Genomic DNA, 144,179 nt, shown 5'->3' with positions numbered 1-144,179 from the left:
TTGGAAATTTTAAAGTTTGGGGATTTCTAAAGTTCCTTGTAATAGCCATTGACATTCTAAATTGCCTTAATTAGGTCAGTCCATTTAGTTAGAAATGCATATAAGGAAGGACAGTGGTTTTCAAACACAGAATTGGCCAGGGTCCCTCCATAGAATATGAAAATATTTAGATAGGTGGGATCCCTGAGAGCAAGAGAATAATTTTCAAATAGTCTTAACAGTTTAAATATCTCAAACTGCCTAATATCAGCCAGTTCCAAGGGACAATCTGGTTCTAGAGAAGCCAGACTGAGAGCTTAACAGCACAATTCCAAGAGAACAGCCCTTACTTAAAGGGAATTGGGTTGAAAACAAAACCAACACAGTTCCAATGAAACGGTCTCTGTTCCTGAAGGAATGGGCTGAAGATTAGCCAGTTACAGTACTGTCTGATTTCATAATCATGCAGAAGTGCCAAACAAGTACTTGCATACAGAACAAGGCCTTAACCCGAAAGGATGAAACTTTATTTATTATTTTTTATTTTTTGTCTTTTTAGGGTGTGGCATATGGAGGCTCCCAGGCTAGGGGTCTAATTGGAGCTGAAGCTGCCAGTCTACACCAGAGCCACAGCAATGCCAGATCTGTCTTTTTAGGGTGTGGCATATGGAGGCTCGCAGGCTAGGGGTCTAATTGGAGCTGAAGCTGCCAGTCTATACCAGAGCCACAGCAATGCCAGATCTGAGCCGTGTCTGTGACCTACACCACAGCTCATGGCAATGCTGGATCCTTAACCCACTGAGGAAGGCCAGAGATCGAACATGCATTCTCAGGGATGCTAGTCAGATTTGTTTCTGCTGAGCCACGATGGGAACTCCCAGAAATGATGAAACTTTAAACAGACCCCAAATAAAACCTGGGGAGCTTCAAAATGCAAAGAAGGCAGAAGCTGGAATCCAGGAAAAAGACTTATCCTCAAACTCCAGATTCGGCAAGAAAAGCAGTGAGCAACTGTGGGTTCATTGTGGGCACTGCACCTGTTCACTCCATAGCCTTAGAGTCACTGAGGGTCTTCTCTGGTCCCTGTATAGGCCACCAAAATGCTGACTAAAACCAAACAGACAGCTTGTTGTTTCTCCAGCAAAAATGGGTTTATTTGGGCTCAACAAAGAAGTGTAATTTTGAGTCTGCATCTGTAACCAGCCACATGCAAGTCCCCTATGGTAAGGAGAGGACAACTCTTTTTTTTTTTTCTTTTGGTCACAGCATGCAGCAGCTTAATGTGGGATTTCAGTTCCCAGACCTGGGATTGAACCCTGGCCACAGCAATGAAAGTGCTGAATCCTAACCACCAGACCACCAGGGAATTCCTGAGAACAACTCTTTTAAAGAGCAGAAAATGGAGTTTGGAGCACTATAGTAAATAAAAAAGTCCATTGGAGGAATATGAATATAGTAAACAAAAAGTCCATTGAAGTTCGAAGTATAGAGGCTTTTCATTGGCTGAGTTGTGAGAGTCTCTTATTGGCTGAGCTCTTGCCAGGCCACAGGAAGAAGTCTTTCTTCCTGCTCAGCTCTGCTATTATTGTACGTACGACACCAGAGTGCCTGCTTCTGACCTCCCAACACTATCAATTGCTGTTTCTGTTTATTAATTTTTTCCATTTAAAGTCCAAATAACTCTGAAAATAAAACCCGTTTGGTGGAGAAACTGCCCAGCCTGACCTAATTTGACTACACAACCACGCTTAAGTAGATGGAAGGCTATACACATGCCTTACCACTTAGTGTGGACCACAATATAATTTGTGGCAGAAGTTTTAAGGTGTTTGATTATGAGACATGGCTACAGATCCCACTGGGTGTGTTCTACCGTACTTGGGTTTTCACTGTATTCTTTTTCAAAATCTGAAACATTCTGAATCTGAAACACAACTGTTTTCAAATAAGACATTGTGGATTTATATTTGCAGACAATTCTTAGCCTTGACATCTGCAAATATCAACATTTAATTTAGGAATTGAATCTTTAGCTCAGTTTTACCCATCCTCCTAGAGTAGGAGTTCAGAGGTTTACCCTATCATATTCGTGATGGTGTCAATTTCCAAAACGGGGGGGGGGGTCTAATAAAAATGTAAATATTGACAACTATAAGAAAGGAGGACTTGGAAATCTGGTTTGAAAGAGAGTATTAGTGCTTCAAATAAAATATTGCATCATTGGTGACTTCGTTTAGCATTAGACTTCATTAAAAATATATTTCTAATTAAATAATTTCAAGCTGAAGCCATGCTGGTTAATTCTACCTAAATTTTGCATGTTAGTTTAGTTGCTTTGATTATACAGATTGCTCATTTTTGGCAGGGTATTACATTGTTTTCTGTAATTAAAATGCCATGTAACATGTAATATTGATTAAAAATACCATGCAATGTCAGCTCTCTAAATTTTTCACTGTTTTGAAATAAATTTAGAAAGGAAACTTTGATCCAAATACTTACCCACTAAATATTATTGTGGGCCTATTATGTGACAGGCCTCCTACTGGAAGCTGCAAAGGTGAACATACTGATCAGGGGAAGGGCTATGTTAAAAGCTCTTATGAGGAGTTGCCTTGTGGCAAGGCAGGTGAAGGATTCAGTGTTATCACTGCAATGGCCTGGGTTGCTACTGTGTTGAGGGTCCAATCCCTGGCCTGGGAACTTCTACATGCCATGGGTGCAGCCCCGCCCCACCCCAAACCCCAACTCATATGATTAACACTAAAATTGGGGTATTTTGTGTAAGATACTAAAACCTATAGGGGAGGGAAGGTGGTTTCTGCATTTGACCATTGGGTTTGCCCCATGCAGAGCTCAAGCATGAGTTTCATTCAGAATCAAAATCAGTGTCTATTACTGAAGATGCACTTCCAATTAAGAGACCAACAACTTAAAACACTCTCATATATATATATACTCTTATATCAAAACTTCAGAATAACTGCAAACCAAAAATCTACAATTGATACACAAACAAGAAAAACCAAAACAAATACAACACTAAAGATAGTCATCAAACCACAAGAGGAGAAAACAAGAGAAGGGAAGAAAAAACAGCAACAAAAACAAATCCAGAGCAATTAATAAAATGGCAATAAGAACATACATATCAATAATTACCTTAAATGTTAATGAATGCCCCAACCAAAACACAAAGACTGGCTGAACGGATATAAAAACAAGATCCATGTATATGCTGTCTTCAAGAGACCCACTTCACTTCTAGGGACACATACAAATTGAAAGTGAGAGGATGGAAGAAAATATTCCATGCAAACAAGAATCAAAAGAAAGCTGGAGTAGCAATACTCATATCAGACAAAATAGACTTTAAAATGAAGAATATTTTAAGGGACAAGGAAGGTCACTACATAAGGATCAAAGGATCAATCCAAGAAGAAGATATAACAATTTTAAATGCCTACACATCCAACATAGGTTCACCGCAATATATAAGGCAACTGCTAACAACCTTAAAAGGACAAATTGACAATAACACAATCATAGCGGGGGACTTTAAATAACACCCCACTTACAGCAATGGACAGATCATCCAGACAGAAAATCAGTAAGGAAACACAGGCCCTGAATGAAGCTTTAGACCAAATGGACTTAATAGATATTTGCAAGACATTCCATCCAAAAGCAACAGAATACACATTCTTCTCAAGTGCACATGGAACATTCTCTAAGATTGATCATATTCTGGGCTACAAATCCAACCTTGGTAACTTTAAGAAAATTGAAATCATATCAAGCATCTTTTCCGACCACAATGCTATATGAATGGAAATCAACAAGAAAAAAAACTGCAAAAAACACAAACAGGTGGAGACTCAACAACATGCTACTAATCAACCAATGGATCACTGAAGAAATCAAAGAGGAAATTAAAAAATACCTAGCAGCAAATGACAATGAAGATATGACACTCCAAAATCTATGGGATGCAGCAAAAGCCTTTCTAAGAGGAAAGTTTAGAGCAATACAAGCCCACCTCAGGAAACAAGGAAAAGCTCAAATAAACAAGCTAACTTTACATCTAAAGCAGCTCAAGAGAAAAGAACTGACAAGACCTAAAGTTAGTAGAAGGAAAGAAATCATAAAGATCAGAGCAGAAATCAATGAATTAGAAACAAAGAAAACCATAGAAAAGATCAATGAAACGAAAAGCTGGTTCTTTGAGAAGATCAACAAAATTGATAAACCCCTAGCCAGACTTACCAAGCAAAAAAGAGAGAGGACTCAAATCAATAAAATTAGAAATGAAAAAGGAGAAGTAACAATGGACATCACAGAAATACAAAGGATCATAAGAGACTACTATATGCAACTATATGCCAATAAAACGGAAAACCTAGAAGAAATGGACAAATTCTTAGAAAAGTACAATCTTCCAAGACTAAACCAAGATGAAATAGAAAAGAGGGATGGACCAATCACAAGAACTGAAATTAAAACTGTGATTTAAAAACTTCCAGCAAACAAAAGTCCAGGACCAGATGGCTTCACAGGCGAATTCTATCAATCATTTAGAGAAGACCTAACACCGATCCTTCTGAAACTATTTCAAAAAATTGCAGAGGAAGGGACACTCCCAAACTCATTCTATGAGGCCACCATCACCCTGATACCAACACCAGACAAAGATAACACACACAAAAAAGAAAACTACAGGCCAATTTCACTGATGAATATTGATGCAAAAATCCTCAACCAAATACTAGCAAACCGCATCCAACAATACATTCAAAGGATTGTACATCATGATCAAGTGGGATTTATCCAAGGCATGCAAAGGTTCTTCAATATCCACAAATTCATTAGTGTGATACACCACATTAACAAACTGAAGAATAAAAACCATATGATCCTCTCAATAGATGCAGAAAAAGCCTTTGACAAAATCCAACACCCATTTCTGATAAAAACCCTTCAGAAAGTGGGCATAATGGGAACCTACCTCCACATGATAAAGGCCATATATGACAAACCCAAAGCAAACATCATTCTCAATGGTGAAAAGCTGAAAGAATTCCTGCTGAGATCAGGAACAAGACAAGGATGTCTGCTCTCGCCACTACTCTTCAACATAGTTCTGGAACTCCTAGCCACAGCAATCAGAGAAGTAAAAGAGAAAAAAGGAATGAATCCAAATTGGAAAGGAAGAAGTAAAACTATCACTATTTGCAGATGACATGATACTATACCTAGAGAATCCTAAAGACTCTACCAGAAAACTGTTAGAGCTCATCCATGAATTTGGCAAAGTTGCAGGATACAAAATTAATACACAAAAATCGATGGCATTTCTATATACTAAAAATGAAAGATCAGAAAGAGAAATTAGGGAAGCAGTCCCGTTTACCATTGCATCCAAAAGAATAAAATACCTAGGAGTAAACCTACGTAAAGAGACAAAGGACCTGTACTCTGAAAACTATAAGCCACTGATGAAAGAAATCAAAGATGACACCAATAGAAGGAAAGACATACCATGCTTATGGATTGGAAGAGTTAATATTATCAAAATGACTATACTACCTAAGGCAATCTACAGATTCAATGCAATCCCTATCAAATCACAAAGGACATTCTTCACAGAACTCAAACAAAATATTTTAGTTTGTTTGGAAGCACAAAAGACCCAGAATAGCCAAAGACATCCTGAAAAAGAAAAATGGAGCTGGAGGAATCAGGCTCCTGGACTTCAGACTCTACTACAAAGCAACAATCATCAAAACCGTATGGTACTGGCACCAAGACAGAAATAGAGAACAGTAGAACAGGATAGAAAGCCCAGAATTCAACCCACGCACCTATAGCCAACTCATCTATGACAAAGGAGGCAAGAATATACAATGGACAAAAGACAGCCTGTTCAATAAGTGGTGCTGGGAAAACTGGACAGACACATGGAAAAGAATGAAATGAGAACACTCCCTAACACCATACACAAAAATAAACTCCAAATGGATTAAAGACCTAGATAGAAGACCAGACACTATAAAACTCTTAGAGGAAAACAGGCCAAACACTCTCTGACATAAATAACAGCAACATCTTCTCAGATCCACCTCTCAGAGTAATGACAATAAAAGAAAAAATAAACAAATGGGACCTAATCGAACTTAAAAGTGTCTGCACAGCAAAGGAAACACTAAACAAAACAAAAAGACAACCCACAGAATGGGAGAAAAATATTTGCAAGTGAATTGACTGACAAGGGATTAATCTCCAAAATTTATAAACACCTCCTATGGCTCCATACCAAAAAATGAACAACCCCATCACAAAATGGGCAGAAGATCTAAACAGACACTTCTCCAAAGAAGACATACAGATGGCCAAAAAACACATGAAGAGATGTTCAACATCACTCATTATTAGAGAAATGCAAATCAAAACTGCTATGAGGTACCACCTTATACCAGCCAGAATGGCCATCATCCAAAAGTCTACAAACAATAAGTGTGGGAGAGGGTGTGGAGAAAAAGGAACCTTATTACACTGTTGGTGGGATTGTACATTGGTGCAACCACTGTGGAAAACAGTATGGAGATTCCTCAGAAAACTAAACATAGAACTACCATTTGATCCAGCAATCCCACTCCTGGGCATCTATCCAGAGGAAACCATGACTCTCAAAGACACATGTACTCCAATGTTCATTGCAGCACTATTGTCAATAGCCAGGACATGGAAATGACCTAAATGTCCATCGACAGAGGAGTGGATCAAGAAGAGGTGGTACATATACACAATGGAATATTACTCAGCCATTGAAAGGAATGAAATACCAGCATTTTTAGCAATATGGATGGACCTAGAAATTATCGTGCTAAGTGAAGTCAGTAATACAATGAGACACCAACATCAAATGCTTTCACTGACATGTGGATTCTGAAAAATAGCCAGACTGAACTTCTTTGCAGAACAGATACTGACTCACAGACTTTGAAAAACTTATGGACTTCAAAGGAGACAGTTTGGGGGGTGAGGGGATAGGCTAGGGTCATGGGATGGAAATCTATAAAATTGGATTGTGATGATCATTGTACAACTCTAAATATACTAAATTCATTGAGTAATAAAAATATTAAGAAAAAAATCAGAGTCTGTTTTGCTTATATTTACATTTAACCTTTTTAGTTAGGAAACATTGTGTAGATCTCGAAATATCACTCAGGATTCTAGTCCCCGCTCCTCCAGTACCTTTCTGACCTATAGGACCCCCATCAGAGTCACCTGGACAGGCTTATTAAAAAGTGACTACAGTTGATAACACTGTATTGTATAACTGAAATTTGCTATGAGAGTAGAACTTAAATTTTTTTTACTACCGCACACACACAAATACACACATACATAGGCAAACATGTGAGGTGATGGATGTTTAATTAACTCCATGGGAGTATCCTTTCATGATGTATATCAAATCAAATCATCATGCTGTACTCTTTAAATATCTTACAATTTTATTTGTTAATTATACCTTGATAAAACTGAAAAAAAAAAAAAAAGGCATGTTCTTAGGTCCTACCCAGATCTACTGAATTAGAACCCAGAGGCAAGGCCTGGAATCTTCATAAACAGGCACCACAGATCAACTTTACTTCAACTAAAAAAAAATAATAGGCACCACAGGTGATGATTAAATAAGCTAAAGTGTGAGAAATGCTGGCCAATAGGGCTCTGGAAAGTCTCTTTCAGATCTGCAAATTCAGAGCAGTGGGCTTGTGATGCAACAGCCGTCTTCCCAGTGCTGGCACACCTTGCAGATCCAGCCACAAACTGAACCCACATCTTTTGCTCTTCTGTTAACTCATCATAGCGAAGATTGAAGGAGAGAAGGAAAAGCAGTAGGAGCGGGGAACATGGAGGTCTGAGCCATGGGCTTTGCTTGGGCAGTTTGTTGTGGTTTTTTTTTTTTTTTTTGTCTTTTTAGGGCTGCACCTGCAGCATATTGGAGTTCCCAGGCTAGGGATCGAATTGGAGATGCAGCTGCTGGCCTCCACTACAGCTACAGCAACAGCAATGCCAGATCTGATCTGTTTCTGTGACCTATGCGGCAGCTCATGGCAATGCTGGATCCTTAGCCTGCTGAGCAAGGCCAAAGATCAAACCTGCATCCTTACAGAGACAATGTCAAGTTCTTAACCTGCTAAGCCATGATGGGAACTCCCAGTGTGTCTTTCTGGACTTGTTTGGGTCTGATTGCCTATACACTAGGGGTTGGCAAACCACAGCCCATGGGCCAAATCCAGCCCACCTGCTGTTTTTAGCTTGCATTCCTTGTGAGCTAAGAATGCTTTTTTTACATTTTTATTATTTTTGCTTTTATTTTTGTTTTCCTTTTTGGCCGCTCTACAGCATATGGAGTTCTCACACCAGGGGTCAGATCCTAGCCTCAGCTGCAACCTATGCTGAAGCTGCCGCAACGCAGAATCCTTAACCCATTCTGTCGGCTCTGGTGCTGCAGAGATGCTGCTGATCCTGTTGCACTACAGCGGGAACTCCTGTAGTGGAGTTTTTTTTTAATGAGTGGAAAAATCAAAATAAGTGGAAAATTTTTTAAATGAGTGGAAAAATCAAAAGAATAACATATCTTGACATATAACATCATGTGAAATTCAAATTTCAGTGTCAATAAATATTCCTGGAACACAGCCACATTTGTTCATGTAATATTGTTTATGGCCACCAATTTTGTTCTGAGTGCCATATGTCCAGGCTGGTCTCAGCTTATGAGGTAATTCCGTTTTGCTTGTCAGTGACTGATGGGTAGGCATGTGAGCAAGGAGTGATAAGGGAAAGTCATCTTGGGGTTCCAGGGAAATGTCTTCTTCCATTACAAAGTGTTACCAAGAGGAATCTGTTTGCCTTAAGTCTTTGAACAATGTCATCAGAGAGAGCATTGTGCCTGGGTTTTCTACAGCTGCTGTCTTGCATAGGGCAAAGTCCATGAGCGGGGAAATACTGAGTCAGAGCTCTGACATGGCTGAGATCTGTATGAAACGCAGGGTAGCCCACGCCTCAAATTCTTGGTTAAGTGTGACACTAATATTTGCATCACTACACCACTTCCCTTGGTATAGTCTGTGACTTACTCAAAGGCCTTGAACTGGTATATTTTTTCCTTCTCTCTCTTTTCCTTCTCTTGCCAATAACATCAAGAGTGCCCCAAAGGTAATCCTTGTTTTGACTGAAAATATTCTGGGTAAAATGATTTCTGATTTGTGGTCTAGGAGGAGAGAAAGCATGCTGTTATCTTGCATTGCAACAAAGATAAGATGAGGGTTATGACAGGTGTTGACATAGGGTGCCTATGAATCTACTTGGACAAGCTACTTATTAACTAGAAACTACTTAACCTTAATCCTACTTGGGCAAGATACAAAACCACAGTTTTGTGGTTAAGTAGCTTGTCCAAGGTCACATGGTTGGTCAGTATGGATTTGATCCCAGGAGTCAAGCTGCCATATCTTTTGGTGTTGATTTCTGCACATCACTGCTGACTATCAGAGCATATCTCATTTGGATGGGGATGATGCTCTCCCTTACTTTCCACACCCTTTTCAAAGTGGGCTTGATAATCAGCCCACAATTAGCCCACTTGATAATCAGTGCAATCCATTCTCCTGGAAGAGTGTCTAGTTCGGTTGGATTTGTTACAAAGTCAGACCACTGAGTCCTAACCCCAAGGTTTTTCTGGAACTATTAGAAAAGAGAATCCATGTCAGATGACATAAAAAGGTTGTACACCTGGAGCTGCAGTTGACCAGCATTTATACCACAGCAGGAGCGTGGACACAGGACCACATAATCAAAGGAAGGAGACCAGCAGCTCCTGCTGACATTATGTGAGTCTGCATCTAGCAGTCTGACCCTGACCCTGTCCAACTTCTCAGTTATAGGAGACAACATTCTTTTTGTTCAAGCCAGCTTGAGTGGAGATGTCACTGAAAGACTTGCTATGGATCAAACTGGGTCCCTGCCCCAAATCTCTATGTTGAAGCCCTAACCCTCAAATAGCTCAGGATGTGACTGTATTTGGAGATAGGTAAGCATCTTTAAAGAGGGAATTAAAATAAAGTGAGGTTGTATGGATGGGTTCTAAGCCAATATAATCAGTATTCTTACAAGAAGAGGAGGTTAGAACACAGGTAACACCTAGATCAAGGGGCTACCATATGAGGATATAGGGCAAGGGGGCCATCTGCAGGCCAAGGAGAGAGAGGCATTGGAAGAAACTAAATCTGCTTGCCAAAAAAAGTCCTGATTGCTCAATTCCCAAAGCAATTTTCCAGCTCCTCTCATCTGCACCAATAAGAGTGGGCTGTATTCAAAAAGATACATACACCTGTATGTTCATAGCAGCACTATTCACAACAGCCAAGACATGGAAACAACCTAAAGGTCCATCAACAGATGAATGCATTAAGAATATATGGTACATAAATGCAATGGAATACTACACAGCCATAAAAAGAATGAAATAATGCCATTTGCAGCAATATGGATGCTATTAGAGGGTCTCATACTAAGTGAAGTAAGAAAGAGAAAGTCAAATACCATATGATATCACTTATATGTGGAATCTAAAATGTAGCACAAATTGGAGTTCCCATCGTGGCTCAGTGGTAAACGATCCAACTAGGAACCATGAGGTTGTGCGTTCGATCCCTGGCCTTGCTCTGTGGGTTAACGATCCGGCGTTGCCGTGAGCTGTGGTGTAGGTTGCAGACGAGGCTCGGATCCTGCATTGCTGCGGCTCTGGCGTAGGCTGGCAGCTACAGCTCCGATTTGACCCCTAGCCTCTGAACCTCTATATGCCGTGGGATCGGCCCACGAAATGGCAAAAAGACAAAAAAATGAAATAAAAATAAAATAAAATAAATAAAATGTAGCACAAATGAACCTATCAACAGAACAGAAACAGACTCACAGACATAGAGAACAGACTTGTGGTTGCCAAGGGGAGTTCGGGGATAGCAGATGTAAACTATTACATTTAGAATGGGTAAGCAATGAGGTCCTACTGTATAGCACAGCGAACTATATCCAATCTCTTGGAGAGAACATGATAGAAGATAATATGAGAAAAAAATGTATATCTATTTATGACTGGGTCATTTTGCTGTACAGCAGAAATTGACACAACACTGTAAATCAACTACACTTTAAAATAATTTAAAAAAGGAGTGGGCTATGTGGCCCCAGAGGAGGCATGATTAATACCCTTATGGGTCCTCCCCCTGCCCTCCACACCTGACAGGTGGATTAGCAAGAGACCCCGGTTTGGTCAGTATCATATCTCATCCCCTGACCTCAGTGATTGCCTCAGATATGGACATAAGGCTCAAGTAATACCAACAAGATTCAATCTGGGGTGGTCCGGCATGAACTATTAGGAAAATGAGGCACTGAGTTGCTAAACTAGCAGAATGGACGCTTCAGGCACATGTGGAAGTAGCTAACTGCATCTGAAGTCAAACCTGAGACGTGCAGAGCTGGGAAGATGTAAGTGAAGAGCAATACCACATACTGATGCTGGGGGTTGAAGTCATTTTCACACTTGGATTTTTAATTACATGAGCCAATATATTCCTCCCCACTCTCCTCTCTTTATTTGTATTTCCTCCCCTCTTTCCCTTGCTTTTCTTCCTTCCTTTGTTAGAAAGAAAAGTCCAGTCACTCATCTAGTCTTGGAACTTGTTGAGTACAGGGGGCAGAAGGAAGGAGGCAAGCCCCCCCAAATCACCAGGACCAAAGTGCGTTTTAGGATGTGTTCCCCCTTGTGCCTCACTGTTGTGGATGTGAGGGGCTTTGGATGTTGGAAGTTGATTTGCTTTGGAAGTTGATCAATTGCTACCTTTTTACCCCTTTCTTCTTTTCTTCCCTCCTTCCTTCCCGCCCTCCCTCTGTCCCTCCCTTCATCCCTCCTTCCCTTCCTCCTTCCTTCCTCTTTCTTTCTTCCTTTTTCTATTTCTTCCCCTTCTAGCTCCTCCTTTCTTCACCACTGAGATTTGCTTGCATCTACTGGAACTGTATTTTTTCTTTTGCAATCAAAACTCATGGGTAGGGTAAAAGGCATCAACATCCTTCAGCAGATGAAAACCTAAGCAAGTGCCGAGACCTTGGAGATACATAGTCAAATGGACTGTGTCTTCAAACAGCGAATTGTGGATATAGTAGAGTGTGCCTTGTGCCATGCTCTGGTGTGTAGAGTGTAATGCAGAGAAGGGACCCTCACATAGATGGAGGATTTAGGAATGCTTTTGGAAGCTAAGTGGGAGGTGGAAGAAAGGACATTTTAGGCAGTGGGAGTAACAACAGAAATGCAAAGAAGTGTCAGCTAGCACGTTATCCTTGATTCTGGAGACCACAAGTAGTTTGATATGGCTGGTGCAAAGGATGTCTTTGGCAATGTGTTGGCAGGTAAACCCAAGGGTAAGAAGACGTCAGATCACAAGGGACCTTTATCCTTCAGATGGAAAGTCATTTAAAGATTTAAGCAGGGAGAAAATGTGGTCAGATTTGTCAGTAAGATGATTGCCTTGGCTCCAGTATGGAGGACGGACTGAGAAGGGGAAATGTTCTCTCACTCATGAGACCATGAGCATCCCTCTTTAATTCTGTTTTTCATAGCATTTTGATTGCCGACACCTCAACAGCTGGGCTATGGAAAAGTGAGAAAATCACTATCGATATCAGAGAAAAAGCAAAGTGAAGCCAAACAAAAAGAGAACAAAGTATATCTCTTTCCAGCCCCCAACAGTGCTAATATTTGAATACACAGCAATTCAATTTCTAATGAAAATCACTGCTGCGAAAATTGATCTTAGTGTGGATGTTGAAAGCTCCTTTCTTCTTCTATGAAAAGGTTTTATTTCTTTTCACTGAAGCTTAAAGAGGACTCTGGGGTTTAGAGGATTCATTCAGGAGCAATTCACTATAGGAATGTTTCAGTGGGATGGACAGTGCAGAGCCATCATTTGATCCCAAGAAAGCCTGTCATTTGACTCCATTTACAACAGGCAGAGCACATTGGCAGGCGGTGTAGCCTAGTGCTATGACCTACTTTGTGGCTGAAGTCTTCCACTGCTCCTGGAAGGGAGGTTATTTTTGTTTCTGCTTATCTCTTATATACGTACATGAAACATAAGCAGCTGATGCTCCCTGAAAACACCTGGATAATTTCAGGGCAAGATAGGCTTCAGGGATATTTAATTTATGCCTCTTAAGCCTGACATTTTTTTTTTCCTCCAAGTGAATTCCGTGCAGTATATAGAATTTTAACTTTGTACTCATCTTCACCTTCTCATCACCTTTTTTTCTTTTAAAGAAAATACTCCAAGGTCTAAATTCTACTCTGAACTCCCAGCTTTTGTGTTCCTGGATATAATATTTGTTTGGTTTCCTGACAAGTTACACTAAAATCCACTCTTCCTGGTATGTCTATTTTAATTTAAAAATGATCATTTAAAAAAGTTTTAGAAACATTTCTTTAGGAAAATGATTGGGATCATCTCCATGGTACCCTTGGAGGAGGTTGGTAATTTAAGAAACACTTGTAGTGTCTAGATCTTTTACTATCCAAATAAAATTTGTTGATTTTTAGTATCTTTGGATTCTTTTGGTTTTAATTTTATCCAGCTTACATAGAAGGTACTGCCATGCCTGTTTAAAAGGATTATGCTTTTAAATAAAGCATAGTCTCACATATCAGGTTTGTTTAAAAGGACTATGCTTCTCCCATATCACATATCATTGTGTGGGAGTTTATTGTGACTACTTTTATGCTTTGATCTGGATGAGACAGGTCTGTGGGTTCATCTAGCATCAGGAGGCTTAGTTAACCTTCTGTCCATACAATGGTGCTTGATATTTGAGAGCTAGGAAAAATTTTTTTCCTTCCCATTAGAATCTGGGGTTCATGGCAATAAACTTCACACAGATGTTTCTATAACACACCAAGATGACAGCATAGACCATACATAGTAAGGAACATAAGCTTTAGAACAAGACTTATGGGTGTTCAAACCCCAACTCCACTTCTAAAAGCCATATGAATTCAGGGAAGTGACCAAGCTTTAGAACAAGACTTATAGGTATTCAAACCCTAATTCCACTTCTAAAAAGGTATATGATATCAGAGAAGTGACTAAGCTTTAGAACAAGACTTATGAGTGTTCAAACCCCAACTCTAGTTCTAAAAAGCTATATGACATCAGGGAAGTGACTCTTGGGTTCTGCATCTGAAAATGGTGTAATATTTACTGCAAATGGTTGTTTTGAGTTCTCAATGAAATAAAATGCCAAGGAAGGCACCTAATATGGCATCTACTAATGATAGGGTTTCAAGTCATGAAACTATTGTTATTATTCTCTCTTTTTATCTCACCCTTTTGTATTTCTCCCAGTATCTTTCTAGTTTGGAAATGGAGTCTATACAATATTTACAATATCGATTCTACTTTGATATTTTGGCTACTGTTTCCTTTCAAATATCTAATTCTTTCTTTCTGGTCTGGATCTGTTATTTTGATTTTTCTCTAATGGTTTCACTGTCTGGATATAATAATCTTTCTTTATTTTGCCCCTTTTCTTTGAGGTCTATTTTTATTCTTGACTGGTTATACTGATAACTATGATCAAAGTTTCTAAATTTAGACATCAAATTTCACCCCTTTTGCTATCAGAGCCTCTCAGGGTAAATTTAGAATCAACCAGCTGACAGTTCTCTCTTTTTTTTTTTTTTCTTAGAAATGTCTTTATTACAAGCGTTTTTTTGGGGGGCTGCTTTTTTAAAAAACTTGAAATATATTTGACTGGACATAATTTTATTGCAGGATGACCTGAAACCTTTACTGCTTTATTTTTCTTTTGTTTTTCTTTTTTGGCTACCCTGTGACATATGGATTTCTGCAGCCAGGGATCAGATCCCAGCCACAGTTGTGATCTACACCACAACTGTGGCAAAGCTAGATCCTTAATCCATTGTGCTGGGCCGGGGATCGAACCTACGTCCCATTGCTCTAGAGACAACACCAATTCCACTGTGCTGCAGTGTGAACTCCTGGTTTTCCTCTTTTTTTTTTTGGCCATGCTCGCAGCATTCAGAAGTTCCCAGGATAGGAGTTTAACCCTTGCCACAGCAGTGACAATGCTAGATCCTTAACTGCTAGGCCCCAGGGTACTCCTTATTTTGTATTTTTAATTTTTTTTTTTTTGTCTTTTTGAGGGCCGCACCTGAGGCATATGGAGGTTCCCAGGCTAGGGGTCGAATCGGAGCTGTAGCCACTGGCCTACACCAGAGATGCAGCAACACAGGATCTGAGCCGCGTCTGCGACCTACACCACAGCTCACAGCAACGCTGGATCCTTAACCCACTGAGCAAGGCCGGGGATCAATCCCACAACCTCATGGTTCCTAGTTGGATTCGTTAACCACTGAGCCACGACGGGAACTCCGTGTATTTTTAAATTTTTTAATATTTTTCTATGAATGCTTTAAAAATTTTCCATTGTCCCTCATATGTAATATTATTGCTTTTATTATGTATTTTCTCCCAGCTTTTTTGAGGTATAAGTGACAAGTAAAATTGTCAGATATTTAAAGTGTACAATGTGATGGTTTAATATACTTACTCATTGTGAGAGGATTCCCCATGCTGAGTTAACGAACCCATGATCACCTCACATATTTACTTCGTGTGTGTGTGTGTGTGAAAGAACATTTAAGTTCTTTTAGCAAATTTCAATTATGTAATACAGTGTTATCCACTATAGTTTTACATTAGATCCTCAGAACTTATTCATTGTACAGTTGAATGTCTGCACCCTTTACCAGGCTCTATTTGCCCTGCCCTCTAGCCCCTGGCAACTGCTTTTCTACTGTCTGTTTTATATTTGGCATTTTTTCTCTTTCCTGACTTTTTTTTTTTTTTTTTTCCACATGCAGAAATTCCAGGGCCAGGGATTGAACCCATGCCACAAAGGTAACCTGACCCAAGGAGTGACAATGCTGGACCCTTAACCAGCTTAGCTACCAGAGAATTCCTTTCCTTACTTTTTTAGGTTCCACATATAAGTGACATACCATGCAGCATCTGCCTTTGTCTGGCTGATGTCACTCCGCATAATGCCCTCCAGTTTCATCCATGTTGTTACTGTTTTTAAAGGACAATGACCATGTAAACGTTTTCTGGCATCTGAATATTGGAATCCAGTCAGTGGTCCCTAAATGCCCCCATATTTCGTCCTTCATGAGGATAGTCTCTGAATGGTCACACAGAAAAGAAACACAAACTGGGCTCCATGCAGGTCTTTACCAAACATTTCCTAAGAATTTGGAAGCTGGAATTTATATTGCATTTTAATATAACTGAATTTAATTTTAATGCTAATACTAATATTTAAATACCTCTTCTGCTCCCTACAGTTCCAGGCTCCACAGAAGCTCTCCTAGCCTCTCCCTCCCCCGTCTTTCTCTCTATTCTCTGAGCTGCTCTTTGCCACCAAACTAGCTCTCCCCTTGACTTCCAGCCCACACTTTGTCAAGCTCTTCCTATTCTCTCAGTTCCCTAGATTCTTCTCCAAGGGTATCTCCATGCCCTTTTTTTTTTTTTTTTTGTCTTTTTGCCATTTCTTGGACCGCTCCCGCAGCATATGGAGGTTCCCAGGCTAGGGGTCGAATCTGAGCCGTAGCCACCAGCCTTCGCCAGAGCCACAGCAACACGGGATCTGAGCCGCAGCCGCGTCTGCAACCTACATCACAGCTCATGGCAACGCCAGATCCTTAACCCACTGAGCAAGGCCAGAGATCGAGCCCGCAACCTCATCGTTCCTAGTCGGATTCGTTAACCACTGAGCCATGACGGGAACTTCTCCATGCCCTTTCTTAAGTGCAGCAATTTAGCTGCTCTTAGATTCTCCAGGTCTCTTTTCTACCTTATTCACTCATTAATTTTAATAAAGGCAAATACTTAAAAGAAATTATTATTATTATTATTATATTTAGGGCTGCACCTGTGGCTTATGGAAGTTCTCAGGCTAGGAGTTGAATCGGAGCTGTAGCCACCAGCCTACACCACAGCTACAGTGACGCCAGATCCGAGCCGCATCTGTGACCTACACCACAGCTCATGGCAACACTGGATCCTTAACCCACTGGGTGAGGCCAGGGATTGAACTCTCATCCTCATAGGTACTAGTTGGGTTCGTTACTGCTGAGCCATGACAGGAACTCCAGAAATTATTTTATTTACATATTTGTTTCTTTTTGGCCATGCTCATGGCATGTGGAAGTTCCTGGGCCAGGGGTCAGACCCACACCACAGCACAGCAGTGACCCAAGTCACTGCAGTGACAATGCTGGATCCTTAACCCACTGCACCACAGGGGGAACTCTGAAATTATTTTTAAATTTGAGGTACGATTGACATACAAAAAGCTGTATTTGGAGTTTCCTGGTGGCCTAGTGGTTAAAGATTCAGCATTGTCATTGCTGTGGCACAGGGTCAGTTCCTGGCCCAGGAACTTCCCCATGTCATAGACGTGGCCAAAAAAAAAGAGCTCCCCAAACCCCCCAAACCAACAACCCCCCAGAGCTGTACTTATTCAGTATCTATACCTTGATGTGTTAGCAGATAAGTGTAAACCTGTGAAACCTGACCATAATCAATGCCATGAATAGAACCATTACCTCAAAAAGTTTCTTCCCTCTTTCTTTAACAAATTCTTGTTACAACTGTGTTAATGTGACTAACCTAAGACTACCATTCTTGCAACTTTGTTGTTTGTTTCTGAAAACACTTGTTGGGAACAGATACAGCTGCAAACCAATAAATAACTTCAATGTTTGTTTCAGGAAATTCTCACAGACCAAGTTATTGGAGATAATAGATTGCTTACCTGGGCAGAACCTTGCTTATTAACCACAGGTTACTTATTCAAGACCCTTGCTTTGCTGCATTCACCAACCTAAATATAAATAAGTTAATTAATTAATAATAAAGTAATTTATATCTATTATACATAAAATTACATATATGTAAAAATTACATATCATTACATGTATTATATGTAAACTTTATATTAATGTGTAATATAAATAAATGTAAAAGTTCCCTGCTTTGAAAACCCATCTTAAACTACTTGAGTTCAGGCCCAGAGCCCTATAATAGCTCCCTTCTGAGTTCATCCCTGAGATGCTGCTAAGATTGTCAGGGTTGTCTTCTCTCTTTGGCAGAAAAGTTCTAATAAATTTAGCTTTGCTTAATTAAAAAGTGATATTTGGAGAGATGAACAGAGCAAATAAATACTTTCTAATTTATCTTCAGTTCTTGGTAATTATATATTTAAAGGACACACATAAAGAACTGCCTCTACTTGGAGTTCCCGTTGTGGCGCAGTGGTTAAAGAATCCAACTAGGAACCATGAAGTTGTGGGTTTGATCCCCGGCCTTGCTCAGTGTGTTAAGGACCCGGCGTTGCCATGAGCTGTGGTGTAGGTTGCAGACATGGCTCGGATCCTGCGTTGCTGTGGCTCTGGTGCAGGCTGCCAGCTACAGCTCCAATTAGGGCAGCTACAGCTCTAATTAGACTCCTAGCCTGGGAATCTCTAAATGCCATGAGAGCAGCCCTAGAAACAGCAAAAAGACAAAAAAAAAAAAAAAAAAGAACTGTCTGTACTTATCATTTTTATAATTTGCTTTTTCCAGAGAATCTAACTTTTTTTTTTTTTTTGTCTTTTTCAGGGCCACACCTGGGGTATATGGAGGTTTCCAGGCTCAGTGGGTTAAGGGTCCACCGTTGCTGCAAGCTGTGGTGTAGGTCGCAGATGCGGCTCAGATCCTGCATTGCTGTGGCTGTGGCATAGGCTGGCAGCTATAGCTCCGATTAGACCCCTAGCCATGAGGGTGAAGGGAAGGACAAGAAGAGGACAAAGAGGACTAAGAAGTGTCGACTGAGGAGTTCCTGTTGTGACTCAGCGGGTTAAGGACCTGATGTCATCTCTGTGAGAATGTGGGTTTAATCCCTGGCCTTGCTCAGTGGCTTAAGGACCCGGTGTTGCTGCAAGCCGCGGTGTAGGTCGCAGATGCAGCTGGGATCCCAGCGTTGCTGTGGCTGTGGCATAGGATGGCAGCTGCGTCTCCAATTTGACCCTTGGCCTGGGAACTCTCATATGCTGCAGGTGCTGCCCTACAAAGAAAAGGAAAAAGGCAGGGTAGATAAGATTGGTACCTTCAGACACATAACCCTGACAGTGTCAGAAAAGAACACAAGGGAGCATTTTAAAGCTCAGAGTTAACACTTTCTGGCGAACCTCCTTCTTTAATCTGTGAAGCACAGAAAGTTGCTTAATGTTCTGTAATTACAGGCAGAATCGAAAAGACAGTTTATCTATGACCACTCAACATCTAAAAGGGGGAGTTAATGGGGAAAAATTAGCTAAACTGCTGGTCCTGAAAAGTTAGGTTTTAGTCCCAGAAAGAGGGGAGGTGCATACTACTATTGCAGGAAGAATGGAAGGACACTAAGGCAGGGCTCAGACTTCAAGACATTCATTATATGGTAAGTCATTATTGAGTGACTACTATGTACCAGCCACCAACAGTGGAATATATTTCATTCCTTTTTGTCAGAGTTCGTTAAGAGATGAACAGTGTCAGGGATCACTATTTTTTTCAAGAAAACCTGCAGTCTGTTTCCCACCGCATGGTGATTTAAGTGGTTAGGGGGTGAAATTATAGTGGTGTGTGTGTGGAAGAATTTACGTGTAATGTGCTGACTCTGTATTATCTTCTCTGGTGCCCCTTAATTATAAAATGTCATAAAGCAATTATTGTAAGAGCTAATAACGAACTTCATTTGTCATGAAGACATTTCTTAATGACGGATCCCTTGCACTCAATCTTGCTGATGATTTGGGAGGTTTATCAGCCTTGAAGATGCCTTGGGAAGTAGCCTTGGCTTACTCTAGATAAAAATATGCTTCTCTTCTTGCCTGTGCTTACAGAATTTATGCCGTATTTGTAAAACTGAACTATGGTACGATATGCTCTCTGATACGTTTTAATGATAAGAGAACAGACTGTTTGCTCTTCTCAGTTATTGACTGAGAGCGTTTGTGTCAGCAAATAATGTGATATTGATAAAAAAAGTGTTTCAATCTTATAATCCAAGTTAGTGTAGGTAAGTCTACTAGATTCCATTAATTTTATTACACAGATGACTCTGCTAAGAGGGAGTGAAGCAGTGAAATTTGGGTGAGAATGCAAATCAGAAAATACTAATTTGAGGACATGTTGTCAGGGAAATGAGGGGAATAGGAGCACAAGAGGGCAAAAAGTACAAGAAATCAAGTAGTTTGGGAAAATTCTGTGTGTTAAGGGATATAAGTGAAGAAGACACAGAGAAGGCTGTTACTCAAGAGAAGGAAGACACTATGTCCCACTGGGAGTTTGCATGGAATGGGGGGCAGGTCTGAAAAGTAAAAGGTATTAGCAAAATCTCCAGGAGGATCAAGGGGCAGACAGGGCAACTGAGATGTTGGAGCAGCCTCCTTGTGGGCACCAGGAAGCTGCTTTTGCTGGACCACGGGGCAAGGCCCACAGGAACACAGGGCTCCCCATGACCAAGCCTGAATGAGTCCCGTGCAATGAGCTGACCTAAGCCATCAGCTCCACAGCCTCTGTAGCAACATCATAATCAAGGTCAGCTTGAATTCTCATGCTCCACCAGCTTTTCTCCCTTCCCACTTCTGTGACTGGACATACCCAATACCATGGCTCAATTTGCCCCCCAAAGAGTGGCAGATGTGTCACGTGCAATTATTCCTTGATCCACAGGTGGCTTTGATAGAGGTTGTGGAATTCAAACCTTGGTGGGGGAGGGGGGCAAAGATATTTTGGTGTGATCTAGGGGGGAAAAGTTTAGCAACTCCAAGACTTTTAGGTCACCAGGTAATCTGCAGATTATCAATCATCACCCTTGCCCTATGGTCACAGACACAACTCAGATCTGGTGTTGCTCTGGCTGTGGTGTAGGCTCTCTGTTGCAGCTCCGATTCGACCCCTAGCCTAGGAACCCGCTGCACCTGCAGCCCTAAAAAAAAAAAAAAAAAAAAAGGAACTGAAAATCCAGTCTCATACTTACCTATCAAATGCAGCATTGGCCCTCAAATTCACACTGCTGTATTATACTCGACTTACTTCCTCTATCTAATTTTGGGAGCCAACTGATGACCAAAGAAGATCTTATTATAAAGTGGCATTTGGTAATAGAACTCCCGGACCCAAAATGAGATTTCTCAGGTACTGGAAACAGGGTAACCTAATAATTCTACCTCTTAGTCACAAATCCATTTAATTTGAGATTTTTTTCAGAGTCATTTACTTAAGAAATTGGATCATTCATTACAATTAATTTGGCAAGCAAAGACAGCCAGCTGCTCAAGTGGGATCCTTAATTTTCTAACAAATTGAATAAACATTAGTTTGTTTGTTTGTTGACATGATTATGAAAGTAGCAAAATGACCATTTCTCAGTGTGAAAAATTAAGGTCCACATTATTTCCTGGTGGCTTCTCTCTGTTACAAGTTAAATGAAATGGAGAATCTATTGATCATAAACTAAAAAAGCACTGTTAAAAATAAATACCATTTGGGAGTTCCCATTGTGGCTCAGCAGGCCAAGTAGATTGCAGATGTGGTTCAAATCCAACATTGCTATGACTGTAGCATAGACTGGTAGCTGCAGCTCCAAGTTGACTCTTAGCCTGGGAACTCCCATCTGCTGCAGGTGGCAGCTATAAAAAGGAAAAATAAGGAGTTCCCGTCGTGGTGCAGCAGAAACAAATCCAAGTAGGAACCATGAGGTTGCAGGTTCAATCCCTGGCCTCACTCAGTGGGTTGAGGATCCAGTGTTGCTGTGAGCTGTGGTGTAGGTCGCAGACTCGGCCTGCATCTGGTACTGCTGTGGCTGCTGTACCAGGAAAAGGGCCACTTTTTCTGCAAACAACTGCTCTGGGTACCAGAGAAAACATCTGAAAATCACGCATATTGGTGAAAGATGTTTATTATAGTTCATGTGTGCATTGCCTCAAATGGATTTTTAGATATTAACATGATTTTTTTTTTTTTGTCTTTTTGCCTTTTCTAGGGCCGCTCCCGTGGCATATGGAGGTTCCCAGGCTAGGGGTCGAATTGGAGCTATAGCTGCCAGCCTACGCCAGAGCCACAGCAATGCGGGATCCGAGCTGTGTCTGCAACCTACACCACAGCTCACGGAAATGCCGGATCCTCAACCCAGTGAGCAAGGCCATGGATCGAATCTGTAACCTCATGGTTCCTAGTCAGATCCCTTAACCACTGTGCCACGACGGGAACTCTAGATATTAACATGATTCTAAGACTCATTTATTTTGGCTCAAATATCAGTTGATGACACTCCAAGAGTTCCTTTCTAAGTCCATTTTCCATCAGCTCATAGTGTGTATGTAACAGCTGAGTTTTCCAAAATGACTCCCAAAGGCCTATTTAGCCCCTCTGTACTTAATTTTGGTATTAATAATGGTAGGTAGCCAGAATGATAGCATGATTTCCATGAGGAAACCTGGGTTCCCCTCAGTGGGGTCAGGTCACATCTCTCCAGTTCCCATGCAGCCCACTCTGGTTCCTTGGCTTTATGGAATCCAGGCAGCAGCAGTTAGCCGGGAGGTTTCTAGGGTTCTTGTGACATCAGAGGGAGCCCTGAGTACTTAAAGAGGGTCCTGATGATCAAAGGGGCAGTAGGGAATCACACACACATGTCCCTAGAAGCCTCAGGAGGGGTCAGAGGACGCACTTGTCCTCAGAAGGGGGAATAAGGGTGATGACAAGGCAAGCTGCAGAGAAGAGGCTAGAATCACCACACACAGAGGGGAGGAGACAGCCAGTCAAGGCCGCTCTGTTGTAACACCAGGGGGCACCACTGTCATTGAAATAGTGCCCCTCCCACAGAATTCAGTGCCCTTGGAGTTATATAATCTGGAGGCCCTGTTTTCAGCTGGAAATGTGAGGTGAACTCCTGAATGAAATGCCTTTTCCAGGTGAGAGACACTTATATGTCAGCCATTTGTAAGTAGAAAACTGCCTCATGGGAGTTCCCGATGTGGCTCAGCAGGTTAAGAACCCAATGTTCTTAAGGATGCATCCTGGATCCCTGGCTTTGCTTAATGGGTTAAGGATCTGGCATTGCCACAAGCTGTGGTGTAGGCTGCAGATGCAGCCTGGATCCCGTGTTGCTGTGGCTGTGGTGTAGGCCGGCAGCTGCAGCTCTGATTCAACCCCTAGCCTGGGAACTTCCATATGCTGCAGGTGCAGTCCTAAAAAGAAAAAAAGAAAGAAAAAGAAAAAAAAAAAAAAAGAAAACTGCCTCATGAACTTTCATTTATATACCACAAAGTTCATATATTTAAAAATACATATACTTAATAAACCAAGAGATTCAGTAGAGTTACAAGAAGACTGGAAACAGGAAGAATAATTAGGAAGTGACTGAAACAATTCAGCTAAGAGATGTTCAGAGCCTGATCTAGGGCAAGAGAATCGACAACATTTAGGTCATAGAATTGGACAGGCTTGAGAAACGTGACATGAAGGCAAGGAGGGAGAGTAGCAAAGAAAGCTCACTGGCTCCTAGTTGACTGAGAAGCTGACAATGAACACTGAGGAAGGAACAATTTGGGGGAATGATGGTGAGTTCACATTTAGAGGTGTTGAGTTAGACGCATCCAGGTACTATCCATATGGAAAGATCCAGCAAGCCTGGAGCTCAGGGGGAAGTTCGGAGTTGCAGAGAATGGTCCAGGTGTCACCAGCATACAGGTGACAACTAAACCAGGAGAATGCAAGTAACTAGTGCTGAGAGTTAATAGAGGACACAGTTTATAGAGATTCCAGGAAAGAATCTTGAGCATCAGTGGCATTTGATGGTCAGAGAAAGGAGAAGGACTGGTGAGAGTTTATGTTCTGGAAAATCAAAAGAGTGTGTCTTTAGCTTCTGCACAGGAAAGGAAACCATGAAAAAAAAAAAGACAACCTGTGGAATAGGAGAAAATAGTTTCAAATGATGCAACAGACAGGGGCTGAATCTCTAAGATATACAAACAACTTATACAACTCAACAGCAAAAAAACCAACAGTTGAAAAATGGGCAAAAGAGGAACAATTCACAATAGCCAAGACATGGAATCAACCCAAATGTCCACTGACAGATGACTGGGTTAGGAAGATGTGGTATATATACACAATGGAATACTACTCAGCCATAAAAAAGAATGAAGTAATGCCATTTGCAGCAACATAGATGGAACTAGAGACTCTCATGCTGAGCGAAGTAAGTCAGAAAGACAAATACAAATACCATATGATATTACTTATATCTGGAATATAATATACAGCACAAAGGAACCTTTCCACAGAAAAGAAAATCATGGACTTGGAGAATAGACTTGCGGTTGCCAAGGGGGAAGGGGAGGGAGTGGGATAGACTGGGAGCTTGGTGTTAATAGATGCAGACTGTTGCCTTTGGGATGGATTAGCAAAGGGATTCTGCTGTGTAGCACTGGGAACTCTGTCTAGTCACTTATGATGGAACATGTAAGAAAAAAGAATGTATACATGTATGTGTAACTGGGTCACCATGCTGTACAGCAGAAAAAAAATAAAAAAATAATAAAGGATTAAAAAAATCTTTTATAACACACACACAGACACACAAAAGAAAAATGGGCAAAAGACCTGAATTTCTCCAAAGAAAATATATAGATGGCAAACAAGCACTTGAAAAAATGCTCAACACCACTGATTATTGGAGAAATGCAAATCAAAACTACTATGAGATATCACATCATACCTGTCAGAATGGCCATCATTAACAAGTCAACAGATAAATGCTGAAGAGGGTATGGAGAAGAGGGAACCCTCCTACACTGTTGGTGGGAATGCAAATTGGTACAACCACTATGGAAAACAGTATGGAGGTACCTCAGTAAACTAAATATAGAACTACCATATGATCCAGCAATCCCAATCTTGGGCATATATCCAGACAAAACTTTCTTTGAAAAAGATACATGCACCCATATGTTCACTGCAGCACTATTCATAATAGCTAAGACATGGAAACAACCTAAATGTCCATCAACAGATGAGTGGATTAAGAAGACATGGTATATATACACACTGGAATACTACTCAGCCATAAAAAAAACAAAACAGGAGTTCCTGTCGTGGCACAGTGGAAATGAATCCAACTAGGAACCATGAGGTTGCAGGTTCGATCCCTGGCCTCACTCAGTGGGTTAAGGATCTGGTGTTGCTGTGGTTGTGGCATAGGTCGGCAGCAACAGCTCTGATTAGACTCCTAGCCTGGGAACCTCCATATGCCATGAGTACGGCCCTAAAAAGACAAAAAGACAAAAAGCAAAAAAAGAACAAAATAATGCCATTTACGGCAACATGGATGGAACTAAAGACTCTCATACCAAGTGAAGTAAGTGAGAAAGAGAAAGACACCATATGATGTTACTTATATCTGGAATATAATATATGGCACAAATGAATCTTTCCACAGAAAAGAACCTCATTGACTTGGAGAACAGACTTGTGGTTGCCAAGGTGGTGGGGAGGAAGTGGGATGGACAGGGAGTCTGGAATTAATAGATACAAACTATTGCCTTTGGAGTGGATAAGTAATGAAATCCTGCTGTATAGCACAGCGAACTATATCCAGTCACTTCTGATGGACCATGATGGAAGATAATGTGAGGAAAAGAATGTATATATATGTATGACTGGGTCACTTTCCTGTGTGTACAGTAGAATCTGACAGAACACTGTAAATAAACTATAATGGAAAAAATAAAAATCATAAAAAAAGAGTGTATCTGTAACTGGATTTACAAGGCACCTAAATCAATCTACCTGTTCCCTGGCTACTTAATATTGTTCAATGATGATTGTTAAGACTACTGACAGTGAACCTAAAATAGGTTGTTCCTTCCTCTTTTAAACACTTACTAAAGTACATCCTTATGTAATACTTTGCAAAGAATTTAACATCTATTAAAACAGGATGAAATAAACAGCCTGGGGATCTTTTAGAGGAGATTTTAAAGGTTATAAATATTTGCACTGACTTGAAAATTTTTACTACAGAACCATAAACTTATGTCAATTTCATATTGTTTTCGTTAACCAATAACATCACTGACCTTTTCATATTTTTGACATTGTCAATAATGTCATCATTTTCTAACTGGAAAATATACTTCAGGTTTTTAGGAAGAAATTAATTGGAAGCAAATATGAAAAATATTGACAATGACTGTGTGATGGTGAAAATATACTGTTAAGTTATAGTAATATTTAAATTTCAAAAAATCAAATAGTGTAAAAAAAATTTATTTTCCATATTTTCCAACTGCAGCTTGCAGTGAGAACATGTGATGACAAAGTCCTTTCTATACCTTTGAGTGTGCCAGGATTTAGAATCTGACATCATGATTCATTAGGTAAGTCATTTTTATGTCAAAGGCTATGCTCATAAATAGAAAAAAACATTCTATTGTCTAGTTTTCTATTTTTGACCATATATAAAGAAGTATCAGTATTTCATTTGTTATTGAAGACCTAAGCTCAATCTGTGTCAATATGTGTAATTCTGTTTCTAAGAGATCCCAGCAGAGCTGTGGTTCATTCAGGTTCTGATTCTTCCCACACTAAGAGCAGCTGACTGTCCACCATGGCAGGAATCACTGTTGCCAGCTGAAATGATGACCATCCTGTCACCAGCCATTGCAGGCCTGTGCCCCCAGACTAATTGGAAGCCCACCCTTGAGGAGTCCACAGTAATGGTCACATCAAATTCTTCTCCAGGCAGCCTATATAAGGGCAGCGAAATCACAAGCCCATGAGCAATTCTGCACAGCTACCCAGGATTCTGCATCCCTTCTTTAATAATGTTATATGGTGTGTCTTTTCATCTCATTTCAAATTGATTTGTTTTCATAGTGTATTTTACCAAATTTCAAAGTTAAATTTTCTTATTCCCCAGAAACAACCAATACTTCCCAATATCACCAATTTCTTTCTTTCTCTCTTTTGTTTTAGGGGTTGCACCTGTGGCATATAGAAGTTCCCAGGCTAGTGGTTAAATCAGAGCTATAACTATGGCCTGCACCACAGCCATAGCAATGCCAGACCCTTAACCCACTGAGTAAGGCCAGGGATCAAAGCCACATCCTCATGGATACTAGTCAGGTTCTTAACCTACTGAGCCACAATGGGAACTCCCCAATATCACCAATTTCTTATCTATTCTTCCAGAGACAGTAGTGTGTGTGTTTGTGTCACCCTATCTTCTCCTTTATTTTTATATAAATGGTAGTAGCATCCATAAACCCTATTCTGTATCTTGCTTTTATCATTTAATATTACCTTTGATAAAATTCAGTGTAAGAGTATAGAGAGCTTTCTTGTTTATGGTGGCAAATTCTAGCTATGGGTATGCCAAAATTTTTCAACTAGTACTTCAGTAAAGAGCATTTAGTTGTTTCTGCAGTACTACTGAATGTTGTACATACATAATTTCACTTATGCATCAAGTACAGCTATAACCTAAAAACAGGGAATTGCTTCATACAATTGTGCGGGCTGGCAAGTCTGAAATCTATAAGGCAGGCTTGCAGGCTGGCAACTCAGGCAAGAGATGATGTGGTCTTGAGTCTGGGTTTTATAAAGCAGGCCAGCAGGCTGAGAACTCAAGAAGAATTTTTTAAAAATTATATGGCTAATTCATTCATACCTTCACTTTTTAAAAAAGATTTTTATTTTTTCTATCATAGTTGATTAACAATGTTCTGCCAATTTCTGCTGTAGAGCAAAGGACCTAGTCACACACACACACACACACACACACACACATATACATACACATACATACACATACACACGTATTCTTTTTCTCACATTATCCTCCATCATGGTCCATCACAGGCAACTAGATATAGTTCTCTGTGCTATACAGCGGGATCTCATTGCTTATCCACTTCGAATGCAACATACCTTCACTTTTAATTCAGTCAACAAATATTTAATATGTTCCATGTTCTGTGCTAGGCACAGGATACCTAATGTTAGCAAACACAGACTCGGGTGCCCTTTTTGAGGTGTGTTCTCATACTTGTGATGAAACTGTCACATTTCTGGAAGCTGCCAGATTTCCCCTGCCTGAACCAAGGAGACTCTTGCTTTCTCTCCCAATCTCATTGTCCTCAAATTGTTTCCCACTGTCCTGCTCCTACCTGCTCACCTGTTCTGCATGGCTCTGAATGGTGTATCCATCCCCCGCCAAACACACACACACACACACACACACACACACACACTTTCATAGATGGACAGAGCTGCTGGCTGGGAATCTCTGCCCAGGCTCTTCTACAAGCAGGAACACAGTCTGCCAAGATCTGAGCTTGTTGTAGGTCCCGTCCCCCTTCTCTATTTCTAGATACCCAGTGGTTGAGTCCTACTGATTCCCCCAGTGATTGTCATTAAGAAGAGATCTAAGTGGGCCTCCCGGGAAGTGTCTGCAGTGCTGGGGGAACTGGGCTCCACTTCAGGCTCTCTTTTTCTGCCTGGAGAAACCATAGACCAAAGGGGGCCCTCGTGGTGCTGTGCTGTGCTGGCCTGGGAGGGGCAAGTGAAACAGTACCTCTTACCCTTCTAATATGGTCCTTCTCCATCTCTGTGGACCATGCTAAGCCTAAGCCCCACCTCCCATCTCCACCCTGGGTTCTGGGATTTTTCACAATGGTCTTGTGCATGAATATTAGTTGGTGTCATGAGGGGACTGAAGTCAGGCATGACCTATGGTGCCATCTTGATGGTGTCCCCCTCCAGGATGGATTTCTACTGAACTCTCTTGAGGTAGAATTCCTTCTATTCTGGGAAAATGCAGCCTTTTTTTTTTTTTTTTTTTTCTTTTTCAGCTCCCCCTGCAGCACATGGAAGTTCCTGGGCCACGAATATCGAATCTTAGCTGGAGCTATGACCTACGCCACAGTCGCGGCAATGCTGGATCTTTAACCCACTGCACCAGGCTGGGGATTGAACTGACGCCTCCACAGAGACAAGCTGGATCATCCACCCACTATGCCCCTGGGAACTCCAGTTTCTTGCTTTTGTGGATGAGCTCCACTCATGTTATTGAGCATAATCTCCTTTACTTAAAGTCAACTCCTTGCAGACGTTAATAACGTCTACAAAATACCTTCACGGCAATATTCAGACTGGTGTTTGATCAGACAAATAAGCCCCATAGTCTTGCCAAGTTAACACAAAAAAATTGTGTCATATCAAGATACTCTCCACAGAGGCTGTACCAATTTACTCTCTTACCTAGAATGTTTGAGAGTTCCATGTCCAAGGCAGCATTAGAGGATGTTTATCAAAGCTTTTTTTTTTTTTTTTGCTTTTTTTTAGGGTGGCATATGGAAGTTCCCAGGCTAGGGGTCAAACTGGAGCTGCAGCTGCTGCCTATGCCACAATCACAGCAATGTGGGATCCAAGCTGCCTTTGTGACCTATGCCACAGCTTGTGACAATTGCCGGATCCTTAACCCACTGAGGGAGGTCAGGGATGGAACCTGCATTCTCATGGATACTACTCAGGTTCTTAATCTGTTGAGCCCCAATGGGAACTTCTATCAGAGCACTGGAAAGAGGTCTTTGTTTGCCTCTATAAGCCATATTATACAATTATACTAGTGATAAAATAGTTCCACTTGAGTCATCTCTTACAATGTTCTGGAGGCTGTTCTTAATTTTGCTGGGGAAGGTTGAGAAAATTATATTGAACTGGATTTTTTTTTTAAAGTCTTCTTTAAACTTTAAATTCCCTCTGCCAACAGTGTCTTTCCTGAGAAAATGTATCTGTCCCCATAGGACACTTCTTCCTCTGCAGGATACTCAAAAAATGTGCTAAGAATCATTCTCGCTCTTGTTTGCCTCTTCCAGATCATTTTATCTCCTCCCCAAAACACCCACTCCTGAATATCAAGCCACCAGGCTTTTCAACCACTTTTCTTCATTGCTGGTGTTCTCCATCACTCTTCAGATCATATCCCTTCATTTCTCTCTCTCTCTTTTTTTAAATTACTGGATCATAGCTATTCTCTTCAACTCTATTTCTGTTCTAATGATTGGCCATTTTAATATCTACACAGGTCGAGCTTTCACATTCTGCTCTGAACTGGATTTTTAAGAATGAGTAAGGATCTAGGCAAACAAGGTAGGAAAGGGCACTTTAGCTAGAGAAGCTTATATAAAAGCTAAAATTAAGGTTCTGTGCCTAGAACTGTAGAGCGAGATTCAAGTTAGGTTGGGGCAAGATAATAGCCAACCATAAATTTCCCCTTCCTTCCCTTTCTTTCTTTCTTTCTTTCTTTCTTTCTTTCTTTCTTTCTTTCTTTCTTTCTTTCTTTCTTTCTTTCTTCTTTTTCGTTCGTTCATTCATTCCTTCTTTCTTTCTTCTTTCTTTTCTTTCTTTCTTCCTTCCTTCCTTTCTTTCTTTTTCTCTTTCTTTTCTTTTCTTTCTTTCTTTTTTCTTTCCTTTCCTTCCTTCTTTCTTTTTCGTTCGTTCGTTCCTTCCTTCTTTCTTTCTTCATTCTTTCTCTTTCTTTTCCTTTCTTTCTTTCTTTCTTTTTCTCTTCTTTCTTTCTTTCTTTTCTTCCTTCCTTCCTTCCTTTCTTTTTTTCTTTCTTTCTCTTTCTTTTCTTTCCCCCTCTTCCTTCCTTCCTTTTCAATTGAAGTATAACTGACATACCCTATATTAGTTTCAGGTGTACAACATAATGATTCAACATTTGTATACATTGCAAAATACCTATTTAGACTCTATCGAGGAGATGATGAAAGACATGAGTATTTTAATTGTAGGAGTAACAGGCTAAAATTTGTGTTTGTAAAGATAACTTTGATTGTAATAGGAAGATCATCGACTGGAGAGAACTGTTGCCTGGGTTTCTACCAGGCTAAGAAGTTGTGTCTCTTGGTGGCATATTTTTTCTTAGATGGCGTATTTGCTCACTGTGCCACATCTTGGATTTGGGAGGCCAGGACAAATATATCCTGCTTGGCACTGTCACCCCCTTACCCGGGCTGGGGTTGCGCTCCGCAGTGAAACATCTGCAGGGTATCCAAAAGAAGTCTGGTAGTTGGCATACCTAACTTAGCCCTGTGGTTCCCTCCTTTAAGCTGAATGGGACTGGTGAGGATTTTAATTTCTCTGAAAATGGATGGGAATAGAAAAATGTAATGTAGTGGATAAGTGTGTAGTTTTGGAGTCAGGAAGCCTGGGTTTGAATCTGAGATCTGTTCTCCAATTGGCTGTGTGATCTTGAGTGGCCACTTAATCCCTAAATGCCCCTTTCCTTATATAAAATGTAAAAATGAGAATAAAATAGTACCTTTACCACAGGGTTATCATCCAAAGTACATTTAGAGCAGTGCCTGGCACATACTAAATCCTAATAAATGTTAGCTGTTCTTATATTTGTTTATATTACTTTGCAGCAAGATAACTGGGGAAAAATCTTTGCTTAATGTTTCAAATTTCCATTTACGAAGCAGGAGTAAAGAAATAATCTTAGTAGGTTGCTACACGAATTAAAGAAGACATAGAATACAATGTTGCAATTAAATAATCATAAAATCACATTAGCTTTGTTGCCTTTTAACTTTATCACAAAGGGTAAGGGTATTATTTGAAAAAATGTCTCACTGGTGTGAGGGTGTGTGTGTGAGTGTGTGTGTGTGTCCTGGATCACCATGTAAAATGTATTTTTACTCTAACTCACAATAATTTTTCTAAACAGTTTGAAAAGAAGCAGTGAGGCTAGAACCCTGAGGCACTGTCAAGACAACAGACTCTCAAAGTTGCAATTATTCCGTCCTAGGAAGAGGAAAATTCAGAACCCCTATGCTTCTGCCACGTTCCTGTAGGACCTTCCAGGGATCTTTGACTGGTAAGATATTGCAAAGGGGAGATCTTAAGCTTACTCTACTATCTACCTAGACACGCCTGGATTCCTAAGACCCAACAGAGGTCCAAGTTATATGATTAAACAAAAAGAAAAACAAAAGGAAAAGAAGCAAAAACAAAAGTGCATGTGGGTGTGCACATGCACATGCATGCACGCACACACATTCTATATAAGATATCCTTCACTCTAGCTAATGTTTGTCTCTTTTCTTCTGGGTCCCTGGGAAGGGACCCAATGGAGCCACATCCTGCCTGAAAGGGTGGTCAACCCCCTGGTATATAAGTGGATGGGAAGCAGCTGCTGCAAAAGGGCTCCAGGAACCTGCTGTCTATTGAATATCTATTGAGAACAATTGAGAAGTTCAATATCGGCAGGTGGCATGTAGCATCAGTGGAAATGCCATATAATAATAAAGTTTTCCACAAAATTATCCTCTGGCCCCAAAATACATATAGGAGGCTGAGAAGAAAATTACCATTCCCTCCTTTAGCATTCTTTCTGCTGCTGCATGTCCACAGTTTTCAACTTGGCCATATAGAGACCCCCCCGAAAAAGATTTGGGGGAAGAATATAAAAATTAAGAACTTAAATAAATAAGTCTAATTTATAAGAAGAAAAGAAATTTTAAAATAGATTTAAAAAAACTGAAAGCCTAATAGGTAAAAGATAAAAGGTAGAACTAGAAAGATAAATTTTAAGAGAAAGCACAGAATGTGAGATTATGACATTTAAAAAGTAAGGCAACCAAGGTTAAAAACAGGAAAAGGGAAAGAAATACAGTGCAATAATTTTTGAGTGGTGATATGTTTTTTTCAAATTTGAGCATTTCCTTTTTTTAAATTTAATTTTACTGGAGTATAGTTGATTTATAACGTTGTATTATTTTCAGGTGTGAATTGAAGCATTTTCCAGAGTTGTTTTATTCCTTTCAAACTAACCATTTTTTAAAAAAGCTTTAATTGTGTGTGTGTGTGCATGCGTGCACACACACATGCTCACAAGTATGGGCATCTTATTCTGGTTCAGTTCCTGAGGAACCTCTGAAAAGCTGCAACACATTCACAACCGTTGCTCAGATATGCAAGCAAACAAAGGCTTCTCAAATATGGACCCAACTGAAAGTGGGTGGGGGACATATAGGTGCCATTTCACTGATTTCAGTCCATTTCAATTCACACAGTCTCTTTCAAGGATACACTTCATTTTCAAATTTCTTCTTCTTAGTTCCCATCATGGTGCAGTGGAAGCGAATCCGACTAGGAACCATGAGGTTGGGGGTTTGATCCCTGGCCTTGCTCAGTGGGTTGAGGATCTGGCATTGCCACGAGCTGTGGTGTAGGTTGCAGATGTGGCTTGGATCTGGCATTGCTGTGGCTGTGGCATAGGCCAGCAGCTACAGCTCTGATTAGACCCCTAGCCTAGGAACCTCCATATGCCACAGGTGTGGCCCTAAAAAAGACGAAAGACAAAAGAACAAATTTCTTCTTCTCACCTCCAAGATGGCATCTGCATACATTTGGGTTTGGGGAGCTTCAAGGGTCCTCATGGTGACAAGGTATTGAAGCGCTTGTTATCCACAAAGGAGGGAAACAGTCCTTCTGAGTGCTCCCTGTTTCCTGCTCTGGGGTCTGTGTCCTCTGAACGGTTACTGACCGGTCATACCGAGGGTGTTGGATTTTGTGATGGTACTAATAGCCAAACACCTGCATTGGCCCACAGTTTCGAAGTCCTTAACATCGCCTCATCCCAGGCCTCAGAAAGTCTACTGGTCATCTCAGGACCTCTTTGTGCCTTCCCAAGGCACACACCCAGTGTCTGGATTCTCTGTGTACGCCTCTTAGACATGGGGTACCTGGGGTGGTATTTCAGGTGCATCTACCTGTTCTCTTCCTGTCACACGTGATATGACCTCTTCTTGGAGGCTCTTGGGTTTCCCAGGTTCTATAGGGTAAAGAAGGCAACTAGCTTCAAGGTGCCTCATATTTGCCTAGGTTTATTTACTTCTTTTCCCCCCCTCAGGGATTTGGTCTGGAGCAGGTTGTCAGAACAGGTATAGCTTCTCCCCTTTTCTCTTTTCCCTTCCCACCTTCATTAGGGAATGAAAAGCATAATATTTCCCCCTTCTTCTTCCCACAGCAGGCATCCCCCTTACAGCACAACCTTGCTTTTCCCTATCCCTAGCTTGATCGTAAAGTCAGCAAAGTCAGAATCTTGATGTATTCACTGAAGCTTAAAGAATTTAGAAAACCAGAGTTCTGGCTGTGGCTGAGCGGGGTACAAACCCGACTAGTATTCATGAGGATGCGGGTTCAATCCCTGGCCTTGCTCAGGTAAGGTAAGGATCTGGCATTGCTGTGAGCTGCAGCATAGGTTGCAGACATGGCTCGGATCCAGCGTTGCTGTGGCTGTAGTGTAGGCCAGCAGCTCTAGCTCCGCTTCAACCCCTAAACTCAACTCCCAAATGGGAACCTCCATTGTTTCAGGTACAGCCCTAAAACCAAAAAAAAAAAAAAAAAAAGAATTTAGAAAACCATTTATCTTCCAATCAACCTTAACTTAGTAAGCTCTTGCTAGGAACTCAAAACAAGAGAGACTTCAAAAGCCCAACATCTAGATCTATCTTCTGGGAAGCAGTTGGTTACGAGGGTCCGCAGGGAGGTTAGTGAGATAGAGTTCATTTCCCCCAAAGGCAGTGCCTCTCTGGGTACAGGTTCTTCCCTCAGGAGTGGAGAGGAGGCAGAGTGCAAGGTCACACCCATCCTCTTGGCTGTTCACCTCTACTTCAGAGAGTTCAGCTTCTTCTGACTTGGAAGTCAGGGCTGGCTCTTCATGGTTTTGCAAGACGGATGCTACAAGCACTGCCCTTCCAGCTGTGTGGAGACCATGATGTTGGGTGCAGGAGATGGCAGGTTCCCATAGGGGTTTATGGAGATTGGAATAGGAGGCAACTTCTGAAGTGTTTGACACTGTTGCTTGAAATTTCTGATGTGGGCTAATCGTAAGATAGAAGTCAACGTGGCATATTCTCACTACTTCTTTCTTTCTTTCTTTTTTTTTTTTTTTTTTGCCTTTTTGCCATTTCTTGGGCCGCTCCCTCAGGATATGGAGGTTCCCAGGCTAGGGGTCGAATCGGAGCTATAGCTGCCAGCTTATGCCAGAGCCACAGCAACGCGGGATCCAAGCTGCATCTGCGACCTACACCACAGCTCACGGCAACGCCGGATCCTTAACCCACTGAGCAAGGGCAGGGATCGAACCTGCAACCTCATGGTTCCTAGTCGGATTCGTTAACCACTGCGCCACGACGGAAACTCCTCTCACTATTTCTTTCTTTTCTAAGGTCCTGTCTTATTTCCATTTAGATCAGACTTTTAACCTCAGCACTACTAACATTTTAATATTTTGCTGTGAGGGGCTGTCCTGAGCATTGTAGTATATTGAGCAGCATCTCTGGCCTCTACCCACTATTGGCCAGTAACAGGTCTTCCCAGTTGTGATGACCAAAGATGTCTGCAGACACTGCTGACTGTGCCCTGGGAGAAATACTAATTTAAATCTTGGTCTTATTTTGATGTTAATCTCAGTCTTATTTGACATTTCGATTGCATGCTTTTAAAAGTACAGAAATATTTTAATTATTTCTGGTTCTCGAGGTAGTAAAACATCATAAAATATTTGCCACATAGGTAAGCAGTTTTAAAATTTTGGTAGTTTTATCCATGCATGATATTTTTCCCCCACCTGTACTCATGTAAATAGTAAATATTTTTTTAAATAAAAAAGGCATTTGCTATTCTGTTTTGGCCTTTTCTTTTTTATATTTAATCATACTTGTGTTTCTTATTTTGTACTTGTCTGTTCATATCTTGACCTTTTATATGGCAGTGTTATATTTTCACATTAAATAGTAAAATATATGCATGGTGTTTAAAGACTATCAACTTTTGTTTATCATGTAGGTTTCAAATGTTTTCGAGAATTTATGTTTTTCTCACATACAGAAATATTTTATTTTTTTTAGCCATTTCTATAGAATGTGGAAGTTCCTGGTCCAGGGATTGAACTCGTGCCATAGCAGTGACCCAAGCCACAGCAGTGACAATGCCAGATCCTTAACCCACTAGGCCACCATGGAACTCTCTTAATTTTTAATACAATCAAATTCATCAATATTTTCCTTATTGTATTTATTTTTAGGGTCAAGTTTGGGAAAGCATTTTCCATCCCAAGATTATAAAAATACTCACTTTTATTTTCCTCTATCTCCATTTCAGTATATTAAATTTTTTAATATTATTTTTCTCCTTTAAATTTATTCTTAATTTCTGTAACATATGTCTTCTGCCTCTTTTCAGGCTCTTTCAGCTTATTTTTTATTTAATTCATCCATTTTAGTCTCTCCTCTGAGCCTCTGCAGTTTCTGCTTTGCAGTATTTCTTCACAGAGGCACTTCTCTAAATTTAAGAGTTCATGTTAAATGTTCATAAATTTCAACTGCTTCATAGGTATAGTTTTCTGACAAATACACCTCATCTATTATTGTTTTGCTGGTGTTTTTCACAATCTTTTTTCCTGTATTAGTTTTGTGTCAACACTGTCCACCATTAGAAAAATTGGTTATTTAAGATCCATCATTAAAAGGTTTGAGTTTTCTTGGAAAAGAAGTTCCCGGCAGTAGAGACTGAGTGAAAAGGCCAGGCTAGTTGAGGATTTCTTTTGCAGCCTAGAGATGGTCCACCTCCTGGAGGTGGCAGGCAGGGGTGAGGGTGTCTGTGGCATTTGCTATGCAGCCCCACCCCCTTTCCTTCTTTGGACCAAACATGCTTCAGGAAGACTTGGCTGCCCATCCTCCGTCTTCTCAACCCATTTCTTCCACCTGCTGTTGCAAACAAGGGACATAGGCTTTTGCCTCTGAGAGGAGCTCCCCATTTTCAAGAAATGAGTTTTTGCTACGCCCTCTAGCATTCTCCATGCTGCTCTTCACCAACACAGGCATGGCTTCTGGCTGATCTCTGCCAATTTTGGCAGATCTTGTATATGTTTTAGAGTTCACACAGTATATCTGACCCCCAGTTTTGCTGAATTTTGTAAAATTTTATTCATTCTTCTTTTGCATTTATGTGACTTCCACAAAGTGAAAAGGGAAGTGTCCAAACTTGAGTGGCCATGTTTATCCTGGAGGTTCTAACTATTGATTCTTAAACATCATTTTAGTCACTGCAATTTATTTCATCATCATCATCATCATTAATATTATTGTTATTATTTGCTTTTTTAAGGGCTATACCTGAGGCATATGGAAGTTCCCAGGCTAGGGGTTGAATCGAAGCTGCAGCTTCAGGCCTATACCACAATCACGGTGACATGAGAGTCAAGTTTCGTCTGCAACCTATACCGCAGCTCATGGCAATACCGGATCCATAACCCACTGAGCAAGGCCAGGGATCAAACCCAAAGCTTCACAGATACTACTTTCAGGTTCGTAACCTGCTGAGCCCCTCAGGAACTCCCTAGTAACTGCAATTTTAAAAAAGCTGTTACTCAGTCTAGTAGTTTTTTGAAGGATTTTTTTAGTAGATTTTTGAAGGAAGTAGTATGTCATTTGCAAATAAACATCATCTTTGTCACTGCTTTTTATTTATTTACAGCACTTAATTCTTTTTTTTTTTTTTTTTGGCCCTGTTGCTTGGCTAAAACATTTTGGAAATTATTGAGGTATTATTGGTGAAAACTTTTTTTTTAATGGCCGCACCTGAAGCATATGGAAGTTCCTGGGCCAGGGACTGAATCTGAACCACAGCTGTGATCCGTGCCACAGCTGTGGCAACACCGGATCCTTTAATCTACTGTGCTGGGTTGGGGATCAAACCCACACCTCCACAGCAACTAGAGATGCTGCAGTCAGATTTTTAACCCACTGCGCCATAGTGGGGACACCAAGGTCCTTTTTTTCTTATTCCTCACTATGAAAATGATGCCTTGGATTTCATCATTAAATGCACTGTTATGTGTTAGATGCTTTGTTAGTTTCACATCTGACTCTGACCTTATTCTACAATCAGGGATGACAAATATTACATGGAGTCCATGACCAGCTCTCTCCCCTCCACACCCATGACAGAGGTACTCATCCATCATGGCACTTGCTAAGCCTGAGGGGCCTTTATATGTGACACAAAACTTCTTTGCCATCCTTGTTTGAAACAATAAAACATTTGCATTTTATTTGAGGTAGGTCACCTAAGACCGGATTCAAGCTTCTAGGAGAAAGAACAGGAGGAGAGAAAACCATTACAGCTAACTCCAATATGTATTTTCTTCAGCATCAGCATAGCATTGGCATTGTGACAGTAGACAAAATCACACAGGGCAGTGATTTTTATTAAAAGGGAAATAAATAAGTATTAAAGCTTGGGAGAAAATAAGTAAGCATGAACTGTGCCAACCTAATGGCCAGCATTTATCTCCAGCAAACAGTGGGGCTTCTTTGCCCAGAGGTTTCTAAACACCCTTCCTCCTTGCCCGCCTGCCTCAGTTCCTGATACGTTTCTCTGCCCAGCAGTCTGGCTCTCTGTCAGTCCTGGTGGTCCGACCTCTTGCTTGCCTCTGCACATGCGCTTCATTACCTAGCAACTTCGACTGCCAAGCCTGAGACTAGGTGGTGACCAGTCATCAGCATCATTATTATTCTTGGCACAATACGGGAATGGACCTAGTGAGAAATTCTCCTCAAAAATTTTTTGTTTATGCTGATTTAGGGGTAGGAACACATATTTGTTGTTTAAATGTTCTATTTTGGTAAGTGTACCTTTGCTAATGTAATGTGGAACTGGGAACGAGTCTAGAAATAACTTCTGAGGCTATCTGATTTCTCTAACCCTTTTATTTCCACGGAAGATCACTATTAAATCAACCAACACATAAGCCAATGGATCCTATTTTTTTTTAACCAACTCTGGTGTCTTATATAGAGACCTTCCGATATGGAAGTTCCCAAGCTAGGGTTCAAATTGGAGTTGTAGCTGCCAGCCTATGGTAACAGGTCACAGCAACGCTGTGTTGCTGAGAGCTGTGGTGTAGGCTGCAGACATGGCTGGGCTCTGGCATTGCTGTGGCTGTGGTGTAGGCTGGCAGCTGGAGCTCTGATTTGACCTCTAGCCTGGGAACTTCCATGTGCTACAGGTGCTGCCCTAAAAAGCAAAAATAAAATTAAATAAAATTTTCTAAAGGAATTTCTTTTGAATGAAAGAAAGGAATATATTGGGTGCCCCTTCAACTTTGGGATGATATCTGGCCAAAGTTTGATCTGCCAACGCAGCTCTTGCCACAGCCACAGCAGTGACACAGAGCAACTCTTAAGGCAGCTTCTGCTTCTGCCACCCCCTCCTGGCATTCACTGGGGGTGGGGCTGTTATCTCTCCAACGAAGCCTAAGAGCCTGGGTTTATGGATTCTCTCTACTTCCTCTCCTTCTCCAGTGGTAACCCTTCTCTGACCCTGTTTATGGCAGTGCAGCCCACAGGGTCAGATCAGGCGCAGAGCCATTCATTATGTCACTGTGAGGAAATTCCAGGGTATGAACTAGGCAGTTGAGGTAAATTACAGGCAGAGACTCTCATTACTCAGTCTAACAACAGTTCTGGGCATAAAACATTCTTTAAGGTGCTCTCTGTCATCACTTTCATTACCAGTCCCAAAGCCAATTTCTAGACTATTTTGGTTGTGTTACTCAGTTCTGAATTGTCTCTCTGACCCCTGGATTTCTGGAGCCTTTTAAACTCTGGGGCCCAGGTCTGCTCCTTCAGCCTCCTAGTTGACTGATGGTTAAGAGAGCTGTGAGTTAATAGAGGCGTAAGTGGTTAGCACCTGAAGCATATGGAAGTTCCAGGGCCAGGGATCGAATCCGAGCTAGAGCTGCAACCTATACCACAGCTGCAGCAACGTTGGATCCTTAACCCACTGAAAAGGGTTGGTCTTGAACCTGTGCCTCCACAGAGACAAGCTGGATCATTAACCCACAATGGGAACTCCTAGTTAGCCATACTTTTGATGACACATTCTCAGAAGCTTCTGTCTCAATTCCCCTCTCTCTATGTCTGTCTTGTATTATTCCCATTCCCTTTTGCTCACAGTTCTGATGAGTTGAATGAATCCTGAAACTGGAACCCAGAAGACTGGAATTGGGGTCCTAAGTGTATTTACTGGAAACTGTGCCTGGGAAATTTCTTCAAGTCTATGAGCCTCAGTTTTCTCATTGACAAATGGAAAGACTTGCATTTCTCGCTTTACTGGGTTGTTGTGAAGATCAAATAGCATAATGAAGGCCACAGTCATGTGTAACTTGATATTTCACCATAGGAGAATTGGGATCCCATTAAAAAGAGTCCTAAAGGAGACACAGCTTTGGTTAAGAAATGAAACATAAGTTCTCACTGTGGTGGACTGGGTTAAGAATCTGACTGCAATGGCTTGGGTCACTGCAGAGGTGCAGGATCAATCTCTGGCCTGGTGCAGTGGGTTAAAGGATCTGGCATTGCTGCAGTTGTGGTGTAGGTCACAGCTGTGGCTCAGATTCAGTCCCTGACCCAGGAACTTCCAAGTGCTGTGTCTGAAGCCATACAAAGAAAAAAGAAAAAAGAAATGAAACACTACTTAGAGGCAGGTTAACTGACAATGAGCAATGATTCTTAAATCTGAGTGACTTCAAATTAGTGGGGTCGGAAAAACTGCATTTTTTTTTTCAGGGCCACACCCATGGCATATGGAAGTTTCCGGGCTAGGGATCGAATCGGAGCTGTAGCTGCTGGCCTACGCCACAGACACAGCAACGCCAGATCTGAGCTGTGTCTGCAACCTACACCACAGCTCATGGCAGCGCCAGATCCTTAACCCACTGAACAAGGACAGGGATTGAACCTGCATCCTCATGGATATTAGTTGGGTTTGTTCCCACTGTGCCACAACAGGAACTCCAGAAAAACTATATTTTTTTAAAGAGTGCACCAGAATTCCAGATAAAACGCATATTGTCTCGCACCTGGAACCCCGTTATGCTAAAAAGCTACTCACTATTTACTGGAAACTCAAATTTAACTGGGAATCTTGTATTTTACTTGCGAAAGCTGGTGATCCTTCACAGGTAATTCTCATGAGCAAGCCGCTTTTGAAACTACTGACCCAGACCCTGAGTAGGGCCCTACTCAAAGCGAGGGAAATGAGCATGACTGTAGGGCAGGACCTCAGATGCTCCAGGAAGTAGAACATGGTCTTTTCCTACGAGAATAAAAAAAATCCTGCCTCATCACCTCCTCTGGGCTGGACATTTTATTCTTAGAACTGTATACATCGCAAATGTAAATATCCAATGGGAGAGCAGAAACTTAAGGTAAATTTCTATCATATACACTTTATGTAGTTGAACAACCTAAAAATAAGTTTTTGAGAATAATATGAGGCCCTGAATCTCTATAGAAAGGAGAGAATGATGATGGCCTCTTAGTGCCAGAGTCAGAATATGGAAAGTCTAAAGATACACACTGTCTAACCCCCAGCCCTACCCTGGATCTGACTTGTTCTCAGTTACAGTGAAGCCCAGCCTGGCTGGTGGCCTGGGTAACCCATTCCATTCAGGTGGAAGTGGCAGGAATGGGCAGTAATTTAAGCGGTGTCATACCAATTTGAAGATGATGACTGAAGACAGAAAAACAGCCTAGGTTTTTTTTGTTGCTCTAGTTAAGTGCTGTCCAATAGAACTTTTTGCAATGATGGCAATGTCTGCACTATTAGAGTAGCCAAGAGTCACAGGTCACTACTGAACACTGGAAATGTTGCTAGTGTTAAACGAAGGACTGAATTTTAAACTTTATTTCATTAAAATAGTTGCAGGTGGCTACCATATTGGAATATGGTTTATTGGCCAACATCTGTCTACACCAGAGTCACTCACTGGCTGGCAGCTTGTAGGCTGTGTAGACGCACTTAATTTGCACAGTTAGAAAAAACAAACCTGATTCAGACACCAATGTTTAATAATTGGAACACTTCAAATGAAAAACTGGATTTCTGCCATCTTCAGAAAATACCAGGATATTTGACAACCAATGAACTTGAGCCCTCGGTGGTCATTTTGCTTTTGTTTTATTTTGTATCTCATCTTCTTTCTTCATTTATTTTATCTGCCTGGATGCCACAGGGAAAATAAAATCCCTGGGGCATCCCTGTTTGAGAAACATTTCAATTCCAGCTTTATGAAAACAAATTAATTGATTAAACTCCTAACTTTGAGGTGGCTTTTTTTTTCTTTTTTCAGGACTGCACCCTGAGACAGTGTATCCCTAGGCAATTGCAGCCCCACAGCAGGGTGCACAGCTTTAGGGCAAAGTGCTAATGTATTGCAGCTCCCACTCCCTGGCTGCACACCCTTCTGCAGTGCACAGCTTGCACAACTGGATGTGGCAATCCCTATCATGAGGAAGAATGTACAGGAATTCACAGGATGTATGGGGGAGATCATACCAAGATCACCTAATCCCTAAAGGATTTGATGATTATATCATGTGTGCAAGGGTACAGTGTGTTCAGGGAACTCTGGGAAGATCAGTATTTTTGGAAACTATATTTTTAAAGGAGTGTATTTGTTTCCTTGCCAAAACCTGAAGGGTTTAAAACAATAAGAATTAATTCTGTCACAGTTCTGGAAGTCAGAAATCTAGAAGTAGTCTGAAATCAAGGTGTCAGCAGGGCTGGTGTGTCCTGGTGGCTCTAAGGGAGTTTCCATTCTGGGTCTATATCCTAGCTCTAGTGGCTGCAAGTGATCCTTGCCACTCCTTGGTTTATAAACACCACTGAATCTCTGCATCTGTCTTCACATTGCCTGTTCCTGTTACAAGAGTACTTGTCATTGGATTTAAGGCTATGCATTTTCATTTCCAAAGACCTTTTAGCAAACCAGGTCACAATCACAGGTCCTGGATGGATATACCTTTTTGGGGCCACCATTCGACCCACTACAGGGGAGTCATGGGAAGCCATGAGGCCAGCAAGCAGACAGGAACCACCCATCTGATGACTGTGCGATCACTGCATTGCTTATTTATATCAGTTTATGGTTCACTGATAATCAAATATTTGTTACTTGCTTGGTGTTTACTTCAGCCTAGGCAGTCTTTATTTTGTGCTGTGTGGTTCCATTTTATCTTGACAAGGCAATCGTTTTAATCAGGAAAAACACAGTTTCTATTGATGCAGTTCTTATTTCTGAAAGATGAAAAGCCCCTGAGTTGTTGCTGGGTCATCTTTGAGTTTGAATCTAAATTTTCTATTTGTCTAGAACTTGTTTTAAATTGTTGGTATCCTAGAGACATCATTTCCCTACTTATTCATCTTTGTGGACTGATTTCCATTGAAGTGTTAAAATCTTCCCACACTGGATGGGTTCTCTTTGGTCCTCTGTGTTCAGAATAACATATGGTATCTGATGCACCTTGGATGATAAAGGCTACATAGGGATGTATATTAATGGCTGAAGAATGCTCACTGTCACATAGCCCAGCAATCGCGGGTTTTAAAATCAGAATAAAGAAAAGGGAATTGTTATTTTTTTTGTCTCTTTGCCTTTTCTAGGGCTGCTACCGTGGCATATGGAGGTTTTCCCAGACTAGGGGTCTAATCAGAGCTGTGGCCGCTGGCCTACACTACGGCCACAGCAACACCAGATCCGAGCGGCATCTGCAACCTACACCACAGCTCACAGCAATACTGGATCCTTAACCCACTGAGCAAGGCCAGGGATCAAACCCACAACCTCTTGGTTCCTAGTCAGATTCGTTAACCACTGAGCCATGACGGGAACTCCAGAAAAGGGAATTCTTGTTGTGGCCCAGTGGGTTAAGGACCCATCATTGTCTCTGTGAGGACAAACACTATAGTGTCTTGGCACATGAATGAATATTACTAGGGAGAAATAGATTTTGTTTTCCTAGGTGGCATTAAATATTGGGAAAAAAAACTTGAAAATAAATCTGGGGTTAATAGCTGCAAACTATTGCTTTTGGAATGGATCAGCAATGACATCCTGCTGTATAGCACTGAGAACTATATCTAGTCACTTGTGATGGAGCATGATGGAGGATAAGGTGAGAGACAGAATGTGTATACATATGTATGTGTGACTGGGTCACTTTGCTGTGCAGTAGAAAATTGACAGAACACTGTAAACCAGCTATGATGGAAAAAATAAAAATCCTTAAAAATGAAAAAATAAATAAATAAAATAAATCAGTTTACCACTTTTTACTTTAGGGGGATGGTTAATCATTTGGGGTCCTGAGTAAGAAGTTTACAAAAATTTGACTTTTATATTTTTATTTGCAAGGTAAATAGTTTCTCAGACACTTTGGTGTGGGGCCGCTCTTATGAAAAGAGAAAGAATATGGACTAGTGGTGCTTATATATGTTCCTCTGTGCTGTTTCCTTCTGCCTTTTATCCACCTCCCCTACACACACCAGACCACACGAATAAATGTCTGTTCAAGATGGAAGTTTATCAATAAGTGACTCTCGCATTTAGGTATGTCATGTGGTTAACGTTTCTCACGGAGCACTTAGGAAGTTCCTCTTACTGAATTAGTACCCTTTAGGGTACTGCTCTTGTTACTGATTTGTTCTGTTTAAGCACTTTCAGCTCCAAGATACTAAGCCAAAATCAGGCTTGAATATATTGTTATTGGTTATTAATATTTTCTAGAAAACATTAAGGTCAATTATAGGAGTATGGGAATACGGAGGTTTCTTAGAAGTTATATAAGGTTCCTGATGGTAAAATAAATGTTTTTTGGGTATCTTATCCATGTTGTATGAATAATATGGATGTATATACACACATAAAACACATTTATACACACCACATGTAGGTATATTCATTCCCTCTGTGAATAGGGTTACATTTTTTTCTATAGGGCATGAAAAAATAACATCTAATATTTATTATTTTTTATTGAGCATTTACTGTGTTTTAGGTATGTTGTCTCATTGAACCACCAAAACGGTCTAAGTATAATTTTTAAGATGCTAGAAACATGATTCTTATTCCAATATGGTATGACACACACACTAAAAGATTAACTCATTAATGAGAGAATCAGTAAGGTGAGAAAGCTGTTTAAGGAGTATTTTGAAAAACTGGGTATTTAGAGGTGTTTAAGAGGAATGTTAGAATAAGATTGATTCATAAGGTGATTTTAAAAAACATAACCTTTGGAGCTATCTTTTCTACCCAACAGAAACTACTTGCAGCTTCACCATATCCACCTTCAAGTTAGCATTTATCTCCTAAGAGTTTGTGACATTAATTCACGTACAAATCCTACCGAAAGGTCTGTACAAAAGTCAAAGGCATGTTACCCTGGTTAATGAAATAATCTGTGAGTGGGCTGATTAAACAGTGCCCCAGTATGACACTGAAAGCACATGCTGATCTCTCTTTGTCTTATAACCCAGTTTTAGACAATATCTTTTAACATCCTATTGTAAGTACTTTTATTACCCCCATTTATTTGGTACAATTAAGAAAATAAATCAGATTCAAACGTGCTAAATCACATATATTTTGTAAGGCAGTAAAAATGATCTGAATTTGAGCAGGTCCACTCAACGCTGTATTTCCGTCTATAAATTCAGGATAGCTATATTTATATTTTTTCCTATTTATTACCTAGCTTTTGTCTTGTTTGTCTTATTTGACTGGTTTGGTATTGTTGTATCTGTGATTTTTATTTTTATGTATGTGTGTATGTATGTATGTATGTATGTATTTATTTATTTTTTTGTCTTTTGTCCTTTTAGAGCCGCATCCGTGGTATATGGAGGTTCCCAGGCTAGGGGTCTAATGAGAGCTGTTGGTGCTGGCCTACGTCACAGCCATAGCAACGCAGGATCCAAGCTGTATCTGCGACCTACACCACAGCTCATGGTAACACTGGATCCTTAACCCACTGAGCAAGGCCAGGGATGGAACCCACAACTTCATGGTTCCTAGTTGGATTCGTTAACCACTGTGCCACGACGGGAACTCCTGTCTGTGATTTTTAAATCACAGGCTATGCCAAATTCTTTTGGCAGGTAAATGGAATATTAATATAAAGTTATATCTACAAAGATTTAACTTTGCCTATGTACATTTCTCTAAATATCTCTCTCAAATTGTAAATTAATTACTAATCATGTGACTCACTTCACCAGAACCTGGGGACACTAAGCCCAGTTGATTACTGTACGTATTGTGCAAATGAGGTCAATATGGGTTGCTTGACTTTAATATGAGAAAACTCTTCAACGACCATTGGCTGCATCCCTAAACTGATTGGTTAATTCACAAATACGTATCAGTGCTTAATAGGCAAAAACCTACATATTATGTCTTCTAAAGATGCAACCCATCATTACTCTGAAAAACAAATCTAAATGCCTGACCTCATCGGATTTCATATATTTGGGATAAAGCATATCAAAAACTGTGCTAAGGATGGATACAGGCCTTTTTTGATATGAAAAAACTCTCTTATGCCCTTTTATAAAAGGTTTTGGTTTTGCTCACCCAGTTCTATTATTCCTATATATATATATATACACATATTTGGTTTTTAGGGCCACACCTGCAGCACATGGAAGTTCCCTGGCTAGGGATTGAATTGGAGCTGCAACAGCTAGCCTATACCACAGCCACAGCAACGTGGGACCTGAGCTGCGTCTGTGACCCACAGCACAGCTCATGGCATAGCCGGATCCCCAACCCACTAAGCAAGGCCAGGGATTGAACCCAAGTCCTCACGGATACGAGTTGGATTCATGTCCACTGTGCCACAAGAGGAACTCTTTATTCCTACATATCTTAAAGTACTCTAGGTTCTTTTCAGATTAGTAATTAATTGTAAAATTATTGATGGTGATTATTTGTATTTGATGTTATGACATCATTTACTGCAAAACTTGTAGGACTAGTTTTACGCATTCAGTTTTTGTTGTTGTCATCAATGTTGTTTTTGTTGAAAATAGAGATAACAAATAAGGATCATAGTCTCAGGCCTGGATACATGATTTTTTATGATAGAAAAGTTTAATAGTTCTTCTGAATCATAAAACACTGTCAACTCCCAGAAAAATATTTAAACCTCTTAGCCCTGCGATACGCAAAGAAGTCAGTGCAAAGTAGTGGCTCAGAACTTTACATATGTCTCCACATAGATTCTTAGACATTTGTGGAAAGTGCCTGAGTCAGGTCTGTCCTTGAGTACATTTATTTGGCTTTTGTCTAATTCTATATATCCCATAGCTCCCCGGGTGTCCTCAGAGCTCTAGCTACTTAGACTCCCGCTTTTCGTAATACTGACTTGATCTCTGACCTCAAATATGGTGAAAACCAGCTTCCCTCCTACACTGATGAAGCCTTGTTAGGGGCTTATGCTTTTCCAAGTCAGGTTCTGTCCCAATTTCTGGTTTAGGATGAAATTTGTTTTTTTATGTCTGTCCAACTATAACTACTCAGTCCTAAAGCAGCTCAAATAGGAAACAGCTCCTCTCCCCATCCCCCCACCTTTTTTTTTTTTTGGCGCTTTTTAGGACCGCACCCAAGGCACATGGAGGTTCTCAGGCTAAGGTCGAATCAGAGCTGTAGCTGCTGGCCTACACCACAGCCACAGCAACATGGGATCTGAGCTGCGTCTGCGACTTATACCACAGCTCATGACAACGCCAGATCCTTAACCTGCTGAGCGAGACCAGGGATCAAACCTGCAATCCTCATGGATCCCAGTTGGGTTTGTTACTGCTGAGCCACTATAAGAACTCCTAGCTCTGCTTCCTTTCATCTCTCCCACCCACTCTATCCACATGGCTAAACCCAAGGCAGTGAACGGAGCTGGTTTCCTGAAGGACTGGGGTAACACAAAGCTGTGGGGTAAGAGCCCCTTCTTCCATCCTGTGATAGCCCTGTCTTCCTTCTTGTCAGGTCTCAGCTACCCAGCATTTCTGGGCCCCTGTATCTCTCCTCACATTTGTCAATTCTCCCCCCTTTCTACCCATTCCTGGGTTCTCTCATCCTCTTCAAATTATTCTTATTTTGTTATGAAAACAAAGTTTTGGGGTTTTTTGTTTGTGTTTTGAATTCTTTTTCTTCCTTTTTTGCTCTTCTTACCTCCTTTTATTCAGCCAAGTTGACCTACCAAGACGCTTTGCTAAATAAGAGTTTTCTCCCTAAATTCTGCCTCCAGCTAATTAAAAAAAAATTATATGTGTACATATAGATGCATAAAGTTCCATTCCATTCTGCAAATAGCACTATCACTACATGATTCTTTTCCCCAAAGGCCCCCTCATTCCAGAATTTGGGTGCTTACATATGTATATAACCCCACTTGTCCAAAGCTAGGGCCCTGTGCATCTCCCCCATCAGATCCTCTCTCTACTTTTCCTTTCCTGATCAGAGCTCCGTAATGGATTCATCCCAGACTCCCTCATCTCTGGTTTCAGGCCGGATGATCTAAGTGGGAGAGGAGGGAGGGCGCCCTTGGCCTGGCTTCCTAAGGTTCCCCCTCGACCCTAGTGGCTCTTTCCAAATACCCTCTCTTTCCAGTTCTGGTAATGCCTTTCCTTCACCTCTTCAAACCTATTTGTCATTCCTGGGCCTTGTAGTACTATTTCTAGAGGTTTTTCCACATCCCATCCAGAACTTAAAATCAATCTCCTTTGAAAACTCCTCAGATATCCAATCTGAATGTTGCTTGTCTTGAAATTCTCAAGGTGTAAATGGGAGCATCATATCCATGGTTTTCTGGAGCTTTAGCTGTCAGGCTGTATCAACTCACATGAAATTTATCTTAGGCCTTTACGTGCATAATTCTTTCCTTTCTTTTCTTTCTTTCTTCCTTCCTTTCTTTTTTTCTTTCCTTTCTTTTCTTTCTGTCTTTCTCTCTCTCTCCCTCCCTTCCTTCCCTCCTCTCTCTCTCTCTCTTTTTCCTTTCCAAGCCTCACCTGAGGCATATGGAAGCTCCCAGGCTAGGGACTGAATCAGAGCTGCTGTTGCCAGCCTATGCCACAGCCAGAGCTAAATGGAATCTGAGCCATGTCTGCAACCTATACCACAGCTCATGGCACCACCAGATCCTTAACCCACTGAGCAAAGCCAGGGATTGAGCCTGAATCCTCATGGATCCTAGTCAGATTTGTTTCTGCCAAGCCACAAGGGGAACTCCCTACATGCATAATTTTCAATTGCATTGATGTAATTTACCCAATCCCTTATTGTTGGCAGTTAGGTTGTTTCCAGTCGTCTTCTGTTTATTGCTGCAAACACATATCCTTGTGTTTATATCTTTGCACATATGTGTAAGCAGAACTGCTGGATAATTTTTTAAATTAGTAATTACTGTACACAAGACTATAAGTATTTAAAACATTAATAAAATGCTAAAAATTGCCCCCTTAGAGATTTGTATTAGTTTATATTGCCACTGATAGTGGAGTGCCAATACAGTTTATTCTTTGCCAAGCCAGTAAGTAGAATATGGTATCTCGCTGCCATTTTAATTTTCATTTTAAACATTTTTTTGTCTTTTTTTTAGGGCCACACCCACGGCATGTGGAGGTTTCCAGGCTAGGGGTCTAATTGGAGATGTACCTGCTGGCCTACACCACAGCCACACCAGATCCAAGCCTCATCTGCTACCTACACCACAGCTCATGGCAACACCAGATCCTTAACCTACTGAGCAAGGCCAGGGATTGAACACGCAACGTCTTGGTTCCTAGTTGGATTCGTTTCCACTGCAACACAGTGGGAACTCCTCATTTTAAACATTTTGAGTAAAAGATAACAAATTGCTGTTTACTTAAATCTATTTTTTTCCATAAGAACTTCCTTTTCTCATATCTCTTATTGACATATGTGCTTTTTAATATACTAAGAAAATTAATGGTTTGTCTCTTTTATGCATTTCAAATATTTGTTTTCAGATTATCATTGATGTTTCAACTTTGCTTATAGAACATTTCCAATGAGAAAATTTAAATTTTGTTTAGTAACATTTCTCAATCATTTCTCTTAATACAGTTGTTACAAAGACATTCTTCATTTTGTGACAGTCAAAAGATTTATCTTTTTTCCTCCAGTATTTTTACCATTTTACTTTTTATATTTTTATGTTTAAAACAAACTCTGTAAATGTTTAGTGTAAAATATTAAGCAGATCTAGTTTCTTCCAGATGTTAGCACTGTCTCTTCATGTAATGACTAATCTTGTCCACTTCCCATGACTTGAAAAATACTGCTTTTTTAGAAACTGAATTTCCACATCATTTGAGTCTAATCCTGAATTTCTATTTTGTTCTCATTTTAGCCAAAGTTACTAGTTGTAATAGTCTATGTTATGTTGTAATATAAATAATTCTTGAAATATCAATTGATTAAGAAAACAAAGGTTCATCTCTTGTTCAGACTTCATGTCAGTGTGGTTTGGTAGGTTGAGATGGGACTCTGCTCCACATGGTCACTCAGAGATCAAGACTGATGGATGCACCATCATCTTATGACACCAAAGATCATTTTTGTAGTCTAAAATATGAGCAATTTTATGTGTCCCATTAGCACTTGAAACAAAAGCATATTATTTATTACAGAGCATGGAGTTTCAAATTTTAAAATTAAACCTATATTACTAAGTGTATTATTCCTTTATATTTTTATTCATTTATACATGACTATCATAGGCTTAGAAGGGCAAACTAAAGTATTTTTCTTCTTTTATTCTTATTTCTTTAGTTTTGGCTGAATAATTTATTTAAACATAACTTTTTAATTTAAAAAACTGTGAGTTATATATATTGTAAAGCACATGCACATATTATATGTAGAAATGGACGGTTCTTTACACATGTGACCACCAGGATCCCGAAATGCATTTTATTGTCCTCTCCCAGTTAGTATCCTGCCGAAAGCAATACCATTGAAACTAACATTCTTCTGAAATCTATCACCACAGATTGATTTTGCCTGTTTTTTAAATCTTTATATGAATGCAATTATATCTTTTCTCTTTCCACTCTATCATCTGACTTTGCTTGGTTAAATTATCATTTTAATGATTATATCTTTATTTTCAAACACATCAGACCTATATCACTTGATTAATCAGCTTTAAACAAATTCCATGGGGTTCCCATTGTGCCTTAGCAGATTAAGAACCTGACATTGTTTCTGTGAGAATGTGGGTTTGATCCCTGGCCTCTCACTCAGTGGGTTAAGGATCTGAGTGTGGATTGCAAATGTGGGTTGTATCTGGTGTGGCTATAGCTGGGGCCTGGGCCTGCAGCTGAAGCTCTGATTCCACCCCTGGCCAGGGAACTTCCATATGCTGCAGGTGTGGTCGTAAAAAAACAAAAACAAATTCCATTTCTTCCCTCTATGAAAGATGGAAAAATGAATGAATATTCTTACATAATTATGGGCCATCTTCTCCTTGCTTTCTCCTACCACTTTTATTTAGTTTACTTATTACAGTTTACATCTAGTAGCCATAGTTTTCAAAACTGTTTAGCCTTTGTTCTACATTTATATTGATTTAACAGTCACATCATTCCTTCCCCATCATTTGTTCATTCAGCTCTCTGATAGCTAAAGTTCCTGGTACAGCAGATTTTTCAAGACAGGGGTCACAGGAAGTACATTTCTTGACATCTTCCATATTTGAAGGTATCTCTGTGTTGCCTTTACGCTAAGCAGCAATTTGTATGGGTATAAATTTAGTGCACGGCATTTTCTTCTGCTGGACTTCTGAAATTATATTCCTTTTCTTATATTATTTTCCATCATGGTCTATCCAAAGAGATATAATCCCAAGAATATAATTCCCTATGCTATACAGTAGGACCTTATTGCTTATCCATTCCAAATGTAAAAGTTTGCAACTACTAACCACAAATTCCCAGTCCATCCCACTCCCTCTCCCCTCCCCCTAAGCAACCACAAGTCTGTTCTCTATGTCTTTGAGTCTGTTTCTACTTTGTAGATAGGTTCATCTGTGCCATATTTTATTTTTTATTTTAATTTACTTTATTTTGTCTTTTTGCCTTTTCTAGGGCTGCTCCCTTGGCATATGGAGGTTCCTAGGTTAAGGGTCTAATCGGAGCTGTGGATGCTAGCCTACGCCACAGCCACAGCAACGCGGGATTCAAGCTGTGTCTGCAACCTACACCACAGCTCACGGCAATGCTGGATCCTTAACCCTCTGAGCAAGGCCAGGGACTGAACCCACAACCTCATGGTTCCTAGTCAGATTTGCTAACCACTGTGCCATGACGGGAACTCCATGTGCCATATTTTAGATTCCACATATAAGTGATATCATATGGTATTTGTCTTTCTCTTATTATCTTATTTGTCTTTTTACTTATTTCACTTAGTATGAGAATCTAGTTGCATCCATGTTGCTATAAATGGCGTTATTTCATTCTTTTTATGGCTGACTAGTATTCTATTGTATACATGTACCACATGTTCTTGGATACCTTTTTTTTTTTTTTTTAGGGCCACATCCACAGCATATGGAAATTCCCAGGTTAGGGGCAGAATTGGAGCTGCAGCTGCTGGCCTACACCACAGCCACAGCAATGCCAAATACAAGCCATATCTGAGACCTCCGCTGCAGCTTGTAACAACACCAGATCCTTAACCCACTGATTGAGGCCAGGGACCAAACCCACATCCTCATAGATACTACTTGGATTCTTAACCCACAAAGACACAATGGGAACTCCTGAACCACATCTTCTTAATCCATTCATCTGTCAATGGTCATTTAGGTTGTTTTCATGTCTTGGCTATTGTGAACAGTGCTGCAATGAACATAAGGATGCATGCATCTTTTTGAATTATAGTTTTGTCCAGGTATATGCCCAGGAGTGGGATTGCTGATCCATATGGTAATTCTATATTTAGTTTTCTGAGGAACATCTATACTGTTTTCCATAGTTCCAATTTACATTCCCACCAACAGTGTAGGAAGATTTCCTTTTCTCCACAAGTTCTGCAGCACTTGCTATTTGTAGACTTATTAAATGATGGCCATTCTGACTAGTGTGGAGCAGTATCTCACTGTAGTTTTGATTTGCATTTCTCTAATAATTAGTGATGTTGAGCATTTTTTCATGTGCCTACTGGCCATTCGTATGTCTTCTTTGGAGAAATGTCTGTTTAGGTCTTCTGCCCATTTTTCTATTGGATTGTTTTTTGTTGTTGTTGAGTTGTATGAATTGTATATTTGTCAGTTGCATCACTTAAACTATTTTCTCCCATTCTGTAAGTTGTCTTTTTTTTTTTTATGGTTTCTTTTGCTGTGCAAAAGCTTGTAAGTTTGATTAGGTCTCATTTGTGTTTTACTTTTGCTTTTATTTCTGTTGCCTTGGGAGACTGACCTAAGAAAACATCTGTACAGTTCATGTCAGAGAATGTTTTTTCCTATGTTCTCTTCGAAGAGTTTTATGGTGTCTTGCCTTAGGTTTAAGTCTTTAAGCCATTTTGAGCTTTTTTTTTTTTTTTTCTCACACCATGGTCTTTTTCCTTCTGTTTTTCTCATATTTTATGCTGGCCCCTTCTTTTTTTTTTTCCATTTCTTTTTAAAGTTTTGCTGAAGTATAGTTGATTTATAGTATTGTGATAATTTCTAATGCACAGCAAAGTGATTCAATTATATATATATACATACATTTATTCTTGTTCAGATTCTTTTCCCATATAGATTATCGCAGAATATTGGGTAGAGTTCCCTGTGCTATACAGCAGGGCCCCATTTATATTGGCCTCTTCTTGATTAATCCCCTCTTGAACAGAGTTACTACTCCCTGTCTAGCAACAGTGAGAGGGCTTGGGAGTGCATCTGAGGAGGAGCTGCATGACTAGACACTGCCTATGAAAGCTTTCTTATGTCTCTAATCCTGGTTAGGAGACAGACTGTGCATTGCTTTTTCATAAATCTCCATGTAGTCTAAGTTGCCAGCATGCTTATGTTTGGTTTAGCATTCACCACTCTTCAGCTTATAAAAATTGGCAGCTCAGAGTTGCAAGTTGTCCAAGGTTTTATCTCTACAAGCCACACCAGCAGCCGGCTTCTTAAAGAAACGGTCGGTGTGTCTGTACTTTGCTGGTTGAACACTTTTCTTGTCACGTTGTGACAATTTTGTTCCCCAGGGCCCCACTGCCTCAGATAACTCTGAGCCCTGACACTTCTGCTGAAAATGCACTGAGCAGAAACCCTCTTTCAGCATTCTCCCTAACCAGCTTCCTTCAGAGTTTTAGGTATTTTCCAGCATCAGTGAAGATTTTTCCTGTACTCCCTGTTATTTTTGGTTGACTTCAGGCAGGAGAGGTGGCAGTGTTTTCATTTAATTGGTTTACACTGGAAACTACTTTCTGCCAGCCTGACCTTTATAATAACAAGTTTTCTTCCTGCTACATGTATAATATTTTTATTGTTTCAGCCCCTTTTCTCTGTGGCGGTGGAGAAGGGTTTCCCAGTAACTTTTTCTTAAAGGAGAAAAGTCACCCCGCCACATTTTAATGAGACTTAAGCTTCATAGGATTAATATTCCCTCTTCACTGTATAGCATGGTTTTTAAGAATTTTTTTTGTAATGTTTAATTTTTTTTTTTTTTTTTGGACACAGTGAGCAATGGCTTGATGTGGGATTTCAGCTTCCAGAGCAGGGATTGACCCCATGCTGCAGTGGTAAAAACACCAAGTCCTAATCACACCAGGGAACTCCCTAGCATGTTCTTAAGAACTGCTGTATATGCCAAAGGTTTCTGGGAGATTTTAATGTTATTTTACAAGCAAAGGTCAGGAACTCAATCCAGATTGCTTAAAATTAAATGTCAATTTATTAATTGCTATGCAATTCATATTGGTAAAACTACTCTACCATTTAAAATTTAAAGATATATGGGGTGTGGGGATGACTGGTATGTAAAATGTAGAGGGGTAGAATTTGAGTTGTTTTATATTATCCATTCACAATTTCACATATTATTCTGGGTTAAGCAAAAATAGGAAGATTTTTAAAATTGAAATAACTTATTCTAAGAAAACTTACATTAGGACCAGAATCTAAATCAATTATAACTCAGTAATACTGGCCAGTTATTGTGACTATTTCTATGAACAAAACCCCTCCAAGTGCCTTTCATTTGACTAGGGAAGATCTTACAGCAAAGGACTAAAACCGAAGTCACCTCAGATCTTTGTCTTAGCACGATGGCTCTTTCAACCCGCTATAGAGTTTGGAGAGATTCTGGGCAATCATTCTCTACCCAGCACTCTCTTGTCCTGGAGAGGCTGGTGTGTGTAAAGATGTCCAGTCCTGGAGTTCCCATCGTGGCACAGTGGAAACGAATCTGACTAGGTACCATGAGGTTGTAGGTTCGATCCCTGGCCTTGCCCAGAGGGTTAAGGATCCGGCGTTGCCATGAGCTGTGGTGTAAGTCACAGACGCGGCTTGGATCTGGCATTGCTGTGGCTCTGGTGTAGGCTGGCAGTTACAGCTCCAATGAGACCCCTAGCCTGGGAACCTCCATATGCCGCAGGTGCGGCCCTCAAAAAGACAAAAAGACAAAAAAAAAAAAAAGGTTGTCCATTCTTGCTGGGGACGTGTCTGTGCTCTGGGTAAGCAAGGGGGTGTTATGTGTAGTGCAAGCAATAATACTGCTTCTTCCATCTAGGGAGGTGGTCTTGTTTACATGTGCTGACCTTCTCCATCTCACCCGCTTCATCAGACTAGTCAGAAAATGCTCTCTGTTTACCGTGCATCTTCCTGAAGGAAAGCCTTCATTTATTTAAAGATAGATGAGTTGTCTTTCTCAACCTGACAATAACTGTATTTTTCTTTTTTTTTTTTTTGTCTTTGTTGTTGTTGTTATTGCTATTTCTTGGGCCGCTCCCTCGGGATATGGAGGTTCCCAGGCTAGGGGTCTAATCGGAGCTATAGCTGCCAGCTTATGCCAGAGCCACAGCAACGCGGGATCCAAGCTGCATCTGCGACCTACACCACAGCTCACGGCAACGCCGGATCCTTAACCCACTGAGCAAGGGCAGGGATCGAACCCGCAACCTCATGGTTCCTAGTCAGATTCGTTAACCACTGTGCCATGATGGGAACTCCAATAACTGTATTTTTCATGCCTTCTTAGATGAACAACACTAGAAACTTAACTGGTGGAGATTATGTTATGTTACAGCTAGAGAGCTGTCTTGTGCCTTGGAAGCATGCTCATTGCTGTGTGTCCAGCCTTAAACTATCTATTTTTTTTTTTTTTTGGTCTTTTTGCCATTTCTTGGGCCGCTCCCGTGACATACGGAGGTTCCTAGGGTAGGGGTTGAATCAGAGCCTTAGCCGCCAGCCTACATCAGAGCAATAGCTACGCAGGATCCGAGCCGCGTCTGCAACCCACACCACAGCTTATGGCAACGCCGGATCCTTAATCCACTGAACAAGGTCAGGGATCAAACCCACAACCTCATGGTTCCTAGTCGGATTCATTAACCACTGCGACACGAAGTGAACTCCCATTAAACTATTTTTAAATAAGCTTGGCATTCATGATCACATTTAGGGAGAATCCATCTCTTTACATAGGGTTGGCTTTCCTATCCTTTCCATGTTCAAGCCTTTTATTTGATCTCCATTTTGGGTGAAGCAACTTTATTTTAATAAAACTTCTGATTTTCAACAGGAGTTAAACTTTTTAAATATTGGCCCTTACTTGTAAAGCTTTGCTTTTAAAACTATTATTATTATTATTATTATTATTATTATTATTATTATTATTATTATTATTGTGGGGCGGCTGCAACTCATGGCATATGGAAGTTCCCAGGCCAGGGACTGAACTCACAGCACAGCTGTAACCAGAGCCATAGCACTGGCAACACCAGATCCTGAACCTGCTCAGCCACAAGGGAACTCCCTTAAAATTGTTTTTTTAAAAGGAGTTTCAGGTTCACAGAGAAACTGAAGGGAAGGTACAGCAATTTTCCCATGTACTCTCAGCTCCCACACAACATCCCTCAGCAGAGGGATACATTTGTTACAGTTGATGAACCTACATGACACATCATTATCACCCAAAGTCCATGGTTTACATGAGGGTTTACTCTTGGTATTGTATAGTCTATGGGTATAAGCAAATGTATAATGACATCTATCAATCATTACAGTATCTTATAGAGTATTTTCACTGCCCTAAAGATCTTCTATGCTCAGCCTGTTCATTCCTTCACCCTTCCCTGTCTCTGGCAACCACTGATCTTTTTATTGTCTTCATAGTTTTGGAATAATACAGTATGTAGCCTTTTCAGATTGACTTCTTTCACCTGGCAATATACATTTAAGATTCCTCCATGGCTTTTCATTTCCTTTTATCCCAGAGAAATATTCCATTGTTTGGATGGACCAGAGTTAATTTATCCATTCACATACTGAAGGACATCTTGGTTATTTCCAAGTGTTGCCAGTTACAAGTAAAGCTGCTGTAGATAGCTGTGTGCTGTTTTTTGTGTTGAGATGTTTTCTTTTTTTTATGATTGAGAATCCATTTTTAATTTTTTATTAGAGTATAGTTGATTTACAGTGTTACGTCAGTTTCTGCTGTATAGCACAGTGACCTAGTCATACGTATATATATATATTCTTTTTCTCATACTATCTTCCATCCTGTTCTACCCAAGAGATTGGACATAGTTCCCTGTGCTGTACAGTAGGACCCCATTGCTTATCTATTCTAAATGTAATAGTTTGCATTTACCAACCCCAAACCCCCAGTCTACCCCACCTCCTCCCCCTTCTCCCTGGCAACCCCAAATCTGCTCTCTCCATCCATAGACTATTTCTGCTTTGTAGATAGTTTCATTTGTGCCATACTTTAGATGCCGCATATAAGGGATATCATATGGTATTTGTCTTTCTCTTTCTGACTTACTTACTTCACTCAGTATGGGACTCTTTAGTTGCATTCATATTGCTGCAAATGGCATTATTCTGTCCTTTTAATGGATGAGTAGTATTCCATTGCATACACATGTACCACTTTTTTTTAGGGCCACACTCACGGCATATGGAGGTTCCCAGGCTAAGGATCTAATTGGAGCTACAGCTGCGGGCCTACACCACAGATCATGGCAATGCCGAATCCTTAACCCGCTGAGTGAGGCCAGGGATTGAACCTGCAACCTCACAGTTCCTAATTGGATTTGTTTCCACTGCGCCACGACAGGAGTACCACATTTTCTTTAACCATTCATCTGTTAATGGACATTTAGGCTGTTTCCATGTGTTGGCTATTGTGAATAGTGCTGCAATGAACATAGGGATGCATGTATCTTTTTGTTTTATTTATTTATTTTTGCTTTTTAGGGCTGCACTTACAGCATATAGAGGTGCCCAGGCCAGGGGTCAAATCAGAGCTGTAGATGCCAGCCTAAACCACAGCCATAGCAACATGGGATCCAAGCTGTGTCTGTGACCTACACCACAGCTCATGGCAATGCCATTATTCTTTCTTTCTTTATATAGGTATGGATTTCTGAACTTTTATTTTTCTTCTCTCTGAAGAACTTCTTTTAACATTACTTGCAAGGCAGGTCTGCTGGAAACTAATTCCCTCAATTTTTGTATGAGAAAGTAGTTATTTTTTCCTTCACTTTGGAAAGATAATTTCACGGGGTACAGAATTCTAAGTTGGTGAGGTTTTTTTTTTTCCCTTCAGTATTTTAAATATTTTACTCCACTGTCTTCTTGCTTACAAGTTTTCTCAGCATAAATCAGATGTGATTGTTATCTTTAATCCCTATAGGTACGGTATTCCCCCCCCCCCCGCCCCGGCCCCCAGGCTCCTTTAAGAATTCTTTGTCTTTGATTTTCTGTTGTTTGAAAATGATATGCCTAAGTGTAATTAATTTTGGGGGGCATTTATCCTACTTAGTGTTCTCTGAGCTTCCTGCATCTGTGGCTTGGTGTCTGACATTAATTTGGGAGAAATTCTCATTGTTCCAAATATTTTTTCTCCTTTCCCCTTTTCTTCTCCTCTTGGTATTCTCATTATGTGAATGCTATCCCACAGTCTTTGGATACTCTGTTCTGTTTTTTTTAGTCTTAATGTTCTTTGCTTTTTAGTTTTAGGCATTTCTATTGATACATTTTCAAGCCTAGGGAGTCTTCCTCAGCTGTGTACATCCTACTAATAAGTCCATCAAAGGCATTCTTAATTTTTGTCACAGTGTTTTTTTTATTTCTAGTATTTCCTTTTGCCTCTTTCTCAGGGTTTCCACTTCTCTATCTGTTCTTGCATGTTGTCTATTTTGTTCAATAGACCTCTTGGCATATTAATCATAGCTGTTTTAAATTCTCTGCCTGACAATTCCAACATCCCTGCCATATCTTGTTCTGGTACTTACACTGTCTCTTCAAATTGTCTTTTTTTTTTAACATTTAATATGCCTTGTAATTTTTTCTTGATAGTTGGACATGATATACTGCATAAAGGGAACTGCAATAAATAGGTCTATAGTAACTTTGTGGTAAAGGGTGGGGGAAAGGGAAGTGTTCTATAGTCCTATGATTAGGTCTTAGTTTTTTTTTTTTTTAGTTTTAATTTTAGTCTTTTTAGGGCCACACCTGCAGCATATGTTGGTTCCCAGGCTAGGGGTTGAAGTAGAGCTGCAGCTACCAGCCACCATAGCCACAGCAACTCGGGATCCAAGCCATGTCTTTGACCTACACCATAGCTCACAGCCAATGCTGGATCCTTAACTCACTAAGCAAGGCCAGGGATCGAACCTGTGTCCTCATGGATACTAGTCAAATTCGTTTCCACTGAGCCATAACAGGAACTTTGCGCCTTAGTTTTTGAGTGAGTCTATGTCTCTGGACTGGGAACTTCACAGGTGTTTCTCAGTTTTTTCCCTCCCCCTTAGGTGAGACCTGATGACTAGATGTGATTGGAGTTGGATATTTACCTTTCCCAGGTCAGTTAGGCTCTGATAATGCCCCAACCAGTTAGACTCTGGTTAACTAGTTTCTCTTGAGGGGAGGCCTTGTTTTAAGAGAATAGTGTGCACTGCTGGAATCATGAGATTTTTCTCTGATATTTATTATAAGAACATGTTTGAGATCCTGGAGATAAAATTGACAAAAGTGTGGGGTCCTCCATGACAGGGTCCCCTGGAATTTTAAGCTCTCAGACTCGTTCACATTGCGCCCCCAACAGTTTGTCAGTTACAGTTCATGTTTTCCTACTCCAGCACTGGTTCCCTTGATGGTTTCTGCTCATCAGTTTCTGGGGATCCATGACTTCCTGAATTTGCCTGTTTCTCCAAACTTGGGGACAGCAATCTGCCCTGTGTCCTCATCTCTCTTAAGGATCCAAGAAAAGTTTTTTATTTTTTTCAGTCTGTTCAGTATTTTACTTGTTGTTAGGACAGAGGAGCAACTTCTAAGCTCCTTATATGCAGAACTGGAAACTGGAAGTCTCGTCTCCACTTTTTTCTTTTTCTTTTTAAGGCTGCACCTGTGGCATAAGGAAGTTCCCAGGATAGGGGATGAATTGGAGCTGCAGCTGATGGCCTATGCCACAGCCAGAGCAATACCAGATCTGAGCCACATCTGTGACCTACACTGCAGCTTGCCACAATGCTGGATCCTTAACCTACTGAGCAAGGCCAGGGATCAGACCCACAACGTCATGGATACTAGTTAAGTTCTTAATCTGCTGAGCCACAAAGGGATAAAGGGAACTCCTTGTCTCCTTTTTTTTAAATTGTTGTTTTTCCTTCATATTGCTTTTGGTTTATTCATAGGTATTATTTACATATATTTGCTGTTGTACTTGAGATCTTTTGTTGTTATTTACTGTATAATATCACAGATTAATGTTTGTGTGGGGTAACTTGATCAAATTTTATCAATTTTGTAATATAATCAGGTACTTTATGTCTCCCACTTGCTATCTTTTTTTTTTAAATTTTCAAATCATGTTTATCTTTATTGTAAAGCAAAATGTTTGCTTTACTTTTTTTATTATTCAATGAATTCATTACATTTGTAGTTGTACAATGATCATCACAATCCAATTTTATAGGATTTCCAACCCACAACACCAGTGCATCCCCCCAAACCCCAAACTGTCTCCTTTGGAGACCATAAGTTTTTCAAAGTCTGAGTCTGTTTGGAACTCCTGTCTTTATGATATTTTAAAAGACAGCAATGCTATATGTGTACCAATGCATTTATATATTAAATAATCTATCATATTACCCTGTTAATAGGGGGTTTCTCTGTGCTCTTAGTGCCATGATGTGTTTGATCCATGCATTACTAGTGGACTACACTCTTACCAAATATTGCTCATGAGCAATGTTCCAGCCATCAGGAGATGTATGGGCCTATAATGTGTGTTGTTTTCTCTGCTCTAGCTTCTCCAAGGATTTACTTTGAGTTCTGGTTCATGAGTATGGCATGAATCAACTTCCAAAGCTATGGGACCATAGCACTCTATCCACTACAAAAGAAAAGCGTGAAGGACCAGGTACTAGGTTAGAATACAAATTTTCTGGTAACTTGTGATGTTTTCAAGGAAATGCTTGAGGAAGCAGAGGATAAAGAAAATCAGATTGATAGAGGTCTTTTGACATTGTTAAGGGCATCCTAAATACTGTTAAAAGCTGAGAGGATTGGGCAATTGCTTAAGTACAGCTCTTAAAATATTTCTCCGTAGGAACTATAGGATCCTTTATAAATAAGTCCAGTTAGACCTCTAATTTCTGAGACTATATTCCCATGTTGAACTAAGTGTGCATATACTTTTTGAGTGGCTCTTTATTAATCTCTCTTATTAAATCTAATGTGTTTTCCAGTTAATTTCCTTATAGTAATCATAAACCTATAAATAACAATAATTTTTATCACTTTCCACTAATTTTACCTCTTAATTTTATTGTTCAAGTGCATTGGCTAATTCTTTCCAATCCAGATCTTTTTCATGATTTGAATGATTTTACATTAATCATACTGATACAATCAGCTTGAGATAGCCCTTTACAAAATAATAACATATCCTTTTATCGCTATTTTATGAAGAGTTTCCATGTCAGAAATTGTTTAATTTTATCAAATGCTTTTCCAGCTTCTATAGAAGATACTGTATGCCAATTAATTTATGAAAAATTGCTCAGTCCCACTAGTCCTCAGGAAAGTACCAATTAAAACCAAAATGAGACACCACTATGTTCTACCTAAAATGCTAATATTAATAAGTGGGTTGACTATACTAAGTGTTGGTGAGAATGTGAGCAACTTGAACTCTTGAATGCTGCTGATGAGGGTCATTGGTATAATCATTTTGGAAAATTGCAATTATCTCTGCAATCAGATTATGCATATAAAGCCTAGAATTTTGAGTACCGGGTATATAACCAACAGGGAATTCATAATATATACATATGTTTATGATACTCTTATTCACAAATGAGTCAAACTGAAAAGCCATGTTCTTTAACAAATAAGATAGCCAAATAAACTGTGCTATATTTATACATTTACCTCCTTAAAAAAATGACACTATTTTTTTCCTTGACCTAATACATTATGTTAATAATTTGCCTCATGTTGCCAAGTTCTTGGGTTTTTGGAGCATTCTTTATTGGTCATAGTAAATTGGTATTATTCATACCTTCTAGGATAAAATATTTTGGTTTCTTTCTTTTAGTTAGCTCTGATGTGTCTTAAGTTCTCATTTTTTCATGTTTTGTTATAGTAACTTACAACAAGCTTGGGACTATGAGTGGATTTTAGCATGACAGGACCTTGGTATGCTGGAGTTCCCCTTCCAAACACAGAAACACTGAAATCCTTTATCAAATTTACCTGAAACTGGGAATTCCCATTGTGGCTCAGAGGTAACAACCCCGCTAGTATCCATGAAGATGTGGGTTTGATCAGTGGGTTAAGGAACTGGCCTTGCCGTGAGCTGTGGTGTAGGTCGCAGATGCAGCTCAGATCCCACATTTCGGTGGCTGTGGTGTAGGCCTGCAGCTGCAGTTCTGATTCAACCACTAGCTTGGGAACTTCCATATGCCAAAAGTGCAGCCCTAAAAAGAAAAAAAAAAAAAAGAATTTAGCTGAAATCTATTTCTCACTTCAACATTTACCCATTTAAGCTCTGAAACCAGTATTTTTCCCAGAATGATTAAGTCACAAACTGAGAAAATCCTATAAGACTTAGAATATTAAATATAATAAATGGATAGAAAATGACCTACCAATGCTCTACATTAAAAGCTAGTCTATATCATCATTTCATTTCTTAAAATGCTTCTGTCTCCCACAGCTGTAAGATGTGACAGAAGAACACTTTCATAATATACTACTTTTCACCTGTATATTTTATCCCCTACTTTTATAAGTCATTCACCTATGAAGATGGCTCATTTGATAAAATGCTCTGGGTGAGATAAGGTGAACTAACTTGTACTCCTTGTAATACCAAACCCAAAAGAATATACATAGTAGTGTAAAAGTTAAGACTATGTTAATTAATTCATTGAATAATTAGTTACTGCCCTGTTTTTGTACTAGGGCCTGGGCAACTGCCATATATCACAAAATAGAATCGTGTTCAGGAAATGACTTTTTGAAAAAATCAAATGACAGAGGATAGGCTATTTCGACTCTAACAGATTCTTTTACCTGCAACAAGTAATAGGAGTTATCTTTTTCCTTCTTTTTTATCATGGATATGTGTACTAATAAGAAAGGTCTCTCTCAGAGTTATCCAGGACTCACTACTGTTTAGAATTCAAAGCTGCTCTAGGAATGTGGGTTTTGTTTTGTCTGTTCAGGAGCCAAATTCATGGTCCTTTTAGGCTGAGTTGCCCAGCTGGTGTGCACAACACCTGAAGTGCCCTAAATATCTGGGTTACACATGTGCTACGATCTTGACTTCCCTCAACCTTCAGGCTGGCTGCATGGGGCCTGGGTAGAGGAAGCCTCAGGCAGGACAAGAAGAAGCTTCTTTGTTTACCCTTGGGAGTTTCGATCGTATCCTCTTCTGTGTGAGGCACAGTGCACTGCTTGGTATGTGACTTGACTAACTACTCTTTCAATCTCCTATCCTTACTTTTTATTGTCTGTCCCTCTACCCTCCATCCTCATAGTTTTATTTATTTATTTATTTTGGTCTTTTTAGGGCCACACTAGAGGCATATGGAAGTTCCCAGGCTAGGGCTTGAATCAGAACTGTAGCCACCTGCCTACGCCACAGCCATGCCAATGCCAGATCCGAGCCGCATCTGTGACCTACACCATAGCTCATGGCAATGCCAGATCCTTAACCCACTGAGTGAAGCCAGGGATTGAACCTGTGTCCTAATGAATGCTAGTCGGATTCATTAACCACTGAGCCACAACAGGAACTCCCAAGTTCATAGTTTTCTGACCAGATTCTCATTCTATCACCACTGGGCAGGCTTCTTTTTCCAGGCAGCCTAGGAGGCAAGTCAGGGGCTAGTGCCCGGCAGCTCAAATTCCCTTTGAGGCAAAACTAGCTTATCTGTTGAATAAACCCAACATTAAGCTTAGAAAAAGAATGGCTAAGGCAAACACAATCTATTCATTTTCTCATTTTGACTTAACTTACAGGCAGGAACTAAACAGTTGGGCTTGAACTTTATGTACCATGTAGTAAATTTATACAGTTCCTGATACAGATGTCTGAGACAGAATTGGTAGAGGAAGTTTGAAAAAATGGACTGCATAGATTTATTTCTAGAAAAATTTCAAATGTACACTAAATGAAACATTTGCCCTGATAGGCAAAGGAAAGGAATCCATGTGAAAATGAGAGCTGGCGTTATTAGTGGAAAGGGCGCTGAATGAGGCTGATAGCATCCTGGCTATTTCCTCAGCTCTGTTACCTCTTACCATGTGACCTGAGGCCAGATACTGTACCTCACTGAGCTGTAGTTTCCTTATGCCCCCAAATGACATAATAATACTTGCCATGTCAACCCCAAAGGGATGTTATGAAAATGATAGGAAAGTGGCTTGAATACTTGAAAATGCTATAGGGCATTCTTATGATGTGAAAGAACGATCTTGGATTCAGGATGAAAAGATTAAGGCAATTTAAGATGAGTATGAAATTTGGGTCAACTGCTGAATTAGGGATTGTTGCCATACAGTGGTTTTTTTTTTTTTTTTTAATTTAACTATAATATAGTATTATCAAGTTCTGGACTATTTCATATATATAAAATATTGCTAAAATATGGCTTTAAGGTGATTGTATTTGTTCTCCAATGTAAGATATTTAAGATTTCTTTAATATAATTTAACTAAAAGGGACGAATATTTTTTTCTCAGCAGAACTCTGACTATATTTATAATGGAAATCAATGGGAAAAAGGGCTTTATTTAAGGGAGGTTTCTGTACCACAACAATATTTTGGAATATACATTCCATTTTATGAATCATGCCAATATCTAACTCTTATACAATCTACATTCCAACTATGCAGGTAAAAAAATTCAACTAAGCACCATGTATCAACCTAACAATTTTCTTTAACTGAATCTCAGATGCTAAGACCATGCACTTAAATATATAAAATTACTATATTTAATCAGTGATTGTAATATAGAGGTCTCAACATAAAAATGAGATTCTATGCACTCTTTCATTCTCTTTTCACCCCCTCCAATTTCCAGGGGGAAAAGTATTGATTTTTATTTTACCAAGGTTATAACAAGTCCAAAACACTTAATGCATATTGTTTATCCTCAGCACAGACCAAGCAAAATATCATCCATCTGATTAAACAAGTACATTTTTCTTTTTTGTGGTAATTACAATCTTAGTAATTAATCAATTCTGATGAATATAAATAGAAAACCATTAGTTGTAACTTCTTAAGTTTGATACCCAAATATTTAAGAGCATGGGGTCTCCAGTGGGCAGAAAATAATAAAAAGAATACTTGGTGATACTAACTATAGAACAAAGCTGTTACATGACATTTACTGGGTCTTGCCACCATAAGTTATATTTTATGATTCTACATTTAAGGTCTCTTTGATATTATAAAATTAAACTTACTATAGACTTCTGCAAGGTGACTCCTCTGCTATGAGGCCTTACCTGCTCCTAAGGAAGATCAGTTGATAATCTGGGTTTGGCTCTGAGCATTTCATTGATCTTTGCTTTACAAATGAGCCGAGACCCGGAGGCATCCTTCAGACTTTTAGAGACTGAGACTTCATGGCCAACTCAGGAGGAAATTTGGTTATTAACAGGAAGAGACCAGCATCACTTGCTACTGTTGGCAGAGAGTGATCTAAAGGAAAGATTAAAAAAAAATTTAATAAATATTCCAATGTTGCTTACTAGGTACCAGGCTCTCCTAAGTGTCTTAGAGGCATTAACTCATTCAATTGAATCCTCACAACAACCCTACTAGGTCCTATGATTATCTTCTTTGGCTGATGAGGAAGTGGAGACACAAGGAGTTTTAAGTAACCGTTGAGGTCACTTCACCAGTGACCGGGATTCAACTGCAGGCTGCTTGGCTCTAAAGGCATGGCTGCCTCTCCGTGTGTCTAGTGATCAACAGAGCTAATGGATGGACTGACTAAACTGGTTTTCTGGTACTCGCTTAATTCCAGCGGAGAACTGATCAGTTTTAATAAGAACCATGATGAACTTGAGAATGATGCCAATGGCGATCTTCTACACCAGCCAGACACATCTATACATAGACTGCAGATTTCTTAAAATAAGATGAATCATCAATTCCTAAGATGTTAATACTTCCCACTTATGCCTCCCTCCCAGCCCCTCCCCCCCACGCCCAGGCTGCAGCATATGGAAGTTCCATGGCCAGCATCAAACATGCACCACAGCAGCGACCCAAGCCACTGCAGTGACAACCTGGATCCTTAACTCACTGCGCTACAAGGGAACTCCTCTTCACACTTAGTTTTAGAGTAAACTTTCCTTTAAAAAAGACAGTCTTTCCTGAGAAGAATTATCCATCACTATACTAGCACAGTGGTATCAGCACTGTTAATAACCAGTTGAACTAGCGCAAATGGAGGTTAAAGTCAGCAGGGTCAGAAAGGGAAATACTGTAACTTTGCTTCCTCACCATTCATGGTTCCCAGGCTAGGGGTCTAATCGGAGCTGTAGCTGCCAGCCTACACCAGAGCCACAGCAACGTGGGATCCGAGCCGCTCTGCGGCCTACACCACAGCTCACGGCAACGCCGGATCGTTAACCCACCGAGCAAGGGCAGGGATCGAACCCGCAACCCCATGGTTCCTAGTCGGATTCGTTAACCACTGGGCCACGACGGGAACTCCGTCACCATTCATGGATTTCTTTCGCTTGCATAGATTTTTTTTTTTAAACAAGTGAGTTTTATCTTTTATGTAATAGGTTGCTCCATTTTGTATTTCAGATTCCCCTTAAGCATCTATAAATGCTGCAAAATTGTGTCATTTTCTTTTACATTACATATCAAATTAGCCAGAGAACTTGAGTAACTTGTAAGTACTCCAAAAAGTGAAATATTAAGAAATGAAGTTGAACTTGTGATTTCATCCAGTCAATTGTCTAATGAGATGTAAGGGAACCTCTTAGGTGCCAGACATCATGTTTAGCATTTCATAGTTATCTGATTTAATCCCACAACCTTGCAAGCTTGTTATCATACCCACCGTTTGAAAGCTGAGGAGAGGCTTGCAGAGGGTAGTAGCTTGGCATGACTTTCACAGTTAATCAAAGGCCTTGGTGGAATTAACTCAGGTGTTTCAGGTTCCACATAGTTTAGTACTACTCAGAGATGATGGAAGGCATGAGTATCCTGCTAGGAAGGAACCAGATACACTGCATCTGGAAATACTGAGCAAACAATGGCATCCAGTCACTCCTTCCATGATTAGCTGCAAAATAAACACCTGCAAACACATTTGGGAAAAATGTATATAGCTAAGGACTAACTAGTAGGAAAAGGCAGCTTTTGAACAAAGGGTAGACCACGACCTAGAAGGTGCATTAAAACAATTTGCCTATTGAAGCTGGTTGGTGCTGCAGCACTCAAGGGCCTATCTGCGCCCAAGTCTTTTCCGCCCCTCCTGAACCCGTACAGTTAAAGTAGGACTACTCAGTGCTCACCTTCAGATGGGAAGGCAAGTTCTAGCATAAGGGATATACACAGATCCGTATCCCATCCTGATTGTACGTTTCTAGAGGAAGTGCAGGATGGGAGGTTTCATTACGAAGAACACCTGGTTCCCAGAGGATGCATTTTGGGAGGAAAGCACATCACAGGAGTCTCCTCCTCGAGATACTCCCTTTTCCTCCAGGCACAGCATCTTTCGTTATCCATCCCCAGGGTGGAACGTATTCGAAGCTCAAGTCTCGTCCCTCAGCCCCCAGCAGCGTGGCAGCCGCGGGGGTGCCAACGCGCGCGCCCGCGCGCGGGGGCGACAGTGACGCAGAAGGCGGCAGGGGAGCGGGTCCAAGCGTGAAGGGGGTGGGGTGGGCAGGTTGTTCTGCGCGGTGCCTCTCGGGCCAATCAGGAGGCGCGGTGTTTCGGGCGAGGGGAGGGGAGGTGTGGGCGGGGGCCTTGGGGTTTCCTCCGGGCGGGCGCAGCGCCGCCTGCAGTTCCGAGGGAGCGCGCCAAACCCTCGGGGGTCTCTGGACCAGCTCGCCGGCCCTTGGAGGTCCGCCCCTTCTGCGTCCCAGACGCGGCTCCGACGGCTCCCGGCCTCATCTTCGGGCTCCTCGGCTCTGACCGCAGCGCCAGTCGCCCCGCGGCTCTTCGCCTGGTGTCCGGGGGCCGTGCGGGGGCGGCGCCGGCAGGGGCGCCTCACCCCGGGCCGGCGGCGGTAATGCTGTTGCGGTTACCGCCCTTGCGGCCGTGCGGACAGCTGGCGGTGGCAGAAGCCGGAGCCGGAGCGCGCTCGCCGCTGGCCGAGACGCCGCCCTCGCTTGCGCTCTGCTCCCGCTGCCGCCGCGGGAAGCCGGGGCCCCGCGCGGCATGAGGAGGAGGCTGTGCGCCGGCGAGCGCCTAGCTCCTCGGCCCCCAGGGCCCCCTCGGTTCCCCGCGCATCGCGCGCGCAGGCTGCGGCCCCGGCGTCCACGCTAGCCCCGCACAGGCACGAGACGCCTCGGCCCGGAGAAGGAGGCGGTGCGGGCCTGCGGAGTGCGGGCGGCCAGGACCCTGAGCGCCGGGGCTTCGCGACTTGGACCTTGGCGGGCGCAGGCAGCTGGAGCCGCGGGGGAGCCCAGCGTGCTGCAGTCGGCGGGCCCTCTCCGCAGGGGCGCCGCGGTGCGCAGCCCGCGCCTCTCCCCACCTGCAGTCCCTCCTCCCGCCGCTGCCAGGCCGATCGAAAGCGCGTCCTAGCCCTTCCACGGCCTCCTCGGGTCCTTAGGTCCCCGGGCCCCTCGCCCCGCGTCCCCTCTCCCCTGCCCCCTCCCTCGGCGTCCTCCCGCTCTTCCCCTCCCCCGGCTCCCCAGCCTCCCATTCATTCCACTCGCTCCCTCCTCTCTTCTCCCCGCTCGGGCCCTCTGTCCCCAGAGCCTCCGGGCACGGACCCCGCTGCAGTCTCGGGGTTTTTTTTTTTTTAGCACATTCATGGAAGTTTAGGGCCTGGACGGTGCCCCCAAGTCCGGCCTAAGAGTGCAGCCTGAGCTGCTGGCCGGGAAGAGGAAGATGTCTGTGCTCAGGCGGATGATGCGGGTCTCCAATCGCTCCCTCCTCGTCTTCATCTTCTTCTTCTCCCTCTCCTCGTCTTGCCTCTACTTCATCTATGTGGCTCCGGGCATCGGTAAGCACCGAGACACACCCTCACTTCCCACGATCACAGTGAAGGAAACGCTGCACCTTACTTATGGGATTTGGAAGCTGTATAAGCGGGGGTCCGGCAGAAAGCATTTTATTTGAAATGTGATTTCAGACGTGTCACATAAACTGCTGCAGGGCATGGCTTTGGTATGTGAGTTTGGTTAATTGCACGTTTAAATAACTTAAAGAATTCATTAAATGGTCAGAGCAAAATGAGGTGTGATGGCCTGGGATGTTCTGGTTTCTTTCTTGAGTATTCCTGACAGCTTTAATTCATCTAATATTAAATCTTTGAGTTTAAACTTAGTGCTTAATAGCAGTTTTCTTCAAACACTCTTAGCTGTAATAACTGGTGGTAAAAATACAATGGAGAAACCAACAGTAGGGAATGTGCTTGAGATCAAGAACGTACTATTCTGGTGTCCCAGGTCACTTTTTAAAAGTGGGGTCAATGAACATTTGTGCCACACTTCAGGAATTTTTAGGCGATGAGTTGTCTAGTAAAAACAATGCTCGGTTATTTAGTCCATTTGGGTCTGCTTTTCAAGGGTAGGTAGCCCCTGCTACCTGTTAAGAGGAATTCCGAGATAGCATAATGATTAAAATAACAATTTTGCAAGGTTAAAATGTTAACTTGTTTACCAGTTTTGTTTTTGGTCCAAAATACCCTTTTGTATAATCTGCTTGAATTGGCCTCTTTATTAAATATTCTAGTTTCTCAGCCCTCTTTGGTAGAAGAGGTACCATTGTGGCATTCTCCTGACTGGAAAGATCAGAACTTCATATGGATATTAAAGCACATTATGTTTCCAGAAGTCTTCTGAGTTCTTCCTGGTTATTATGTATTTAATGTTGAATTAGTAACATTATGCATCTCCTGTCATTTCTTTTTAGACACTAGTAGTCTTTTGAGCCAGCACCATTTCTCCCCTGAATTAGCTAAAGATGTATTACCTCTCATAAAGTGAAAACACCTGCAGAATTTTGCGATGAAATTATTATCGGGGCATTGTTTCTCATGGTAATAGATTATTATAATGATTTGTAGGGGGGAAAGGAAGAAGCAAACAAACTTCATCAAGACTGTTGTATTTCCTAAAAATTACTATATGACTTTTTATTGATTAATTTTTGACATCAGGTAAGGTGTAAGCTCAGAATGATGCTTAAGAAGACATAAATTGTTGAAACCTTGATGTATCCCAAAATAGAAGTTTGAGGCTAAAGTTTGAAAAAAAAAAAAAAAAAGAATAACATACATTTTTAAAACTTTTTTTTTTTTTTTAAGAGGCCAAATCAGACACCTCTTCAAGCCTCTCAAAGAAATTACAGCTCAGTGGAGTTGAGAATAGTTAGCCAAAATATTCAACAGGCTTTTCTTAAAATCCTCTGCCATTTTCGAAGTCTTAACAGTTAGCTCCTCATTGCACAGGCAGTTTTTACTTTTACACATAGCTCTTTAACTGTCGGACATCTCTGGGGGATGTTATTAGATATTTTAACTTTGGGACATTTTTGGAGGAAATTTTTTTTGGCACCTAGTAATTTTCTTCCTTTCTTGATATTTTGAGTAACGTGTTAAAGTTAGGTTTAAAAAGCTAACCAAAGGAAATTAGAATTCCAGCTTTCACTTAATAATCACCCAATTTTTTTGGTTATTGCATTAATATATTATCTATAGATTCTTAAAATTTAATTGATACACAATATGTTTTTCTTATTTGTGACTTGGTATTTGTCACTTGTCAATCACAAGTCATAAAATTTTTAGCGATTGTCTTATAAGCAATTAGGTTGAAATGGTTTAAACTACTCTGCTTTTGTGGGTCTTCTAATTTGTAACTTAAAAAATTAGTCAGTAAAAAGAATGAAAATCAAAGCTTATGGTTTTATCAATTTGTTAAACTGAATCTATTTCTCCATTCACTATGATTTAGCAGCAAAAAAATAACCCTGCTTATTTATCTTTTAATTATTGAGAAGCAGTTTTCCAAAATTCAAATTTTTGCTTGAAAGCTTGAATTTTGTCAATGGTAACACATCATGTCAGTTTTCCTTGAAGTGTCAGGCTCATTTTGGGGAAAAGGTAGGTCAAATACAGAAGTCAATGGCCGTAGGTTGTCAGTCATACCTTTAAGTAAAAATGACGTTCCATGAAAAATGTGGCTAGTTCTGCTCATAATGCAATGATCTGTTGCCCAATTTGATTTTTAAGACAACCATGGTACTTTGGTATGCTGCAGAAATGCTTTGTGCATACTTCTCATTTCATCGCAACACAAGTTTCCTGTTCGTGAGACATACCCCCAAACTAATTGGGTTCTTGTAACTAGTTTACATTAGATGTACATAGAACCTTTTTGAAATAATTCATATTTTAGCCTGAATTACATCTTGGGGCAGAATTTTCTCATGACTAAAATATATGTTTAATTGAGCATTTTAAAATTAATCTTAAATATTTCAAATCTCTTTTGTTAAAAAAATCCACATTAATCCTATCCACATCAGCCTGTCTAGTAGATATCCATTATATTTTTCTTCCTTTTCTGTGCAGAGACCTATTTCTGCCACGTGCCTTCCCCAGACAGTTAGTTCGTCTGTCATTTTAGTTATTCTCCTTAGTCTCCTTCCTCCCTCTCTTCCTTCTGAGAAGGTAGTACCACCCAGCCACGGACAGCGTAATATGTTTACTGTCCAGTGTTTTTTCACGTAGCCCAACAACTTTTGGATTATTTGGGTCTTAATCTGCAATGATTCCCTCCAACTCAAAAGATCGTTATTGTAAGAATTGGAAGCATTTTCCTTGAAATTTGTAATTCACACAAAAAACATAGGGGATTGTCCTTTTATCATGAACTTTAGTTTGGAGGCCAGTTGGTCTGCTGAGCACCCCCTACACTGGAAATCCATGGACAGAGTGTGCCAGCCCACCCAGTGGGGGCTGGCGCCCGCCATGTGTTTTTCTCCTTCTCTTTCTGCCTTTGTGCATGATTGCCAAAAGACGAGTGCAGTTTTCTCCCAAGGTCGTACCTTGGTTGAATTGAGAAAGGAATTCCATTTACCGTGAAACTGTTTTCAGTCTAGCACAGCACAGGCAGTTTCCCGCTATAATATCAAAGGAGTAGGTGAAGTGACTTAGAGAGTCATTCAGCAAACACGAGGAGAGCCCCTCCAGTGGGCTGATGTTGTTTGAGGGAGATTGATGACTAAGACAGAGTTCCTGCCCTCATACCGTGGGATGAGTGCCAGGGAAGGGCTGTCAAAGGTCCTCGGAAAGCAGGCGGTGGGGAGTGTGGGCTGGTGAAGGATTTGCAGAGGAAGTGGTGGGTAGGGTTTATCTGGACTGAACAGAGGGGTTCTGGTCAGAGGGACTGGCGTGAGCAAAGCTAGGTTCCAGAAAATGGGAGTATTTCCATCTGGCTACCCCTTGGGGCATGGGGGTGGTAGATGGGCCAGATTGGGAGGGTCTGGGGTCCCCCTGTCCAGCCTAGTGTTCTGATTTTTGAGGTCCCTAGACTTCCTGGCCCAGAGAAACTGGCCTTGGTTCACACAGCTTTCTGAAAGCTGTCTGTGATTAAGAAAGAAGTCCGTGTGCCTTTCGTTGGTGGAGCAGTACTGTGGGGGGATATTGCACAACTCCTTGGGAGTGGGGGCTTTTGCTGTCCTTTTGACTCACTGGCACAGCCCTGACCTTTGCTATACTTGCTGACCAGCCGTTTTATTCTTTGCGTAGATCTGGAATCTGGTTGGGCTACTTTGGTGTGAATTCTTTTGGACCCTTTGAGGAATTGCTTGGCCATGTGCTTTGCCTTTTGGGTCTTGAGGGCATTGGTGCTCTACTGTGAGGGGTGGAATTGGTGATGGGTGGTCAGGGTGTGGGGTGCATGTGCACGTGTGTGTGTTGTGGGAGAGGGTGGCTGAGTTAGGCCCCTGCTTAAAGCCACCCTGACATTCAGCCTGGGTTTTTCTTAGATGACTTAGAAAGCAGTTTGTGAGTTGCTCTGTAGCTTTTTTTTTTTTTTTTTCGTCTTTTTGCCTTTTCTAGGGCCGCTTCCATGGCATATGGAGGTTCCCAGGCTAGGGGTCTAATCGGAGCTGTAGCCATTGGCCTACGCCAGAGCCACAGCAACGCAGGATCCGAGCTACATCTGTGACCTACACCATAGCTCACAGCAACCCTGGATCCTTAACCCACTGAGCAAGGCCAGGAATTGAACCCACAACCTCATGGTTCCTAGTCGGATTCATTAACCACTACTTCAGGATGGGAACTCCATCTCTGTAGATTTTTTTTGTCACAACCCTTTGGCCTCCTGGCTGGGTGAAGACTAGTTGCATTCTTTTTGAGCTGTTTGCTTTGTGTCTCAAAGGTCCTTTTGGTTTTTGTTTTCACTATGTTCTCTGGTCTGTAGGGCTCCTTTCAAGGGTTCTTTGGTTTGGGGCCACGATGTTGGACATTTCTTTTTTCTCTGGGCCTCTGTTATTGGTCATGTATCCCACGCTAATATTTTTTTTCCTGGGAATGGAAGGCAGCATCAGAAGTTCAGAAAATGGGGAAGATGGAATCCTTTGTCTTAGAGCACTTCTAGCATCATGGGGGTGGGGAGGGAGGTGTGCAGAACCCATGGCAGGGAGACCAAGTAGGAAGTTATTTCAGTAGCTCAGGAAGTAGATGATCTGACCAAGGTCATAGTTGGATCAGGGCAGAATGGAAAGGGTGTGCATAGTGGAATTGAAGCAAAGAGAGAAGCTTGAGGACAATGCTCATACTCTACACTAGGCTGTAGGTTGTAGGGCAAAAAGGCACAGGCCTTGAAGAGGCAATTTTGGTTTTAGAGAAATTGAGTTGAGATGCTCGTAGGCTATCCAGGAAGAACTTGTCAGTCCTTGTCTTGCTCTTATTAGAGCCCAGGAGAAATGACTAACAGGCGAGAGATTTGGGTGTCTTCAGCGTAAGGGTGGATGATACTTATTTTTCCCCAACACACTTAAGTCAATAAAAGTAACTCATGCAAGCAGAGGTGACTCAGTTACTCTTAAACATGGAATAAGAGGGGTTACTTCTGAATATGAAGGAGGCCCGAGTGTAGTTTGAAGGGTTTCTCATGAGACTGTTACTTTTTTCACTCCTGGCTCCAAATGGAAGGCAGTGTGATGGACCTTGTGCAAGGTTTAGATGGCCACTCAAGGAGAGCTTGTGGAGGCTCAAGAGAAGATGAATTTCGGGGGAAACCCATCAGCTTAGGGCAAGTGGAGAAATAGGAACAGGACAATGAAGGGGGAGAGAGATCATGAAAGTGCCGAAAGGCCCTGCAAAAATAAATGTGTAAATACATAAAAATGATGATCAGCAAAACAAGCATTGCAGTGGGGTATCGTTCGGTGAGGTCAGCGTCTAGAAGGAGACTCACAGATTTGGAAAGTAGGCACTCTGGGACATCCCTATAAGAGCTGTTTTTGTGGTGGTACAGGACACCAGCCAGGTTGCCATGGGTTGAATAGTAAATCCAAGGTCAGATGAAAGTGGTTCATTAAGTGGAAAGTAGAATCAACGGAACCATATGAGATGAAAAAACCTGAGCTTATGTGGATGCTTAAGAAAGTGAGGACATGGTGTGAAGGTTTGAGAAAGGAAACAGAGCACAACGTGTGATCTGGGAAGACTTAATTCATTTGCTTATGCATACGTATTTGTTTGTGGTTCTGCCCTGAACAGGATCCACATGGTCCCTGCTTCATCAAGTTTAGAGCCCGTGAGAAATTTGCAGAGAAGAGTAACTCTTCCAGAAGAGAGTGTGGAATGCAGTTTGCTGTGGAGGCACCAGTTGGGAGCTTGGTGATCACTAAACTAGTTTAGGCATCAGGGAGAAAAGGGAGATGAAGCTGAGGCCAGAAACTTAAGTTAGGTAATGGAAGGGGGGGCCTAGGGAAAAATACTTTGGTAGGAATGGAATATTTGAAGGCTACAAGGTGAGAGAGAAATGGAAAGTTCAAGTGTAGAAATCAGAGGGAATGTGGGCTGAAGCCAGAGAGATAAATACAGGTCTAGTCATAGAGAACCTTGTACGCTGGGTTTGAGAATTTGGACTTAGCCTGAGGACAATGTCAAACCATTGAGCTTGAATTTAAGTAGGAGAGTGACATGTCAGGTTTGCATTTGAGAAATATTTAGGCTGTACTGGTGTGAATGAATGGTTTAAAGGCAGTGATCCTAGAATCAGGGAGACCAGGTAGAGGGGGTGGGATCAAGTGTACAGGTAGAGTAATTGTGGAGATGGGAGAGGAGGAGATAAAGATGTTCATGATAGCAAAAGTTAGATGCATATGGAGGGGGAGGTTAAGGCCCTTCACATCTCATCAGGTGAGTGAATTGTTTAGAGTGAGGGGCTCTGCTTATGTGAACAACTCGATATAGTATGAACTGTTTCTAAGCTAGGTTAGGAGATTTGGTTTCTGCCTTGGCACGTGCTAGAGACTTAATGAAGAATTGTTGACTTTCTGATTAAATCACTTCTTTTGGTGTGGCAGCTCCTCTCCCCAGCCCGCTTATCAGTGCCACCCTGATGGTGGATGTTAGATACCTCAAGGGGATATGGAGGGGCTGGCTGGGGATGAGGACCAGTGGAGAAAATGCCAGGATCAGTTAGTGTATTAGTTATCCATTCCTTTGTAACAAATTGCCCTCCAACTTACCTTGGGGGGCTTAGAACAACAAAGGTGTGTTATCTCGGTTTCTGAGACCAGGAATCTGGACATGTTTGGGCCGGATACCTCTGATTCAAGATCTCCTATAGAGTGTTGGTCAGGCCTGTGGTTGGAGGCTCCACTGGGGGAGGATCTGCCTCCAGGTTCACCCATGTGCCTTTGGGCAGGAATCTGGTCCCTTAGGATTGTTGGTCTGAAGACCTCCGTTCTTTGCAGGTTGTTGGCTGGAGGCCTCACTCATGCATATTCTTTTTCTCATACTACCTTTCATCATGTTCTATCCCAAGAGGTTGGATATAGTTCACTGGGCTGTACACTAGGACTCATTGCTTATCCATTCTGAATGTAATGGTTGGCATCTACTAACCCCAAACTCCCAGTCAGGTTGCTGTTCTTAAGCCGGTCTGTTAAGTCAGCTGTATTGGTTCAGTATAAGTGAATCGAAATCCTGTGACCTTGTGGGAAATTAGGTGTTTTTGAAGGGATAATTGATGCATTGAAATCCGACAAAGCTAAATACCATTCTCCATGTTCCTGTTTTATGCGTAAATTTGAGGTCTGTTAAACAACGTGGCAGAATGAAATAGTGACATACTTACTCTGCAGCAGTGTTTATCATCACTGCCTTTGTATGTTTATTAAAGGTAAAAATAGCCTTGTCTGTGGATACTTGAAAGTGAGAAACTCATAACCGAGGTTTGTCGTCTCCAGGCTAGAAGAATGGCCTTGTAAAGAAAGAGAAGGAACTGCTCTCAGAGATTGTACTTGCTTCTCTAAGCATATAGTTGGAAGTACTGAAGTAGACAATTTTTGGAGGAGCTGAAACATACCCCTTGAGGTATCTGACTCTTGCACTGTGAGTTGCCCAGAGTCTTTGAAGATTAGGGGGAAATATGAACTCTCTCTCTCCTTCAGCTTTAAGGAATCCCCCACAGGGAAGAGAGGAAACTTTACGACTTAGCCTCTGAGAGCAGTGAGGGTCATTACCAGGCAGATTTTCTGCTCATTGTTAAAGAAGCCAAACCAGATGGTTCTAACTGAGCTGTATGCAGTAAAATGAGCAGCCTTATGAGCACTCCTTTCATTCCCTGTCTGCAAGCTAAGAGGAGATGATCACCTGTAAAGGCTGGAGAAGCTGCTTTGCACGGGGAACTGGGCAGGCTTCCTATAGCCCCATGAACTTGGTTGCTCTGTGCCCTGTTCATCTCTGCAGCCTCTGTGACCGCCCAGCCCAGGCACAGGCTGTCTCTCTACCTGTGCCCCTTCCCCTGCTCCTGCCTTGGGGGCTCCGTTTCCCTTTCAAGCCTGCCTTTCATTGTCTTATCCTTAGTGAAAATGTGGAGGTGGGTGGGGAGGTGTGGTGAGGAGGTGATTCCAAGAGAGATTTTTTAGAGCTTGGTTTTCCTAGGTTCCATTTGGGAGTTTCTGGCAAATAGAAAAGTTTCCCCCCCCCCTTCCCCTCAGGTTTGTGTGTTTACAGTTTCCTCCTTTGGGTCAGGTTTTCTGGCTGCCTTGGACCGAGCTGGCTGTTGTCACCATTGCCTGGGACTACAGTTTACCAGTTTAATCAGAGCAGCTTGCCCCCAGCTCTGTCACCCTTCTGGTCTCTCTCTCTTTTTTTTTTTTTTTCCTTTTCCCTCTGAATCTTTTTTTTTCTCTTTTTTAATTCCCAGTGATTGAATATTTAAAAGATCTTTTTTGTTTGTTTGTTTCCATTTCGCCTTTTGTCAGGATAATAACAGAGAGAATAATACACGAGTAATATTGTGGTTTGAGTTCAAGGCCCAGTCAATTGAAGGTTGAAAGTAGGTTTTTTGAGGATACCTACAATGCTATTAACATGCCACTGGAAAATTAAAAGTTTACTCCAATTACAGTATTTTTACTCATGTCTTAGCCCGCTGGAGAATTTCAGGGAACATCCCAAGGTTATTTTTCTCTAGCATGTATATTCTGTGTCAGGCCAACTTGATTTATTATGTTTCATGGGCATACTTGGTTTTGGTCATAGTAGACCTTGACAGAGATTAGTTTAAGCCATAGCAAAACCCCTCTTCAACAAAAATAGGCACGATTGCTTAAAGGATGCTTATCAGTCTTATTTTTGGCTTTGTGGCCTAGCAAAATGTTTAGGAAGACATAATTTAGTGATTTTAAATCTTCGGTTTGTAGTTAACTTTTATTCTTCCAGAGGTATAATAAATATGACTTCTTGCTTGCATCTTTGTTGTCATGATTAATTATTTGAGTTGGTGGTGGTCTTTGGCTCTGTCCAATCTTTGTGTCATATGTTCATTGAGGATGAAACAGATTCTTCTATGCCTGAATGACTTGTGCCTAAATTAGAAAGCTGTGTACAAGAGGATGTATTTGATATAAGTTTAATTATGAAAGGAAGGTTCTACTTTTTTGCTTGTTACAAATGTTAATGATGTTTAGAGAATTACTACAAGAAGTGATTTTCAAACATGAAGGTGCCTTACTTAAGGCAACCCAGGTCTTATCACCAGAGATTCTGGTTGTGATCCTCATTTTAAAAACATATGTCAGGGAGTTCCCATTGTGGCGCAGTGGTTAATGAATCCGACTAGGAACCATGAGGTTGCGGGTTCGGTCCCTGCCCTTGCTCAGTGGGTTAACGATCCGGTATTGCCATGAGCTGTGGTGTAGGCCGCAGAGCGGCTCGGATCCCGCGTTGCTGTGGCTCTGGCGTAGGCCAATGGCTACAGCTCTGATTAGACCCCTAGCCTGGGAACCTCCATATGCCGCAGGGTCGGCCCAAGAAACAGCAAAAAGACAAAAATAAATAAATAAATAAATAAAAATAAAAATAAAAATATATGTCAGGTAATTCTGGGCCCTGGGAATTTTATTTCTGACAAACACCCCAAATGGTGGGGAAAAAATTAAGTGTGGATAGATTTACTTTTTAAATTGCTTATCTCATATCATTTGATCTTTCATGGAACTAATCTTATCAGTTAAAAACCAGATTAATTTGTTTATAGCATCATGTTTTACTGGAGATAGAGTTACCTGTTATGGTGAAGAATATTTTCTTCCAGTAATGGATGGAATGGACAGATAGATTAAGACAACCAGGATCCAGTGTTTCCTTATGAGTCAGCATTGCCTATGTGATCGAATTATGGGTTGATCCTAAATATGTTATTTAGGGTTTGTTTGTTTGTTTGTTTATCTTTTTAGGGCCTGTACCCCTGGCATATGGAAGTTCCCAGGCAAGGGGTAGAATCATAGCTGCAGCTGCTGGCCTATGCCACAGCCACAGCAACTCAGGGATATGAGTGTCTGCAATCTATACCTTACCCTGCAGCACACGGCAACCAGATCCTTAACCCACTGAGTGGGGCCAGGAATCAAACCCGCATCCTCATGGATAGGATGCTAGTTGGCTTCCTTACCACTGAGTCACAATCGGAATGCCAGTGTTTTTAATGATAAGAAAAGTATATTGTAATTCACTTATAGCAAGATCGATAAAAGTTATTAAAGTGTATGGCCTTACATGTGAGCCAATGGAAGTAATTGAAAAACAAAAGACTTATTGAAGTCTTTGTATAGTATTTTCACAATTAAGCAGCTCTGTGAAGTTTGTTAGTGTAACATGGTTTGAAATATTATCTCTTGTTTTATTTTTAAATATTTGAGGTTTGCTGGTGTTAATAATTCTTTACTGAAATCATGTTTTACATATATTGCCTTCTGGATAGTTAAAGTAATTGCTCACATATTATGACTTCTAACTACAGTGCAATTTCCAATTTGGGAGGAAGAGAAAAATTGGACTTTATTTCAGTTTGAATCAAGAGACCAATTATAAGATGCCCTGTTTATTGACTTGAAAAACATGCTCTGGCTTTGGAAAGCTTTGAAATTTATTTTCCATGCTCTGTGTCCTTCTCTCCTGCTTGTTTTAGAGTCATTTTCCTTTCTTGAATGGAGAAGTTGAAATAGTTAAAGGTATTTTAACCGTAAAAACACAAGGAAATTGGGGATGATTGTAGAACATATAATTCACATAGGTCTCCCTTTTATTTTGATCCCATTATGAGAGGGTTCTTCCAGTGGTAGAGGTTCATTTTCTATTCACTTTAAATGTATTCTGAAATCATCCATTTTCAACAAATTTACAATGTTTCCTGAGCATGTGTGTTTGCAGTTTGATCTTTTAGTCTCTACTCCCATTAAGGGAGTTCCCTTACTGATTAGATTAAAACTCTAATTGCCTGCATTTTTCCTTCCCCGGTTCCCTCATTTCCTCCTGATTCTACTTTTCACCAATGTGGTTTATAACTTTTAACTCTTCAGGCTATGTTCACACTTGAAAGAAGCTGTATGTTTATTTTAAGTGAATTAACAAATGTCAGTGTTCAAAGCTGTCGTTATGTTAGAGCATGTGTTGAGAGTCTAGTTTTTCAGTTATCAGCTCAGTTTCAGCTAGGCTGAACTGATGATCTGGTTGCTGTGAAAGTACTTCTAATAATTTTAGGCAGTTTATGCTTTTTTAGGATTTTGGATTTTGCAGAGGCACCCTCATGGCTCTTGAGTTTCCGGTACTGCTTGGCATCTGGTAGTTATTCCACAAATATTTATTGAGTAAACACATGACCCCACCCTGAACATCTTTAATAAGATTGTTGGAAAAGTCAGATTGTATTTAAAAATATTTAACCCTGATCACTATTTAAGCACAAATAATATCCTCAAATAAAACTCTTAAAACTTCAGAGCAGAAGTGGTAAAAGTACCTGTTGGAAAGAATTTCTTTTTAATTTTCATTGGCTACATCAGCCAAACTTGAGCTGCTGGCTAAGATCTGAAGTAGATCTGTATTGTATGTGATCACTGGATTCATTATTGATGAAATGGGATGCTGAGCTCAGAATTATTTCATTCTTTTTATTAGTCAGCCCATGACTTACTGGAAAGATGGGGAGGAGGATATTCTAGGCTAGTAATTATTTGTTTTGCAGATTTCTTTGAGCCCATATCTGGGTTTTGAATTATTGTCACCATGGTAAGATACATTGTTCAAATAATGCTTTGACATAAAGGGAATCTTGTTTTACAGCCTGGCAAAGCCTGGGAATTTGTTATTTCTTTGTTTTTAACTCAAGCAATACTTTGATCCTAGCCCAGGCATGAACTATATTTTATCTATAATTCTGGTCTCATACTGGGCTTTATAACATTATTACTAGAGATAACATAAGTACCCTTTCAAGCTTGGATGAGTAATTTCTGGAAACTTGTTGAACAAGAGGCTGGATGTGGAAAGAAGAAACGTGTAAGCAAGTGAAGTAGATATTTAAAAGATTGTTGTGAGTTCTTAGAAATTCAGAGACTACCTGATTCAGATGTCTGTAGATACTACCAAGGGATGTATGTATGCAGTATTTTGCCTTTGTGTTGTTCATTTCCTTACGTGCTCTGTAGATAACATGGGAAAGCATTTTCTCTCCCGTTGCTTTTTTTTTTTTTTTGTCTTTTTAGCTATTTCTTGGGCTGCTCCCACGGCATATGGAGGTTCCCAGGCTAGGGGTCGAATCAGAGCTGGAGCCACCGGCCTAGGCCAGAGCCACAGCAACGCAGGATCCGAGCCGCGTCTGCAACCTACACCACAGCTCACGGCAACGCCGGATCGTCAACCCACTGAGCAAGGGCAGGGACCGAACCCGCAACCTCATGGTTCCTAGTCGGATTCGTTAACCACTGCGCCACGACGGGAACTCCTCTCCTGTTGCTTTTAAGTACTCCTTGTGACCATCTCCTCACATTGCTTGAAATCTCTTTATCCCTCCGATTGTCACTTCCCTCATAACTTTTTACCTGGAAGAGTTTTCTTTTTTAGAGTCCCTCTCTCTCCTTGAGGACTTTCAACCCTTGCTTCTTCCAAATTGCTACCCCTCTGAGTCGTTCAGACCAGTGTTTGAATTGATTTTAAAAATTCTGCCCGTGTAACTTCTGGGTTTGTTTTCTGATCTTCCACTGGGGGAAGTTGGACCTGTGTCTTGAGGCAGTGAGTTCCTTTCCTAGGGCTGCCACACACATTTCCACAGTCTGAGTGGCAGAACTTTATCACCTCACAGTTCTGGTGGCCAGAAGTTTGAAATCAAGATGCTGGCAGGGCAGTGTCGTAGTTTCTCCCTCCCCCCATGCTTTAAGTGAAAATCCTCCCTGGCCTCCAGCTTCGGGTGCCTGTTGGCATTCCTTGGCTTTGTAGGCTGATGGCCAAATCACTCCAATCTCTGCCTCCATCCTCACATTGCTTCCTCGTGTGTGTGTGTGTGTGTGTGTGTGTGTAAAATCTCCCTCTGCCTTTCCTGTGTGTGTGCACTTGTCATTGGATTTAGGCCCAACCCAGATAATCCAGGATGATCTCCTCATCTCGAGATTCTTAACTTAATCACATCTGCAAAGACTCATTTTCCAAATAAGATGACAGTCACAGGTTCTGGGAATTCGGATGGGCACACTTCCTTGGGGGCTTCCATTCAACCTGCTCCATAAGAATTAAATGAAGGAGGTCCCGTCGTGGTGCAGTGGTTAACGAATCCGACTAGGAACCATGAGGTTGCGGGTTTGATCCCTGCCCTTGCTCAGTGGGTTAATGATCCGGCATTGCCATGAGCTGTGGTGTAGGTTGCAGACGCGGCTCGGATCCCACGTTGCTGTGGCTCTGGCGTAGGCCGGTGGCTACAGCTCCGATTCAGCCCCTAGCCTGGGAACCTCCATATGCCGTGGGAGCAGCCCAAGAAATGGCAAAAAGACAAAAAAAAAAAAAAGAAATGAAATATAATTGTATGTACATTTTCATATATTTATATGTGGCATTTAGCTCAGTGTCTGACAGATATAGGTGCTCAGTAAGTGTTCACTCATTTCCATTCTCTTTAGAAGCCTTTGCCCTTCACATGCCACATCCTGGGATGATTTTGGCAGTTACTCCTCAACTGAGAACGTTCCTGCTCCGCTCTGTCCCCCGCTGATGTCCTGTGGTGGCCATCAGGAAGCCTGGTCCTTGTCTTCCAAATTTGCCTGCTTGGCCAGCCTGGGTGTCCTCATAGCTGTGGCCTGTTCTCTCTCCAGACCCACAGTCTTCCTAACCTTCCATTCCTGGTACTTTCTCACCTTTATTGATGTCACTTCTCATCTTCACAATGACTTCTAGTCCTCTCCTCTCCTTTGGTTTTTTTCACGCCATCCACCCATTTGGACCTTCCCAACTAATTTTCCATTGCTGCCAACTCTGCTCAGGTTGGATGGCTTATCTTTGCATATACCCCGCCCTGTGCACCCCAGTGCCTTTGCTAGTACTGTCCTGTCACTGATAATGTTCGCCCTCCTAACTCTTTCTTCTCTCACTGCCTTCCTTGTAAATTTCCTCTTCCCTCCCTCTTCTCAGGCTGCAGTCATGCTCAGAGCCCTCTTGTTCCAAGAAAACTTCCCTTGACCTCGCTCTCCCTTACCTGTTCTGAAACTAGATTGCGTTCACTTTGTTCATTTAACTCTTTACTAGTTCCTTTGGTGTCCATTCTTTTGCAGAACTGCTCTCTGGAAGGCTGGCCGTGATCTCCTAACAGCCTTTTTAAAAAGAGCCTTCTCTCTTTCTGTCTCCCTTTCTCCCTCTGACCCCCACCTGAGCCTGCCCGTGCTTTCTCTGCACATATCTTCTCTCTTAATAAACACTTTATTTGCCTCAGTAAAACAAACCAAATAAACAAACAAAAGAGCTGGATTGCTGTACTTGCCCATAACTGTGTGATCTTGACAAGTTGCTTAACTCCACGCTTCAATTTCTTAATCTGTAGCATGGGCATATTAGTACCTACCTGATAAGGTTGCTTGGAAGAGTTAAAGAGATCCGTTTATGTAAAGTGCACTGAGGGTGCCCAGTAGAGTTTGCACTGGGTATTAGCTTTTTATTTTTTAAGCTGTTGTTTTTTAGTCTTCTTAGCCCCTGTGGTGACATTTGACACAGTTGACTGTTTCTCTTCTTCTGTCCAGTGGCTTCTTCACCACACTCAAGCTGAGATTAATTCATCTCGGGGTCTTTTATCTTGGTGCCTCCTATTGTTTGTGGTCTGAACTTCACCTTCTTAGCTCCTTTCTCAATAATTTTTCCTATGGTAATTCACCACCATGCCTCCCACTTTTACTTTTGTCTGTAGTCCGTCTCTCTTGGCCCCAGTGCCGTGTTTATAACTGCATGTGAGAATGCCTAACCAACAATCTCCCTCTCAAAAGCAGCTCTGCAGCTGACTTCTGGTTTGTTAAAGGACCTGGAGATTCTGGCAGTTAGGACCATGGATGTTGGGATCAGAGAGATGTTGCGTCCTTCAAAGCCCAGGAAGCCTTTCCAGATCACTGCAGCCTGTACCATCTCCCTGTCTTGAATACATACCAAGTTTTCAGTGAGCAAAGCTGGATGTGCAAAGGGGTGGGGAGATGCGGCTTTACAGCAAAAGCATCCTTAGTTTTCTTAAGAATGAGGCATGTTGAGGAGTTCCCATTGTGGCTCAGCAGAAATAAATCTGGCTAGTATCCATGAGGATGCAGGTTCAACTCCTGGCCTTGCTCAGTGGGTTAAGGATCCGGTGCAGATGTGAGCTGTGGTGTAGGTTGAAGATGCAGCTCGGATCCTGAGTTGCTGTGGCTGCAGCTCTGATTCATCCCCTAGCCTGGGAACTTCCATATGCCACAGGTGCAGCCCTAAAAAGAAAAAAAAGAAAGAAAAGAAAACTGCCTCACTGAAAGGATGAAAATGCAACCTGACCCTCCCAGAACCCAGGAAGTTAATAAGAAGCTCTAAAATGCCAGACCCTGTTCCCTATAAGTAAAAGATCATACTTTTTGCTGTTTTAGGGCTTGCTTTCTGTTCTGTACAAAACTATGTGGAAAGGGAAAAACAGGCCCCTGAGAATGTGCCTCTATGCATAAAACTTACTAACTGCTTGTTTGGCTTCTGTAAGGCTGCTTGCATAAGATAAAAAGAGGAGAAGTTAATCGTCTAACCGACCCCAGTAAGCTCGGGTGTGCCACAAAATGTTGAAAATCCTGATAAATATATCTTGGTGACAATATGTCTCCCCCACCCAGGGACAGGCATAAACAGGTAACTCCAGGACAACTTAAAATTAATTGGTCCACAAAGCGCGGGCTCTCGAAGTTTTAAATTGACTGGTTTGTGATATTTTAAAGTGATTAGTTTGTAAAACCGCGGGCTTTGTTGTGAACCCCATAAAAGCTGTCCCAACTCCACACTCAGGGCCGCAGTCCTCTACCCCGGCGTGGCGTATGACTGTGGGCCCCAGCGCGCTTGGAATAAAAATCCTCTTGCTGTTTGCATCAAGACCGCTTCTCGTGAGTGATTTGGGGTGTCGCCTCTTCCAAGAGGGGGATTTTCTTTCTACTGGCCTTTCATCACGAACTTTCATTTCTGTACCACAAAGTTCATATATTACAAAATACGTATATTTAATAAACGAGATTCAGTAGAGTTATAAGACTGGATACAGGAAGATTAATTAGCTGCAGCTCTGATTGACCCCAGCCTGGGAACCTCTATATGCCGAGGGTGTGGCCCTAATAAGACAAAAAAATGAGGCATGTTCATAAATCACTTTGCTTACAAACTCAGGGTAAGATGCCTGGAAACTGTTACAGACTGTTGATTTTTTTTTTCTTCAGTTGTGGTTCTCTTCCCCCCTGAAAAACAGACTAGATAAATAAGTTAAATTTATGTCTCACAATGCAGAGGCAAATTGCCAGTGAACTAATTTATGGGAAGACGGCATGATTTTAACTAAACAGTGGTAGTTTTTAGTGTGTTTCTGAGCTGTCTCGAGACCAAAGGGCAAGGAGGGGAATGATTTCCCTACTTTTTTCCCCCTGAAATGTGGTTTCTTATGAGTTGGAATAGAAAATTTGGACAAGGATTTCCTGGCTTGCCAAGAAGACATTGTATTTCATATTAATGATGATTAGCAGGCGAAGTTGTTGGAGTGTGGGTTACTGTACTTTTATGATGTTTGGAAATCAGACCATTCCATGCTGGTTTCTTGTGCCTTGAAACACTTTGACACATGGCCTTCCTCCTGTTAACAATGCCTCTATTTAAATACAGCTTCATTCCTTAATGGGTTTTGATCTTTTGGGATTAAACCCGTGAGGACCATTAACCTAAGGAATGTAACTCAATTAGCTGTGAATGATTTAAAATAAACTAATAGATTTTCCATTTGGAGAGCTTGGTGTCTCACTTTATTTTTTTCTCCACCCATCTATTGAATAGTAAATGAATTCTTTGGGTAAATGATTCACCTTTGTCACAGGTGCCATCAGCAATCATTTTTTCTTAACTGTTTTGTTACCTGATATTTTGAAAGTTTTTGGGAAAATTTGACTTTGATTATGCTTTTCTAGACTGGATGTTTTCCTGGCTTCTTAAATTTGACTTGGTTTCAAGATTCAAACAGTTTTCTCGGTAAGAGTAGGTGTGATAATTAAAAGTAAAAGCTTATATAGTTTTTAAAAATTTCTATTTCCAGGACACACAGTGATGCACATGCATTCATACCTAGCACATCCTTGCTTAGGCCAGTGCTGTTTTCTCCATGTCTGGAAACCTGTCCTGGTCTTGGCTTAGTGCTTGGCTTAGCCCTGCTTCTCCATGACAAGGGGTCCCCCCCCCCCCAAACCCGAAGTTTGGTGCAGAACAAATGTTATAGGACATTTACTTCACTGATAACAAATTCTGTCTATAACTTGAGGATTAAATGATCCAAAGTATTGGAAATCTGTTGGCACTAGTCATCTATTTTTTTTCTTCATCATTTCTGTTGAACCTGCAATCTTTGTTTTAGGTAGAATTGCTTATGTTACTTTGGCTTTTCTTGAACATTTTCCACTTTTTCAGTTGCCTCTTCTCTTTGTTTTCATTTTTCACTTTGTCTTGTTTGTCTCCTTTGCTTTTTAAAGTCCACAAAAAAGCAAAAAACAGAGTAACTTGTGGTGTTGGTAACCCTGGTATAATACATTCAAGCCTAAACAAGTTAAATCTAATTACAGGGCTGCTTTCTAGAGAAAATGTAGACAGGCACCCAAAAATGATTGAGGTAAAGCTTATGTGAAACCTGCATGTCTGTTTCTCTGTCTTTTATAGATTGAAGGTGTAAGGAAAAGTGGTATTTCCCTTTTCTTCTCTACTCTCTTTACTTACTCTCTGCTCAATGGTACTTTGAGCAAGTTTGAATGTCAACAAATGGGAGAGGAGGCAGCAAATATTCCATTTTGCTCATCTCTCTGTACCGTCTTGAGGGAGCAGAGCAGGGCCCAGAAAATGAGTTAGCATTTTTTATTTCTTTTCCTGTTTTGAGAGTGTCATTACTGTGTTCGGAGACAGCTTATCTGAAAATTGAGTCATTAACTGAATCTTCCAGTTTCTTGGTTTTGCCAGGAAAATGAGCCTCCTCCTCTTGTCTGAATGGTTTTTTTTATTTTTTGGCTCTTCGCTTGGAGAAGTTAGAGTAGAAGGGGCTTTGGAGAAATCTAGTGCAATATTACCTTTATTGGATGAGAAAACAGATCCGGAGTTACGCACTGTGCCAGCAGAATCAGGACCAAGGAAGAAAGAAAGGATCTTTTGACTTGACTTCCGTGCCTCTCTGATGAGGGCTGGCATCTCAAAAGGCAGGGATTCATGTAATTGTTGTCAAATTACCAATTTCTCCCAAAGGAATAAATTAGAAATTAATTTTGGAGCACTTACCCTGGAAAATTAAATTAACCAACCTGAAAATGCCACGTGTATTTTGATTTTGTCTGCTTTTATAATCCTAGTAGGTAGCTTTGTGATTGGAAGGGAGTGATTTTGTCTGCTTTTATAATCCTAGTAGGTAGCTTTGTGATTGGAAGGGAGTGTAAAAGTTCAAGTAATTAAGAGAAATTACCAAAAGAGGTAGTTTTTAGATCATCCTGCACTGTGCCCCCTGTACCTTGAGAATTTGAAAGGTCAATATCCATACTAGATACAGTGACTTAGGATGTATTTATAGTTCAAGAAGGAATCCTCACTTTTGTGGCATCTTTGAAGGGATTAATATAGAATTAGAGAAAGTGATTTTAGAATTGTGTGATTGAATAGTTGTAAAAAATGCCTCTTTGACATGTCTAAGTATATTTTATGGTAGAAAATCATCATTATGGATAAAAGAACCACAATATTTCATTTTGTTCATTTGGTCTCACTCTAGTTGATATTACTACTTTAATTTTTTCATTTTCATTGTTTTAAAAAAGTTATTTTTTCCCTTTTGGCCACACCTGTAGCATGTAGAATTTCCTGGGCGAGGGATCAAACCTGTGCCACAGCAGTGACCTGAACCACAGCAGTGGCGATGCTCGATCCTTAACCTGCTGTGCCACCAGGAAATAGGAGTTTGTTTTTTGATAATGGGAAATAGTTTATATTTTTGTTTTCCCTTTGGACATGCTAATTGAGTGAGTTTGGGTTTATTGGGCAGGTTGATGCTGAATATTTTTTTTTATTTTGAAAAAACTTATTGAATGCTCTCTTTTTTTTCTTCCATAGCCAACACATATCTCTTTATGGTACAAGCTCGAGGAATAATGTTGAGAGAAAATGTGAAAACAATAGGACATATGATCAGGCTGTACACAAATAAAAACACTACGCTCAATGGTACAGGTAAGGCTGCTTCCTGTTTAATTTTGCTTTGCTTCTACTTCTTGCCTTTGTAATCAAAGAGCAGTAACCAGATCTCTCCACCTGTGGCTTTGTTTCCAAGTTACTCCCTGTTAAAGTGAAGGTTCCTCCTCAGTGTCCTAAGAGTCTTTCACTGCCCGCCTTAGGGACCGTCATGTGTTTTACAATATATAAAGTTGTAATGACCAAGGTGATGAGGGTTTTGTATAAAGATCCTTAAGTTAATTCTTGCGAACAGAAATTAAACAGAGTATGAAAAACAGCTTGTACTTTTTCACTTTGCCTACTGTATTTAAGAGAAATTGACCACAAAGAGAGTAATGTATTCATCTTAGCCATACTGCCATCTTTCTTTATGCCTGTTCTGATTCCTAAGATGGTTTTCCAACTATGTCCGGAAAATATTTTTGTTGTTTTTAGTTATAGAAGAGCCTATAATTTTATGGCCTTTTTAGGGGCAGAAGGGAGAAATCCTATCAAGTTGGAAATCAGTGCTTCTCTGTCTTTTTAAAATATAATCTGAAAGAAGAATCAGAATCACATGAAATTAAGATTTAAGTTAGAGGAGTTCCCATCGTGGCTCAGTGGTTAACGAATCTGACTAGGAACCATGAGGTTGTGGGTTCGTTCCCTGGCCTTGCTTAGTGGATTAAGGATCCGGTGTTGGGTGAGCTGTGGTGTAGGTCAGACACAGCTTGGATCTGGCGTTGTTGTGGCTGTGGCGTAGGCCAGTGGCTGCAGCTCCAGTTAGACCCCTAGGCTGGGAACTTCAATATGCCACGGGAACTGTCCTAGAAAAGGCAAAATGGATTGAAATCTTGTGGAAGAATGTGCTTCTCTGTGGCAGTGTTTCCACACTGTCTCCTAGAGTAGCATTAGGTGTTACTTTATTTATTTTAATTATTATTATTTATTATTATTATTATTGGTTTTTTAATAGTTATTTCCACAATATAATTTTTTTTCTTTTGTATAGCATGGTGACCCAGTTATACATACATGTACACATTCTATTTTCGCACATAATCATGCTCCATCATAAGTGACTAGACATAGTTCCCAATGCTACACAGCAGGGTCTCATTGCTAATCCATTCCAAAAACAATAGTTTGTATCTATTCACCCCAAGCTCCCCAATCACCCCACTCCCTCGCCCTCTCCCTTGGCAACCACAAGTCTATTCTGCAAGTCCATGAGTTTCTTTTCTGTGGAAAGGTTCATTTGTGCCTTATGTTAGATTTCAGATATAAGTGATATAATGTGGTATTTGTCTTTCTCTTTCTGACTTACCTCACTCAGCATGAGAGTCTCTAGTTCCATCCATGTTGCTGCAAATGGCATTATTTCATTCTTTTTATGGCTGGGTAGTATTCCATTGTGTGTATATATATATATATATCATAGGGTTGATGTGAGAGAATGTTTTGCCTATGTTCTCTTCCATCTTTCTAATCCAATCATCTGTCAATGAACATTTGGGTTGTTTCCATGTCTTGGTTATTGTGAATAGAGCTGCAGTGAACATGTGGGTGCATGTGTCTTTTTTAAGGAAAGTTTTGTCTGGATATATGCCCAAGAGTGGGATTGCTGGGTCATATGGTAGTTATATGTATAGATTTCTAAGGTATCTCTATACTGTTTTCCATAGTACCAGTTTACATTCCCACCAGTAGTGCAGGAGGGTTCCCTTTTCTCCACACCCACTCCAGCATTTGTTATTTGTGGACTTATTAATGATGGCCATTCTGACTGGTGTGAGGTGGTATCTCATGGTAGTTTTGATTTGCATTTCTCTAATAATCAGTGATGTTGAGCATTTTTTCCTGTGCTTGTTGGTCGTCTGTACATCTTCCTTGCAGAAATGTCTGTTCAGGTCTTTTGCCCATTTTTCAATGGGTTGTTGGCTTTTTTTTGCTGTTAAGTTGTGTAAATTGCTTGTATATTTTAGAGATTAAGCCCTTGTCAGTTGCATCATTTGAAATTATTTTCTCCCATTCTGTAAGTTGTCTTTTTGTTTACTTTTTGGTTGCCTTTGCTGTGCAAAAGCTTGTCAGTTTGCTTAGGTCCCATGGGTTTATTTTTGCTTTTATTTCTATTGCTTTGGGAGACTGACCTGAGAAAATATTCATAGGGTTGATGTGAGAGAATGTTTTGCCTATGTTCTCTTCCAGGAGTTTGATGGTGTCTTGTCTTATATTTAAGTCTTTCAGCCATTTTGAGTTTATTTTTGAGCGTGGTGTGAGGGTGTGTTCTAGTTTCATTGCTTTGCATGCAGCTGTCCAGGTTTCCCAGCAATGCTTGCTGAAAAGACTATCTTTTTTCCCATTTGATGTTCTTGCCTCCTTTGTCAAAGATTAATTGACCATAGGGTGTCTGGGTTTATTTCTGGGTTCTCTACTCTGTTCCATTGGTCTGTCTGTCTGTTTTGGTACCATTACCACACTGTCTCAATGACTGTGGCTTTGTAATGTTGCTTGAAGTCTTGGAGAGTTATGCCTCCTGCTTGGTTTTTGTTCCTCAGAATTGCTTTGGCAATTCTGGGTATTGTGTTTCCATGTAATTTTTTGGATTGTTTGTTCTAGTTCTGTGAAAAATGTCATGGATAATTTGATAGGGATTGCATTGAATCTGTAGATTGCTTTGGGTAGTATAGCCATTTTTACAATATTAATTTTTCCAACCCAGGAGCATGGAATATCTTTCCATTTATTTACATCTCTTTAATTTCCTTGATTAAAGTTTTACAGTTCTCAGCATATAAATCCTTTCCCTCTTTGGTCAGGTGTATTCCCAGGTATTTGATTTTTTGGGGTGCAATTTTAAAAGATACTATATTTTTATATTCCTTTTCTAGTATTTCATTGTTAGTATACAGAAATGCAACTCATTTCTGAATGTTAATCTTATATCCTGCTACTTTGCTGAATTTGTTAATCAGTTCAAGTAGTTTTTGGGTTGAGTCCTTAGGGTTTTCTATATAGAGTATCATGTCATCTACATTTTTACCTCTGCTCCTCCTATTTGGATACCTTTTATTTCTTTTGTTTGTCTGATTGCTGTAGCTAGGACTTCCAGTACTATGTTGAATAAAAGTGGTGAGAGTGGGCATCCTTGTCTTGTTCCAGATTTTAGTGGAGAGGCTTTCAGCTTTTCTCCATTGAGTATTGAATTTGCTGTGGGTTTTGTCATAAATGGCTTTGATTATGGCATGTTTCCTCTATACCCACTTTGGTAAGAGTTTTTATCATGAATGGATGTTGGATTTAGATGCTTTGTCTGCATCTATTGAGATGATCATGTGGTTTTTGACTTTTCTTTTGTTAATGTAGTGTTTGCGTATGTTGAACCATCCTTGGGAACCTGGGATGAATCTCACTTGGTCGTGGTGTATGATCTTTTTGATATGTTGTTGGATTCGATGGCTAAAATTTTGTTGAGAATTTTTGCGTCTATATTCATCAAAGATATTGGCTGATAGTTTTCTTTTTTGGTGGTATTTTTGTCTGGTTTTGGAGTTAGGGTGATGGTGGCATCATAGAATGTCTTTGGGAGTGTTCCTTCCTCTTCAACCTTTTGAAAAAGTTTAAGGAGGATGGGTATAATTTCCTCTTTGTATGTTTGGTAGAATTCACCTGTGAAGCCATCTGGTCCTGGACTTTTATTTGTAGGGAGTGTTTTTATGACATATTCAATTTCATTTCTAGTGATTGGTCTGTTCAGTTGATCTATTTCTTCTTGATTCACTTTTGGCAGGCTGTATGTCTCTAGAAAGTTGTCCATTTCTTCTAGGTTGTCAAATTTGTTGGCATACAATTGTTCATAATATTCTCTCATGTTTTTTTTGTATTTCTTTTTTTGCTACTCTATTATTATTATTATTATTATTATTTTATCATTATTTCCCAATACAATTTTTTTCCCTACTGTACAGCAGGTGTTACTTTAAATGGTTCAGTGGCTGATCATACGTTGTTGAGTTGTCTAGAGTCTCATTCTAAACAAATAAAGGTTTAATTTGTGTCAACAGTTCTTCATTCGTTGTGCCACTGTAAACCATACCCTCTACCCCCACCTCCTAAGAGGAAGTCCCTGTCTGCAAACCATAGGTGTGTTTTCTTAATATATATGCTAAGGTGGGTAATTTTAGACCCTTCTAAAAATTCAAGGCTGTAGCATATTGATGCTTAATTTAATGTCACACGTGCTTCTACAAAATTTGTTATAGGCATTTGCCTAATTTGTGTCATGATGCCACCAAACACTCTTAATTTTTTTCTTCCTTTTAACTTTAAAGAAATATATTTTAGAAAGACTGTCTCATCTTAGTTGATATTTTAATAGTACAATAGAAATCTCATGAACTGGTCTTCTGCATTAACTGGTCTTCCGAATAGTAGGTCAAGTTTAGAAGTTTAAACATTTTAAAAGCTTCGCTAGGACTTGTGCTTGTTGAATAAGTTGGTTGTGAAACTATTCATTAAAAGTTCATTCAACTGAATGGAAATATTGAGCATCTTTAGGTTACCATATTTGCATAAGTGCTAAAAATCTATGCATCATCAGGTTCTTTTCTTGGGGTATGAATAACTTATATGTGTGAATGTTGAGCTTATTAGGAGAACTAGTTACTTGGACAAGATGAGCTCTCCCTGCTCCCCCCCCAGCCCTCCACAACTGAAAAAAAGAGAAAATTCTCTCTTCCCCTCAACAAGTCATAGCTTCAGTAAAGGTGGAAAACCCCCTTTGATGAAAGGTTGCTTTTTATGAACCCTTGAAAACTTTTCATGTGGTTCCTTTACTGGAAGTACAGCTATTCTCAAGAGACAGTCAGTCATGGTATTAGCAAGGAATTGGGCTTGGTTGTGAGAGAGACCAGCCGGTGGTGGTTTAAACACCTAAGGCTGAAGTTCTTGTGTAATAGAAGACTAGAAGATGGCTTTCTGAAGCTCTTGTGGAGAAAGTCTTTCCACAGCAGAACACCTTCTGCTGTTTCCTGCAGCTTCACAGGCGAGGATGGCTGTAAGTCTCCAGTCTTTACGTTCATGCTTGCGTCATTAGAAGGAGCGACGGAAGAGGGGCAAGAGTGCCCCCCTTTTTAAGGACCCTTCCCAGAAGTCCCATGTGGTGGTCCACTAATGTCTCCTTAGCCAGAACTTGGTTGTAAGAGCACCTGGGAAATAATAGCCTTTGAGCTGGGCTCCCTGGTGCTCTGAATATAATTGAGCTTCTCTTACCTAAGAAGAAAGGGAAAATGGAGTGTGAAAAGGCAACTGTGAGGCTCTGCCATGTTTATTTATATTGAGCAGTTAGTATAGTTTTACTGAACTAGATATTGGAGACAGAACATTGAGAAAAACATCCTCCCTTTATGGGAAGATCTCTAGGCTTTTGGGTGAGGTGGAAATGTAAATGTAACTACGTACAGAGCAGTGGTTTCTTTCTTTTTTTGAAATTACTTTCTTTCTTTTTTTAAAGATTTTTATTTTTTATTCTAATTGCTTTATAATGTTTTGTCACTTTCTGCTGTACAGCAAAGTGACCCAGTCACACACACACACATTCTTTTTCTCACATCATCCTCTATCATGTTCCAGCGCAAATGACTGGATATAGTTCCCTGTGCAGTGGTTATTGCTGCACAGATTTGTACAGATAAAATCTGGCAAAAGGGAGATAATGGACAATAAGTTGCACAAAGAGCTAATTGAACTCCAGGGGAGAATTGATTCTCATGTATTGACTCATTTAAAATTTAACACTTAGATCATAAAAATTCTCATCACAAGAAAAACATTGTAAACATGTGAGGTGATGGGTGTTCATTCACTAGCCCTATGGCCATCATTCCACAGTATGTACATGTATCAAATCATTATGTGGTATACCTTAAACCAAGAGTGTTATATGCCAATAAAATAGTTGATAGAAACATACTATTTAACATTTAGTGGCAAATTGTGATATTTCTAAGTACATTCGATTCCAAAAAAGAGTTTTTAACCCTGTGCTTGACTTTGAAGCATCAAGTGTAAAGAGATGTGTGTAAAATTTTTGTAAAGAGATCATGTACTTTCATAATCACATGGTGCCTTGCCTTGTAGCCCATGGTGTCAATCAAATTAAGATAACAAAATGTATTCAGTGGAGAATTACTGAAGCGGATGGCAAGGGTCCCACAATGTGCAAGTTGGTGGGTTTGTTAGAAATAACCCGAGTTCCCGTTGTGGTGCAGTGGAAATGAACCTGACTAGGAACCATGAGGTTGCAGGTTCGATCCCTGGCCTCACTCAGTGGGTTAAGGATTCAGCGTTGCTGTGAGCTGTGGTGAAGGTCACAGACAAGGCTTGGATCTGGCATTGCTGTGGCCGTGGTGTAGGCCTGCGGCTGTAGCTCCGATTTGACCCCTAGCCTGGGAACCTCCATAAGCTGCGGGTGCGGCCCTAAAAAGACAAAGACAAAAAAAAAAAAAAGAAAAGAAAAGAAAGAAAGAAAGAACCCAGTGCACTTCCTTGTTTGGTGGATGTGTGCTTGGAGTCCCTCTGACATGGCCAGACTGACATGACAAGCTGGCCATAAGTAGACCGGAACTCTCCTTCAGTTTCTTTTACCTGCTTTAAGCTGCCCTTTGCAAAGAAAACAAAGCCCAGAGAGGTCTCCTTTGGTCCTATTCTCTGTGAGACCTGAGAAGTGATGCTGTCCAGCAGTTTTTGTCCTGTGTTTCCTTTTATTTGGGTGTGGCTCTGAAAGGGAGGGAGCAGGCAGGGGCCCAGGTCTCACTGTGTTTTCATCCATTCATTAGCTGAAATAATGTCTTAATTTTACAGGTGCTGTGGTGGCTCAGTCTCCGTCGCATCTGTCAGGCATCACCTTTTAAAACTCCCGATTTTGAAAGCAGTGGTTCTACTCCATGGACCTAACCATTTTCATAGGAATAATGACTATGTGGGTTTATGACGTCATAGTCTCCAAAAGTCTAAATCATTGATGGCTCTATCATCAGCTGTGAAGTGTTCATTTGCAGTGAATTTCTGCTGTGTTGTCGGTACTTTATTAGATGCTAGAAATAAAAGACAATTTGTATTCAACTAAAAGAGCTTTATAGACTAATGGCAATGGGGTAGGTAGCCTTCTCTGCACAGTATATTGAGAACATGTAACTACCACTGGACACAGAACCTCAAGGGACACAGAGATGTTTTTATTAGTTTAGCAAGGAGTTGAGATCCTTAGGATCATTTATAATGATGTAGCCCAGAATAACATGTTTAGCTCCAAAATTTTGTGTTTAAAGGACATGAATATATTGATATTGCATGTCTTTAAGGTTTTTTTAAAATGGTTATTTAAAAACTGATAAGTGATTGAAGGGTTCTTTTGTGAAAAATTCAGTCATTTTAACATGAAAATAAAAAGCAAAAGAATCTTCCAGCTCTCCTTTTGTCCACAAGACTCCCCAAAGGGAACTGCTGTTAAGTTTGTTTTGCAGAAATGTCTGGAGAGCTTACAATTTCTGTGAGTCAGATGTGGAGTTATAGAATCCTAGTATGTGGCTAAGAGAAGGGGTCCAAGCTTTAATGACAAGAATTAATAAATTATGTGGAGTAGGAAGATACTCTTAATTAAAGTTAACTCCATGACATTTAAGAAATGACTTTAAGATTATGTGAGTGTATCATCTTCATTATTATAAGAAAATGAGAAAATGAGCCTTTGGAACACATAAAAGCAGTGGACTCTCAGGGACAACCTCTTTTATCATCTGCCTTCAGCTTCTGCAAATGCACAGTGTAGAGTAGAAGCTTAGCCAGCATAGTGGGAGTTCCCATAAGAGGAGAACTTTTTTTTTTAACTATAACTTGAAACTTGATGTATATCTAGATATATTTTTGAAAGCATTGGAAAACAAGAATCAGAATGTTGCTGGAGTTCCTTATCCCTATTTTATGTTTAGTATCTTTAAGTCTTTGAGATCTATGGGTAAGACACAGAGTTTGGCTCCTAAACGGATTTCTTAGGTCAGTCGGTCCCTAGATGTCTTGGCATATAAAACAGTTGATGTCCCTTGAGTCTCTCTCCCCTGCGTCTTAGAGGATTTTCCAAATCAAATGCTTTCCAGGGCTCCTCTGGAGAAAGGCACTGGGGAGGATGCTGTCCCTGGGGCTTTCTCACTTCCTAGTGGTATGGGCCTCAGCCGTTGTACCGTCACCTGGTCCCTCCTTATCAGGTTGGGGTTTTGTACCATCACCTGGTCCCTCCTTATCAGGTTGGGGTTTTCTGGTAATACCCTTACCTTAAAACCTTGCCAACACCTTACCAAATTCGTAAGGGGATTCTGCTTAGCAGCCTCTGCAGGGCCCTTTCCAGCAGGTGGGCCTGGAGGTGGGGTGTGTCTCTCTTGCTCCTAGGACTGTCCTGGCTCCCAGGCCGCATCCCCACCTACTGTTTTTTTTTTTTTTTTAAACCGTTTTATTTATTTATTTTTAAAATTGTAATCAATTGTTATTTCCCCATCCACCTACTGTATTTTGATCATGAATGAATATGTTGGGCCAGGGCGTAGATGAGAGGTGTTTAGTGTCTCTTTGCCTCTTCTCACACACTTCTTATTCAATTTCCAGGATTCCGTGGTGAGAGGGTTTAGCTTTTAGGCTGTGATTTTGACCTTCAGTCTTTTGCTTGCTGGTCACTGGTAGAGAGGACTCTCCTTTAAGTCATATGCCCATCTTTCTCTTCCCTAACTCTTCATGCAGGAAGGAGTACCTTTGTCATCAGAGTAGATTACTAAAGTCCGAAAGAATGTCTTTACATTTTCCTAAAGTGTCTGCTAGGAAGAACTTCATTTGCTTTGAGTACAGGTTTTGTGACCCAGAAGACAGACAGTAGTTTAATCAGCGGTTTCCATTTCTCATCTCTTACTCACCGCACGTTGGTCTCATTCTCTTAGACCAGCTTCCTCTTACATAGCAGGAAGTTGGCAGGTCACGGTTCCCAGATTTGCATCACAGAACTTTGTTCTAGAAAGGGACTGAAATATGATCTCCTCCGTTTCACATTTAAAACTCCGAAAGCTCAGATTGTTCCGGGATGAGTCAGGGGCTCGTTTCTAAAGCAGTCGCTCAGGGCTAAAGTTCCTCAGTATGCGTGTGGGCTAGAGATTGTCTAAAGCACCTGGTCCATTCATCTTTCTGAAACCTGAAAACGACAACGTGAGGTATGCGTAGATGAGAGGCTTCCTTGTCTTGCCCTGTACCATCCGCCAGGCTAGTGCATGTGGAAGCAGGATTTGAACTCAGCATTTGACTTTGGGGCTCCAAACCAGTGCTCTCTGTGCTCCATGATTTGCTGAATCTAAGAATAACAGACCTGAAGTAATAATAGCTGCAGGGCTCCCCAGACATTGCAGCCCTTTGGGGTAGAGGTGACTCATTTAAAGATTTTAAATGGCTCGATTACGGAAGGCAGTTGAGTGGGTAACTCTCAGTGTCTGAAGTGTGGGGTGGTGAGAAAACACTCCTTCCGCCCCTGTGTTCTGTGGTTGCTGGAAGCCGTGATATGGTTGTGTGGGTGTCTAGGATGCCCTGGGGGCTGTTTGAGTGTGGAGAGGATCACACTCTCAAACAGCCCCTGGGGGTGTGGATCGAAAGAGGGTGTATCCTTTCACACCCTCTTTTGTTCCCCCTCAGCTTGGGGAGGGATGGGAGCCGCTGTCCTCCTAAGGTCACAAATGGGCCCCTGCACTCTCCAGACTAGTCCCAGGTTCCCCAGGGAAGTCATCCTGAGAGGCCCTTTCTGGCAGCGGGTGAGGCGCGAGTGGAGAGTCGTCAGGGCAGCTGTATTTTGCTTTCCTCTAGTTCTTTACAGATAATTGCTTTTAAGTGCTGCTGGAGATTGCAGATTGTCGTCTTTTCACAGCGACATGTCTCATACTAGGAGCAGAGCAAAAGGCAATTTTTTGGTTGTAACTTTTCTCTCTCTCTCTAAGATTATCCCGAGGGCAATAATTCAAGTGATTATCTGGTTCAAACAACAACGTATCTTCCGGAAAACTTCACATACTCGCCATACCTCCCCTGCCCAGAAAAACTGCCTTACATGCGTAAGTGTCATCTAATTTTGACTTAACTCTTTGCTTGTATTATAATGAAATAATAAAAATCATGAGGCTTTGAGCACCCCACCCTTGGATCATCACTGGGTGTGCTCACGTTCATATCATGTAACATGTTGTTCTACTTTTTCTTTTTTTTTTTTTTTTTTTGGCAAAGCATTTTTTTTGAAGGGGGAGGATTGAAAAGCTGAAGAAAAAGCTTCTCCCCTACCCAGAAATAACCTCTATTGTGAGTTTGATCTGTAGTTGTAGAATTATTCTTAAAATGATTTTAAAATGATTTTTTACATGTAGAGAGAAAATTAGAATGTCTTTAGAGGTTTTAAGAATTTATAGAAATGGTTTTAAAATTGCATTTCATTCTGTAGCTGGCTGGCTTATTTTTTGAGAATGGTCCCTGTTGATCCATACATATAGATCTGTTTCTTTGCCTTGACTATTGTGTGATATGTCTTTGAATAAATGTATCACCTTTCATTTACTTTTTTCTCTGCTGGTGGACATTTAGGTTGTTTCCACGTTTTTGCTATCACAAAGCAGTGCTGTTAAGGAATGATGTTGTGCAGGTTTCCCTGTGCATATGTGCTTGAGGGTTCACGCCTAGAAGTGGAATTACAGGGGAGGCGGGCTTGGTTGCAGTCCACAGCAGCTAGACCAGTTTATATCCCCAGGAGCAAAAAGCTCATGTGAATGTACCACTTTTGATATTAATGGGCTTTAAAACTTTTGCTATTCTTATAGATAAAACACTTTTTGCCATTATGATAAAAAAGCCATCTCCGGAGTTCCTGTCGTGGCACAATGGTTAACGAATCCGACTAGGAACCATGAGGTTGCGGGTTTGGTCCCTGGCCTTGCTCAGTGGGTTAAGGATCCGGCGTTGCCGTGAGCTATGGTATAGGTTGCAGACACGGCTCGGATACCGCGTTGCTGTGGCTCTGGCGTAGGCCGGTGGCTACAGCTCTGATTCGACCCCTAGCCTGGGAACCTCCATGTGCCGCGGGAGCAGCCCAAGAGAGAGAAAAAAAAAAAAAAAAGCCATCTCCTTTCTGTTTTTACTTTCTTTGTTATGAATGGGTTTGAGTGACTTTTTCTGTGGTTGTGAGTGGTTTTGAATTTTCCCTTCTGTGCCTCACTCAGTTGCTACTTTATTGGTTCCTTATTGGTTAGTTAGATTTTTGTGTACATCAGTGGGAGTTCTTTCTAGAAATCCTGGCAGTGACCTATTGTCTGCTGTATGTGTTGTAATTGGTTTGTCTTTTCATTTTGTTTATGGAGTCTTTTATAGGAGCTTAAAATCATGTTTTTAAATGTATAAACACATTATTTAAGGTTTTTGCTTTTTGGGGGTCTTAAAAAAGCTCTCCTTACTACTGCAAAGCCACACAAATACTCTTTTATTTCCTCCTAATAATTTTATAATTTTGTTTTAAATTTTTTTTAAAACTTTGTCATATGAGGTAGGGATCAAGATACTGTTTTAAACATGTATTCAAAATTATGAAGATGATGTATTATCATTTAAAAAAAAACCCACTATAATCACTCAGAAACCATATGACTGTTATTCTGCAATTTTTTATTTTTACAGCCACATCTGTAGCATATGGAAGTTCCCGGGCTAGGGGTTGAATCAAAGCAGCAGCTGCAGGCCTACACCACAACCATAGCAGCACCAGATCTGAGCCACATCTGTGACCTACACCACAGCTTGCGGCAATGCTGGATCCTTAACCCACTGTCCAAGGCCAGGGTTCAAACCCACCCCCTCACAGAGACAACGTCATGTCCTTAATCAGCTGAGCCACAGTGGGAACTCCTATTTTGCATTTTTTTTTTCTATTTTGAAATTTTTAGTTGTGTGTAGCCTCCCTCCCCAGATTTTAAGCATCCTTTATGCATGTAAGTTAGTACCTTGATTTTTATAGAATTAAAATTTTAAATGGACATTTTTAGATTTTCTTATTTATTTATATGTTTTAATGTCCTCAGTATCTAAGTGTGTTTTTTATGTCTTTTTTTTTTTTTTTGTCTTTTTGCTATTTCTTGGGCCGCTCCCTCGGCATATGGAGGTTCCCAGGCTAGGGGTCCAATCGGAGCTGTAGCCACCAGCCTACGCCAGAGCCACAGCAACTCGGGATCCGAGCCACGTCTGCAACCTACACCACAGCTCACGGCAACGCCGGATCCTTAACCCACTGAGCAAGGGCAGGGACCGAACCCGCAACCTCATGGTTCCTAGTCGGATTCGTTAACCACTGCGCCACGACGGGAACTCCTGTTTTTTATGTCTTTATATAACTTTTCTTCATTGAGGAAGTTAGCCTTTGTCATATTTTGTAGGATTTTTTTCAGTATATTATTGATAGAGATTACATATCTACAGTAGAAAGTCAGGTTCACCTTTCATTATCAGCCAAGGCCATGATTCTCAAAGTTCAGGGTACATCAAAATCACTAGATAGTCTTGTAAAACACACATTGCTGTGCCCCACCCTTTGAGTTTCAGCTTCAGTAGATCTGGAGTGGGATCTGAGAATTTTCGTTTCTAACAAAGTCCCAGGTCATGTTGATGCTGGTGATCCTTGGGCCACAGACCCACTGATCTAGAACCTATTCTGGCTGCACCACAGCTTGATGAGCTTTTCTAATTCTTGGACCCAACCCCTAAATTTCTGATTTTACTTATTGGGTATGGGGCCTGAATGTTTAAAAGAAATTGTCGGTCAATTCTCATATCGTCATATTGTTATCCCCTGGCTGTCCCATCATCTGTCATAGAGGATGACACTCTGGTTTTTGTGGCTATCTATGTATTTTTCATTATTTTGTGGTTTTTCATGTTTTTTTTGTTTTTTTTTTTTTGCTTTTTTTGCTTTTTAGGGCCAGAACTGCAACAGATGGAGGTTCCCAAGCTAGGGGTCGAATCAGAGCTACAGCTGCTGGCCTGCACCACAGACACTTGGGGTCCGAGCTGCAACCTACACCCCAGCTCACAGCAGCACGCATCCTTAACCCACTGAACAAGGCCAGGGATTGAACCTGCATCCTCATGGATCCTGGTCAGGTTCATTAACTGCTGAGCCAGGAAGGGAACTCTGTGTTATTACTTTGTTACTGCAGCCTTGGTTTTCTAAAAATGAGTGTTTTCGTCTGTGCAGTACTGAAACCACTGGGTAATGTTCTGTTGAAATATTGATTACAATAATTTCATTTTCGTAATTTGCATATTCAGGGGTTTATAGTTGGGGGAAATCTTTCTGTTCTTGGTTCAGTTGCCATTTTCTTAATTATTGCTTGGTGGGTACTAATTGAACCCTGTTTCAAAGTATCTGCCTGCCAGGCCTTCCTCTCCCCAAGTCCTGTACTTTGTAAATGCTCCTGTGCTTGAAAGATTGTCACGGCTGCTCCTCACTGCCTTTTGCCAAATGTCTTGGTGCCCCTGCTCCTTCTCTCTGCTTCTGCCAGAGCCTCACATTCTTCTGCAAGAGAGGGTCACACAGGTTTGGCCAGCCTCCTTTTCATGAAAGCCTCTGCAGGCTTTGGGTCCAGTACCCATCCCTTGTCCAGTTAGCTGTGGCCAGCAGTTGAATAGAAAATGTGACCATGTACAGACAACTCCTTGGGAAGGGGCCATGGGTACAGCCAACATAATGAGGCTTCTGCCAAAAGGGCCTTGCATGAGCCACCCTGGCGAGCCCCCCACTAGCCACGTGACTGCTGCAAAGTAAAGCCTCAGTTTACCTCCCTGTAAAACCTGGCCTTAATTGCTTTAGCCTCTGGGGTGTGTATGTTACTTGTCCGAGGAGCTAAGCTTCTTGTTAGCAAATGTAAATAAACTAGAGACATCTTGCAAAGCAAAAGCAAAAAGCAAAACCCAAGATTATATGTCAACTTCATAGTGTCAGGAGGATTTAAAAAAAAAAAAAAAAAAAGCAAAAGGCCTGAAGCTTAATGGATGTTAACATGGTATTCCCTTTCTTTTTCCCCATTTCTTTGAATGATGGAGCCAGGTTTTACAATGATCAAGGGAGTGAGAAACATAGGAGAAACGTGTGGAGTTAAGGCTTTTTTTTGCTGTTCATCCTTAATTTGTTTTTAATTAACAGCATTATTTCCCATTGATGATAGAGAACAGCATAATGCCTAAGTATAAAATTTTTATTATAACATCACACAAAGTAATTGACTGCGGTGCCTCCCCCAATAATAGTTAAGGAGAGTCTGGGTAAGAAGATGATCTACTTAGATGCAAACCAAGTACGAATGACGATGAATTTTCCTATAATCCCCAAAAGTGAAATTAAGGTTTAAAATTGGTGTTTGATTATCCAGCTGTCACTTCTTTTTGATTTTTGCTGGCACTGGATTACCATAAAGATGAAGTTTGAGCTTTTCCAGTTGGAATTCACATACAGTTGATTTCATAGATTTCAGCAATATTTCACATTCAATCAATTACCCTGTTTTAAATGTTATATGAGTGAATACTTATTTGTTACTATTAGTATTTATAGATTCTCCAGAGGGCTAATCCACATTTCAGCTTTATTAAATTTATATGAGATTCTCCGTGCTAACAATTCACTTTCTCTACAGCTGAAAAATAACTAAGTGCTCAGCTTGGATGTTTTGGTTTTTCTGGGTGAGGTAGAGATGGAGAGTGTCAGCTGTACACTTTGCCTTAAAATGAAGATAACTTACCTGTAGATTTCCTATCTTTTAATGATTCAAATAAAATGCTTTTGCAGTGACTTTTACTTATTTCGTCCTTAGCATTTTTGGAATAGTCTCCTTTGTGGTTTAACCCTGATGGCTTCTATAAGTGCTAGCCTTAGGAGTATAACAAAAGCTACAAGGACTTTTTGAGATAAGTTTAAATAGTTTAAATGAAAATCAGCCAAGAGGGAAAAGAAGCAAATAAACTTCAGAGAATCTCAAATAATGCTTAATGTGACAAACCGTCATGCCTACATTTATTGTAAAAAGAGCGATGGAGCCAGTTTAGCGTAAAGGAGCAGGTGTGAATAGGGCTGTGACTCCCACAGGCCCTCTGTTGTGTACGGGGCTGGGGGGGAGGGTGTTGTGCAGGGGGGTGGGGGGGGGCACTGTGTGCTGCCAGCTAGAGCAGGTAATGCAGGCAGAGAAGGGTTGTCATGTGACGAAAGGAGACAGGGGACATGGGAAGTGGGTCTTGCAAGACACCTGAATAGGTAGCTGAAGGGGACAGCATCCGAGTGCAGGAGGCTCTGTATTCTAGGAATGGAGAGTGGTCCATTGTGACCAGATGGGTGGATAGTGGGATGTGTGGGAAGTGAGGCTGGACAGGGAGGCGAGGGGCTTTGTGTGAAGGACTTACCCGTCTCTGGGTGCCACGAATCCCTGGTCATCCATGCATGGGTGTCAGCAGGGAGTGGAGCCCCCAAGCATGTTTGTGCAGAGGATTGCTTTACAGCCTGGTGTGCGTCTCTCTAAGCTAAGGGTGCACAGTTTTCCAAGGATCTCAGGACAAAAAAAAAAGGGTAAAACAAAAACAAACAGAAAGCCCTGCTTTAGGGAATGTACCATTCATCTGCTTTAGGCAGATTCGTGATGTGGCTAGGAGGGTGCTTGGAAAGATGATTCTGATGAGAAGTTGAGAAGGACGAAAAGGGGGAAGGGCTGGATCTGAAAGGGCTGTGAGGAGCTTCCTGCAGGGGGCCCAGGAGTGACAGGGGCACATACCTAGGCTGTGGGGCCGGAGAGTGCAGGAGGCACCCGAGAGTAGAGGGATGCTCTTGGCTGGATGCAGTGACCAGCTGAGAGATTGGGGTTGATTTCCAGGTTTCTGGTTAGGTGGCCATTAACTGAAACCAGTCCCCTTTGGGAAAAGGGGAAGTGAATGAGTTCAGTGCTGGGCCTCTTGTGTTTAAAGCTCAGAGAGTTAATTTGGGGCCTGAATTTCAGCAGAGGGATCTGAGCTAGAGATGAGAGGAAGTGAGCCTGGAGGAAGGCTGCTAGTGGCCCCTGGAGACCATGAGCATCCAAGGGGCGAGGGGTGGTCCACAGAGAATGGAAAGCAGCCAGGGAGGTGGAGGAGGCCATTGAGGAAAAGGTGCTGTTGCATCACATACTTTGAAAGGCCATTGAATCGGCACCTAGAGAAGTCATGGGACCACAGGCAGCGCAGTTTCAGTGGAGTGGCAGGGTGAAAGGCAAATGTGCAAACATCCTGAGAAGAGATGCGAAATGTCTAAAAACTACCTGGTTTAAAACAAAGACAATGGGCCGATGAGATGGGAAGTGAAGGAAGTATCCAGGGGCCCCGGGTTCTGGAGGAAGTGACAGGAGACAGAATGTGCTCAGGTCAGGAATGAGTTTGGAATGTAGGAGGGGCACCTCCTCCCCTGAGGGGGGGTGTGTGGTGCATTTGGAGATGATGGGGAGAAAGAGGGTTCAGGCCTGTTGCTTCCATGCTCCTCATAAAGGAGGAGGTTGTGTACATTTGAGGGGGGGAGGGGATGGCCAAGAAGGACCGAGAAGCTTGAAGGGGAGCAGTAAATATTTAAAAAGCTGTTATAGGGAATGTGAAGTGGAATCAATTAGTCATATTTTTTTTTTTGTCCTTTTAGGGCCGCATCTGCGGCATATGGATGTTCCCAGGCTAGGGGTCTAATCAGAGCTGTTGCCGCCAGCCTACGCCAGAGCCACAGCAATGCCAGATCCAAGCCGCATCTGCGACCTACAGCCACAGCTCATGGCAACACCGGATCCTTAACCCACTGAGCGAGTCCAGGGATCAAACCCGCAACCTCATGGTTCCTAGTCAGATTCGTTTCTGCTGCACCACAGTCGGAACTCCCAATTAATCATAAATTAAAAGCTGCTGACTAACTGGTTTGCAACAGAGCCCTCCTCCCTACTCCTCACCGCCCCCCCCCCCGGGGGGGGGTCAAAATGTACAGATAATATGTTTCTGTGGAAAGCTTACAGTGTTGAAGGCAATACATTATCTGTTGTCACCTAAATAATGGAATTAATCGATGTGCCTGTGTGATTTTCATCAGGGTGTTTACTGGGGGAAGAGTTAGAGGATGGGAAATTGTTGATCATGTGTAGCCAGGAAGGGAGGGAAATACAACAGAGTTTGTGGGTGTGTAGGTGTGTCTTAGTCTGTTTCAGCTGCTAAAGCGAAATACCACAGAGTGGGTGGCTTCAGTAGCAGGTGTTTATTTCTCATGGTTCTGGTGGCTGGACCTCCACCGTCATGGTGCTGCCAGATTTGGTGTCAGGTGAGGGCCTGCTTCCTTGTTCATAGATGGCCATCTTCTTGCTGTGTCGCCACATGGTGGAAGGGATGGAGGATCTCTCTGAGATCTCTTTTATAAGGACACTAATTCCATTTATGAGGGCTTCATCCTCATGATGTAATCACTTCCCAAAGGTGCCACCTCCTCATCCCATCACATTTGAGGGTTAGGATATCAGCATATGAACTTGGGGGGTGGAGGGGACAAACATTCAGTCCATTGCAAGGTGCTGGGATTGGGTGAAACTCGTGGAGCTGTGCTTCTCTCTGTGTCATCCAGAGGTGCCATGCAGCAGGGACACTGGTTTAAAATGCAGGCCTCTAGGCCAAAACCCAGACCCAAAAGGAAAATCAGGTTTCTTGGTTATAAACCACAGAATACACCTTGATTTGGTTTAAGAGGAGATTTATGAAAAGGTATCAAATGGCCTCCAAAAAACCTGGGTAGGTGCAAAGTTAGGTTCAGAGGCCAAGCACCCAGAACAAAGCCCAGACTATTGGGCAGAGACCGCAGCTGTGACCAGCCCTGCTCATGTCTGGGGACTGAAGGTGCCACACTGGGGCCCTAAAGCCAGAAGCTTCTGCCACCACTTTTATTGAAAAATAGTTTGGCAAAGTGCCTGTGTGTTCATGGTGTTTACTTCTGCTTCAGAGTCTCCTGCTGATGCCCCTGGTCACGTGACTGCTTCTGTCTGCTGGAGAGGTTGGGAGAGTGGGTTCTAGCTTCTTTCTCTGGGAGGCAGGACTCAACAGTGGGCAGTTTCAAGCCCCTGAGATGTGTTCAGGTGAAGCTGGATGCCCACAAACATGACCCCTGTGCATCCACTAACACAGGAGTTTTGAGAATGGATCAGTGACATCCATTCTCAACAGATGGGCCTGGTGATTCTTAGCCACTCCTCCAAAATTAGCCAGTGGACTTATTAGGAGACCAGAGAGACAGAAAAATGGGGCTACAGCAGAGAGGACATGAAGTCAGAACTGACTGGCTTTGAACTTTGCCACCGCCAGTCATTTCTAGGTGACAGTAATGCTCAGGGTATGAATACAGAGCTGGGTGTTAGAAGGATGACCAGGGAGAGCAGGGCACCTGTTGGTGAGTGTTGCTCCGTATTATTAGGAGGTGGTTTGGCTAAAAGTCAGAAATTTCAAAGGAGGTAAATTTATGTAAGAAGGAAGGAGTGATTTTTTTTGGTGAGATATAGGTATGAGTCTGCAGAATACCTTCTTACGTGCCTGGCCCCAAGACCGCGGACCTCAGAAAGTAAGCACTTGACGAATTTGAAAGGGAGAATAGTGTTTTACTTAAGATGAGGAGTGGGGATGGTATTCAAGAAAGAACATTGAGGTACAGCATATGGAAACTTCTTTGCAATTGGATAGTTTCAGAAAACCACTTGAAAAGGCCAGAGGAGTATGTGATATACCCTTTTCTTGACAATACACATCATTAATTTCATAATGGCTTTTTGGGAACAAGAAAGAAGTTCTGTGTACTGTGTGTGCAGTACATTAACTGTGCACACATTGTAGGGTATGTCCATATGTCAAAAGGCAGAACATGAGTGATGTAGCTCCGAATTGAGGAAATAAGAGTGGTGGTGAATTATGACATGAAAGGAGTTGCCAGTAGTCAGGGACTAGAAAACAGTTTGCAAGGATATGATGAAGGATGTGAGGCCTCCAGGAGTAGACCAGAGATTCACTGAGCAACGATTACAAGGCACAGCTGGGAACAGGGAGCAGAGAGAGTTAACTGGAGATGACAGATAGTCCTTCAGAGGAAAGCAGGAGAAAGCAATGTGAGGGAGGAAATTGGAGTTAGAAGTGTGTGTTATGGTCAAGAGTAAGCAATGAGAACTTGGGCTGTCCAGGAGGCTGCTATTTTGGGCCACCTATATGTGGGCCATATTTTGTACATATTTAAGACAAAGTAAGTCTTAAAGGCATATTTTAGCACCTGGTGGAGCCAAGGAATGAAAATGCAAGGAGGAACGAAGCAGAGAGGGGAGTCAAGATACATGGCCAGCTCTGCCATTCCTCTGTGCACGTATTCATCTGCTCATTCATTCATCTTTCCATTCATTCATTCATCCATCCATTCATTCCTCCATCTGTCTATACATGCATCCATCCATTCACCTGTCCATTCATTCATTCATTCACCCATCCTGTATCCAGGCAGTGCCTTGGCACTGGGGAAGCGGGACTAAAAACTATTCTGCTTAGAATAGTCATATTTGGCCACTTCAGGAATAGTTGAGTAAGAAATCTTTTTTGTAAGTAGACGTTATATGATTCTAGAAATTGAAAAGCTAAAGGAATGCCCTGGGAATGGGCAGCTTTTAGTGTTGGTTTCAAAGATGGCTGTGTGGCAGCTGGGGGCAGGATGACACACTTGTGGTAACTTTTCAGCCTCTCGGCTGCCCTTGGTAGCAGCCTGCAGGGTTGGGAGGGGATGTGCCACCTTATTGTAAAAATTGTGACTTGGGAAAAGAATTCACCTGAAGGGATAGTTCTAGAGGAAATTCAGGGCTTTCTCTGTACTTCGGGAACCCTAAGAGTAAACAGTGACAGGAGCCAGAGTGTCCAGACTTAGGCTTTAGATGCCAGAAAATACAGGTAGGCCCCAAACTGAGTAAAGTAGTCACTGAAACGTGTTGATTTGTAGAGAAAACAACTCTTTGGCTAGAGATAATATGCCTTAAGTTCTACCTGAAATGTAAGAAAAATGTAAATGTAGGTAATTCATATGTATTGAATATTCATTTTGTTTTTGTTTTTTTTCTTTTTTGCCACTTCAAGGCATATGCAGTTTCAGGGCCAGGGATCCAATCTGAGCTGCAGTTGTGGCAACGCTGGATTCTTTAATTCACTGTGCTGGGCCAGGGATCGAACCTGGGTCCTGGCACTGCTAAGAATCCACTGATCCTGTTGTACCATGGTGGGAACTCCAAATATTTGTTATTTTAAGAATTATATTTTAGGAGTTCCCGTCAAGGCTCAGCAGAAATGAATCCGACTAGAATCCATGAGGATGCGGTTTCAATCCCTGGCCTCACTCAGTGTTTTGGGGATCCAGCATTGCCATGAGCTATGGTGAAGTTTGCAGACGTGTTTCGGATCCCCTGTGGCTGTGGCTGTGGCTGTGGCCGGAAGCTGTAGCTCCAATTCGACCCTTAGCCTGGGAACTTCCCTATGCTGCAGGTGGGACTCTAAAAAGCAAAAAAAAAAAAAAAAAAAAAAAAAAAGAAAAAGAAAAGAATTATATTTTAATAATATCCTAAACCACTTCATGTGATATGTTGTAATCCCCACAACATGAACCTATGATTTGGGCCTGTGCATACCTGACGGATCCCAGGCCGTTCAGGTCCTGCTTCCCAAAGCAGGAGGCACAGTTGCATGTCCTGCCGATTCAGCGGGATGAAGTTAGAGCGCATGTGCCACGTAACCAGCGGTGCAACCAGGTTACTCCCTCACACACAAAACAAGTGATTGAGAGCAGGCTTTGCTGGCCAGACTAAGAGGCAGCTCATCACTGACTGCCTTCCTCCACTTTTCCTCCCGCTATGTGGCAGTCGATCCTCTCTTAGGCGCCCAGTTCTCCTGCTCTTTTCCTTCTGACCCCCGTCCCACCTTCCAAATAGTGAAAACCACTGTTCACAGTGTTTACATCTGTAGGCTGATGGGTGACACTGCTGGGTAAATAGATTTCAGCCAATAAGTAGATTTTTTGGCTTTTTCATTTCTAACTGGGCAAAGAGCATGTACAGCGCTGGCCAGCCTCAGACCCAGCACGGAGTGAAGATGGGGAGCCCTCTTGAGCTCAGTGGGTCCTTCCTTTTCAGCTGTCCTTGAAATCTCAGCAAGCAAAGTGAAGGGGGCTGGCCTGACTGATGGCCTGTTCTTTACGAGTAGAGCCAGAGGTCTCCTCTCCTGACTTTAGAGCACTGGAGCGCTTTCTTGAGTGAAACCTGGAAGGGACACCCAGTATGTAAAGGAGGTGGGAGTAGCCTTAGTGGGTGCAGTGGGGAGCAGCTCAAGTCCTCCCTCCCCTGACCACAGGCTCCCCTCGAGGGGTTCTTTCCTCTGAGCATAGTTTGGAAAACATGTCACCACTTGCTCATCTGCTCCGTGCCTCTTCCTGGCCACTCTCTATAATATGCTCTTTTCCTTCCCTCCCTGTGCACAGAAATAGGTGCTCTTTCTAGTGCCATGTGTTGAGTAGCTGGAGCCAGGGTATTAAGACCTATTGATTGAAGGGGCACAGGCCACCCACATGACAGCAGGTAGCTCCCTCAGCATCAGAACTCCCACTTTGGGGAAGTGGAGCCCACAGGGTTATTTTGGTTGAAGGTGGCAGTTTCACTACACCCACACAAAGGAAGTAGAGTCATAGGATTTATTACTTACAGATCCCAGAAACTGAGTGTGTGGGGGGCGCAAAGAGCTTGTGGGAAGAGCAGTCAGTCTTCTATCCCAGGAGATAGAGAGCAGGGTGTCAAACTCCTGTTGCTTGTAACGTGGTTGAGACAGAGGTCACTAACTCTTCTTAGTGTTGGCTCTAAGTGGTTTTTTTAAAAGGTGCCTCTAGAAAAGCAAAGTGAAAATTTATGGCAGGAATCCTTAACTCAAGCCCTTATCTAAATGTCCAGACTCTGAGCACAGGGGTTATCACACTGTGAAATGAATAGGAAGCAGCTCAGAAAAACAGAAATTGTTTTTCTCATCACCATTGATCCCGTGATGCCACAGCATCAATCTTTAGGGAAAGTCATAAGCATTCTCTGGACGGTAGAGATACTAAAAGCCACTGGCAGCGTTTTGGTCACCCAGCACGTGAAACATTTGAGCAAAGCAAAAATGCCATCAGCAATAGCAATAGACAAATGGCAATGTGAAATCCTGTCTGTAACCGTCCCCCCCATGGGTTGGGGGTCCAGCCAAGAAAATAAATCAAAGCTGTTAGGTAAGGTTAAGGTAGGCATTTGATTAAAAACTTGAGTGAGATTATGCAGTTCTAGTACCTGTTAGGCCATCTTTTGTAAGTTTGTCTGAGTTTGTCCACAATTATTCATATGCACATAGCAGGTAGTACCCTTTACAGCACATACACCTACTTCCTGGGATGTAATCTAGAGTAATCTAAAGCCAAACTGTCATCCAAGCTGTCTGTGCTGAAGTATCTGCTGATGCTGCACTAGGGCAGGGCTTTGGTCTAAGGTGGAGTTCGGCTTGCAGGTAGGGGTTTGCTGAATGGTGGGTTGTTCCCTGCCTGCCATGGAGGTGTCTTGAGGCACTTCTGTCCCCTTGAGGGTAGTAGCAGGCTTACTCCCAGTACATTGGGGATGAATGCTGCATGTTTTTTTGTTGTTGTTGTTGTTGTTGTTGTTGTTGTTTTTGTCTTTTTAGGGCCACACCCGCAGCCCTATAGACGTTTCCAGGCCAGGGGTCGAATCGGAGCTGCAGGTGCCAGCCTGCATCACAGCCACAGCAACACCAGATTCGAGCCATGTCTGTGACCTACACCACAGCTCATATCAACGTCAGATTCTTAACCTCACTGAGTGAGGCCAGGGATTGAACCTGCGTCTTCATGGATACTAGTCAGGTTCTTAACCTGCTGAGCCACAATGAGAACTCCCAATACTGCATGCTTTTGATGTGAGGAGGCAGAAGGAGAGACAGTTTTGGGGGCCTGTTCTATGATGTGAAGGTGGTCCCAGGGGAACTGAAGTGCAATGGTGCGACAGACAGGACTCCGGGGGCGCAGGGAGGCAGAGGCATTGCGGGTAGAGGGAGGAGAAAGTGCGGTGCAGAGAGCCACGAGCATGATGTCTCCATGGCCCTAGACCCAGTGGGCACCAGCTACATGATCAGGAAGCGAAAAGCAGTCAGGGCTCTCCCTGGATGGCCGAGACCTAAGACAGCGGGGGAGTGTGCTTCTTGGGACCAGGTGTGGGTCAGATTCCTCCAGGTAGGTGATTATGGCATCCATACCTATACCAGGAAAGGGTAGGGGTGAGGGGCCACCAACAAAAGATTTCAAGAGATTGCTCCAGTAGTGACACCTGCCATCCTGCCGGTTATGCCTTGTCCTTTTCAGGGTCCCCTCATTTATGTTTGCAGGGCTTTTGGGACAGCGCTGAAATTTGGGCTCCAGTGTCAATGAGAGCATCCCGTGGATAATTAGAGAAGTGAACAGGTGATTGTCGCCCAGGAGCAGGACAAGCTCAGAGAATGGCCAGGTCACTGGGTCAGGGGTCTGGGTGGCGGTCTCTCTCAGCGATCAGAGCGTAGTGTCAGGTCACAGATCCTGCCGCCAAGGCTGCAGCATTCTGCGAGGTGACAGCTTCTGCCATTAGGATGGGACCACAGTCTTCTGAGGAGCCCATGGCGCCTGAGCAAAGGCTTCCAGCTTGTGTTCCACTGTTCCAAGATTCAGTCGTCATGAACCTGGTCTCTGGAGCTGCTGGTACTCAGAGCCCAGTGGTCATCTTGTGAGGGCAGCTGAGCGTCTTCTGCCCCTGTGGGCTGGGAGGCTTGGTGAGGTCTCTTCCTCCATAAACAAAGCTCAGAACCAGTTGCCAAGACTCCCGGGAGCTAATCATTGCTCTTCTCCCTCTCCCTCTGGATGGATTTTTCTAAAGAACTTGGCATTTCTGTCAAGATGTAGTTAGGCGTGTCCATTTCTCTTTCACCCTGGTCATCGTTGGATGTTTTGGTATGATGGACAGTAACAGGGGACGCCTGGCACAGAGGTTGCCTCTTTCCTGACTTATATGCTGTCACCTCCCACTCTAGGATGTCCCAGTCAACTGTCCAGGGGTCGGGTCCACCTCCACCAGGGCAGCATTAGCACATGTACTTAGGAAGGCTCCAGGCCCGGGGAGCATAGCCTTGGCATGTGGATAGGCCACTGTGCTCAGTAATTCCCAAACCATGGGGCAGGGGTCTTAGAAGCTTGTAGTAGTTTTCCACCTCCTCTGGGGGGCTGGGGGGAGCCGGTGGCTTGCTCAGGGCCCCACTTTCATGCTGCCCTTGCCTCGCAGTGTTTGCCTCCTGGTGCCATGCTGGCCCTGGTAGAGCTGCCTCCTCACGGGTTAGACTGGCTCCCCAAGCTCAGCACCCAGTCCTGGCCCAACACAGCGGGCCCAGCATCCAGCCTTCCCCTCCAGCTTTAAGAAGCTGTCCTTGGCTCCTGGGACCTCACAGCCTGCGCCCCTGACCCTTCCTGGGGGAAAGAGGCAGGGCCTGACGGTCCAGGTTAGCTCACTTTAGCCCAGTGTCCAGACCCCTTTTTTTTTTAATGGATAGGTTTTATTTATTTATTATTTTAATTTTATTTATTTATTTATTTATTTGTCTTTTTGCCTTCTCTAGGGCCACTCCCTTGGCATATGGAGGTTCCCAGGCTAGGGGTCTAATTGGAGCTGTAACCACCAGCCTACGCCAGAGCCACAGCAACACAGGATATGAGCCGGGTCTGCGGGCTACACCACACTCACGGCAACGCCAGATCGTTAACCCAATGAGCAAGGCCAGGGATCGAACCCGCAACCTCATGATTCCTAGTCGGATTCGTTAACCACTGTGCCACGACAGGAACTCCTATTATTTTAATTTTAAAAAATTTTATTATAGTTGATTTACAGTGGCTGTCAATTTCTGCTATACAGCAAAGTGACCTAGTCATATATACATATACCCAGTATATGTGTGCGTGTGTGTATATATACACACTTTTTTCTCATATTACCTTCTATCATGTTCTATCACAAGAGACTAGATGTAGTTCGCTGTGCTATATACAGCAGGACCTCATTGCTTCTCCATTCTAAATGTAATAGTTTGCATCTACTAACCCCAAACTCCCAGACTTTCATATGTGTTTATAGCCGATCATTCCAGACCCACACCAAGTGGTGTCTCATTTAGTGAGTAATGGGACATGTAGCTGCTGCAGACGTGGGCCTGCTGGCCAGTCTCTGTAGAGGAATCTGACCTTTTCCAACACCAACAGTTCGGGGGGGGGGCAGGGGTGCATTTCATGGCAGAGCCTGGCAGCAGCAGTACATGTCAGCACAGAGCAAGGGCACTGAGCACCAATGAGCAGTGCTTCCTTCCCAGGGAGACCAAGCCGATTGGAGGAGGATATTAGCTGTTCGCAGTTCCAAGGCATTGTGTGGGGGAACAAACTGTACCCCAGTCCCGTCCTCCTCCTCAGTTGTATTGAGCAGCTGGAACTGGTGTATTGAATTGAGAACATGTAGATTATGACCTGCCGAATGAGGGGGCACCAGCAAAGCCACCCATGTTGGTTGGCAACAGCTCCAACCAATATCCGAGCTTTGGAGTAGAGGAGCCAGGGGGCAGGGGGTGTCATTTTGATGGAAGGTGCGGTTTCAGTACATCCGCATAAAGGAAATAGTCTCAAGATTTACGGACCCTGGGGGGCCCTGGGCACAGTGAGCCAGGGGAAGGGCCAGCCCCCATGTCAGGTCACCAGCCAGCCAGAGATGGAGAGCAGGACAGCAGGCACCTGTTACTTATAAAGTGGTTGGGGTGGAATGCAGTAACTTTTTGCGGGCTTAACTCTGAGTGGCTATTTTAAAAGTTCCTGGGGAGAAGAAGCCAGAGCAGGAACTGATGGCGGGAAGCCTAGACTCAAGTCCTTATCTAAATGTCCTCATCCAAGACATTTAGATAAGCACTTGGGTGTGAGTATGGTCATCACACTGCGAAATGGATAGGAGGCAGCTCAGAATTGGACACTTAAAAGTTGTTTCATCACACCCCACCCCCACCTCCATTATATTCATGTGTGTTTTTCTTCCTCTCTCTTTCTGGTCACACTCTTCTGTTTCCAGTGGTGGTGATCCCTGTCCTGGAGTCTGCCCCCCATCCCTTCACACACCCCCAAGAGTGAGGTTGCTGTTACCCCTGGCATGACAGTCTCATGCCACTGGGTCGTCTTTGGCCTTCAGCCAGTAAGATATTAAGATTTCAGCACCAAGAGCAATAAGCACATAGGAAAGATGCTGAGGGACCCTGAGGAATGTGAATGGGGGACCAGTGGGGAGGGAGGTGAACTTTGGGTGCCTCAGGCATTAGGAGTCGTTAAGTCCTGGATGCGGCAGGTCCTGTCCATTGAGGAGAAAGATAGAAAGCCTGCCTCTTAATTTGCTAGCACATGTGTGTTCAAGATGGAAATTAAACTGCAAATGATACTGGAGAAAGCTGCTGACAATAATGATGATTACAGCTGTTGAAGCTATAAAACTGGGAAAAAAAGGGCCAAAAAATTGGTTTAGTGGTGCATAAAGAATGCCAACTTCAGTTCCTTATATGAACTGCTTATTATTTAGACTAATTACTATCATTTTAGTAATCATGCAGACCATTAAATGCATCAGATTTATTTGTGTGAATTTTATTTGATTACAGTGCTAGATTCTGTTTTTGTCAGCAAAGTCATGATAGTCTGTACTCACATTGACTGATGAATCTTACATTTGATCTACCCTTTCTCTGCAAGTTCATAGGTTACTCTTTAGGTAAATCTGACCTTTCTAAGATTGGCTACTTTGCACATCTTATCACACTGAAGGGCAAGTGTTTTGTTATAAAAGACAGCAAACGTTGTTAGGAGAGCATGCAGACATTAGGAGATTGCAGTTTTCTCTAGCTTACTCTATGAAACATAGGCATTTGCATTTTAAAATACTTCTCTCTAGCATGCCTCAGTGCTTAGTGGAAGCCACCAACATTCCTACCTAGTTAGGATGAGGAAGGATTGGGAAGACAGGTGGCTGTGAAACTATAGAATATGGAATAGCAGGAGGAAAGGAAATGGGGGTCCCTTGAAGAGGAGCTGAGTTTTACAGTCATCTCTCAGTATCCAAAGGAAATCGGTTTAGGATGCCATGAGGGTACCAAAATCTGAGGATGCTAAAGTCCCTTATGGTCAGCCTCCATATGTGGGTTGTGCATCTGCAGATTTCAGCCAGCCTTGTGGATATGGAGGGTTGACTGCATGGAATGATGGCCATTGAGCTTGGAAGACTTGAAATGGGAAACCTCAGCATTTGTTTGTTTGTATTTTATGAGACTAGGAGGTGAAAGAACTCAGTTCTGTTCTTAGTTGGCTTTGAGTAAGTTAATGGAAATGGTTTTCCATCCAAGAGTCATTCCTGTTTCCCTGGTATATGTTAGAAAAGCTGTTAGTAAAAACACCTCCAGGAATATCATATATTTGTTAATTTGGACAGTGAGTGCCTCTAGTCTTTCAGTTTTTCGTATTAAGAGGATACATGTGGGTGCTCAAAATAAATTTGTTGAATTGTGTTTGGAGATGCTCTCTTTTAAGAAATATCAGTAGCTGACAGTAATAGTAGTTAAATTTACTGAATATGGATCTTTGTGCCTGGCACTACTTCATCTAATGGAGGCAGGTATTATCATCTTTTTTTTTTTTTTACAGATAAGAAAACTGAGGACAGAGAAGTTATTCCCCTGATACACAGGAGCTAGGATTCAGCTTCTTGTCAAGCCAACTGCTTGACTGACTCTACGTGCTGTGCTTTCATGCCTCCTATGCTAATTATGTTGAAATTAAAAATAGGTTTTAACTACTTGAATAAATTAGAATGATAACTCTACATTGTAATGATGTGCAAACATTTCCCAAAGAATATTAAAATATTCACTGTATTACTCAAAAGCAAAAAGTTTAAACACTTTGATTTTCTTTGGCTGATTGACCAAAGCAATAGTAGGATCATCATATAATTTATCATCCAGAGTAATACTGAAAGGTGATATTAACAATTATATGCTGGTAGCAGGAATAAATGGTTCTGTCCCAGCAGCTACATTATGCTGTCAGTCTACTGATTGTTGTTTACTGTAACTTCATATTAAAACAGTTCTTCACATCTTTGACCTTCCAGGGGGATTCCTCAACGTCAATGTTAGTGAGGTCAGTTTCCATGAAATTCGTCAACTCTTCTCCAAGGATTTAGATATTGAGCCCGGAGGTCACTGGAGGCCTAAAGACTGTAAACCCAGATGGAAGGTAAGGGACGTGGTTTCACAAGTGACATGACTGTTACTGTGCATGTGAGGGAAAGTGTGTGTGATTCTGAATATACAGTGAGATCCCTTTGTCTTGACAGATTTAAGACATCAGAATGTTTGTATTTAAGGTAATAAGTGTTCACAGTTTAAATGTGATTTAGTCGTGTTTCCTGGGAAGGCAGACTCCCCCTGGGCATATCCAAACCCTGTGCTCAAGTGTTCAGTCTCTTGGAGATCCTGGTGATAAAACCTCCTTTGGGACTGGCTTGGAAAATGGATGTTTTTCCTGTCCTCACTTGTTTGGAAGACAGGCTGTGATTTCATGGCCTCCTGCTGCTATCCCTGATGGTTCCTGCCCCCTGCAGGCAGAGAGTCCCTGTAGGTCCTGGAACCAGTGACTTCCAGTGAGGTCTAGCATTGGGGTTCCTGAGTCCCAGGATTCCAAAAAGGCTGCTGTGCAGTCACTGTGGGACACGACGAGAACAACTTTGGGCTCTTTTCATCTCTTTCATAAGGCAGAGCAAAGCTGTTTGTCCTTTGATAGGTCAGAACTCTCCTTTTAGTGTTTTGTCTGAAAAGCTATAAGGGAGTTGGCCTGCCTCTGCTGCTTAAAAGAAATAGAATACTGTGGTTTAAGTCAGAGGTGCCCTCCATACTTTGAGATTGGTTAATAAGTGCATATTCATGTAATGTTGTTATGTTTAAACAAGAATATCAAGAATGTAATTCAAGTGAAAATGACATATGATTAAATCAGATGTTACACGTCCTGAAGGTTTGTGTCATTGCCTGAATCTGGGAACAGTTTTCAGTTCCTCTTTGGAATATTAGTATTTTGCTAAAATGTGTGTCTTTAAAAAAAAGATGTCACTCCTGGGAAGGGGAATTGTATGCAATTCAGCTTATGATGAAAGCCCTCCGACTGAATTGGCCTTGAACTTGTGTGTTTTGGGATGTATTACTTTCATCTGCATCCCTAACATAGGGCCTGCCCTCTTGTATAAAGTAGGCATTAAACCCAGTTGTGTTGAGTTTGAGGCAGATAAATGACCTGTTACAAATTACTGAATAAATGTTTGGTTTTTTCCCTCCAACAAGTTGTAAGGCTGCTAGAAGGGATTCCAGTACACGTTTTGGTAACCTGTTCTGTTTTTACAGTTTTATGCTCTTTCCCAATCAGATTCAGAAAATAAATGAATCTTTTCATATTTTGTGATTGTCTCCGCACACTTATATATCAAATATAGTCCAATTTACACAAGAAGTACTTTAAAAAAAATAACCTAGGCAAAATAAATTATTTTTCTCACCTGGGTGATGAGTATGCATGTTGAGTGCTAATGGAAGAAAAAGCATACTCAGTTAATCGCAAAGGCTATGTGGGTGTCTGGAGGTTGGTCCTCAGATCTCTGTTGTGGGGTACAGTATACCCCTCAGCTGTGCCCTGTGTGGTATAGTAGCAGGATAACTTGGGGTCAGAAAAATTAAGTATTTTTGTCATTTCTCCAGTGGTCTATATCAGACGTTGGATTTCAACTTTTAGGGTTTGTTTTCTTCTCATTTTCTGGGAGAGATATTCGTAGACTGTAATCTCTAGTGAGTCAGTAGGTAATGGTATTGAAAGTGGAGTTTCAGGAACAAGCTAAGTCAGATCTAAAATTTGGCTTGTGGAGTTCCTGATGTGGTTCAATGGTAACGAACCCGGCTAGTATCCATGAGGACATGGGTTCAGTCCCTGGCCTCGCTCAGTGGGTTGAGGATCTGGCGCTGCTGTGAGCTGTGGTCTAGGTCGCAGATACGACTCAGATCTGGCGTTGCTGTGGCTGTGACATAAGCCAGAGCTCCAGCTCCTATTTGACCCCTAGCCTGGGAACTTCCATATGTCTCAGGTGTGGCCCTAAAAAGACTAGAAAAAAAGCTTATTTTGTCTGGGAACTGTATGGCACTATTGCTCTTATTTCAGTTATGTGCAAACCCTTCTCTGGTTCGTAGCTATGTAGCTCAAGGTGTGGGAGGAAATTTGGAGCTCATTCAGAAGTGACCTATATTTGCCATACTTCATCAAGTCATCTCCCCCTCCTCCCTCCACCTGTTTTCCTTCTAATAATGTACCATTCTAATCTTGGAACAGAATTGAGAGACAAGGAAAGAAGAAATAACTAGATTTATATGAAACATTTGCTACCAACTTGATTCTTAATATTTGAGGATTTTTTTCTTCTTTAAAAAAATATGCCAACTAAGTTCATTGCTGGGCAATTAACTGGAATGGAGATCTTCTCAAACTAGTGATTTAAGCAATTTCTAGGTATTTTGAATACTGCCCGTTCCAGTGGAAGTTTCTGCATAGGTCGGATGCCTTATAGAGGCAAGCTTATTTCTAAAAGGGAGGTTGGAAGAGGAAGATGGTAATGGCTTTTCAAGTCCTTAAAGTGAAGTGTTTACTGGTGACGTTGCCTGGTCTAAAACCTGAAGGCTTAAAGAACCAGGCAGCTGCTTGATGTGCTTACCTTCTCAGAGGCCTGAGTGTTCTGTTTCCAGACCAGGGTTCCACAGAGATGGGTCTTAGCCACCTGTTTCAGAGCTACTTGGGATATTTAATAAAAATGAAGAATCTTTTTTTTTTTTTTTTGGTCTTTTTAGGGCCGCACTTGCGGCATATGGAGGTTCCCAGGCCAGGGGTTGAATTGGAGCTGTAGCCACTGGCCTACACCAGAGCCACAGCAACACCAGATCTGAGCCACATCTGCAACCTATACCACAGCTCATGGCAATGCCAGATCTTTAACCCACTGGGCGAGGCTAGGGCTCAAACCTACATCCTCATGGGTGGTAGTCAGATTCAGTTCCACTGAGCCACGACAGGAACTCCAAAAATGAAGATTCTTGAACATTGTCCTCAGATACTCTGATTCTATTGGTGGGAAGGAACCTCCTGTTTGAGAAGCTTGTGAAGGTACTAGGAGTGAGGCGGGGGGGGGAGGAGAGGGGAACCCGAAACACTGCAGGAGAGTGAGAGCTTGTTTTGCTCTGTTCTGTTTTCATCATGGCAGACAGCTAGTGCTTCCTTAAAGTAGGCAGGTCTGAAGGCATGTCATTTAGGGACACTGTAGTGAGTGGCGGTGGAAGTTTGAAAGTAGGACAAAAACTTGGTGGGGAAAATTTTTGTGGTAAACATTTTTCTTGCTAATATCTTCTCGGTGGTAAAGGAGAACATGAGCAGGGGAGAAAAATAGGTGCATAAGTTCAGTAAGATTAAGGTTTTAAAGTGGGAGCAAACTGAATGTGGATAATTTTGCTTGGACAAGAGGCGATGAGGAAAGATTCATGAGGATGACTGTTGTTTTGCCAAAGATAATGACCAGAAATTCTCCATCTCCAGTAGAGATGCAGCAGCAGAGGAGTGGCTCTAATAGCAAATTAGGGCACATATGAGAAAGAATATCCTGAAACAAAGGCTATTAAACCTTGAAATAAATGATCACAGAATTACTTAGAGCTCTTTTTAGACAATAAATTGGAAATTATTGATTCCAGAACCACAAGAAGGAATGTGTCAAATGAATTTTAGATACTATATAGCTTTATTTTAATAAAAACTTTGCTTTAGGTATATTCAAAATCTTTGATTACTGCCTCATTAAAATGTGGGTATGTATTTGTTGTAAAAATACCAGTGTAGGAGTTCTTGTTGTGGCTCAGCAGGTTAAGAGCCCAACAGAGTCTCTGTAAGAATGCGGGTTTGATCCCTGGCCTTGCTCAGTGGGTTAAGGATCCAGATTTGGTGAAAGCGATGGCATAGGTCGTAGAGGCAGCTTGGATCTAGCGTGGATATAGTGTAGGCCTGCAGCTGCAGCTCTCATTTAGCCCTTTGCCCAAGAACTTCCATATGCCATAGGTGTGGTTGTAAAAAGAAAAAAACAAAAAAAAAAGTTTAGCTTTTTTGAATTTGCTAAGACCCTGGTCCTTTCTTTCTCTTGTGATACTCTCAGCTTCCATATAAGATGAAGAAAAATGACGCAATATTTTGAGTGTTTCATTGAAGAAATTACTGTATTAGGGGCTATGACTGCTTTTATTTGTTCTTACATGTTCAATTGATTACTCTGCCTAAGTGTATTTAATTAATTTGGGCTGTCTTTAATATGGACTCTATAGCTTTTTATAGCTTCTTTCCTTAAATGTCTATAATTCTCCTCATCTGCTTTTATAGCCCCTTTACGTTATGTCTAAGCAGTAGGGATCTGTAGTCGCCACTCCTTTCTCTCCTTTTACTTTTATTTTTTATGAATTTATTACATTTATAGTTGTACAATGATCATCACAATCCAATTTTGTAGGATTCTCAACCCACAACCCCAGCGCATCCCCCTACCTCCCAAACTGTCTCCTTTGGAGACCGTAAGTTTTTCAAATTTTGTGAGTAACTATCTGTTCTGCAAAGAAGTTCATCATGTTCTTTTTTCAGATTCCACATGTCAGTGGAAGCTTTTGATGTTGGTGTCTCATTGTCTGACTGACCTTACTTAGCATGATAATTTCTAGGTCCATCCATGTTGCTAAGAATGCTGGTATTTCATTCCTCTTAACAGCTGAGTAATATTCCATTGGGTATATGTACCACATCTTTTTGATCCTTTTACTTTTCATAGTGGTTTCCTATCCTAACAGTAAGACTGGGGGGTTCCTGAACTGCTTTGGGAGTTTCTGTTGGTGGGAAGGAACCTCCTGTTTTAGAAGCTTCTGAAGGTACTAGGAGTGAGAGGGAGGAAGGAGAGGGGGGACCCGAAACACTGCAGGAGAGTGAGAGCTTGTTTTGCTCTGTTCTGTTTTCATCATGGCAGATGGCTAGTGCTTCCTTAAAGTAGGCAGGTCTGAAGCCATGTCATTTAGGGACATTGTAGTGAGTGGCGTGGTTGGCGTTTGGCATCTTTTTAATGCTATAGGCCACAGGTGAAGTCCATTTTTAGCATCTTTTAAAAAATTGAACTATGGTTGATTTATAATATCGAGTTAGTTTCAGGTATATAGCAAAGTGACTCAGGTATAAGCAGAGCGAATATATATATATATATATATATATATATATATATATATATATTCTTTTTCAGATTCATTTGTATTATAGGTTATTATAAGATACTGAATCTAGTTCCCTGTGCTTTACAGTAAATCCTTGTCCTTATCTATTTTATATAGTGTGTATCTGTTAATCTCATACTCCTAATTTATCCTCCCTTTCTCCTTTGGTAACTGTGCCAGAGGCCAGCTCCAGCAGCCAAGGAGTGTACACTTTCCCAAAGGAGAGGGAAGGACGTCGGCTTTTGCAATGGAGACAGCCTCTTTGTCCCTTCTTTCAGGGCGCTGGACTGCTCCAATTTTATTGGCATAAGTGGTTGATTATATAGACAGTTTTTCACTACAGATTACATCACAGTGTTAAAAGTACATTGGTTATCTTTTACATGGTACAGCAGGCTATACATCACGTTCTAACATCTGTGTCTTAACTAAATTTAGTGAGTACAATTTAAGGGCAATTAGGTACAATACATCATGTGGAAAGGAGGAGACTCAGTACAAATCATCCCATGGCCAGCAAGTCTCCATAAGTTGAAGAGGTCATGGACACAAGAATTTGGCATTCACAAATCTTGTTTTTAGACTGGTGCTTATCTTTAAAGCGTTATGGCAGGGAGACAGTGTAAGAAAATATAAACCAACTTAACTAGATATCACTTAAAAGCTTCTGTAACTCATAGCTAGGTGTCTTTTGGTCAAGAATAATATATGTCTAACTTCTGTGAACTTCATTAAAATCCCAACTCTAAAGTTTACTGTATAACTAGTTAGTAGAAAAACACTATGTTTTAATTAAGTTGGATTTGAATAGGGTAAAGTCCTTTAGGATGAAATTCTTATTATATTATTGTTGTAATTTTGTTAAATCACAAATCACCACAGGAAAATAAGAATGGGAAATAAGAATAATAAGCAAATAATCAGGAAAGACTGAGGAAAACTGAATAACAAATAAAACAACAGCAAAGATTAGGTCACCCAAGAAACAATCCATGTTTTCCAGTGCAAACGTGGAAATTGTTTTCCCAGGAAAGCCCCATTTCTTCCCCATCAACATCAAAATGAGAGCTGTGTAACCTGAGGCCTGCCCTCGGCTTGTACCTGTACTGTTCAGGCAGGCTTTTTATCCTGACCAGAAGCCCACCTTCAGCTTGTACCGTTCAGGTGAGCTTTTATCCTGTCCAGAGGTCCACCTTCGGCATGTACCGTTCAGGTGAGCTCCCTTCCTTGGTTAGGAACTTGCCTTCAGGTTTTTCTGCCATCAGGCAAGGTCCTTTTTTTGAGTCCTTGCATCTCCTCGGCTCCCCGCATAACCGTAAGTTTCTGCTCTGTGTCTGTGAGTCTGTTTTGTGTATAGATTCATGTACTATCTTTTAGATTCCGCATATAAGTAATATGTAATATCTGTCTTTGTCTGACTTACTTAGTATAATAATCCTGGGTCCATCCATCTTGCTGTAAATGGCATTTCATTCTTTTTTATGGCTGGAATTCCATTGTGTGTGTACATCTTCTTTATCCATTCATCTGTTTTGATGGACACTTAAGTTGTGTCCATGTCTTGTGTATAGTAAATAATGCTGCTATGAACATTGGGGTGTATGTGTCTTTTCAAATTGTCGTTTTCATTTTTTTTTTTCAAATCTATGCCCAGGAGTGGGATTGCTGAATCATATGATAACTCTATTTTTAGTTTTTTAAGGAATCTCCATACTGTTTTCCATAGTGGCTGCACTATGTTACTGCTGTTCCCAGCAACAGTGTAGGAACGTTCCCTTTTCTCCACACCCCCTTCAGCATTTATTACTTGTAGACTTTTGATGATGGCCATTCTGACCAGTGTGAGGTGATTCATTGTAGTTTTGATTTCTGTAATAATTAGTGATGTCGAGTATCTTTTTATGTGCCTTTTGGCCATTTCTTTATCTTCTTTGAAGAAATGCCTATTTAGATCTTCTGATTTTATAATTTATAATCTGTAGAAAACTTATCTGTTTTAAATTTTTTTAGAGCATTCGCAATGATAATAAGGCCAGCTTAGCTCAGAAATTGCTAAATAATATTTAGAAAAGATTTTAGCTTTTTCGAGGGCAAAATCCTCTGAATTGTAGTGTGCTTTGGCCTGTATGATGAAATTTGGATCCTGGAAATAGAGGATTGAGTAACTGATTGGTTTGAGTAACTGATTGGATTGAGTAACTGATTGAGTAATTGGTCATTATTCTTTTATTCCCATATTAGAACACTTCATAAACGGTGTTTTTTCAGTTGTGATTTCGAGAGTCTCAATAATTTTTTTTGTGAGAAGAAAGATTGATCTACTGAGAAACCATTTTAATTCCCATAAATATGGTGTTATTTTATCACACAGGAAACAGATCTCTTTGGTTTGTTTAAAAGTCAAATTTCTCTGATGTTTACACCTACTTATATTATCTTTTTGTTAATCTTAACATTTTAACATAATTTTATTATCAATTAAACACTGCATATTATCTTACCTCTGAAATAAACATGCAAGGGTATCAAAAATGTAATGTGTATTTTGATCAAATGAGAAATATTTGTAATTATCAAGCTTCATTTATAGTCCATGAGATACCCATTAGGTTTCTCAACAATATCTCTAGACCAGTTAAGCCAAGTTAGATAGGATCTAGTCAAGTGGAATCTCCTTTAAATTCAGTTTAAAACTCATAAACTTATTATTTATGATCTACTTTAAGACCTAGAAATGAGTCTTGACACATCCCTCTTCCTCAGTCTTTATCTCGAATCCATGAACACATCCTGTTAATTTACCTCTGAAATGTTTTAAAAGTCCACTCTCACCTCCATTCAAGCTACCATTACCATATGTTTTAACTTGGCATTAATTTTCTAACCAGCTCCCTGAGTCCATTTTTGGTTTTCTCCACTTTGCTCTCCACGGTAGTGTTTGCCATCATCAAAGCTGATTTTATTCCCGTCTTTAAAAATCTGTCCATGATTTTCATGGGATAAAGATCACAATCCCTAGAACAGCCTTCAGAGCCTATTTACATCTCCCCAGGTCCACCAGAGCATAAATGGCACAAAGCCAAGGGCCATGTCTGTTTGGCTCACTGTTGGGTCTCTGGTGAGAAAATGCGTGAGTAAGAAAACTTCAGGGGTCAGTTTTTCTCTTTTACCTCTAGGGCCTGCTGCTGTTTACATGTGTGACTGTTTTGTTTTAAAGGTGGCCGTTCTCATTCCTTTCCGTAACCGCCATGAACATCTTCCAATTTTTTTCTTGCATCTGATTCCAATGCTTCAAAAACAGCGGCTGGAATTTGCCTTTTATGTCATTGAACAGGTGAGAATATTTTTATAAATGGTAACTGGATATACTAGAACTTAACTCTTAGATATGGTGTGATTAAAAATGTTTATCTTAAGGTTAATTTTTTCGTTTTATATTTGGGTACAATTCCATTTTGGATTGAGCTTGTCATATATACCACATTTTGTTAATCCATTTATTAGTTGATTTGCTCCTATCATTAATGTCTGGCCTATTAAAGTGAAGTGAAATATTTTCTTTAATTATTCTTAATATTATTAGCTAATATTTTCTCTGTAAATATTTTTCTTACCTCAGTAGTCCATGTATGTATTATATGTGTGTGCGTGTGTGTGTATAATTTCTTTCAGTCCTATTTAAACCCTTTGGAGATATTTCTATACGTCTATGTTTTTCTCCTTCTGTCGTCACCTAGTTTTATACTTAAAGGTGTCATCTTGGATTTCTTCTTGGTCTTCCCCCCATCTCCCAAACTCTAGGGTCCTTGCTGAATTTGATCATGGGTTTCTATATAGTATTTCTAAAATGATGCATTTTTATCATCTTTCAAATACACCGAAATTTGGGTTCTCTTGGTTTTGACATTGATGACTGCCTTTCATCCTGATTATTCATTCTTATCACTAAATCTGACTAAAAATGTTTTTCCTTAGTTATCAGTAGACAGAAAGTGACCCAGCATATATTAGATGCTTCTCAGGTTTTTTTTTTTTTTGATTGGTTGGTGTTTGTTTTTGAAATATTAGATAATACTCAAATTTTATTCCTGAGATTGTTGTAGTTAGTGTGTTTTCCCAGCTACTTTGTGGCTGATTCTAGATCTTTTTTTTTTTCCCCCTCAATCTTAGCTTTTTTGCCTCTTCTTTTCTTCCTGGAAATACTTGGTATTTAATAGACTTCTCTGAATGGAAATCACCCTTTTAAGGTCTGTTCCTTGGTCATATAATGATGTACATAGTACCTATGTGCTTTTAATGCAACAACCTATACAGTGAACATTAACTTTTTTTTTTTTACCTGATAGTAAGTAAAAAAATTTAGCTGCTTTCACGATAACCGTAGTTGTAAACTCTAGGTTCATTTTACCAACTGCTAATTTCTTCCTTTTTTGAAACGTTAGTCTTCATAATATGTTGGGGATGAGTTATCAACCTCTGTGTTTTCAAAGACATTTCCTCCTCAGAGTTGGGCACACTGAATTATTTTGTGTATGTGGTGAAGAAATCTGCAAAGCAACTAAGGTCCATATTTTATAAACCCCTTAAGTCTGAATTTCAGCGTTGATCAATATTAATTCAGGCCTGTAGATTTGATAGTGTGTGGCTTTGAGCTGGTAACGTCTTTGCCACATATGAAATGGAAGAATCATTTTCCTGCTGGACTGGTGCCCAGAAGGGCTAAGTGATTGATGAGCAGCTCAGAATTCCCAGTTAAATATGGAAGATGGTGCATATATGAACCTCTTCTCCTTTCCAAACGCCTAAAATGAGATTGAAAGGAAAAAAAAAAAAAAAAAACTTTTAATGAGCTCTTAAACCACAAGGACAAAGAACTGGAAGTAGCTGGGCAATTTCAACTCGTCTCTGGAAGTCAGGAGGCAGATGAGCCCTGGCACCTCCCCTGGTGGAGCAGAGGGGGTTCAAACCCACACGCTGAGGTAGTAGGGAGCATGGTGACAAGAATTGCGTCAATCAGGTGGACACCTCAGCACTTGAAAGATGTCATAGAGGAGGAACTGAAGCACTGGGCAGACTAAGGGCATTATTGAATAAATATAGGGCATACCTGTTGGGGCTTTTGTACCAAGTTAGAATAGTCACATAGAAAACTAAGAAAACAAGGCAGTTATTAATCTCAGTGAGAAGGAAAACAAAAGCATTACTCAGACTCAAATTTATACAGTTGTAATAATGTAAACACTATCGAGGTAAAAAAAAATTATGACATAACCCTCTTGGGAGAGTGGATGGAGGAGCAGTGAGCGTGGTGGTGTAAATCCTTAGTGACCCTGACAGGAAGTCAGTAGACAGTGTCTAACGTTAATGAAGCAAGAGAATGTCAGAGCTCTCACTACCTTGAAATACAGAAATAAGCACTGGAATAAACTACCAGAGGTACTGCGATGTATCGCTTCTGGAAGATGAAGGTGGGTTAGGCATAGAAATTCTCGTTTTTCATATAAGCCTTTAAGTACCATGTCCACATTTAATTAGAAAAAACCAATTTTAAAAAAATCTTAGTCATTTCTTCAAACTGCTGTTGATATACCAGCACCAGCAATATAATTTAATTGCCTCTCTTTTTTATTCTCTCCATTTCATTGGTGAGGAAGAGCTGTAAAAAGTAAAGCGATTTCTATTACCTCAAGTTAGTGTGGGATCCAGCACTAAGAATTAGTAATTTCTCATTCTAGAGGCAGCACTCTGGTGATGACTGCATTGTGTATCTCATCTGCTTCTGTCATAATCCCTTTTTGTTTTATGTTTTGGAAATGATGTTGCTAAGGCATAGGTAATTGCTCTTTAATTTTCTTTAACTATAGAGTGGAACTTCTTATTGCCAATGAACCTTAATATAATTCCCTCATAAGTAAAGGGAAGTGGTTGTAATATATAGGAAGCTGGATTCTGTGTTAAAAGGTCCCATTTTTTTTTTTTTTTTGTCCCTTAAAATGCTATTGGTCTGTATCATAAACAAGAATAATAAGAATAGAAATTGTTGCCCAGGCACTTTTTTTTTTTTTTGCCGTAATAAAGGAAAATGGTTGTAATAAAGGAAGTTGGGTTTCATGTAATAAGTTCCAATTGCTTTCATCTCTAAAAATGCCTTTGTCTTTATTACAGGCATTAGTAATACAAAGTTAACCCTTCCTGGCCTTGTTATGTAAGAGAAAGATTACTCCTTCTTGAGTCATTCTGTTTCCTGCTTCTCTTAGACCGAACAGCATATAAAAAGCTTTGCTTAAAAAAAATACAACCTATATTATTTTCAGTGGCTTTATTTTTTTTCCCCTGGTTATAAATTATCTATATCCTGATGTATTTGATGTAAAAAAAGAAATAGAAATTATATTGTCATAGAAATGTGATGATCTGCCAATGGACTAGAGAGTAACAGTGTTTTCTTGTGTGTTGCCCAAGTATAAAAGAATGTAATAATAATAGTTTAAGGCGGAGATTTGAAAATCCTGACCTATGTTTATTATTTTACCTACTTGGTTTGGATGTATTTGTTATTAGTGTTTGACCGTGATTCAACAAGTTAGAAATAGTAGAGAAAAAAGTCATGACAAAGGCTGAATACATTTCTGGTTTTCTCTCTGTGAAGACTGGTACGCAGCCTTTTAACCGTGCAATGCTCTTCAATGTGGGCTTCAAAGAGGCCATGAAAGACAGTGTCTGGGACTGTGTAATCTTCCACGATGTGGATCATCTACCTGAAAATGACCGCAACTATTATGGATGTGGAGAAATGCCACGTCATTTTGCAGCAAAGCTGGATAAATACATGTATATGTAAGTAATGTGCAGTCTTCCTGCTATCATACAGTGCACTTGCAAAGTTGTGTCATTGAAATGGTCCAGCATCAAGCACCTGGATCTAAGAGAGCTCAAGAGCCTAGAGCGTGTCTTTGACCTCACACCTGGATACAGAGTTGGCTTGTCATCCATCTCAGTGCCTCCTCACACAGAGGTTCAGTGTGCGGTGGCTTTTGCAGTTGAGCAACTGGGGACCTCTGACTTCTGGTTTCAGCATTTTAACAGTTAGAGGGCTTGGTTGTCTTAGGAACGGGTTGCATCGTTCAGGGAGTAATAGAGCCCATCCAAGGGGCTCTGCGAGACCCCAGGTGCTGGGCCCACCTTCTGCTCTCCTCCCCCAGAGATGTTCCAATGCAGCGAGGGCCCTCTCTTCTGAAGGCGCTGTGCATTCTTGACTTGGCTTTAATAATAAGGAACAGTTTTCGTTCTCTGACCAAAGATACCTGGAAATGAAAGCGTCATTGGAACTGTGACAATTAAATCAGCAGGCAGGTCTAATCTGGGAGAGATAGCACAGGTCTCTTTGGCTGATGGAAACGGAGAGGAGAGGAGGGGAGGTATTACCTTCATCCCAATTTGGCCTGCTGCCTGACCTGTAGTGAGAGAGGCAAAAAATCTGTGACAGGACCAGGTGAATTAGCACTAAACAGGAAAAGAGTGCTTTTTTTCCTTTTCTTTTTTTTTTTTTTTCCTGGTTCTCATCATTAGGAAACCTTTTCCTCATTATCACAGTGTCTGAAATCCATGTCTGGCATTTACCTTGGGAAGGTCTGGCATTTACCTTGGGAAGGTCATCCAGGTTCAGAATCTGATTTTTTTTTTTTTTTTTGTGGCCACGCCCAAGGCATGCAGAGGTTCCCAGGCCAGGGACGGAACCCAAGCCACAGCAGTGACAGCCAGATCCTTAATGTCTAGGCCACCAGGGAACTCCCAGGATCTGATTCTTAGCACTTCCAGGAATTCAATTTTGGTCAGCCCACTAGAGTCAAATTAAATTCGGTGTAATGGATTTTTACTTAAAAATATTATAAATGTCATGTAAACTAAGACTTATAAATTAATTTTTTCCCTGAAAATATTAATTTATAGTGAATAAAATGTTCATACATACCTAGACTAATCCAAGGGTTGGTAGAATATCTTGGAAGTTGGAATAGAAATTAGAGAGAATGGAGTTCTTGTTGTGGCTCAGCGGTAACAAACCCGACTAGTATCCAAGAGGATGTGGGTTCGATCCCTGGCCTTGCTCAGTGGGTTAAGGATTCAGCGTTGATGTGAGCTGTGTAGGTCGCAGACACAGCTTGTATCCCACATTGCTGTGGCTGTGGTATAGGCTGGCAGCTGCAGCTCTGATTCGACCCCTAGCCTGGGAACGTCCATATGCCACAGATGCAGCCCTAAAAAGCAAAAAGAGAGAGAGGAAGGAAGGAAAGAAGAAATGAGAATGGCAGCAAGTCAGAGAATGAGCTGGACAGTGTGTAGACCTCAAGCAATGGGATAAAGTGTGATGAGGTGTCTCTGCCCCACAGTTGTGCCCACACCCTGATGACTGCTGCCCAGGAAGCACAGGGCCCCAGCATAGTGTCTCTCTCCCTTTGGACAGTGCCAGATAAATGCTCCTAGATTTTTGCTTATCAAGCTTCCATTTTCTATTCTTTGTCTATTATACCTTCGTTTTATCTAATCTTTTTCTATTCTGGATATAGCGCAATTGATTGTTTCTACTTAAACAGAACAATAAATGGAATGAGTGTGCTTGCCAGTTTATATATGTCAGTGAACACTCACACACACACTTATCCACGCTGACCTATCTACTGATCTCAGGTTTTCTTCCAAACCACTAGCGTGTGGGAAACACATGGTGCCATGGGCGCTTACTGGCCCTGCTGGACCCTGGCCTTCGGTGTCAGAACTCCCCTCCCCCATGTGAGCCTGGTGAGGCCTCCCGAGTCACCGTGGTAGACTTTGGAGTCAGTTATTGCTGTTTCTGCCTGGAGGTGCCTTTGGCCCAGGGTGGGGCTAGGATTGCTTTGGGCTGCAACCCTAGAGTTCTATGGAAGCTGCCTGTCCCATCTTCTGTGGCCACATGAGGTCCCAGCTGGCAAACAGCATGTCTTCCCCACAGGGAATGAGCTCAGTCCTTCCAACCAAAAAGGAAATGGGCTTCCTCCCTTTCTTGGAGACGGCTCTGCTTTGGTCCTGGCCAGACTTCCTTGAGCGTGATGGTCAGATGCTGCACATGGTCTTGTTTTCCCTGCTGCCCCCCGCCCCCCACGCTGGCCTGGTTTGTTCAGGGGCTCGGGCACATGGTCCTCAGTAGCACATTTGAGGACCACAGGAATTTATTCAGGGCTGCCAGTCTGGGCATGCTCCCTCGACATCCGAAAACCAGTCTGCAGCTAAACAAACAACTCTGTTTGACAAATTCCTTGGAGGATGAGTTAGGGAAAGGTAAGGAAAATAAAATCCAAAATTAAAAAAATGCAGTCATTTCTAAGAGAAAGACAAGTACTGTATGATTGCACTTATAATGTGGAATCTTAAAAAAAAAAAAAAAAATCCCTGAGCTTAAAGATACAGAAAACAGATTGGTGGTTTTCAGAGCCAGGGGTGGGGTGGGTAAAATGAGTGGAGCGGGTGAACAGGTACAAACTTCCAGTTTTAAGACAAATCCTGGGGATATAATGTATCACCTGGTGACTGTAGTTAACAAGTACTATATTGTATACTTGAAAGTTACTTGAGAGCAGTATCTTAAAAGCTTTCCTCTCAAGAAAAAATATTATAGCTCTGCGGTGGTGATGGATATTAACTAGGCATCTTGTGGTAATCATTTTGCAATATATACATACATCAAATCATTATGTTGTACACCTTAAACTAATACAATGTTATGTGTCAATTACATCTAAAAAAATTTCATTCTTGGGGTTCCCTTCATGGTTCAGCGGTTAACAAACCCAACTAGGATCCATGAGGATGTGGGCTTGATCCCTGGCCTCACTCAGTGGGTTAAGGATCTGGTGTTGCCACGAGTTGCGGTGTAGGTCGTAGATGTGGCTCAGATCCCATGTTGCTGTAGCTATGATGTAGGCTGGCAGCTGTAGCTTTGATGCAGTCCCTAGCCTGGGAACTTCCATATGCCGTGGGTGCAGCCCTAAAAAGCAAAAAAAAAAAAAAATTTTTTTTAAATTTCATTCTTCTAAATATTAGTGAATTAAAATAAATATATTTGTAAATATTCATGAATATTTTGTATAATCCAAACAGTGAAGAACATTACAGGAATAGGCAACTAGTATTTTCCAAATTAAATGCTAGACTTGTTTTTACTAATTTACATTTGTCCTCTATATAATACATGATGTAGTTAATCAATTCAGATTAATTTAGGAAATTAGCTGAGTAACACCTAACATTGCATTAGCAGCTCTTAATGTATTTGATCAAAAATTTACTTTTGGTGTGAAAATACACAATTTTCGAGCCCTAGGTTTTGAGTTTTGTAAAATAACGGCACTAAATATTCAATTTCATTTACCCCAAGTGCTTTGTGTAACACATTTAGATGTACTCGTTTCGCTAGATTGTAAAGATGTTTTGTTTCTTGGTGTCCTTTACATTTCCCAGAATGATTTAAGCAACAACATAATTGTTTATAAGGAAATAGGGGTAGATTTTGGAAAGCACATGAAAGACTGAAGACTGGATTTCATATGGCAAACCGTTTTGATTTCCTTTGTAGAATGCTATATTCTGCTTTCTTTTTTAGTCTTCCATATAAAGAGTTTTTTGGTGGTGTAAGTGGACTGACAGTGGAACAGTTCAGAAAGATCAATGGTTTTCCTAATGCCTTCTGGGGATGGGGAGGAGAAGACGATGACCTTTGGAATAGGTATGTTGAGGTGCAAATTGCTTAATAATGGAATTTCTATACGTTTCCCTTCTGTTAAGTAAACTATACTTTTCTATTCCAGGAAAGGGTTCTCTGGGATGGAAAAATGTTTGAGGTTCCTAAATCCTATGTTGTGTTTCTCCCTTTGTTCACTGAGGGCCTCCTGAAATTGACAGCACGTACATTGGCGCATTCCTTTGCATTTTAAATCAAACTCATGTAATCTATTTTTGTGTCCGGTGTTATCTCTTAATGTATTTTCATTTCCATATGTTGTATTGTAGAGTTCACTATGCTGGATATAATGTAACCAGACCAGAGGGAGACTTGGGAAAATACAAGTCTATTCCTCATCACCATCGAGGGGAAGTCCAGTTCTTAGGACGGTAAGTTGAATATCATCTTTAGATATCAGGGTTTCAAAATGATTTAATATATGAAAGATTTTTTTAAAAAAAAAAATGCATTGCACCCCCTACAAGAAACTGCTGAAGGGAATTTTCTGTCAATGTTATTTTTCTTTATAAAAGTGAAGCATTTTCATTCCTGAAGAAATAAACGTATACACATACCCACATATACATATATATTTATGTTAAAGAACCCCATTAACCATTTAGAGAAAAAGTGTTTCCTTAACGTAAAGCATAATGCCTTTTGTTTCTTAAGGATAGCTGAGTTGTAAGAGTGTAAAATAATTTTTTCAGGTGGTATTTTTAGTGAAAATGTTTTTACAATAATGGTCTAGAAAGATTCTTAGTCACGCCTAGGAAGTAAACGTTGTAAAGAGCTTTAAATGCTTTAACGGTAAGACTGACCTTGAGCATATTTCTCATCAAGTTTTCAAACATGTTTCTGTTACTTTTTATTTTTTTCTCTCGTGCTCTAGGTATAAATTGCTAAGATACTCAAAAGAGCGCCAGTACATCGATGGGTTGAACAATTTAATATACACACCAAAAATACTGGTTGATAGGTTGTACACAAATATATCTGTAAACCTCATGCCAGAGTTAGCTCCCATCGAAGACTATTAAAAGTAGCAGCTCTCATGGCAGGAGAGACCACAGTGCTGGATCTGGAGCTTGGAGGGCACTCTTAGTGGGAGTCAGTGAGTGGACGTGTCCCAGTGCCCTGGGCGGTGAGAAGAGCCTGCATTCTCAGTGTTTACTTGTGTGATTGTATACAGTCAGCTTTCTTCCACCCACCTGCACTTAGACTCATTCCCTTCGGCGAGCCCTGCAGAGACTGGATGCCCCGGCTTAAGTCTGGAGGTGAAGAGAGCTCCTTAGAAAGAGAAAATTTTTATACTGAAATCTATAATTTAATTCAAGAGAATGCTTTATTTCCGTTCCAACATATTTTGTACATATGTGCTGTAAATTAGTGTGTTCACATTGTTGAAAAATAAGATGTGTTGCAGTTTTGCATGTAATGGGTTATGCCTTTATGGGATTTTTATAAACACTTTTTTATTTGCATGGAATAAAACAGCATCAGTTTATGTCACTAAACAAAGGTTAACCTTGTGTGAAATGAAGGAACTGTCAGTAATTGACAGCCATCTAGTATAGTGCACTGTTACACTAGTTCTGAGCTTTAGACCTTCAGCTTTTCGTGTGGAAGAAGTCACAGCTTCCTTAGGGTTTTAAAGGGTAAGAAGAAAGGGTTTAAACAGCTTTTCTTCCTACCAGGATTACCTATTTTTTTCCCCTTGCTCGCAATCTCATCAGATTTTGCTAAGTCACAACCATATTGTTTACGCATATTGCATGAGTATTACCCAGAAAATCTTAAAAGTTGTGATGTGACATGGTATAAAGGACCTGTATGTTAAATGTCTCTCATGTACCTCTGGTGTAGGTGTCAGGGATTTTGTGCCTCAAAAAATGTTCCCGAGGTTGCGTGTGGTTGTACACTGTATTTTTTTTAATTCATAACGAGTAGCACTTTTTTTTTATTTCCTGTTCCGAAGAACCAAAAATATCTTCATTTAAAAAAAGTCAAAACAGTTTTTTTAAAAGAATGCGTTATGGAAGACCCAGTAGTACTTATAATATACAAATAAATTATACTATTAGATAAGAAATTAAATGTTCTATTTTTATGAAGATAAATGCTTAGTAGGTGAAAAAGCAAATTTTAATTATCAGACTCAGAATTTCAAGTTTGGAAGGGATACTTTTTAATGTCAGCCAATTTTATTCAAATTACATGTACTTTTTTCACTTTTAATAAATTGTATCTCTGGTGTTAATAAAATTTCCTCGCTAAAAGTATAAATTAATAGGATTATATTAAAATACATGATCAGGTATTTAAATTCTTTGATGTTAAGACTCTTCTCTAAAAACTGCCTGACATCAAGTATAATACTTAATCTTGAATTTGGATGAAAATTTCATAGCAAAATCGAATTAACTTTGAATCAAATTGACTTCGAAAATTATCAATTATGGTTAGCCAAAGAGTCTTTAAATTTCTTAAGATACTTTCACAAATTTAAAACAAAAAATTGTATATCTGTAAAGTGACTCTTCAACAACGAGGGGCAGTATGGATAGATTATTCACCTAACACAGAAACATGGTTATTTATCTCTCAGGTTGTAAGTTTAATTTTGGAGTTATCATTTTCTATGGAAAATACTGGTAACACAAACCACACCAAATATTGGTAACAGAAACCACAAACCAAATCTTAAAATAATGGAAATTCGTATACTTTGAGAAAACTGATAGCTCTCTATTATGATACCAAACAATTTTGTACATTTATTTCTTAGAAATATGTCCAAAATATTTGTTTTTCATTTTTTTCTTTGGGCCGGTTCTCAAAATAATGAAAGTTCAAGCTGTCTGAAAAGCAAGATATTTGTTCTTAAATTGTGTATCTACACATTTTCTGTCTCTCATAGCCACTGTAGTTTTTTAATTTGACAAAATGAAAGTAGATTGGGAAGGTTTACACTTGATCACTAACAAGCTAGTAGGGGCATAGGAGCATAATTAACCCAATAATACTTAAATATTTTAGTTGGGGAAATTAGGGCTGTTTCTGAGTCTTAGTAGGAAAACATATTTTTTTCTCTTTAATATGGATCTGCCCACATTTTTGAATCTTCTCATTTTGATAAATGTTTTACAGGTTCAAGAGAACTCAGTTCTACCAGTGTAGCTGCCTTATTTTCTTGGATTAAGTCTAGTAGTATTTTTTGTTTTAGGAGTGGGCCATGAATATTCTTCTTTTTTCAGTTTTGAATGTGGTATATCACCCTATGAAAACCATCTTACTCATTTGCTTTTTTATTTTTTGTTTTTGTTTTGCTTTTTAAGTGCAGACCTCAGATTGATTCTGCCTATAAATAGTAACTTTTACATGTTTGCCTATAAGTGGCAGAGCTTTGCTCAGTTATGTTCATTGTATGAAAATAATTATCACATAAAAATTAACATACATTGCAAATGCAATCTCTCTTTATAGTTTGTGGAGTTATTAGTGAACACGCAGTGATTGTCTATTCTATCAGGTGCAATGCTAGGTATGTCTACAGGAAAAATATTTTTTTATTTCTACAAATATCAAGTTGAACCCTTTCTGAAATTATGAAAACCTCTCTGATGCGTTATCTGTTGTATTTCTTAGTTTACAGTCAAGAAACATACATTATATCTATATGGACATAGTTATGAGTTCCCTACGGCACTACTGGGAAAGTTATATCGTGCCTTTCAACTTGAGAAAGTAGTAATGATTAGTGGGCCTGTTGGTGGAAGAGGAAAGGGAAAAATGTACAAATCTGCTGTAACATTATGTCTCATTTACAGTGGAGATGGCCATTTAAGTCCTTGCCAAAACTGGGGTTTAATGAATATTTTTTTGAGCCTAAATATAAATTTCCGTTTGTATTTTGTGAAAAGGTGTTCAGTAAGAGAATCTTATTTGCAATATTATGTAAATACAATATGATCTATTAAAAACATGCTTATCCTCCTTTCCCAGCCAAAATATCGATATCCATTTTAAAACAAAATGGAAACTATCCAATACAATATTCTCCTTTGGGAGGCTCTGTACAAGTGAAAGCAGATTTTGTGTCATTTTCTTTGGCTTTTGCTTGTCTCATATTTCTTTGTGTACCTTAAGACAAATACTGGTAATCTAGATTTGTTACCTTGTATTTGCAAATATGCCAGTGAGAGAACTAAAATGGTCATAGTGTTTATTAGAAAGAGAAAGTGTACTTAAGATTATTTTATTTATTAAGATCTCAAAGGCTTCTATATAAATGCACTGAAATAAATACTAGTAATTTCTTGTACTCATTTTTTTTTTGCTTCTCATGGAAATGTTTGTACTTTTTTATCATTGTCTTTTATGAAATATAATGTTCTAAAGACCTTGTGTGACAATGTAATTATTTTCTCTGAGGAGCTTTTTTTGGATTATTTGAGTTTTTGTTGTGTTTGTGTTTCCTAAAGTGAATTGTTGGTGAATACCTGGGTTGCACCAGGATTGCACCGTAAGCATAAGGTGATCACAGCATATGCCTTTCCAGCAGTGTCAGTTAAATGTATTTAGAGATCTCCTCATAGCTTAGACCTCAAAAGAGACACGGTGATATTTAAATATTTTTCATCAATGCAATTAGTAATCTACTGTAGCAAAAATGCATATTTAAGAAGTCATTTTCAGCATAACTGTCTTCTCCCTGTGCAATTTCAGTAAACTAAGCTGGTGTGTTTTGGTCAATTCCATCTTGTTTTTCAAGTATTAAGGAGTACTGAAGATCTTTAAGGTGAAGAGTCAAATCTCAAAAATACCTAGGGACTTGGAGTTCCTGTCCTGGCTCAGCGGTAACAAGCCCGACAAGGATCCATGAGGATTCAGGTTTGATCTCTGGCCTCCTCACCCAGAGAGTTAAGGATCCAATTGCTGTGAGCTGTGGTGTAAGTCACAGGCACGGCTTGGATCCAGTGTTGCTGTGGCTGTGGTGTAGGCTGGCAGCTGTAGCTGTGATTCAGCCCCTAACCTGTGAACCTCCATATGCCGAGGGTATCGGCCCTAAAAAGCAAAAAGAAAAGAAAAGCAAAAAAAACCTTAGGAACTAGATATGTGTTTGGGACTAGATTGGGAGATCATGACTTTTTATCAACTTGAACTATTTGTGGAATGAATTCTCAGTATTATTAATTTTTATGCATAGTGTAAGCTACTAGGATATTGTCACTATATTATATCACAAATAAAGCCAATCATTAAATCATAATCATTTAGTCATTTAAATTATACAAAGCCATAACATGGAGTTAGCTTAGCCTGCCTGGATTCTTCACTATGGTATTATGTCTCTGATAAATCATGCCAGGTTTTTTTTTGTTTGTTTGTTTTTTCTTTTTTTCTTTTTATAGCCACACTTGCAGCATATGGAAATTTCCGGGCTAGGGGTTGAATTGGAGCTGCAGCTGCCTACCTGGACCACAGCCACAGCAACACTGGATCTAAGCCGCATCGGTGACATATGCTGCCGCTTGCCACAACACTGGATCCTTAACCCACTGAGCGAGGCCAGGGATTGAACCTGAATCCTCATGGATACTATGTTGGGTTATTAACAATAGGACCTGTGTTCCTGAGCCACAACAGGAACTCCAATGCCAACTTAATGGTTTTAATTTTGTTGTCTTTAAATTTATTCAGTTTTATTGAGACAATTGACGTACAGCACTGTATAAGTTTAGGTGTATAGCATAATATGATTACCACAGTCAGTTTAGTTGAACAGTCATCATCTCATAGAGATACAAAATAAAAAAATTTTTTCCTTGTATGGATTTAAGGATATGGAGATATCCTGGACTAAAATTGTTTTATTTAGGAAGGGATGTTCTTTTTTTTTTTTTTTTTTTGTGGGGGTGGTGTGTGGTGCATCCGAAGCACGAAGCACGTGGAAGTTCCCGGGCTAGGGGTCCAATCGGAGCTGTTGCTGCTGGCCTACACCACAACCACAGCAATGCCTGATCTGAGCCGCATCTGAGACCTACACCACAGTTCATGGCAACCAGGGATCAAACCTGCAACCTCATGGTTCCTAGTCGGATTCATTTCCCCTGCGCCATGACGGGAACTCCAGGAAGGGCTGTTCTTAAGGAGCATGTACTCTATTGCTCTTGATCTAAGTAACTTTAGAAAAGATAGTGCTGTATCACTCCAAATTATACTACAATTAAAAGAAAAATCTATGGATTGAAAAATAAAACTTGTATCTCTCTCAACACATTCCTGTAACATATTTTGATGGGCTGGAATTCCAGCTCTGGCTTAATCTTCCCAGTTCCATCAGCTGAAGTCTGTGCTCTGGAGGAGCTCCAGGAAGTATCAGACATTACCTGCCCTCAAGGAGTTTACTGTCTTCTGTGTGTAAAACCAACATAGCAAAAGCACCTGAAAACCCACATCCTGCCAGACGAGGTACTCCATTGTGACTTCCACAAACACTGGCTTTGTATTTCATACATGTAATATTGGACAGCCAACAGAGCGTCTTGAACGAGCAGCTTTTCTCCAGGCACAAGGTATTTCTCAGCCATAAACGCCACACTTCAGAAAGATGGTTAATTAAGATCATTATTTTTCTGCAACACACTTTGAAGATTTGCAGTAAACTCTGAGTACAACTGTATGGAAGCTGGTAGGTATATGAAAAGACTCTGGAATCAGACTGATCTGGGTTTGAATTCAGAGACCCCCTTTTATTAGCTGTGAGATGATAGCAAAACTTTAAACATCTGTGGTCCTTCATGTCCTAGTCTCTCCATGGAGGATGAGAAGAACCACCCAAGGATCATTGAAATGATTAAATAAACTAATTCTAGTAGAACACTGGTACAGTGCCGGACACCAAATGAAAACCTGTCTTACAGTAAGTTTTCAGCTTTAGAGTGACAAGCTTTTCTTTCATGCGTATTATCTTGAATCATATTTTAAGAATAATACTGCGTTCTTAAATTCTGCTAGGAAATGAAGTCAGTCATTATCCTCTGCATAAGGTATGTAAGCAATTAGTGAACTGATGAAAGTGTACAATTAAAATCTGGAAGTAAAGAGTTCCCATCGTGGCTCAGTGGTTAATGAACCTAACTAGTATACATGAGGATGCGGGTTCGATCCCTGGTTTCGCTTAGTGGCCTAAGGATCCAGCGTTATCGTGAGCTGTGGTGTAGGTCGCAGATGTGACTTGGATCCCATGTTGCTGTTGCTGTGGCTGTGGCTGTGGTGTAGGCCAGCAGCTGTAGCTTCAATTTGACCCCTAGCCTGGAAACCTCCATATGCCACAGGTGCAGCCCTAAAAAGACAAAAGACCAAAAAAATAATAATGATCTGGCATTAATAGTCATGAGAAGAAATATATGGCAAATGGGGATACTGTTGGTAATTTTAGATCGATGACATGGGAAAAGCACCGATTAGAATCCTTAGCTCATGGAAGGCATTCAGTAGTTCTCTCTGTTACAGCTGAAGACATTGGGTGTCCACCTGGACCTGAACTTCTGCTGTTTCTCTCCTACCTTGGCTTTTGGGTTTGGCTCTTTTCATCTATTTTCGTCTCAATTTTCTTGAAAAGACAGTTCTTCCTCTGCCTTCCATCCTTCTTCCTCTTTCTTCTCTCTGATCGATTACTCACCATCTAGGACACTGTCTGGCCCTGGAACGGTTCTCTCATTGTGCTGTCCAGTACAGGGGTCGCTAGCCACATGAGGCAATTAAGCACTTGAAATGTGGCTAGTTGTGAGTAATGAACTGGATATTTAATTTTGTTTGCTTTTAAATGATTTAAATTTAAATAGCCATGTACATCAGGTGACCTCTTGTACTTGTGAAGCTTTAACTCCATGGTCCCCCTAGCTGTATTCAGAAGACTCCCAAGCCAATCTCCAGTTCAGTGTTCTTAGTTCTGGACCCACATTATCAACTTATTAGTTATCTCTACCTGATTATTCCCAGAAATTTAAACCTCAGAATGTCCTAAGATAAATTTGTCATATCCCCCTTCAAAACCTAGTCTTTCTCCTGTTTTACTATCGCTTAATAACTCAAGGGCCAATCTTTGGGTTACGCTCTTCTTTCTCCTGTTCAGTCAACATTAACTCCACCTCCTAAGTCTCCCTCCAATCCATATGGCTTGTTTCCATGACAACTGCCCTGGCTCTCTCCGGTCTTGTCTGTCTTCAAAGATGCGATACTATCTTTGAATTCATCTTCCATATTGCTACAGAGATTGCGTCTTTTGAAATGCTACCTTGCTTAAAATCTTTCAGCAGTTTCCCATTGCCTACAAGGTAAGGTCCAACCAAATATTTTGCTTCTCATCTCAGGCCCTTACTGATCTGACTTCTGCTGGCCTCTCCAGGACCAGCACTCACCTCTCATCCTGTTGCACCTTCTTACATCTCTAGCTGCCTATGACCGACTCCCAGTGGCCTGCATCATGGTCCTTTGACTTTGCCGCCATCTTTTCTACCCCATCCACCAGAGGATCCAGTACGGATCTCTGAAGACTCAATTCCCTCCTTTGAAAGCCTTCTCCGGTCAACCTTAGTAAAATTCACCACTTGCTCTGTGGGACATAAACCCTATTTAAGCATATCTTACACTATTGCATTTATTTGTTTACACATTTTCTTTTTCTCCCAAAGACTGTAAGCTCTTTGAGAGCAGTGGTCTGTCATTCATTTCTGTACTTCTAGCATCTCAGTGCTCACTGAATAAATTATTCTGTCAGGGGAGCACTGTTTGCCATCTGACAGAGCAGAACCCTCCACAGCATTCTAAATCACTGTGCCATTAATACATACACATCACACCCTCCTATTGATCTGTTTAAGTTGGATCAATGCCTTAGTTATGACTATAAAAGACCATTGTCAAAATGTGTTTTTGCCCACCTACAGATAGATACCTCTGACTAGAGAAACAGGCTCATTTTTTAACAATATATTTGTCAATTTAAAAATATTTCCTAGGAGTTCCCATTGTGGCTCAGCAGGTTAAGAACCCAACATAGTGTCTGTGAGGATACGGGTTTGATGCCTGGCCTTGCTCAGTGGGTTAAGGGTCTGGCATTGCTGTGGCTGGCAGCTGCTGCTCCAATATGACCCCTAACCTGGTAACTTCCATATGCCACATGTGTGTCCCTAAAAAGAAAAACATATACATGTACTAAGATTTAGAGTCCCCTTGTGGCTCAGCAGATTAAGGATCTGTCATTGTCACTGCTGTGGCTCTGGTTACTGCAGTGGTACAAGTTTGATCCCTGGCCTGGAAACTCATGTGTGCAGCAGACACAGCCAAAAAAAAATTTTTATTAAGCCTTAAAAAACTTAGTATGGATTGCTTTACAAAACAAGCCAAAAAACCAGAAGAGCAGATAATTCACTGTCAAGATAAATTATGTTAAATTAAAAGTCATAATCACCCTTCCTGCAAAATAAATGTTGTCACAAGAGGCGAGTATGGTGATGAAAGAGGTTGAGAGCAGATTCTGAAAACACCTGCTTGATTTATCAAGGAGAAGGTGTTAATTTACTCCTGGAACATCATTTCACTCTGAGGTGATTTTAAAATATGTTTAGTTCATTTCCAAGGATTTGACTGCTTTTACACAGTCTTCCCTCCCCTTTTTCCCTTCCTTTACCTGCTCTTCCTTCTCCTTTCTTCTTCCACCACCGTTGTTAGAATCAGGAAAATCACGGTGGCTGTTAGTTTCCCTGGAGTCTTAATGAAATCCTGTGAGTGCCTTTGTTCATGCAGAACAGGGTCGCTATGGTAACCAGACTTCCTCTTCTCCGCCCCTCCAATATCCCTTGACCTTGTATAAATGTCATTTTGCATATGGTAATTATGCAGTCTTTCAACCAAGCTTCTGGCAGCTTGGTCTCTAGTTTATCCAACCCTAGTACCTGGGGGCATTTATTAAGCACCTGCTATGTTCCAGGCACTGGGTCGTGCTGGTGGCATGAGAGTGAATAAGATCCACTTTCTTTCCCTAAGGAGGTTACAACCACATAAGAGATTCTTGCCAAGGGCTTCTCATGGGAGCCAACCCCTTTTTCCTCTAAATATTTTATAACCTGCTTGGAAACTATAGGAAAACAGGCAAAAGTTTCAGGCCACATAAAAGAGGGGACATCCCAGAATTCCACCCACAGGCTTGTCACTGCAGAGGGGGTGGGATGAAGAAAGGGTTGGGATGTGATTTGGCCACTGCTGCTCCCCACTGGGGCCCCGGGGAGGCCCCTGGCTATTCTTGGGGTGATTTCATGGAGAATAGACAGTACGTTGAATGCCCTTCTG

The 144,179-nt window shown here is 41.1% G+C and overlaps 1 protein-coding gene across 2 annotated transcripts; it reads left to right on the top strand.

The window, feature by feature from the left end:
• Positions 1 to 69,544: 69,544 nt before the first annotated feature.
• On the top strand, positions 69,545 to 135,810 carry B4GALT6 (beta-1,4-galactosyltransferase 6). Of its 2 annotated transcripts, XM_047794054.1 has the most exons (9): positions 69,545 to 70,033; positions 89,372 to 89,488; positions 99,490 to 99,603; positions 117,859 to 117,983; positions 126,285 to 126,401; positions 129,717 to 129,904; positions 133,704 to 133,826; positions 134,111 to 134,212; positions 134,716 to 135,810. In XM_047794054.1, the coding sequence occupies exons 1-9, from the start codon at positions 69,919 to 69,921 to the stop codon at positions 134,861 to 134,863; spliced, it is 1,149 nt and encodes a 382-aa protein (XP_047650010.1). In that variant the 5' UTR covers positions 69,545 to 69,918; the 3' UTR covers positions 134,864 to 135,810. The 2 variants fall into 2 exon arrangements, with proteins under 2 accessions (XP_047650010.1, XP_047650011.1); XM_047794055.1 differs by lacking the exons at positions 69,545 to 70,033; positions 89,372 to 89,488 and adding an exon at positions 98,486 to 98,718.
• Positions 135,811 to 144,179: the final 8,369 nt, after the last annotated feature.

The sequence above is a fragment of the Phacochoerus africanus genome, chromosome 8, assembly GCF_016906955.1.
Source record: "Phacochoerus africanus isolate WHEZ1 chromosome 8, ROS_Pafr_v1, whole genome shotgun sequence".
In the NCBI taxonomy this organism is placed as follows: Eukaryota; Metazoa; Chordata; class Mammalia; order Artiodactyla; family Suidae; genus Phacochoerus; species Phacochoerus africanus.
This window is presented reverse-complemented; position numbering and strand designations above follow the sequence as displayed.

Excerpts from the sequence above, each read along its gene's own strand:
- B4GALT6 (XM_047794054.1), top strand. The coding sequence starts at position 69,919 with ATGTCTGTGCTCAGGCGGATGATGCGGGTCTCCAATCGCTCCCTCCTC. Across the intron at positions 99,604-117,858 it reads AGAAAAACTGCCTTACATGC|GGGGATTCCTCAACGTCAAT; the intron begins GTAAGTGTCATC and ends TTGACCTTCCAG. Across the intron at positions 133,827-134,110 it reads GACGATGACCTTTGGAATAG|AGTTCACTATGCTGGATATA; the intron begins GTATGTTGAGGT and ends GTTGTATTGTAG.